We start from the raw sequence: 144,179 nt of genomic DNA on the forward strand, positions 1-144,179 counted from the left end.
TGAAGATATGTAGTCTCAGTGCACATTAGGAATGCATTAAGTGTGGTCTGGCAGCAAATTTACTCTTCTTAAATGATTTCTAGGCAAAACATATAATATAATGACAACAGGTTGTACTTGTTTCTGACTTGACAGCTGGTTGAGACTGGTTCTGGCTAGAGGATTTATTTGGAATCAGCCCATACCTACTCACTAAGATTTAAAAAAAAAAATGAAGACAAAGTATTATATTTTCAAAATATTTAAGAGGATTCTGGTCAAGACAGCAGAGCAGGTAGACACCAGATTCACCTCTTCCCATGACCACATCAAAATTACAACTAAGTTGTAGAACATCTGAAGACTAGCTGAACAGAAGTCCTACAAGTATATAAAAAAGAAGCTACATCAAGACTAGTAGGAGGAGCAGAGATGCACAATGGGCTGACCTCACACCCACATGTGGTAGTTGATAATCTGGAGGAGTATCTCAGCTGCAGAGGTCACCCATGAGGAGCAGGGGTCTCATCCCCATGCCAGACTCCTCTGCCTAGTAAGTACTCCAGTGCTGAGAAGAGGAGCCTGCAGTTAACATCTGGTCAGAAAAATCAACAGGGATTCCATCAGGTTCCATTTTCTGGGTGACACAGACAGTTGCTAGAAACCTAAGGATCTCTTCAAAGAACTCATGCACACACCCTGGGCTCTGGTGGAGGAGCAGCAGTGTGGGGTTTCCAGAAACAGACAGGGAGAAATGGAGTTGTGTGGCTTTAGGGTGAAAGATAGCTGTCATTGCCCCTGTGCTGAGCCCTCCTCTCACACAGGAGATGAATGCTCTCTTTCGTGCTGAGCCCTCTCCTCACAGGGCCAAATGTGAATCTGCTTTACCCTGATGAACTCCATTTGTTCAATCCAACCACTCCTTGACACCCCATCCCACCCAACTCATGCAGTGTGGGAGGCTCTTTCAGTGGCAGCCAGTCTGGGTCCATGTGGCAGTATTCTTAAAAATCTAGTAAAGCTTGGGGTGGGGGTACCAGAAACATACAGGAGCAAACAGAGTTATGTGGCTTGGTTTCAAGACAAAGGCTCAAGGGACAGCTTTCATTGTTCTTGTGGTGAGCCCTCTCCCCTCACAGACAAGTCTGAAGCTGCATTATTCTGTTGAACTACATTTACTCCACCCTGATGACTCTCTGAGACCCCACTTCACTGCAACAGTCTGTAGCCTACAGTATACCCACCAACTTTTGCTGATTGGCCTCAAGTTCAACACTGGTGCTAAACTTGAATCTGAATTAATCTGGTGGACACTTCTCACCCAACTCTGTAGATTCCTCTGAGACCCTGCCTCACTTGACTATCATATTACCTGAGGCTCTTTGAGCAGCTAAACCTTACAGACAGCCAACAAGTGGTGGTAGGTCTTGGAGTGCCTTAGGCCTTTTGGTCATCTACCCCATGACCAGTCTGGTGGCAGCTGGCCTTCACTTGCAGTGCAGACTCTCTGAAACCCATCCAGGCCCCAAATAGGTAGTTACCGACACCATATGTTTTGTAGTACTTAAGAGGGAGCCTCGGATCAGTCATAGGCAGTTTCTGACATTGGTCTGCACCAGAGCTCCTCCAAACAGGTCCAGAACCACCACACCTGATGGCTGGTTTCATACCATAAGAGAGCACCACCTGATTAGCTCACCCCATGGCTCACTCACAAGGTAGTCATGGCAGGCACCAGATCCTGCTGGGGCAAATCACACTTCATATGATCAAGGTCAATCCTCACAGCCAGCCATCTTGATAGTTAATCCCACCTGCTCAGGTGTCAAAAGCAACCAATGCTCAAATATAATAGAGTGTATACAACCCACACAAGCGACACTCTGGAGCACCTAGTTCAGGTGACCAGGGAGGGAGTACCACTGGGCCCACTAAGGCACTGAGGACATAAGGTGGGACATGTAAAAATCTGGGAGATGTAAAAGATCTACTTCATATGTAGAAACAAACACAGAAAGACTATCAAAATGAGGAGACAAAAAAAATGTTCCAAATGAAAAAACAGGAAAGGAATAAAATGAAATGGAGGCAAGCAATCTATAGAATAGGGTTCAAAACACTGGTTATAAGAACACTCAAGGAACTTAGTGACAACTGTAAAGAAAGAGATGGTAAGCATAAAAACAGAGATAGAAGTTGTAAAAATTAATAATCAGGAATGAAAAATACAGTGACTGAAATGAAGAATACACTAGAAGGAATCAAAGCAGATTAAATGAAACAGAGGGTCAAATAAGCAATTTGAAAGACAAAGTAGCAGAAGACACCAAATCAGAACATCATAAAGAAAAAAAATTAAATGAGAATAATTTAAGGGATATATGGGACAACATCAGGCATAACTATAACCTCATCATAGGGGTACCAGAAGGAGAAAAGAGAGAGCAGTGATAGAGAAATTTTTAAAGATAAAGAATGAAAACTGTCCTAACCTGCTGAAGAAAATGCAAATACAAGTTCAGGAATTCCATAGAGCCCTAAACAAGATGAACCCAAAGAGGCCCACACCAAGACACATCATAATTAATTAAAATGGCAAAGGTTAAAGTCAAAGAGAATCTTAAAAGCGCCAAGACAGAGACAGTTACCTAAAAAGTAGCTCCCATAAGACTGTCATTTGATTTCTCAACTAGAAACAGAACAACAAATAGAGCCCAAAGTAAGAATAAGGAAGAAAACTGCATAGGGAGATAAATGTTAATGGAAAAAAATACAATAAAAGTAAATTAATTAAAAATAAGAGCAAAAATAAACAAAATAGAGTCACAGAATAAACAAACAAACCAATACAAAAAAAAAATCAGTAAAACCAAGACTGGGTTCTTTGAAAAGATGAACAAGATTGATAAATCTTTAACCCAACTATAAAGGAAAAAAGAGAGAATGCAAATAAATAATAGCAAAAAATTGCAAGACATTGAAATAGAAACTGAAAGAGATAAAAATAAATGGGAGCATATACCATGTCCATGGGTAGAAGGAATTAACATTGTTAAAATGTCCTTACTATCCAAAGTAGTCTATAGAGTCAATGCAATCCCTATCTAAATACCAATCATTTTTCATAGAACTAGAAAATATAATCCTAAAATTTATATGGAACCACAAAGAATCCAATTAGCCAAAATAATCTTGAGAGAGATGAACAAAGTTGGTATCACACTACCTGATATTAAATTATACTACAAGGGTATAGTAACAAAACAACATGGTAGTGGCATAAAAACAGATACTTAGATTGAAGGAACAGAATAGAGAGACAAGAAATCGACCTATGCCTATATGTTTTAATTAACATATGATAAAGGAGGCAAGCATATACAATGAGGTAAAGGATAGCTTATTCAATAAATGGTGTTGAGAAAACTAGAAAGATACATGCAAAAAAGTGAAACTAGACTACCTTTTTACCATATATAATAACAAACTCAAAATGGAATTAAATGTAAGACCTAAGACCATAAAACCACTGGAAGTAAACTGCTCTTAGGAATGTTGTGCTATAATATGAGTATTTGGGTAATGAAAACAAAAGAATAAACAAATGGGACTACATCAACTAAAAATTTTTTGAAAAGAAAGGAGGCCATTGGCAAAACAAAATATCAACCTACTGAATGGATGAAAATATTTGATAGTGATACCTCTAATTAGGGGTTAATATCCAAATTTATAAATAACCCATGCAACTGAACACCAAAAAACAAATGATCTAATTAAAAAATGAGCAGAGGATCTCAATAGGCATTTCTCCAAAGAGGACATAATGATGGTCAACAGACAGTTAAAAAGATGTTCAATGTCAGTAATCATTTGAGAAATGGAAATTAAAACCACAATGAGATACCATCTCACACCTATCAGATTGGCTATCATGAAAACAATCAACAAGTGAGTGCTGGCGAGGATGTAGAGAAAATGGAACACTCACACACTGTTGGTGGGAATGCAGACTGGCACAGCCACTGTGGAAAACACTACGGGGTGTTCCTCAAAAAATTCTAAACAGAACTACCTTGCGATCCAAGAATTCCACTTCTGGGTATACACCTGAAAATACAAAAACAAAACAAAACAAAACACCTAACTCAAAAAAATATATGCACCCCCATATTCATTGTGTCATTATTTAAGTAGTCATGATATTGAAACAACCTAGGTATCCATAAATAGATGATTGGATAAAGAAGAAGAGGTACATAAAAATAATGAAATTTTACTCAGCCATAAAAATATAAAATCTTACCATTGGCAAAATATGGATAAACCTAGAGGGTATTATGCTAAGTGAAATAAGTCAGACAGAAAATGGTAACTACCACATGATTTCATTTATATGTGAAATCTAAAGAACAAAACAAATTGACAAACAAAACAGAAATAGACATAAATACAGAGAACAGGGTTTAAGAGGAAGAGAGTGTTGTGGAGCTGGGTGAAAAAAAGGGAAGGGATTAAGTACAAATTGATAGTTATAAAATATTCATGGGGGTGGAAAGTACATTATAGGGAGTATAGTCAACAATGTTTCTATAATTATGCGTGGGGCCAGGGTGCTCCTAGAATTATTGGGGGGTAATTTTGTAAATTATGTAATTGTCTAAATGCTATACTATATACCTGAAAGTAATGTAAAAATAATATTGAATGTCAATTGTAATTGAAAAGAAAAATATTAAAATAAAAATAAATTAAAAAAAATAAAAATCTTTAAGTAGCTCTCCATTGAACTTCAAAGCAACTTTTTTTCTAGTTAGTTTTCTTTCCCCACGTAAAATCAATTCAATATTGTTACAGAACCAAAGCAGAGGTTTGGTTTTCTGCCACCAATAGACAAGCTCTAGAGGCAGAAGTTGGTGAGAAAGAAACGAGGTGTTTTTTGTGTTTGTTTTTTTTTTAGTTCATATGCTGTACAGTCTGGGGGAATGGCAGACTCTTGTCTCAAAGTCCATCCTTTCCTGAGGGAAAACTTAGCTATCCTCAGCCAGACCAAAACAGAAGGCAATGTCCAGAGTTTTCTCTCCCATTTAAATGACTGTCCTTCGGGACCCGTAAGCAACTGCTGAGTGGTCATCCATACAGCTCAGCCTGTTCCCACCTGTTGTCCAGCTTCAGACTTCTTCCTGTAACCTGTGGTGGGGCTGGCGCTGCCATTGGTCATGTGGCTGCCAAGGCCACAAGGTCTCAGGAATGCACCAGCCCATAGGTTTACCATGTAGGTGTGAGAGGGTCCCTTCTTTTCCCTTGGTTTACGTTAGTGTCAGCGTCTGATAGACCAAATGCTTTCTCAGAATACCCAATTAACTTCCCAGACTTCCTCACGCTCTGGGAGAGTCCACCCGCTGACTGATCCCTTCTTTTCCCTAGACTAAGTTGAGAGACCTACTCAGTGCAGAGCCCCCGCCCCGCGCCGCCCGCAGCTGCCATTCTGAACTCTGTGGTGCGCATGCCTGCTTCCCCTGGTCCCATTCCCAATCCGGTACAGGAAGTGGGTAGGAGGGCTTTTCCTTCTATCCAATTACCTTGCTGGCTTTGCACATGCTCAGTGCCATGCTTCCTCTTCCCACTGTCCTACATGGAGGTAGAGCAATCTGCCATTAGGAGTAGGACGGTTTGCTGCAGGGGCGGGACGTTCACAAGGCCTGAGCTGGATCACCCGGGCAATGTGGGCCCACCCCGCTACCTCGACAAGGGTCCCCCCCATCACCTCCGTGGTTCACAATCTCCAACAGTTCACAATCTCCTGTTTCCTGCCCTCTATTGATATGTTCATCGAATTTGCAGGCTTATCCTTCAAACCTCGCCATTTTCTAATGCGCCTCCACTTATTTAGTTTAATAGATGAAAACCTGAATGTATTTTTAACAGTTTCATCTTGTTTTACTTTCTATGGCAAGTTTATCATCGAATGGTATTGATTTTACCTTTGCATCGTCTCTTGAAATTACGACCTTATTTCTATTTTTGCTCTTTCTACTTTGATACAAGGAGTCTTTTATCCTGGTTCACCAAAATCCCTTAAAACTTTTCTTCATAATGTGACCGAAGTGCTCTTTTCTTTATTTTTTAAAATTTTTATTTAACTTTTTTATTTATTCATTTTTAGAGAGAGAGGAAAGTGGAGAGAGAGAGAGAATGAATCATTGATCTGTTGTTCTACTTATTTAGGCATTCAGTGGTTGATTCTTGCATGTGGTTATGTGCCCTGACTGGGATTGAACCTGCAACCTTGGCATACTGGATGACACTTTAATCAACTGAGCTACTTGGCCAGGGCCAAAGTGATCTTTTCAAAGCACAACTTTATGTTACTTCCCTCATTAAGGCCTTTAAATAGCTCTTTAAAAAAAATAAAATCTTAAGATAAAAGCCAAGGTTCTTAACATAGCCTGCAGAGCCCTGGGTGATCTGCCCCTGCCTGTTCCTTTAATTTGGTTCCTCTCACCAGATCTTTTTCTCCTGGTGTCTGTGGCACATTGGTCTTTTTCTGCTCATACCAAACTCTGTGGGTTCAGGGCTTTCAACACATGTTATTTCCTGGAAAGCTCTTATTCTTTCTATCTTCCTAAACTCCCCTCAATCTAATTAATCTCTCCTTACCTATCATATCTGGACTCAGATTTTACTTCAAAGTAAAGCTTTTCTAAACCCAATAATTAGGCCAATATTCTCTATTATATTCTCTCAAGTCACAGTGACTCTTACCTTCATATAATACATATTTTAATTTATAATAATGTATTTATATGTGTGATTATGTGATTCACAGCTCTAACCTCAATTGGTACATAGGCTTCATGAGGGTTTTCTATTTTTCTTTACCTGTACATCTTAGTAACTTTGTACGGTGTCTGTTATACAGTGAGGACTCAATATTGACAGAAAAACAAAAGAATATATTTACATTTTCTCTGGGTTTCCTAGATCCGTTTTGAGATAATGCTATCTAAATGGAATGTACAATGTAGGAATTTATGTAGATTCTGTGTTAGGAAATACTCTTTTTATCAGAATATAATGGAATAAAAATTGATATCAGAACAGTAACATATGAGTGAAAAACTCTATTTATAATTTACTCAAGTTCTCAGGGATGTTCTAGATGATGGCCAAAAGTGGCCAATATATTCTGGGGTTCACAAATATTTCACTGGACTTCGTGACCTTAATATTGACTTGTAGATCTTAGCTGAAGCCTTGGGATATCATAATATCCTGCGGCAGCTAGACAGAGAAAATCATTCTAAATTCTTTAGTGATAGCTTTATACTTTAAACATGGTAGCAACTTAGTTTGTTGGAGAAAATGAACATGAGGAGAGTGCACTGATCAAGGCAGAGTGTGGTACCAGAGGCAGCAGGGGCTGCTAGATCATGCAGAACCGCTTAGTCTACTGTAAGAATTTTAAATTTTAATTAAATGTCCTAGAAAAACATTGAAGCTTTCAAAGTAGAGAAGTGCATCATGATTTTTATAATTTTAAAGATCTTTAGTTGTACTGTATGAATGAGCAAAGATTAATTCAAGGAATCACATTGGGAGGCTTTTTTAGTAATCAAGGTGAAAAATGATAGTAGATAGGACTAGTTTGGCCACATTAAAAATGTATAAATATAGATATGTTTGAGAGGAAGTTATCAAGGATGAATCTCAGACTTATACCTTGCACAAGCGAATGGATTAGGTGACTAATGCCATTTACTGCAATGAAGCTCACTGAATGATGAATAAGATTAGAGGAAAACCAAGAGTAGTTTTTGTGGACAAGATACTGGTTAGTCATCCAAGTGGATATATGGGTTTGAGGCACGGAGGAGCAATTTAGATTGTAGATACTAGGATAAGTACCACCCACAACTGAACATCATTCAGCATGATAGAGCTGCATAGGACACTGGAATGGGGTTGTTGAAATATTGGGAGAAAAATTAAGAAAATATGTTTTTACAAGGAAGAAATGGTCATGCTTGGCAAATGTCCCTGAGTAAAAAGTAAGATAAAGATATAAAACAAGTTGTTATTTTCCTTTTTTAAAATCTTATCTTAGCCAGTGAGGCCATAAAAAAGTACCATAGACTGCGTGGCTCAAACAACATTAATTTATTTTTTCACAGTTCTGGATTCTAGAAATCTAAGATTATGGACAGTTCCTGACAAAAAGTCTCTTCTTGACTTTTAGATGGCCATCTTCTCACTGCAGCCTCACAAAGCTGAGAGATCACCTCTCGCGTTATTTATAAGGGCACTAAATCTGTTTATGCAGACTCAGCCCTCATAACCTAATCACCTCCCAAAGGCCCCACATCTAAATAATATTACAGTAGGGATTAGGACTTCAACATATGGATTTGGGGAAGACATATTCAATTCATAGCAGATCTGATAACCAAGATATCATAGATTATTTTCAATTGAATGGTAGTGCTTGGAAAAAGACTGATTAATTTTTCTCATTGAAATGAATTGAATATTCCAGGCACATGCTTTAAAGTTGTGACTTTAAATTTTTAATCTTACATATGACACTCAGATAGCAAAAATGATTTTTTGGCATTTAATTTTTTAAAAAAGTGTCAATAAAAATAATACTTCACATAAAAATATTCTTGAAAAAAATCCCAAGATTGAGTATATATTTGTGCATGCTAATAATGAGCTGGAGCTAAATAGCTCACTGTTTATCCCTTAGATGGCTGCTTTGCTCTTCCTTCAGTCTCATCCACTCCAAGTGGTTTCACACCCTCACCTGCTTCATTTCATCTGCCTAACCTAAGAACTTTGACTTTGCTGCTCGTGCTTTAGAGATTTGCATTGCTGCAAGCAACTTAAGGGAGGACATATGCAGCCCTATTTTAAACTTTAAAGTAGCTAACACAGGATGTTATACAGAATAAGTATACGATAAAGTTCTTTTAAATTGAGTTCCCTCAGGTTTTCTAAAATTAGGTAGTTTCAAAGAAGTACTGTAAACCCACATTTTTTTAAAGCTTCAAGAACAAACTGATTTTACCATATACTTAATGTTTGAACTAACCATTTTTTACTCTTATGGATAGCTATGCTCATGATATCTGAATTTTGTGTTTTATTTAGTTATTCTTTCCATTCATATTCATTTCCTATGTGGTTCATTATCTGAAAATAATTTTATTTTTAAATAATTTCTAATTTATAAAATTTGTTATTTGTGTATAATAATGGCATATGTCAAATTCTTAGTCCTTGTTATCCTAATTTGAAATAGAGAAAAATTTAATTGCTTGAGAGGGTGAGATGGATTCTGTCCTTGAGGACCAGAAAAATGTGGCATCAACATGCTTTGGGGTGTGAGAGAGGTCTTTTGTATAGCCCATCCTAGTAATGCCATTGATGGACAGAAGACAGATCCCCCTCTGCCAACCTCCTATAACATATGTCTTGAATTTGCTTCTACACTATGGAAAGAGTATGTATATTTATATCTTTTTCACAATGACTCTGAGCACTAAAAATTGAAACACACAACACTACTTTAGTGCCCAGCACTATTTTATTCAACACACTTCCTGTTATTCTTTTAAACTTGACCAATTAGTCATTGGTATTGTTTTGTAAAGTATCAACACTCTTGTAATATAATTAGTAATTCTCACATTAGAGTGAATCACATTCATGGTTTTTCTCTTGACACCTAACACCAATATAGCACAATGCCCACTGGGGTGGAGAACAAAGGCCAAACCGAGATAACTGATTCAACATAGACCACAGAAGATGTCCTAAGACTTCAAACTGCAGAGGAGCGTAAAAGATATAGGTGGTCAACAAAAGAAAAGCGATTATATCAAATTCCTTTCTAGGTTTGTACACCCTTAGGCTAGAAAACCATTACCTAAAGTCTGTCCTCCTGGTACTGTCCATAATTAATCTGATTCTTTTGGAAAATGAAGATGCATTTTATTTCTTATTTCTATATTTCTGTAGAGACATCTACACTCCAGAATGTGATCTAAGTAGTGTGCATGTGTGCAATTTCACCTTAAATGGGTGAACTATAGGTGGAATTTTGACATTCTACTCATATTGTACAGAAAATAGTTTTGAGTATAATTTTCTCCACATGTGCTGTCAATTGTTTACCCGTAATACTGAGAGTGACTTAAGAAATATAGAAAACAATCTAACTCTACAAATCAAAGGAAATGCCCACATAATTCATTTTAAAATGGGCAGAGAATGTAAACTGGAAATAAAAAGAAGAATCCTAAATGTATAATAAATATATCAACCAACCTCATTGGTAAATAAGAAAGCCATGGTAAGCAGCATATTACCAAACAGATTTAAAAGTCTTACAGTACTAACTATTGTTAAAATGTAGGAAAATTTATAGTTTTATACTCATTCAGTGGGAGTAAAAATTGTTACAACAAATTTGGAGATTTGTTTGTAATATCTGGTAAAATTCAGAATTCACATCTCTTGAAACACAGCAATTTCACACTTAAATAAATACCTTAGTTTTACTCTGGAACTACAGACATGGAAAAGTTTATAAGAATGTTCATGGTGGCTTATTTGTAACAGCACAGAATTGGAAGCAACTCAGCATTCATCAACTGGAAAACTGATGAGTAAATAGCAGTCTATTCACACAACTAAATGCTTTTCAGCACTTAAAAATGAATGAAGTACACTCCATGTATCAATCATTTAATTTCTCTAACATAATATTGAATGATAAATAAGTTGTGAAATAATTTTAAAATGCCAGGTCAGAGTACATGTTGTTCTGTGATACAAACACATGCATCAACATTTTAAAAACATGCCAAAAAATAATGCAGTGACTTCCCTATACTTCCTATCTTCAGGAAAAGAGGGGAAACAGGAATACAAAAGTGAGTTCAAAGTTACTATAATGTATTTATTTTAAAAACTTGACTTAAAATATTAGAAACTACTTATATCATAGGTAAAATGTAGGTAATATATAATCTAAAATTTTCTTTATGCAAAAAATATTACAAAAATATACTTTAAAGTATATTATCCATGCAAACTCAAGGTTTCCATCACATGATACATAAGCATCTGTTGGAGCAGTCGTCACATTCCATTTAGTTATCCTCTTAGGACACTAGTAACTTCACAAGTTTAGGACTGTTTATTCTTCAGTTTTTTTCATAGTGCCTGTGAATTTATTTTCTCAATTACTGTTATTGAATGACTGTTCAACTTTTATTATTAGAAATAGATGTTGCAAAATTACATGTAAGATTAATAGCATACAGGTCAATCTATAGTGCAGAGAGTATAAAAGAGAACACTAGCTACATGAAGATTTTCCTCTTCCCTCAGTTTTCACCTCCATTATAGGATACTATTTCATTTACACTGACTTTTGCTGATGGGATGAAATGACCTCATAAAATATCACATATTTGATATATGCATATAAATGAGTTATGTAATACAGTTCATAGTCATGGTTGTAAATGAGTATGAATATGTTTTGACATGTATTTTTTTTGGCCAAGGCCAATATTATTTTAGAAGTAGTAGGAAGCAAAGGAGTCCTTCATTCATTTTATTTTTTTATGTCTACATGTAAAATTGAGTTGTGGCCATAATAAACCACTCATTAGTTAACTCTTTTACATTCTATATTTTATGTATCTTTTTTCAAATCTTCGTGAAACAACTCATACCAAGCACCTCTAGTTAGATTTCAATTATATTATGATCAGATAAGCATTTTATGATGCTTAATCTGCAGCTAGCTTTGAAAATTTTAATTAAAAGAAAAGGTTGGTCACTATTACTAATAGTTAAAGTATAAACAATATCATCACAGAAAATTAAAAAGTTTCTGATTAAACATTTGATGGTTTGGTGTACATATATTGAGAATTTAAATTGGCAGATGGAGTCCTTTCACAGTCTGAAACGCACTCCCCACCCCTCCCTGTGACCTACCGTGCATTGCTGTGGTATTGGCTTGATAACTCCAAGATGTTCTAATTAGGCTCAAGCATTTAGAACCAGGCATGGATCAGCAGCATTTCTGAGTAAACCAGGAAAAAGCGAATAAATATTCCCCAGGTTCTGCCATAATATGATCTATGTAAAATATTGAACTTTAAAAATTGGATTAAAAAATGATTTTGTTTCCCAAACTGGGAACTAATCCTGAGGCTTAAAACATGACTTCTAAATAATGGAGTATTTTTCAAATAAAATGTTAAGAGGTAGCTCAATATGTAAATGGATTAATTTAAAGCTACACACATATAAAGAAAGAGTGGTAGAAGAACCTCTTGCCAGAGAGTGATATATCCTCTCTGAATCTCTCATTTAAAGGAACAAGTTTCTAAATCACTGGCCCAGAGTTTCTGTTTCTGGTAATGGAACAATCCCTTCACAAATAATAATTATAAATATGATTATACTAGACAGAGTACAAAAACAGCTCTTTGAAGCTATCAGAAACTATAGTCTGAATATTTTTAGAAGAAGAAAACCACTTTGAACAAGATATAAGTTGTACATGGCTTTTTCTAAGATGGCACTTTTCAACACAGTTACATAGGAAGCCACGGTGTTATTGGCTATGGAAGTGAGAGGAGATACTTCCAACTGTAGAAGCAGTTAGAAACTGAGGGACAAAATTTGCTATAGGAGGGAATTACAGAAGAGAGAGCTCCAAAATGTATCATTCCTTTTCAAATCCAAAGCCCCCCCCCGCCCCCGCAAATTATGCTTACTTCGACAAGAATCCAAGAAGTGCAAGAAACTAACCAGATTTATGAGCAACTGCCTACTCTAGAGGAGATAGAATTTGAAGTCTGAATTCTGCCAAATGGGAGAAGCTTGGTAAGCACAGAGGACTTTTCTGTTAAAAACTTGGAAAGACCAGGACCACACTCCAGAATTAAAAACTACATCCCAGGGATAGGGGATTTTCCCTAAAACTATGATCAAAACCAAAGACCCAATTTAATAATATGTAAAACCAAGTATTTACAAGTTCACAGCCATGTATCAGTAATTTAACTGCCTAATAGAATGAAATTCTTCAGAGAATAAGAACATAGTCAAGAATCTCTACAATGTACTGTCCTATACATTATTTTAAAAATTTCTAGACAGTCAATGAAATCGAAATATGTGAACTATAGTAAAAATAATCAGTTAATATAAACAGGCTCACAAACATCTCAAATGTTGGAATTGGCAGACACAATATTTTTAATAATATTTTATAAAACAAAAAAGGATGATTGGTCAGGATACATTTGAAAATTATAAAAAAAAAACAAAATGACAATACTAAACTGAAACATATCATGTATAAAATAAAAAGTTGTATAAGGTTGACATTAAAAAGAACAGAAAAATAGATCAATAAACTTTCAGACATATTAACAAACATCATAGAAATCAAATCACAGAGAGAGAAGAGATTATTACACCATAGTCTCAGTCAATGACTTCTGAGGTAACATAACATTTTATATAACTTTCTTATAATGGGTATCTCAGAAAGTAAGAAGAAAAAGAATGACACAGGAAATATACTTTAATTACCATTGGACAAACTTTCACATTTGATAAAATACTATCCTAAATAAGCAAGGAGCTAGGTAAATCACAGTAAGACAAATACAAAAAAAATCACAGCTCTGCATACTGTAGTCAAATTGCCAAAAATAAAAGATGAAGAAATAATCTTAAGAGGAGGCAGAAAATAAAGACAAATTAAAGATACAAAGAATAAGCGAAGAGATTAACCAACCTATAGACACCGACTACAGTGTAGGGATGGCAAGAGTGAAGGAGAGGTGGGGACTTGGCGGAGGTGGGCAAAGGGGGAAAAGGGAGACCTCTGCAATAGAGTCAACAAGAAAAATAAATTTACAAAAAGAAACAAAGACTAAAAAATTGTCAGCAGCATATACATATTACAAAAAACAAAAAACACTAAGTGATATCTTTCAGATAGAAGAAGATGGCACCAGGTAGAAAATGAATAAGAACAAAAGAAGATTGCTAGAATAATAAATATCCTTTAACTAATTTTATTCTATAATCTTAATTGTCTCTGTAAAGTCAATGTATAACAAAGCATATAGAGTATAAAACAAATAGAGAAATAAAGTAAATGACAATAGTTACATAAATTATAAAAGGCTATGAAAGGGAAATATGGTACTGCTGTTTCTTATATCAAAAATTTGGTGCTATATATATTATTCAATATTACATTGTATTCCTGTGATAAGTTAGGATTCCAGGTACAAGTTATAAACATAATTAAAAATAATAGAAATACATATAGTAAGAAAAGTAATAAATTTAAATGGAATAGTAAAAAAATTTCATTGATCCCCCAAAAAGATAGGAAGACAAAACAACAGCAAAAAAATAATGAAGAGGTCAAATAGAAAAAAGTGTGAATATAGTTTGCAAGAGATACTTTTAACTTAAAGATACTAAAAAATATGTTAATATGATGTAAAAAGACATACCATGGAAGTAAGTTTATGAAAAATGAATTGCCTATATTTGTACAAGTATGGTAGACTTCAAGAAAAAAAAAATATGACCAAAAAAGATAATTTTATAATAGTCCATTTTTCAATAAGACATATTCTAATTATACAGAGACCTAATCACAATGCACCAAAGTACATAAAACAGAAGTTAAAAGAACTAAAGAAAATCATGGAGAAATCTACAATGATAGAGATTTGAATTTCTCTCACCTTGTAATTATTAGAATAAGACAAAAATAAGTAAATAAGTAGATCTGGATAAAAATATTAACCAACAAAAGTTCATTGATGTTTATAGATTTTCTATTAAAAAGATAAGAAGAAGAAATATGTAAGATTCTTTATGGCAGTATTGGTCATAATCATCCAAACCTAGAAATAAGCCAAAATTTTGTTAACAGAATACGGATGGCGAAAGGAGAATGTAGTGTGTTCATGCTATGGAACACTACTTTGCAACTAAAAAAAAAAGCAAAAAGGATGGATGGATAGTGGCCCAAAGCAATGCTCTGGGGTAATAGAAATGTCTTGTATTGACTTTACAAATGTGTACAGTTTTAAAACTTTCTTTACTGAATGTTTCTTACCTGTGCATTTAATTGTTTGTGAGTTACACCTAAATACAAATAAAAATTCCATTGATTCAATTTTTTAAAATAGCTTCATTATGGGTTGAATTATATTCCTCCAAAATAGATATGTTGAAGTCCTAACCTCTAGTACGTTAGAATATGACCTCATTGAGAAGTAAGGTCATTGCAAATGTAATTAGAGAAGTTAAGATGAGCTTATATTTGAGTAGGATGAGCCTAATAATATATGAGTTATGCACTTATAAGAAGAATAAGATTTCTACACAGAGACAAAGACACAAGAAGCTGGACATAGGTAGACATAGACGGACACTGGAGTTATGCTGCTCCATGCCAAGTAACACCTCAAGTAACCAGAAACAGAAAAAAGGAAGGACCCATTTCCTTGAGGATGTGGGGGGAGCAGGCTTCACCATCACTGTTACTTGAGACTTTTTAGCTTCCTGGACTGTGAGACTAAAAATTTCTGTTATTTTAAAACATCCAGTTTGTGGTACTTTGTTTCAGCAGCCCTAGGAAACTAAAGTCCCACTAAAAGACCCAATCCTGGATATCTTCATCAGTGAATTACATCAAACATTTAAGTAAAAAATAATATCAACATTTCTAAACTCTTTCAGAAAATATTCAAGGAAACAATAGCATTTCTTTCATGAAAATACCATAAAATGGTTCCCAAAACTTGAACATTACAAGAAAAAAAATTATAGAACAATATCACTCATGTATAAATAAAGATGTATATATCTTTTTAAAAACCCACTAACAAATCAAATCAGATAATATATAGAAATGACAATTCATCATAGCCAAGTTGAACTTATTCCAGGAACAAAATCTCAACATTCAAAAATTGACCAATGCAGGCCATAACATTAATATTGAATAGAATGAAGAACAAAATTGCAGAATAATTTCAATAGATGTAAAAAAAATCATTAGGGAACAAAAATTAAATGACTATAATGAAAATGCTCATCAAAATAAGAACTTCTTCGATGAAATAAAGATGACCTACAAAAACATACAGCTAATAAACTTAATGACAGAATAATAATTAAGAAGAAAGAAAGAATATCTACTCATCAGTTTTATTCAACATTGAACTACAAGTATCAATCAACACCATATGCAAGAAAAGGAAGTAAAAAATGATAAAATTTAGAAAAGGAAGAAGAAATATTGTCTTTATTTTCACATAGCATGACTGATTTTATAGAAAACCCTGAGGTATCTAAAAACTTACTAGAGTTGCTAGATACAGCAAAAAGGTCAAAATCTATATAAGTTTTTATGCTCTAGCAAGTAGGGATGTATAAGTATTTATGTATACCAGCAATAAACAATTGGAAGATGGAATTTTAAAAATGAATACCAGCATTAAAAATATAAACTACTTAAGCTTATAATAAAGACACATGTGCACAGACCTCTGCCCTTAAACCACAAAAATCTTGGAGAGAAAGTAAAATCATCAAAATGAATAGAGGTTGTATATAACATGGTAATTAATTGCAATATGCAACATTCCTAACATTCAAGCCTTCCCAAAGATAACCATAAGTTCAACCTATTTCAATCAAAATACAAGCACACTTTTTTTTTCTGGAAAAAAATGTCAACCTGATTCTAAGATTTAGATTCATGGACAAAGCCAAAGGTGAGTAGTATTGAGGGTGGAGGGAAAATGGAGACAACTGTACTTGAAAAACAGTAAAAAATTAAGAAAAAGAGAATACAAAAGGACATAAATAGCTCAAAATTTTTGAAAGAGAACAAAAATTGGAAGAATTATATCATTTAAAAGAATTTAAAGTCACAATAGAACAGAGTGTGTGCTATTGGCCTAAGGAAAGACAAGCAAATTAGTGAAACATAATAAAGAATCTCAAAAGAAAGAAAGAAAGAAAGAAAGAAAGAAAGAAAGAAAGAAAGAAAGAAAGAAAGAAAGAAAGAAAGAAAGAAAGAAAGAAAGAAAGAAAGAAAGAAAGAAAAAGAAAGAGAGAGAGAGAGAGGGAGGGAGGGAGGGAGGGAGGAAGGAAAGAAGGAAAGAAAGAGAGGAAAAAGAGAAACAGATCCACAAACACATGGTCAATTTACCTTCACCCCAAATAATCCAATCTGGAAAAGATACTCTTTTCAATAAATGGTGTTGAAATCACTGAATATATCTGTGAAAAAAGGAACTTGAAGTATTGCCTCACACCTGACTAAAAAACAATTTTATGTAGATAACAGACCAAAAATAAAAGCTTAACTATAAATCTAGAAAAAAATGTTAACTTGTATATCAAATATTTCTTAATACACAAAGCACTAATCATTAAACAATGAATTAATTTTTTAGTTATGGAAATAAAAAAACTTATGCTCTTTTAAAAACTTAACTAGAGAAATGAAATACCTGTAGATTTGGGGAAAATATATCAATACTTATATTTAACATAAATTAATTCTATCCAGAATATATAAAAAACTCCTACAATTCCATAAAATTAAAAAATCCAATTTATATCGGTAAAAGACATTAAGAGGTATGGAAATGGCTAATAAGCACATGAAAAGATGTTCCACATAAGTGACCATCAAGGAAATGAAAATCACAATTATAATGAGTAAAGTAAAAGACTGACAGTATCAAATCTTCTTCAGGAAGGGGAGAAACTAGTGAAGGGAATGTAAAATGGTACAACAACTTTAGAAAAAGATTTGACAATTCCTTATAAAAAACAAGCATATACTTAACAAATATTCCCCTATTAGATAATTATTCAAAAGGAATGAAAACTTTGGTCATTAAAAAGTTATGGTAGACTGTTTACAACAGAGTCATTTATTATGCATCAAAGTGGAAATTACTCAAATATCCATACCCAATTGTGCTGTATCATGATAGACAATATATTCAGTAATAAAGAGGAATACATTGTTTATACATGCAAAATATGGTAAATCTCACTTGTTATGTTATTCAAATGAAATCAGACACAAAAATTACATACTGCAAAATTCTATCATATCGAGTTCTGGAGAAAAAGCAGAACTGAGCTATGATGATGGAAATCAGAAGAGTGATATCCAATAGTAGTGTGGGCGAATTAATTGGAAAGCTCAGGAAGACATAAACTGGGGTGATAAAAACTTCTATATCTTAATAAAGATAGCTTATCAGTGTGCACATTTATCAAAACTCCATGAAATAAACACTTAATATTTGTGCATTATGTTGGAAGTAAATCATATTCTATTTTAAAAATATATTAAATTAAAAAGCTCCAGCCTGGTGCTCAGTCGGTTAGAGTATTGTCCAGATACAGTCAAGGTTGTAGGTTCCATCCCAGGTCAGTGTACATTCAAGAATCTACCAATGAATGCATAAATAAGAGGAACAACCAATCAATGTTTCCCTCTCTCTTTCTGCCTTCTCCCTTCCTATGTCTCTCTAAAATCAATAAATAAAATAATTTAAAGAAAAAGAAAATAGTGCTGGCTCAAGCACCCTTCCTCAATCCTGTGTGGACCCACACTGGCCCCTATTTTTCTAGTCCCTAATGCCCAAAGTTATGAAACAGATAAAAGTCTCTAAGTAAAAAGTTACTCCAACACCTAAAGAGGCTTTCTGATATAATGTCTTTTACAAAAACTCTTAATCTTTTTTTCCCTGAAAGATCCACTTTTAAACTAATGGTATTTATATGTGAAGAAGAAGGAGAGGTAAAAAGAATATCTGCTTGTTTCAAATAAGATTCCAATTGCTGAAACCACTGGAATACTATTTGCAAGGAGTAAAAAGACCATGAGTTGATGGCAAGGAATACCATAATGCAATCCTTTGGGTCTTCCTCCTGCATACCTAATAAATATATGTTGGGATGCTGATGTTAATTAACTGAACAGTACTAATAATAACATAAAATTATGTTGTACTATTTATAGTATTATGCATACATTATCTTCAAATTTACAATAACTGAATAAAATCCGTCTGAGGGTCTCTATTATACAAATGGAAACACTAAGGTAGCAGGGATGTGACCTAATCAGTGACAGAACTAGAGCTATATTTTAGGATCAATATTGTTTTTACCTGTGAAACTTGTATGGGCATGATCTTGAGAAGCACCCGCCTTTTAGAAATCTAGAAGCTTTTAGTACATAGAATTTACCAGTAGAGAAGTTCAACAGATCAATCATATTCAAACATTATCTCAGGAATCTAAATTCAGTAATAAATCTTTTAATAATCTGCCACCTAAATCTAGAAATATTTTTCTTTAATTGAAGAGCAATTTTTCCAATGTATGCTGAATAACTTCATGCTGTTAACACTATGTAAAAGAATACAAGTACTGAATTAATTAATAAACATATTTTATTTATAATAATGATTCTGTCAATTTATTGTTTATTATAATTGTGATATTTGACTCCACAATCACTTGTTGTTATGGGTTGAGTTGTGTCCCCCTATAAAAAAGATAGGTTAATGTCCTAAACCCAAGTACCTCAGAATTCAACCTTATTTGGAAATTGAATTGTTGCAGATATAATTAAAATATTAACTGAAAAGATGGTAAGATTATGTTACAATGGAAAAGGATAAACTCCTAATCTATATGATGGCGCTCCTGTAAGCGATAGCTCTATGAAGACAGTGACACACAGGAGAACACCAGCTGATGATGAAGGCAGAGATTGTAGTTATACAGCAGACAGCCAAGGGACACCAAAGATGCCTGGATTCATTTTCCATCTTTCTGTTGTTGTTTTGGTTTTTATAAAATTGTACAACTTCTGATTATTTTAAAACTTGAAGATATTTTTCTGCTTTGTTTAACCATTAGCATACTAATTGCTAGATACGATAGAAGATTTTTTTTGTTTTGAAAGTGCTCACCTGAATGAAGCCAACCTAAATTCTCTCTTTCCATAGAACATTTATTTTCTAAATAAGATTTCTAGGGTTAAATAGGTTTTTAAGAAATTAATTTTAATTATCCATTTTTACATATTTTAATTGTTTAGAAAACCTTGAGGCAACATTTTCTTAGCTTTGCACAGTCTTGTGATGCTGATGTTATGAACTTCTGACCAGTGAATGGAGTCAGCTATATGGCAAATCTACTTAGGATCTGTTTTCACAACGTGGAACTTATTTCACACCACCTTTCTTGTTCAGGTTTGCATTGAAGCTTCCCTCCCCTTGGGCATGAGTAACAGCGTTGTGACACTGGCTTCAATAAGCAACTTTTTATGGTGTCTAATCATGTGCAAATGTGTTAAAATTGGTAGTTTTTAGCAAACAGTTATGGAACATATTACCATAAGGCATCTGTTCATGGCGTGACAATGATTGGCCCTTGGCCACTTAAATGTTTTATTTAATAATGTGGGTATTTCAGTGTGTTTTCCTTTCATTATTTTAAACTTGAAAACAGAAACAGAAAGCCCCTTCTTGAAAGTTAAAACTTTACCGCCTACAGTCTGTCGAAAGCAATATAATCATCTGGATTTTGGAGAGGAGCTTTTGCAAGATGTTAATTTAATATACTCGCCTATTTTGTGATGCTTTTTATATTTTGAATGCTCGAAGCTATCTCTACAGTGACCACCCAAGAAAAATAGACTTATTTTCGAGTTTTCAAACTGAAGAGAAAAAGACAACCTTGTTCAAATAATATTGCAAATATTGGGTTCAGATTAATATACTTCCACTGAACACAGTGTTTAAAATACCAGATAATCATTAATGTACACCAAAGTCAAATGCTAATTTTTTTAAGACCAAACTTTGCTTTTCTACAAACTATGTTAAATTTCCCCCTCTTTGTATTATATCACAGAAATGATTTTCTATGAAATATAGGATAACCTACAAATACTCTGTAAAGCGAATTTTCAAATAATTGTTGAAAATAATGTTTTCAAAGACTAGAATTTTTAAATAAAATAGAATAATATAATATTCTGCTTGATGTCTTTATGGCAGAGCACTATATATTTTAACATTTACTGAGATTGTAAAATACAAATATTCTTTATTTTCAATATAGTTTAGTGCTTTTATTTAATATCCATAAATACATCTTTCAGGCTGACTACAGAGACATTTCATGAGACTTAGCTCATAAGTAAGTTTAGAATTAGCTTTAGCTCTATTAAAAATAAATAATGATTAAGTATAACAAACCACTTAAGTTTTTATACACATATTAGACTTGCTTAATTTCAAATTTTGAAAGGTCTGTTAAGGATGTTTTTAATGTACAATTTAAAAAAAATTGTTTTTCAATTACAGTTGTCCCAATTTTTTGTTTTGGTAGTCTGCAAATTCATTTATGGAAGTAAGCTATATGGATCCAAAATGAACAAATGGGAAAGGAAACTTTTACATTGGGGCTATTTTGTTTCAAGACTAGAGTTACTTAGAGGTCTTGATCCAATTAAGTGTGTGTGGGTGTGTCTAGTGGAGTAAGATGAGAAGCTGTGTTGTAATTTTTAGACCGGAGAAGTTGAACACCCAGAACTCCACATGCAGATCAGCTGTGGTAGCTTTGGTAGACACCACTCTACGTTCTTGACAATTGTCCATTAAAACCAAACCTACATGACTCCACTAAATCCTGAAAACAGCCACTGCCATGGGGATTGAGGGAAAGACCTCCCTGTATCATCTGTAGGTGACTACCTCAGAGGTTTGGTCATCAAATGGAGAACAAGGACTACTTCTCTGCTAAACAAGCAATGCAAAATGTGAAATATTATAACCAACTCATATATACATTATGAGGAATTGCTTAAATATTTAAGCTTTTGGCAATTTTTAAATTAGGTTTTAAAGTGATTCCTTTATTGACACGTTTACTATACAGATTTTAAATATTATGGCAAATGCTACTCAAATTAGACCAAATTCTTAATATGATGCACTGATGTTTTTTACAAATATGTATTTTTCTTTTATAATTCATTTATATAATAAGATAATGTACCAATTTTAGAAAATTTAGAATATAAAAAAGCACAAGAAAGAAAATAAAAATCACTTAAGGTATTAGCACTCAGATTGGATAACAATACATTTTTTGTTTTTTATACAATATAAAATATATATAAATATAGAAATGCAAATATTTTATATTATGCATTTCATAATTTACCATGTTATACATGTATGTGCACACATATGCATATGTAAATATGCCTCTATATAACAGGGCTAATGAAATTTAACTGTAAACTATGTGTTTTTAATTTTAGGAACCCCTAGGTTTTAGTTGCCTTTACTACACTGATGATAAGAGCAGCACTTATCTATATAGAGAGTATGGTCTTTTTTATCATTAAGGCCAAACTGTGCTCTTCAATGACTCCAAGGCCAGTATGAGAAGGGGGACAAGGACTTGGGGACACAGAGAAAGGGCAAAAGGCGTGTACCCCTCGGCTGAGCTTGGACTTGGCCGGAATCCTCATTCTATCTGAAAGAAGACTCCTTATCTCTTGGTGGCTCTGCCCTGCCCACCTGGCTCAGGCTTGAAACAATACTAAAGGCAGGTACAGCCCTAAACTGGATCCTGCAGTTACCTGGAGGGCAATCAGGCCTAGAAGTAAGTTCCTTGAAACGTGCTTTGTTCTTCCATCAAAAGCCGTGATAACCGGCTCATACTGGGAAGGAGATTTACATTAGTCAAAGACCCTGGCCTGAGGCAGATCCCTTGTGTTCCTCCAATTGTTCTCTATGATCGCTATCTGTTTTCTGTAAACATAGCTTTTTGACATTGATTGATGAGCTTTGCATCCATACCCCAGTGCATTGGTTCTCAATAAAAGCCTTTGGATTGGGGGCTCCTGGCTTTTTCTCCAGGAGAGGGAAAAGCTCTTTTCCCTCTCCTGGAAAACAGAAATTTTCTGGGATGACTTATTTTGTTTCCTTCCATCTGTGACAACCCTGGGTCAGGCTATGTGGGATCAGAGCCCTCGCTGCCACTTCAGCTGGCCCTGAACATTAACCCTCAGATCCAGGAACTCCGCACTCCCCGTGGCAGTTGGTGCCCATAGTGCCCTTTCTAGAGAAGAAGAAAAGCTGTAAAGCCCACCTCTTCTGGCCTAGTGTAGTACAGAAAGAAGAAATGAAGAGACAAGAGGAATTAGGTACTAGCATTTTATTTCCATCTCACTTTGAACCAACTTTGAAGGCAAAAGCCATACAACCTTACAAACATGTATGAGGATGATCATGAAAACACTGGAGTTAGTGTTCACTTTCCTGTCGGGGCGGGGGAACACTACGTGGGGTGCTCCTGGATCTGAGGGTTACTGTCCAGGGCCTAGCCAGGGCCATAATCAAGAATGGTTGGTACCAGAATAAAACTTCAAGAGAGTAGAAGCAGCTAGTGTCTCCTTAACACCAAAACAAGAGCAGAAAGAAACGAGATGCAGAAATTAGCACAGAGAAAAAAGCTCATTGTGGGTAAGGAGGACTTTTTCCTCAGCAGCCAGGAAGTCAAGTCATATAGATACTCCATCCACTTAGATGTCATCTAGAGAGAATCAATGGCCATGGGCATGTGAGGAAAAATAGGGAAACTCCAAAAACCATTTCCCCAGAAAATGCTGAATATTTTGAATGCATTACTAAACTGGAAAAATCTGACTGTTATTAGCAAGTTAATTTATCCCCATCTATCTCTTGTTTCCAGCCCAGCAACAGGAAATAGTGAAGAAATGAGATCAGTTATAGAAAATAAAGAAGCTATATTATTTTCCATCTGTGCAACAGAGTTTAAATATGCAAACCTGTTACATGTTTTGAATCTCTCAATCTTGTGTGTGTGTGTAAAATAAAAACTGATATAACATTATTTAAATTTGTAAAATACCACAGTGTTTCCATGTCTCTAGTTTTATGCCTATAGGCTCATATATTAAATGTGGCATAACTTACTTAACCAGTCCTCTTATTACACATATATGTTGTTTCCTTTTTTGTTTTACAAATGTAAACATTTGAAATTAAGCATTTTTCAAAAGGTAAATTAAGTGATATTTCACAATATAAAAGGAGTAATTGCTTAAAAGCTTTTTATTTACAATAATGATTGATATATTAGCATTATTGTTTACAGTCAGATTTCCATAGGGCCCCACTATTATATTGTTTTCCAAATGCTTGTCCAGAAATGCCTTGAGTGAAATATCCTCTCAAAGTTTTAGAAAGTAATATCATTGAACAGGGTTCAGAATAGACATGTATTATAATGTACTTCACCATAATATCAGGAATAATGTTGTACTATAATACATTTTAGCGATGAAAATGGTGGGAAATTGATGATAAGGTGTTGGTCATTATTAGAATAATGCTATCAGTTCTAGTGAGAATAATAAGGATGATTCTTAGATCAGGCTTCTAATAGCTAAAATAAGGGGGAAATGAATAATTCAGGGAAAACTTGTTTATATATACATAATTTCTATATTTCAGTTTGAAAGAGGAGCTGTCTTTTATACTCTTTTCCCTTTTTCTTTTCTACATTGCACATCAACTGTCTTAATTTACCCCAGAGATAGTCGGTGGCCACATGAGAAGCATTGCTTTGATTCACGCACTTTAAATCTCATTAAAGCAAGTGTAAGTTTGGTTATGGCATATTGCTTTGAAAGCAGTTGGGGTGGTGGGGACAATGAGAGAGTGTAAAAGAAACAACTGGTTCATATTCTGGGAACACTGCCAGAATTTGATTCAAAACCAGAACAAGTGCTGGCTGTCAGCTGAATCTGTGCTTAAAATAAAAGAAGGCCCATAAGAGCCTAGATTAACAGGAAGAAGGAACAATCTAACACTGAAATTTTAGTACAAGTAGCTGAACATGGTGAGTGCCATCCCTGCATTTTTTGTGGCTTCAACGTGATTACAGATGACTTAGGTGATAAAATAGGATATAAGATTCTCCTATCCCAAGTACCCTATGAAATATTTGATAACATTTGTGAATACTGTGAATTTATGAAAACTAAGAAGGATCACAAATACATTTACAATAAAACATGTAGAACAAATTCAGAAATGGGTACCAAGCCATAATTCATAATACTCTACTGCATATGAAATTTATGAACTGTAAGTGGCTGGTAACTATATTTTTAAATTCTGCTATAACCTCATTAATTCTGAGGTTTAGGGATTAAGACATGGGTTGAGGACTCAGTTTCTTTTACATACTCTTCAGTAAAAAAATCAGTTTGCTATACCAATAGATTTTGCTACAGGCAAGTTGGTAAAGGGAATACTTAATTCACACAAGATGATAATAAAATTTATATAGCAGGTATATAAATTGAGATAATTACAAATCATTTTATGGATGCATAAAAACAGCATATAGTAACATATCTGACTGCAGCTTGCTAGATTATTTTGGGTTGTTAAGTATACATACTTGGAAATAATTGATATGTATCTTTTAAAATATTTTATTGAGATTTAATTGACATATACATTATATTAATTTCCAGTATACAACATAATTTTTTACTTGTATGTATTGCAAAATCATTACTATAGTAAGTTAACATCCATCACCACACATAGTTATAATTTTTTTCTTGTGATGAGAATTTCTTAGATCCACTCTCTTAGCTACTTTTAAATATATAAAACAATATCATTAACTCTAACCTTCATGCTGTACATTGTGTCCCAAAACTTACTTATTTGATAACTGGAAGTTTATATCTTTTGACAATCTTCATCTATTTCTTTTAAAATATTATATAAATCAAATTTTCTAATTCAGATTGTCTCCCCTATCAAAGCCCAGTTAGTGAACATTTACAATATCAGTTGCATGATTTGATTTCACAGGTCTTCAATAGTACAGTGAGGAGAAACCACTTTGAGCCCAATATTACCAAAAAAAGCAATGAAAAGAGTTGACCCTTTGGGGACATGGTCAATGATGAATGTACTCAATGATTCAAACTAGCATGTGTGTGGGTGAGGAATCCCACACAATTTAGCCATCACAAAGTTGACCAAGATGCAGAATTGCTTTGTACTGTTCTGCTTTAAATAAATACAGATAATTCAATAAACATTTGTAGCATGAGAATAAAGTATAAATCCAAACTTCGTCCTGCTGAAGGCTACCTTGGCAACTAGCCAGAGCCAGAGGGCCAGAGCTAATTTGCATAAAATTGAACAGATTGCTGCAGCTGCCACCCTTATTAATACCAATACAATCAGAATCAGGAGACATTCCATCCACAGGATAGCAACCTCCTATAAAGAGACACCCTTTGCTTTGTGTGACCTATAGTTGTTGAAACATGATCCCATTTTAAAGAGGAAAGCTATTTCTGAAAAAAAACACACATACTGCTTTTTCAATTTACTGAAATAAAAAAAGTCGTAAGTTCTTTCACCAAGTACACTTAACAAATCTCTTGGTTCTTTGACTTATCAATATAAAACATTATAGATTATTTTTGTATATTGTCATGATGAGTAAAATCAGTGTGTGGAAATCAGTGAAACTGTTGATTCCAAATTTTCTTCAAAGGAATTGTGGTGAGCTTTTCACAACTTAATTTTTTTACACGTCTGCAAAGTATTATTTATGATACAGTGACTGCTACCAGTTGCTGATGATGTCACACTTGGCTCCTTACATTCGGTCACCCTTATTTCAACTTCAGGAAACTCTACACGGCAGTGAAATGCAGAAAGATGTCAAAAAGCATGTGCTATGACTTATCACACCCAAAACATGCTGAGAACACAGACACTATGTAATGCCTGATAGAGTGCTTTTGCATCAGGATATCAACAGCTCTCTCTTTGTCAGTACTACTAAATGAATTGGAAGATTACTGTTGTACAGTTTCTCAGTCAGAAGTGCTGTCAGCAGCTTCATGAAGGCCATCTGGGGAAAACAAACCCTTGGCCCACAGAAAGATGACGTAACATACAAGGAGCACTGGCAAGGACGGGTGGATTATATTAAAAACCTATCATATTTGTTAGCTAACTGCAGATGACAGCATTGGAGTGTACAATAAAAAGCTTTTATGGTGCTCTGAAAAATCCTGAGTTTACCACACGGAATACATCTTGAGCTCATCTATTGTTCTGCAACACAGTAGAAGCAAAGTGTTGTTCTTTTCTGATCATATAAGTTCACTGCTATATTGAAAGAAACACTAAATATCATTTAGTACCGAATTTTTAGGTAAGGTTTAAGGTTTGGTATACATTCTTTCTGCACCCCTATTATATAAGGATGTTTGATTCTATGGTTAAGAACATATATTCATCACCATAGAATTTCCAGGGTGCAGAGGGCTATATATCTGTGCTACTCCCTAAACCAAAAATTAGGGATTTTTTGTGATAATCAAATAAATAATTAAAGTATAGTATATAATCTATATGTTACTATAGAGAAATAAAATCTTTTAGTTTTTTCTCTTTATACTCAAATTATTCATTCCTATGTCTTCTATCATCTTTATGTGAATAATTTATAAATTTATATCTCAACTTCTGAATTCTACTTTTTTATTCCTTATGTATATTTCTATTTTAGTGTTAGAATTTCCCTATGAATTTCATAGAAGGACATCAAATGTAGGATGATCTCCCAAAACTTACCTTGAATTCCAATGACATCTTTATTTTATAACTTCTTGCCTTAATCTTCTACATTTAAACCTGTCTATACCTCCATGGTCCTTGCTCTCAATGTCAATAAAAATAAGCTGCAAATCCTATATCTCCACTCACAGCTTACAGCTGTTTGTAATTAATCGTTCTCTTATGTACTAAGTATAGAGCCATGTGCTTATAGGAGGTTTTGTGCTGAAAATTATCTAGTATAAACCATCATTCTGCAAGTGAGGGAACATTATAATAACACTAGGTTGTTATAATGGACCCTCACTTGCTTCTCTTTGACACACTTCTGAATTGATTACATCCCTCTCTGGCTTGTGTCCTCTCACACCCATTTCTCTTTGCGTTCATCAGTTTAAACTTTGAAGTTTAACTTTAAAAACTTTCCAAAGACTATAGGATGGGCTTATACCTTTGGCTTTCCTCTTTCTGGGTGCTTGAGGTTTCTAGCTCAGTCAGGGTCACTTCGTTCTCAAAGGAAAGCCTCTGATGATATCTAAAGAGTAGAAGTACTGATCTGTAGAAAGATGAAGGTAAAGTAACTATTAAGCCATGGTATTGGTATTGGAACTTGGTTCTGATAATTAAAAGAAGTATATTAAAAGCCCTGCAGTCATTTGTCAATGTGTCTTTGTTTACTTCTTTGAGTCTGTTTTTTATTTTTTTGTGTGTATTTTCCATTTTAATTCTCTCTTTGGAAATATGTGCAATTGATATGATGGGACAAATTTGGGGATAATTTCCATTCAGGATAAGTTCCCACCCTGAGACCTTTGAAGTGTGACTTTAAATAAAAGCATAATCATGTAAGTAATTTTGTTCTGTGCTTAATCTAAGGCAACCTAGAGAATCCCATTGGTTAATGCATGCAATATAACAGTTTTCCACATAAGGATTTAGTCCAAATCTGATTCAGTAACAAGTAACTTCAGCTTGCCTATTTTTTGTATGTCTATTTTTTGTACCTCCAACAGAAAGCTTGGATATCTGATGGAAATCATGTCAAGTGGTCTAAGCATATTCGAAGGGTTGGCAAGTCTTACACTAGCAATATTCATCAGAGCTAGATGGTTTTTGATCATCACAAGATCACAATAGTGTTTTGGTTAAGCCTCCCCAAAAACACTATGTATTTTTCTTCACATCAACCAAATTAATGAATTTATAAGAGTGTGTTCAAATCCCTGAGATGACCTGGTAGTCATCCTCACTTTCCACCCTTTCTTCATTTCCCACACTTACGGAGGAAGATAGAATTTATTTCTAAAATTTGATCATTATCTAAATTTTTATTATCTGGATTATTTCAGTAGTCTCTTAATTATTCTTTTGGACTCTAATCTGTCTTCTGAAAACTTCAACCTTCCACTAAAGATAAGGATGTTCTTCCTAACTTACATATTTTTCCCAATTGCCAGATCAAAGACCTTTGTAATCCCCTATGGTCTATAGTATCAATTTTGATGATAGTCAAACAGCTGCGTAATCTGATTTTAGCATACTTTTCCAGTCACTGACTTACTTTTCTTGTGACCTACATTCTAGAGTTCAGCAAATTAAACCATTTGCTAGTAACTGAATATTATTCTGTGTCTCTTTATCATTTGCACTTACTTCCCCTCAGTCTATTATCTATCTCCTTTGTCTAGATGTCAAAATTCATTAAACATAAATATCACTCAATAAAGGTATTACCCATTTCTTCCTGATTTTGTAATTAATCGTTCTCTTATGTACTAAGTATAGAGCCATGTGCTTATAGGAGGTTTTGTGCTGAAAATTATCTAGTATAAACCATCATTCTGCAAGTGAGGCAACATTATAATAACACTAGGTTGTTGAAACAATTTGCAGTTTATATAACTAATATGCCCTTATCACATCATAGTTAATGATAAAGTTAAATAACTACAAAATTAAAATTCACTTAAATGCACATGCCTATATATCATGGATCCCATTATTTCCCACTGCATAAATTCAGGACTTCAAGCCACTTCCACTTCATAAAGTCTCTTTAATTATCTCTGAGAGCTCATGGGAGGGCTTCGTGTACTCTGCAGCACACCTACATCTTTAAACTCTCTTGTTTTTCTGCTAAGTTGCTGAAGCACATATTCCCTGTTGACTTGTTAACAGGTCTACTGTAACTAATCTCTGAGAAAACTACCTTTAGGACTTCCCACCATTACAACTCCTATTTATTTTGGGACCACTGATTGGACAGGATCATACAGTATTCCAAGGTAAAAGGAAATAACCAGAAGAGACTAACTTCTCCTAACTTTAGATCACATTTTTACATCTGTGCCCAAAGCAACAATAATTCATCCAAAGCTTCCTAATTCTCTCCTGAAAATATTTCCTTTGGTGTCTTCCTGTATTCTTTATTTCCACAAAAACTCAAAATCAGCTCCTGGTATCAACAGGTAATCAGGAAGTAAGCTAATTTTCATTTCTTTATTTTTCTCTTTCTCCCAGGCATTCATGTATCAATGCTTTTTTTCCACCCACTCCTCCAGTCAAAACATAAATTTCTCAAGTACATCAACTTGGGTAGATGACATCTGGATGATTGTAGCAGGGCATATTTGTCTTGGGGCATGAATGTTTAATACATGGTCTCTTCTACAACACTGCTGACTACCCATGGGTTATAACCATGTGATAGTCACCTCTGTTCTCCCCAAGATAACTGAAGAGTGAATAATAAAAAGTTGGAGCTAAACAAATGTTTGTTCTTTGCTCAAAGCATTATTTAAAATTCTAAGAGTAAATGATCTAATACAAAGCATGGGATCATCTCATGTTTTGTTTTGAATTAAACAGGTTTGTATGTAACCACATGTAGAAGTAGATTACCCTTACAAAAATGTTACATATGTTGATTAAATGGTATGTGGCCTAGATTAACATTTTTAGTCATTTTGGTTTTTCTTTGATTTAACCATGACTTAATAAATCCTAATCCTTCCTATCTATGGAAAATAAATCCAAAATATTAAATAAAACATTAGTACTTTGAGAGATATTCCCAGTCTAAAATATCCTCAACATCTCTTTCTTCCATACCTTATTATTTTGCCTTGATATTTAAATATCTTTTTAAATGTCATTTTACCCCTTTTTCTTAATGCTATTTTTCTCTTTTAATGTCATCTGTGATTTTTGCTGCACCAAGAATAGAGTATTCATAATAAACATCCCAAATATATTTCATTCCCTGATTTAAATTATAGCCTTTTTTTTACTAGACAAATGTTTTAAGTACCTATGATCTATAGTTATAGATTTGCACCTGCTCATGTTTAAATCGTCTTGAAGGAAATAAGTAAATCCTTAGAAGGTCCTTTCCTCAGTCTCTTCATTCACTTTAAATAAGGATAAAAACTTAGTAAGTGCTCTGTGGCTTACCAAACCTCCCTGAAAGCCAGGAGGGGCCTTTGGCTCAATTCTACATTTCCTTCTATTATAAAGGTGAACTGCAAAGTAGATTCTGAAAAGTTAATCCTTATAATTTAAACCCTTATTTGTTCCACATGAACTAACTTCCAGATTGTTACTGAAACAAATTTTCTTTTACTTGTGTATTCAAATAAGTATGATTCACTTAAAAAGCAGTCCCACTGAACCACATTTGCATATCCTAATTAGTTTAGCATGTACATTTTCCACTCACATGTTTTTCAAATAAATGCTTTTGAAGAATAGTAAAACTTAACTAACATCTAAGGCTGCAAGTTCACAAAAAAGAAAAATAAAAAGCTGACATACATACTAGCTAAAGAAAAAAAAGCAAAAATTTCAAATGTGTGGCACAGAGGATGTGGATTTGATTCATATTTCATAATGGATAATTGATTTGTGTTTAGTAAGTACCAGGATGTGGGTGGCTTCAATGCCACATCATCCATATATTTGTATAACCAAAACAGGGTAGAAATTGAAGAAATAGTCCAAGACCCTAATGTATATTTAGAATTTATCAATTTTTGAAGAATATTTTTGTAATCAGAAATAAACTAATAATAAATAGTTGAGATATATCAGAGAGAAACTACTGGAGAGAAAGCTGTCAAAAGAAAACACCAAATTGTGAAACATTCTATCACAAACCTAGGTACATATTTTATTTATAGCTTGTAGAAAAACAAGTCATTGATTCTGAAGAAATTTCTCTTCATTAAACATGACCTGCGGTTGTCTTTCTATTAAAGGGAAGAAGGGGGAGGGAAAGTTTCTGAGTCACAAACATTGTTTCAAGTACACAATATTTGCCTAAATTTATTTCTAAAACCTTCTTATTCTGAAAAATTAAAAGAATACAAAATAGAATGATGTCAATTATGCTTTCTGGTCATATTGCTGAACTCAGATTCTTATGTGAGTGTTCACTGGTAATTTTGGAAATTGATGTTAATTAAACCCACGCACTTAACCACTCCTGTACCTTCTTCCCCTTAATTGTAAAATGTATGGAAAACCTCCTTAATTTTTTCTTTCTTTTTCTAAAAAAGTATTATTGTGTTTTTTTCTTAACTTTTCAGTTCAGTTCAGGTTGGATGAAATCTGGGGGCCTACTTCTGATACATTTATTTCACTCTGCACAGCATCTTTGGATTTGAGTAATTATTGAATGCATCTATCTAATCTGACATAGTTAATAATACTTTCATAATGCTTGATTTCAGAAAGCAGTTGTCACTAGAAGGTTATTCTAGATTATCCTAGCTAGAAAAGACAAAAGCAGGGAAATCATTGTGAGAACGCTACAGAAATTATTTTGCATTGAAATATCTTACTATTTTTTGGTTATTTTGAAATGTAAAGATAGTTAACAAAAGAAATCAACAATGATATTTGGGAATGAATGGCACAGATTGTGAAGAAGAGACTGCCTTAGGTATGAGGGACAAAAAACTGAGGTACTCAGCCTTGCAGTATTCTTGTCCACTAAGATACTTCGCTGTTCCACTTCCAACACTGCACAAGCTACTTACTACATTTGGAAGTGCAATTCTACTAAATAATCTCAACTTTGGGAATCCAAAATAAAATAAAATAAAATCAAGGTTTGAGATTAGAGAAGTCTCACTTTCCCTTTAGAATCAAGATAAATGGGGTAGGCCCAACACTAAGAGCACATCATCTAGAGTTATCGATTTGTAAACAAATTACATAGTAGATATTTAGTAAAACTCATTTTTCACAAGAAAACTTGACCCTACCTAAAAATATTCAAAGTGATATATTGTCTAATTTGTGCAAGTCCACTCTCATATTTTAGGTGCTAAAATGTTAAAGGGAAAAAAAAGGAATACTCAACACTCCAACAAAAGTATGAGTTTTAGTATAGAATGGATGACATATGTTTAAAATGGTGTCACAGCCACACATTTCTTATTTTATTTGTGTTTCCTAAAACTAGAGGAATGTTGAAAAAAATCTGTGAGTTAGCTAAGAGGGTACGAATGAGAGTATCTGTGCTCCAGCTGAAAAAAGTATAAGCGGTGTCATGTTAGAGATCATTCCCAACTCTCCGTTGCTTTCTTGTGAGAGAAATGAACTCGAGGTGCTTGGCAGTTCTTGTCAACAATATGTCGAGGCGGTGATTGCACTATGCTGTGGCACAGAGCTTTCAAACAGAAACACCCGAACCTGTGAAGTATGTGTCTGTGATTAGTACCTGATGCTATGCACAGCTGATGCCGAAGCTCATGTTTTTAATGGAATATCTTCTTTATAAAAACTAATGGAGCTTCTTCCTCTGTTAATCACATTAATGTTGAAAAGATCATATGGCTACAATCAATTCTTTAGCATGAAAATTTTGTTTCTTCCCTTTCCAGATCCATCAACAAAAACACATGAAGTGCCTAGCTATAAACACCAACTTTCACAACAAACATAAATAATATATATGTATATAAATTGAAGAGCATAACAGAAATGCTTATTGTGCCTTTATTCAAAAATAGCAATAGCATTCAAAATGCTGTTTCATTCCCACAACGAGATCATTCCAGAAGGATTGTAAATTTTAGAAGACAATCTATAATCTCTAATAATAGCTTCTTCAATTTATTTTCCAAATGAATACCAGATGTACCCTTCTGTTTCCGCTCCCAAACACATATTCCCTGATTGCACAATTCTAGTTATAAGAAGATGTACTTTGGTTCTATGTAGAACTTATTTAGTTACATCATGTCCAGTACTTACCTGATTGCCAATCTTGATTATGTTTCTCAATAAATCATGTAACTCTAAAGAAAAACTGTGTTACCTGGTAAAATCATTTATGGGAAGGACAGCTGATGCATAAAGCAGGATGAGGAATTTCAAGGGAAAATTGCTTTATTATCAATGTTTTAAATTCTGAGTGTTTGTGTGTGTATCTTTTGGGGCAGGTGATATAGGTACATAGGCTCTGCATGTGTTTTTTACATATTATACTTAGCATTTAAAAAATTTGTAATGTTTATGCAAACATGAATAAAATTTTAAAAATCATATGAATTTCAAATATCAACATGGTAGAACTATACATTTCAATGAGGGGCTGAGCTCTGTTCATGCCTGTAAAATACTATACTACATTCTAGAGAAAACAAATTTGAGCAAATAAAAAACATACACAACCTCCCTCAAGGAACTTGACAGTCTATCAGAAGAAGCAGACATATGTGGAAACCATTATTGGTGGTCATATTTCCCTCTCTGCTCTGCTTATTTTGAGGCTCAAAGCTCAGTCTGGGTCTGTGGCAGAAAACACATAGGATTGGAGGGCTTGATCTTTACCTCTGGATTCAGGATATTTTTTTTCATTTCAAATCCTTTATTTTTTCATGTTTTATTTTCACATTTCTGTGAAGTATCTTAAATACTTTTTGAATCAAGATATAAAATCAAGACAAAATTGTGGGGGATTATTCAATGTAAAACTTACATAATTAAATCTATGTTTTAGGAGATAATTCTCACAGCACTGGGGAAAGTGTATTAGAGACAGTAGCCAGGAGACATTTGAAATACAACTATGTCCAGATGAAAGAAAATGAGGACCTAAACTTGGGGCATGGTCAGTGAAACTAAAGCAGGAGTGACACATCTGTGAGACATTTCGGGGATAGTTTCTACAGGGTTTGCTGACCATTTGCACATAGGATATAAGAGAGAAGGAAAAGAGAGAAATCAAATATATCTATTCAGCTTTTTGTCTAAGTTGCTTGTCAAAGATTATAGTCTTAGAATAGACTAAGAACACTAGTGTAGACTAGGACACGGGGAGGGTAGGAAGATAATAAATTCATCTTTGGATGATGGAATGTGATTGCTTGCAGGGCCTTAGGTAGAGGTAGCTAAAGACTGTTGGAAATACAGATTAGTAAATTAAGGATAAGCAGAGAGGCTTATATCAGCAGAGAAGAAAAAGAAACTCAGAAACAGAATGTTAAAGACAATAGCAGCATTTAAGGGGCTGGAGAGAGGAAGAAGTGATGGTGAAAAATTTTAAGACAAAGTTGAAAGTAAAATGAACAGTAAAAGATGTATCAGTGGAAGAGAGAATTGGACTTCTAAAGGGCTACCATTATGTCTTCTTTAGTATCTTCTATGTTTATAGTAAACATAGTATACTATTATTAGTAAATAATAGGAGTCAAACTATTTGACAAATAATTTTAAAAAAGGGTTATAAACTTTAAACACAAATTAACATTAGTGAAGAAAATGATTGTGAAGGAAATGTTGACTTGGCCATCGATATGTCATTAGAATCCTTTGTAAGAACAGTGTGGAAGCACAGGAGAGGGTGATAAAATATATGGAGATATATATGGGGAGCAATACATGGAGATAGGAAAAGATGAGGAGAGCTCCAGTCAAGTGATGAGAACAGAAATGCTTGATGGCTTTAATTTGCATCTCTCTAATGGCTAGTGATGCTGAGCATCCTTTCATATGCCTCTGGGTCCTTTGTATGTTCTCCTTGGAAAAGTGTCTGTTCAGGTCCTTTGCCCATTTTTTTAATTGGATTGTTTGCCTTCCTGGAGTGGAGCCATGTGAGTTCTTTATACATTTTGGAGATCAAACCCTTGTGTGAGGTATCATTGGCAAATATATTTTCCCGTATGGTTGATTCCCTCGAATTGAGGGTGGGAGGAAGGGGGTGGGTGGAGTGGGGGAAAGTGGTGAAGGGAAAATGAAGACAACTGTACTTGAACAGCAATAAAAAAGAAAAAAATGAAAAAAAGTGTCTACCAGAAAGATGAAAAAAGAAAAAAGGAGAGAGAGAGAAAAAGAAATGCTTGATGGATAACTAAACAATGTAGCATTGCTTTTTGAGGATAGTGATGTCAACATACAAAATGGAGAAAAAGCCAGGTGGGAGTGGTGTCAAGGAAGAAATGTATATGGAGAATTAGATGGGCAAATCAGTGAGTGGGGGTGCATGCAGAATACTTATAGTGGAAAAAGTGCTGTACAGGGAATCAATTAGCCTAGGTCTAATTGATTCATTCATTGTTGAAGAAATTAACTACAGAATCTTCAGGAAAACAATCTTTATGAGCTCGTCTGTAAAATGAATAGTTTGGAATAGAAGGAAAGTTCTTGTTCTGGGGAACCTAGATGATTATATGCACTTTTAGCCTTAAATCTCTATGATTCTTGTCTAAGGTTAAGGAAGGAGAAAGGCTAGAGAGATTCTGGATACACCATAATTAAGAACATTTCTATTTGAACCAATAAAAAAAAATATGTTGCTTTTATTCAGGAATGGAAATAAAGAAAAAGTAATACATTTATCAAATATTGTGTACAAAAAGAGGTATCAATAGCTCATTCAGCTCAATCTCTAACTTTTTTGCTAAGGTATGTACCCTCAGGAGCCACATAGTGAGGATAGTGGATGCAAAGTCATGGTGCTCTAATGGTTCAGCGGCTTTATTGCTCTTTCAAGGCTCTCTCCAGGAGAAAATCAAAGGGATCCAGCTGGGTCTCAAGGGGCCTTTATAAAGGTCCCAACTTGAGTAAGGATTGGTTGGTTCTCAATGGTGCCCTTTCTACCATATGCTTACTCCTTGCCCTAGCGGAGGCAGATCCTACTCCTCCAAACTTCTTTCAGGTTGTTACCAAGGATGCAGAAACTATGCTGGTGGCTCATCATATTTCAGAAACGTTAATTAAAAGAGGGGGCCTTATTTTGATTGGCTCAATTATTCTATCCTCCCAGGGGGAACAAAGTTTAGTAATACCAAAAATTAAAACCTTTTGCAGCAGTCTTGCCAATTAATACATGTTAAACTTTTGCTTTTTTTTTCTCTTTTGTTTTAAAGTGAAGTAGTTTGAGTCTTGCTATGTTTCGTTATTGTTATCTCCTGGTGTGAGATAATCACAAGCAGCTTTTAGAAATCTCCCATTTGAGGGAATGAAGGCCAAACAATTCTGTTATATGGCCCAAGACGCTAGAAACACAGGCTGGAAACCAACGAATTTACACATTGGAGTTCAACAGAATTTAAAAAGCTATTTTTTCAAAGTTATAAAGATAACTAGAGTTAGTAGAACCCAGGGCTGATAGGATTAAGATGGGTGATATGAATGGAACATAAGAGAGGACTTAAGTTTTTTAATGTGTTTATCTTTTTAGAATTTTCTTTGCAATAAAGACAAATTGTAACACTATTTGTTTAAAAGACTGTTTTTTCCTCATTGAATGGGAATTTCGTTGAGTCTGTGAATCACTTTGGGTAGTATTGAGATCATATAATATAAGTCTTCCAATTTATGAACATGGAATATCTCTCTGTATATTTATTTCTTTTTTCATCATGTTTTATAGTTTTTATTGTACAGTTATTTTATCTTTTTGATTAATTCCTAAGTAGTGTATTCTTTTTCATGCTATTGAACATGGTACTGTTCTTTTAATTTTCTTCAGATTGTTCATTGTTAATGTCTAGAAATGCAACTGATTTTTGTGTGTTGACTTTATATCCAGCTGCTTTGTTGAATTTGTTTATTAGCTCTAACTTTTTTGTGAAATCGTTAGAATTTTCTACATATGAGATTATATCTGTGAACAGATAATTTTGCTTCTTCTTTTCAATTTGGATGTCTTTTTTTTTTTTTTTTTGGTCTAATTGTTCTGTCTAGAACATAGACTGTGTTGAATAAAAGTGGTGAAAGTGAACATTCTTGTTTTGTTCCTGACGTTAGAGGAAAATCCTTCAGTCTTTCACCATTGAGTATGTTTACTGTGGGTTTTTCATATATGATTTTTATTACGTTGACATAGGTTTCTTCTATTTTTACTTGTTTAAGTACTTTTTATCAAGCAAGAGTACTGAGTTTTGTCAAACACTTTTCCTGCATTGGTTGAGAAGATGTTGTTTATTAATTCTGTTAATGTAGCGTATTGCACTGATTGATTGATTTGTATGTTGAATCATCTTTGCCTTGCAGGAATAAAACTCACTTGATCATGATGCATAATCCTTGTAATATGAATTTAATTTGCTAGTATCTGCTCAGATTTTAGCAAAAATATTCATCAGAGATTTTGGTCTGTAGTTTACTTTTCTCATAGTTTCTTCGTCTGGTTTTAGTACCAGATCAAAGCTGGCCTAATAGAATGATTTATAAAGTGATGCTTTTTTTCAATTTTTTGGAAAAATTGAAGAGTTGATATAGTTCTTAAAAGATTTGGTAGAATTCATGAGTGAAATCATCAGTCAGAGCTTTGCTTTGTCAAAAGATATTTGATTACTAATTCAATCTCTTACTAGTTACAAATCTATTTGAATTTTTAAAATTTGTTCTTGATTTAATCTTGGTAGGTTTTGGGTTTATATGAATTTTTCTACTTCATGTAGGTTATCAACTTTTTTATGCACAATTGATTATTGCACACTCTAATAGCTATTTTTATGTCTGTAGAATTGGGAATAATGCTTTCACTTTTATTTCTGATTTTAGTAAATTGAATCCTACTTATTTTTTTCTTAATCTAAGTAAAAAATTATCAGTTTGGTGAGTTTTTGTAGAACTCTTTGTTGTTTCATTGATTTTTTTTCTATTTTCTTACATTTTCTATATTATTTATTTCTGTTCTAATCTTATTTATTTCCTTTGTTCTGCTAGCTTTGGATTTAGTTTATTCTTCTTTCTCCAGTTCAAGTTTAGATAGTTATAATTTTAGATAGTTATGATACTTCTTTTTAGGTGTTTATAGCTATGGATTTATCCCTTCTACTGTTTTTAATATGAAACATACATTATAGTATGTATTAGTCTCTAAGGAATTTTCTAATTTCCTTTATAATTTTTCTTTGATTCATTGGTTATTTTAAGAATATGTTTTTACAGATCCACAAACAACAGGTGCTGGCGAGGCTGTGGAGAAAAGGGAACCCTAGTACACTGTTGGTGGGAATGCAGACTGGTGCAGCCACTATGGAAAGCAGTGTGGAATTTCCTCAGAAAGCTGAAAATGGAACTGCCTTTTGATCCAGCAATTCCCCTGCTGGGACTATACCCTGAGAACACCAAAACGCCAATACAAAAGAACCTATGCACCCCAATGTTCATAGCAGCACAATTTACAATAGCCAAGTCTTGGAAGCAACCTAAATGCCCATTAGTAGATGATTGGATCAAAAAATTATGGTACATATACACAATGGAGTACTACGCAGCAGAAAGAAAAAAAGAAGTACTAAACTTTGCAACAGCATGGATGGAACTGGAGAGCATCATGCTAAGCGAAATAAGCCAGGGGGCGAAAGACAAATACCATATGATCTCACCTATAAGCGGAACCTAACCAACAATGCAAAGATGCAAGGAAAATATGACCAGCAACACTGAAAGGAAAAGAAATCAACAGAGACAAGAGAGGGGGGGGTAGGGAAAGGGAAGGGAAGGGGAAAGTCAAGGAACATATAGCAAGGACTCATGGACAAAACCAAAGGGGAAGAGCTGAGGGAGGGAAGGTGGGAGGGGGCAAGGGAAAGAGGTGGGGGGGAGGCAGAGACAAATGTATTTAAAAAGTAAATAAATTAAAAAAAAAAAGAATATGTTTTTAATATTTGTATACTTGTGAATTTTCCAGTTTTCTTTCTGGTATTGATATCTAAAAGTGTCCTGTTGTGATTGAAGAAATGTTTTGTATGATATCTGATTTTTAAAACAGTTTGAGACAATTTTCAGCTCAATGTATGGTTCATCCTGGAAAATGTGTCATGTGCATTTGACAAGAATGTGTGATCTGTTCTTGTTGGGTAGAGTGTTTTGTACATGTCTCTTTATTATTGCTCAGAACCTCTATTTTCTCACCCATTATTGACAGTGGAGTAGAATTGTCTATTTTTTTCATTTTGTTCTGTCATTTTTGCTTCATATATTTTGAGAGTATGTATGTAAATGTTTAGTATTAGTATATCTTCTTACTATATTAAACTTTTTTATTAATATGTAATGTGTTCCTTTTTAGCTATTTTTGTTCTATATACCTTACAGCTTTTTTGTCCATCATTTTGTCCATGTACCTGTATGTTTAGCTGATGTTTTGTGGTCTAATGTTTTAACTTTTTTTCATTTCCTTTTGTGTATATTCTTTACCAGTGATTTTCAACCAGTGTGCCACAAGAATTTTTAAAACATGTAATACATGACTATTGAGTCAGGGGTGCTTACCTCTTTTCTCTTAGATTATCAAATGAAAAATGACAACAAAAAACACAACAATAGCCAACTGGTGTGAATGAATCAAAATTACACTTTTTTTGTCAGATTGGTAAAAAATATATTTTTTGGTGTTTTACAGAATTTTAGTAATTAGTTTATGTATGCCATGAGATGAAAAAAGTTGATCATCGTTGTTTTATACCTGTTTTTTTGTGGTTATTTTATATCTCAAAAGTTTTAACATTCTAGTTGAATTTATACCAGTTAATTAAAATAATATGCACATTTATGTAGAAAAAATATCTAGTTTCAAACCAAAGTTATACTATAACTAGCTGTTTAAATTTTAATGTATTTACTTTAACTGTAATTTTTATTTCTTCATACAGCTTTGAGTTATTTTTCCAGTGTCTTTTCATTTCACTGAATAAGTCTTTTTAGGATTTCTTGCAAGGCAGGTATCATTCTTTTCACTTTTGTTTATCTGAGAATTTTTAAATTTCTCCCTCACTTTTAAAGATATGTTTTGTCAAAAATAAGATTCTTAGCTGGCTTTTTTTTTTTCATTAAAATATCAGCCCACTGTCTTCTGGCTTCCAAAATTTCTGATAAGTCTACTGAAAATCTTATTAAGGATCACTTGTATGTGATGAGTTCTTTCTTTTTTGCTGTTTTTAAGTTTTTCTTCTTGTCTTTTAACAGTTAGATTATAATATGTCTCAGTGTGGTTCTCTTTGAGTATATCCTACTTGGGATTTGTTAAGCTTCTTGGATGTTTATATTAATATCTCTTATTAAATTTTGGAAATATTCAGCTATTATTTCTTGAAATGCTTTCTCTGCTATTTTCTCACTTTTTGCTCTTGGGACTCCCACTCCCTTGTGTAAAATTGTCTGTTTGATGGTGTCCCACAGATTACATAGGATCTGTCCGTTTTTCTTCAAGCTTTTTTCTTTTTAGTCTCCAGATTCAATAATTTTAATTTTTCTATTTTCAAAGTGTTGATTTTTTCCTGCCTATTTATTTATTTATTTTTAAAAAATTTTATTTTAATTTATTTTTTCAAATACATTTGTCTCTGCCTCCCCACCACCATTTAAATCTGCCTTTGCATTCCTCTAGCAAATTTTAAAATTTAGTTATAATTTTCAGTTCCAGATTTTCTTTTTGGTTTCTTTTTATGTTTTCTACCTCTTTGTTGATATTTACATTTTGTTCTATTGTTTCTAGATTTTTTTTATGTCTTCCATTATTTCTTTGAGCTTCTTTAAGTCTGCTATTTCAAACTCTTACTAAACTATAACTGGTTCTTTCTCAAGTTAGTTTTCTTTATCAAGAGAATGGGAACAATAAAATAGTTCTCACTGAGCTGTTTTTAAATATTTAGGAGTTACTGGAGGTAATTAAAATAGATTATTGATGGAGACTTAAATGTGTATCTGTGCATATACCACTGTATCTTGATTTGTTGAAGATGATGCCATTGACAGTGATCATAATCAGTACGATGTATTGAACTAAAGAAGTGATTTTTGACAATCTCTTTGTGACTAGCGCCACATATGTATACTTTTTTCTTTTACATAAAAAGTCTAGATGTTTAGATCTTCTTTCTACAAAACATGATTTTCTGAGAATTTACCTTCAAACAAAACTTTTCTTTCAAGTTACTATTTGCTAAGGCCGACTTCTATATACATGCTCTCCATCAATGTGTGGTCAATAGAAGCCACCACAGTAAGAATTTAGTTTTGTTCCTTGGTTCCACTAACTAGTGATCCAAGCAAGTTATGCTAACTTCTGTGAAAAAAGCAAACATATTCAAGTCCTAAATGACTAATGCATTTTTGCTCATAAACCATTTGTTAAATTGAAGTGTGTGGGGGCTTGTCATTGTACTCATTATCATAACAATCCCTTGTGTAGAATTATTGATTATTCAACTTTCTTATATTACATTCTTGGCTTTTCTGGGAAGTTTCACATCAAGAGAGCAACTTAAATGAGGAGGTAACAATGATGTCATTTGAAAGGGTATAGTAGAAGTCACAATTATCAAATAAGTTCACTGTAAGTGAAGCTAATAGCTGTGATTTTAGTGTTGAAAATAGTGGCATCAACTTCACTTAAAAAACCCAAAGGCAAAGGTTATGTAGACATAAAATATACATGTTTATTCTTACATACAGTTTTTTTCTCCCTTGTTATGCTACTGGTGGTCTTTCCTGACATAAGACAGCTATTGAACATACTTCAATGTGAAGTTCAATTTTACAGTCTATAGCAGGAAAATTAAAACATACATTTTCAACATATTTTCTAGCAAAGGTATATTAATTAAAACAGTGATTAAATTAACAGTGTTAAAACTGAAGTGTTATCACTTCAAAAAATCGATATTTTAAAGAATAAATTGTAGGCAGTATATATAATTAATATGATATAAATAATATGATATATTGCATAGTATATAATAAATAACATAACAAATAATAGCTAAGAGTCTGAGAAATAAATATGAAATAAAGAATGAACTGATATAAAAGTTGAGCAAATACCATAATGAACATACTCTTTTCCCTTATACATTTCTGAAATATTTAATATTATCATTTTAAAAATACACCCCTATTTTTAAAATTAATGTGAAATGTTTTTTCTATAATTTTAAATATGTGTTTTTAAAATACAAGGCATTGCTTTATTTTAACCTACTTCATTCAAAAAAACAATTTTTGGCACCTTACAAAATAATACAGAACATAACAGAATAAAAAAGAAACCAGAGCATCAGAAAAAAAAAACAATAATGATTGAAAAATTAAATGAAATAACAGACAAGGTTTCAGGAAACATATACACATTTCTGTATATCTGCTTGTAAACATCTTATGCACCAAAACAAAGAAAAAAACATGATCATTTTCAAAAGGCAGTGTTAATAGGATTAAATTAGGGCAATTGCTCTGTAGAGTAACTTTTCTTAGTGCTGAGGCCATAAATATTTCACTGAGTAAAGCAGAGGTATCAAATTTAATACCATTCCTATAAAAATATTACTGCTCTTTGAAAGATTTCTTAGACCTGTTCCTGTAATATCCCTCAATCTACCAAAGCGTAATGAATTAAAACTAATGCTATGAGGAAATCCAAATTAAGAATAGTCAGACAGCTGCATAATGGTCAATCTTAGACAAAAAATGATATATCTAAAGCAGAGTATGAGGGTGAGAAGTGGATTTTCTATCTTTGAAGAGTGGGAGTTAATAGTAAAATTATTATCACTATTATTAAAAGTTTTTATTCATTTATTTTCAGAGAGAGGAGAAGGGAGGGAGAAAGAAAGGGAGAGAATCATCCATGTGCTTGGGAAAGAAACGTCAATTGGTTGCCTTTTGCATACCCCCAACTGGAGACCTGGCCAGCAACTGCCTAACTGGAAACCAGGCACTTGCCCTGAGAAAGGAGGGAGAAAGAAAGGGAGAGAAACATCAATATGAGAGAGGAACAACAGCTGGTTGCCTTTCGCACACCCCTGACTGGGGACTAGGCTTGTGCCCTGACAGGGAATCAAACTGGCGACATTTTGTCACAGGCCAGCTCTCAATCCACTGAGCTACACCAGCCAGGGTTAAAATTGTTATTTTAATAAAACTGTGCAAGGATTCTTTGTTTCTTGTAGTCAAACAACTATAACTAGCCCAATCATGTAGCTAAATTTATATTTTAGTAGTGTTCTCATAGTAACAACTTAAATATTTATTATTACTGCATTTAGTGATATGACATGATAAAATGTTTTTTTAATAGCAAAAACAAGTGTTATTACAAACAAACTGCGCTTTTAAAGTATTTAAAATACATTGGCTAGAATTTTTTTTAATCTAAACAAGCTTTTGTGCTTTCTCGTTTTCAATGTCTGTCTCTAACATTTTGTTACTTCTTGTGATAAAATTATTTAATAGAAACAAATGTGATATAGAACAATTTAGGAAAAAAACAGTTTTTTCATTCAATATGTTTTTAATCTTGCCCTTTTCTAACATCGTTTATTTTTACTCTCTATTTATGATTTATTTCCTCAATAAAAAATTAGAATAGAAAGCAAAAGTAATCTCAAAGTCACTCTTAAATTTGCAAACTCTAAAAAGCATTAAGTTCATTATGTTCTTGTCCCTCACTTGATATAAAACAAGTCAAAGAAAGCAAAGTAGCAAACAACTAATAAGAACACTAAGTTGGTAATATCTCTATGAAAATGGTGGTAGGTTCCTGGAGGAAGAAATTTCTTCTGGGATATTATATAAACTATATTATAAATGTTAAATTTTTTTGTACATCAGATCAGTTAAATGGTGGGGACAGTGGTTCTGCCTAATTCAGATTAACATATAATTTATCACGCAAACTGGAACACATGAAAGTGAAAAAAGATGCAATAATTACACAGAAAAATGTTATTATAAGACTTTACAAACAGGGATGTCTGTTCAAACTCAACTTAAATGAACATGAAAAAGATAAAATTTAGATTTGGCAAATATAGTGCTCGCATTTCAATGATAAAAACTATTTTTATATTTTTTTCAACTTGAAAATCAAACATAGATTAATAGCTTTCTTCTGATATGGGATCTCGAATTATTTTGGAATTTAATTTTCTTGTCAAATAAAATATAATCATACAATATAAAAATCTGTCCCCAATAATTTAAGACAATGTCATTCTAGAAACTGGAGAGAATTTGCTTTAGAAAATTTGGTTTTTCTTTCAAAAGTAAAATGCATAAAGAAAAATATGATGTCCAAAATATTGTGCAAATGAATGAAAACTGGAGAGGTAAAAGTCTAAGGAACAGTTTTCTGGAGATAATGTAGGTTTCAATTTATCTTACGTTTACTGTTTGAACATTGAATTTTGTGTAAACTTTATGAAAGTTTTAAATTCAGCACATGTACTGTAAATTTTCTAAAATCTAGAGTATAGGGCCTGGCTTTAATGGGGTTTTAAAAAGTGAATTAGCAAAATTTTAATAAGTTCAAATTGACCATCATAAAATATATATGTATATATTTATACGTATATGTATATCAATTTAATGTGTAAGTATATATAGTAAACAAATAAAAGTATATATTGTTCTAGAATGTATTCTTAAGTCATGGATAAAGTTTTCCTTTAAATATTTTTTATCATTTCTAGTGACTGTTGATGGTTTCATGGTTTCTATGGTGTAGGTTATCAAATTCAATTTTCTCACAATGCATCCTGCAAAAATATTAGCCCATAGGTGCTGTGGTTATATTATGTGGTGAAATACATTGGGAAAAACAACATAGTATACCCCTTTCTTAAAAATTAACAGGATATAGATTAACTCATTCATATAGTTCTACCTGAAAAAATCTTTTAATTTTGGTTAACTCAGCCTTTCTAAAACTTATTTTGTCAAGGAATGCTTTATTTAAGTTCTTTTAATGTCTTATGGAGTTAATATGTTTGGAACACATGTTGGGTAATGCTGATTTTTAAAACTCCCTTAGGCAGTTTCTATTATTTTTAATTGACCAATGCTCATATTTTATGGTATTTTAAAATGGTAAAAATAGATAGCTAAGAATGTTATACTGTTTGAGAATGATTAAGAATATATTAAACCTAGAGGTATAATAGTGGATAACTTAATTTTCAAATTTCCTTCTAGCTGTAGTACCTTATAATTTGTACTATTATTAGTTGCTGTAATGTCAGAAATAGTTTTAAAGGATCAAAATGTCCTTAACGAATATATATGGAGATACAGATATATTTTCTTACTGGTTGTTTCACTATTTTAACTGATTCACCAGTAAGGAAAGAATAATCAAATTTATAGTTTATATGTAGTTATAATTACAATAAGTAAGATTAAAAGTCCATGCTTTCTCCAGATACTAAATTGGTCTAAAATATGAGTCCTGTCCATAAAGTATCCAGCCAAGCACTATGAAAGAGAGACATTTATTGAAGAACATACAAGATACAAGAAACACTGTACATAGGACAATGATGGCTCAGTCTCCATCAAAGCAGACACCTTGGGACCCCACAGTTCTCTGATCTTTGTTGATTGCAGCCCGTACATGTTCAACATTCTCAGGTATTATGTTGTTGCAGGTCTTCCAGAATGTGGATGACTTTCAACAGATTCTCAGTCATCTTTGAAGCATTTGTGCCACACTTTTATTAGCACTGCACTCATTGCATCGTCTCTGAAAACCTTCTGAATCACCTGACTAGTTTACCCATAGGAATGTTCCAGTTTAATGCAAAATTTGATGTAGATTCATTGCTCTATTCATTCAGTCATTTTTAATGCAATGGCCACACAGTACACATGTTCACTCAACAGCATCTTCCCTGCCCCCTACAGACTAGTATGGTAAAGCCGTGATTGTTCGTGCATGTGCATTCCAGCCCACTTTCCTTGGCTGCCAGGTTATATTTATGTCACACAAGTCGTTCTCATTATGTTAATAATGGTTGGACTTTTTCTGGACAGACCTCATATATGTACATGAAAAATTTAGAATTAGGTCTTAGTATAGACATATATTTATTCTTTCTATGTTAATACCAACTAAGGTATTTGGAAACCATAAATAGCTCTAAAATAAAATTTTAAAATATGAGAGTATTTTTATGTTCCTTGACTGTAAAATAGAAGAAATTTCTAGATGATCAAGGAAAACTCTATTAAAAAAAAACTTAACAATTGAAAAATTAATTTTGAGTACTCAGGACATTTGGTGAAGTTTATAATTATGTAGGTGTTTCCTTGATGATAAATTATTGTAAGTACTTTTATGGTTAGGTGTGTGGGTAAATAGGTTTGTTTTTATAGTTTTAGAGTGATGGAAAATAAGGTAGATATTTGGGTGATTCTTTACTTTTTGTTTTTCAAAATACAACTAATATAGGTGATAGACTGAAAAAATATTTTGACTATATAAACACCATAGAAACTAGTATAATTTTTCATATTTTTGAGGATCTAGTAACATTTCATGATGCCTTATTTTTCAATGTTCTTTAGATTTTCAAATGAATCATTTAACTGATTATATTTCCTACAATGATAGTTTGATCTTGCATTCCTTAGTTTGATTTCTTTAAATGTATAACCCTTACATGGCACTGTTTAGTTTATATGATCCGAAACCTGTCCAATTTCTCTGATATTAATGCCCCAATTGCATAGAAAGATTTATTTCTAAAAATTATTTTGTATAACTAAAGTTTTCACCATATTCAAGAATGTTCTGCTACATTTTTCTTGGTTATTCAGTGAATTATTTTATAAAACTATCATTCCAAGTGACTCATATGCTGTACATTCTTTTTCATAGAAATGTTTCCTTCCTTCATTAATATATAGCTACTTCAAGGTTGAAAGGAAATAACTCTTCAAAAGTGCAAAGCTAGAGTTCTACAAGGTCAATCTCTATTTCTTTCCAAATCAGATTACTTTTTCATGGAAGTCACATTTTCATTATCTTTTTTTCTATTAATCTCATGCAGCATTCCATTTCAACCTCATGTTTCTTAAATAGAATGAGCCCACAGGGTGATATTAGCAATCTGAAGACTTGCACATATACATTATAGAAAATATTTCAGAAAAAAATGAAAAAATTCTGCTCTTATTGAATGCTTCACAGATTTATTAGTGGTCACACCATGGCAATTTCCCCCTTCTCTTGAAAACTTTATGTTTGTATGAATTTATGTATCTCCAAAAATCTTGATTTTGCTGTGAGTACTATTCACAAAAGAAAATCAAATGGGTAATATTCAAAACATTATTTATGACTGTTTTGCTACTCAAAATTGAGATATTTGAACAGGGTTATATAAAATACCATCATTCTTTGTGTCCCTTTCAGTAAATCACCATATGTAACATAATTTTTTTCCCTCTGGTCAAATAATGGTAGTCATTCAAATTGAATAGAACTAATTTTCCAGATTATATATTCAGAAATATATTTCATGAAGTATGCTTTAGCTATTTCTCTGCCTGAATAGCAGGTCATAGAGGAAATTAGTTTAATATTGTTGGAAGTACATAGAATTGGAAGCAAAATGCTTATACTAAAATTCTGGCTCTATTATATATTATTACATGTGATTTTAAGTAAGTGCTAAACCTCTTTTGTATTTTTTTTGTCAAATATAAAGTAAAAATATAGATTTTTGAATTTTCAGCATATAGAAGGTACCTGAGTACTGGCCTTTTTATTAATATTAAAAGATGTAAATATGTAAAACACAAATTAGAATGTTTTCTACATAGTAAGTGCAAGCCCTCCTATAGTTATAGCTATTTATTGTTATCTTTCTATTACCATAAATCTTAAAACTATATCCAAAGTACAAATATAAATTCTTCTTTTAAACTCAATTTTTTAGGTTAGTAATTATGAAATAATGTTGTCATAGAATATTGATTGTTCTTGACTCAAATTGAATATAAACTGCATAATTGAAGTCATTTTAATCTACTGTAGAAATAAAAGTTTAAGAATTCTCAATCATATTTTGTATAATTTTATTTGTATATTTTTCTGTTAAACCTATTTTATTTATTAGTGTTTTATTGTTACTAATATCTAAAAGATGAGTAAATGAATGAATGAGTGACAAATACTAATAAAAAACTTAAAGACCATTTGAACATTTCTGGTTAAAGATTTTCCTTCTGATTATATGCAGTTGTTTTAATTTTATATCCTATATGGATAACAATCATACTTTTTCTAGAAAATTATCTCAATTTTACTTAAAGGTGATACACACATTTCATGTTCTTTTGTCCAACACCCAGAAGAGAACAGTACCTGGAAAATAGTAAATGCCCAATATAAACCATTTGAGTAAATAAATAACCGAATGTTTTTAAGAACTATACCTGCTTTGTACTTGGAAACTTGTCTGAGATGCGGTGCAGGATGGTGAGACAGGTCAGCAGGTTGTTGTAATAACAGATGGGGACACCAAGCCTCACCTAACGGTCCGCAGCTGTCAAACAATCTTGAGTGTCATTCCTTGGGGAAGTAGGGCAGAGTTTTTAAACTTGGGATGTAATTAATTGATTAATAAAATTAACAGCAGCTTTGCTTGTCCTAGGGAAATGGGATTAATATTACCCATTTTACAGAACTTAAATATTAAAAGAGACCATTTATTAAAAAATCAGATACATAAGAGCTTAACACATATTAAGCACTCTTTTAATAGCAGCAATTATTAATATCATTACTGTATACTATACATTATAGACCTATCTGGTAATTTAACCTACCAATGATTTTTTTCTCAACAAAATATGACATTGTAAAGCAGTTTACATTCTTACAGAAAAGTGACATTACTTGAATATGTAACAATACTCATTTGTCTTAGTCTATTTGGGCTGCTCTAACAAAATGCTACAGAGCAGGTAGACTTTAAAGAAAAGAAAGCTATTTTTCACAGTTCTGGGGGCTAGAGGTTCAAGTGACAGATGCTAACATGCTCAGGTGAGTGCACTCTTCAAGGCTGCAGTCTTTTTGTAATATCCTCACATGGTGGAAAGGCCTAGAGAGCTCTGTGATTTTTTTTTTTTTTAAACAGCACTAATCACATTCATGAGGGCTCCACCTTCATGATCTACCCACTAATGCTGTCCCATTTAGGGGTCAGAATTTCAACATGGATTTTGGAGGGACACATTTAGATCATAGCGCCTTTGGAAAGTGGATTCGAAAACCATAACTTCTGTGATGAATATAATGCTTGTAGAAGTGGATTTGCATTTGAAGTTGTATAGTCAGTAAGTCTTTTGGAAGTCAGAATACCATAGTGGCAAAGTCATTTGGACAATTTTATATTTCTGTTCTCAATCATCTACCTCCCCTTCTTAGTTTAAAATTTTATTTCATTTTGAATATTTTTAATGCTAGGAAAATTGCGGGGGGGAATCTAATTTTCAGACATGTCGAAGCCTTTGGATTTTCATAGGTAGAAAGATAAAGGTTCACACATGACAATAAATAGTTGCTATTTTGCTTGCTATTTCACACAGCATTGCATATGCACTGCATGTAGTATTTTTTATTACATAAAGTATAGCTATCATAGGTCCTGCTCCTAAGGGTGTTTAGTTTTCAGACAGGTGAATACTGAATTCATGAGAAAAATGAAAGGGGAGTGAAGAATTTCACAGATTAGAATATCAGCAAACACATATGTTGTTCAAATGATTTTAATGAGCTTGAGAGGATACTAGTGGGTGACCTTAGAATGGTTTTAGAAGGAAAATTAGACAAAAAGTGGGAGGTATTAGGCCAGGAAGAAACCTTAAATGTATATTACTAAGTGAAAGAAAGCAGTCTGAAAAGGCTACATGCTATATCACTCCAACTATATGACATTCTGGAAAAGACGAAACTGTGGAGACAGTAAAAATGTCAGTGATTGCCAGGAGTAAAGGGGCAAGAGAGGGAAAAATTGGTTGAGCACAGAAGATATTTGGGGCAGAGAAATTACTCTGCATAACAACTGTAATAGTAATGCATTTGTCCAAACCCACAGAATGAACAATACCAAGAGTGAACTATAATGTAAACTAAAGACTTTGGGTGATACTGATGTGTCAATGTGGATTTATCAGTTGTAACAAACGTGCCATTCTAGTGAGGGATGTTAATAAGTGAAGGAAGCTATGCATGAGTAGAGACAGGGAGTGTATAGGAAATTTTTGTACATTTTGCTAAATTTTGCCATGAACCTAAAAACTGCTTTAAAAAATGAAATATATTAATAAAAATTAGGAAAACAGATGAGCCCACCCAAAGTATAGTCTCTGACTTTGCAGAGCTTCTTATTTGTATAGTAGGAAGAGCACTGGTTATGAAGCCACCTGTGGGTGCTACTTTTACTTCTACCATTAAAGTCTTCTGGGATCTTATATAAATCATTTAATCTCTCTGAGAATCTTCCAGTATAATCCAATACATCATCACCACATCTATCTTCACCACCTTAATTCAGTCCCTCCCTCATTTTCTCCTAGTTAGATTACCAGTTATGCAATTTTTATGCCCTCTACACTCAAATTTAATCAAGACCCTATCGCTAGAACAATTCGAAGTGTGCATATTCTGTTTAAAGCTCTTTAATAGCATCTCATATTTTCAGGATCAATCCAATCTCTTTAACACATTTTTTGAAAGTCCTTTAAGATCTGACCCCTACAACTCTTGTTTTTCCACCTCTTATGGTGACTGCCCTGTGCTCCAGGTATCCTGAATTTCTTCCTTACATATCCTTGAACAAGCCACGCTCTTTCATGTGCCTGGGTCCAGACACATTTGCATTCCTAGGCCAGAAATTCCCCATTGTATTCTTCTTTATCAAAAAAAATCCGCAAAAGAATTTTGGAAGTCTTCTTTGATCCCTGCAGTTTAAATTATTTAGCCTTTTTTTTTTTTTTTTTGCCTCTAGGCAGAGGATTTCTCACACAGTATCTTCAAAATGTATTCTGGACTAATTCAGTTATTTACCTATTCATCACCTTCACCTAAGCAGCTAAACCATGGCTGGAAAAATACCCCACAACCAAATCTAAAGTTTTCATTTTGAGGTTAAGATGACTAACTTCAGATGGACTCTTGTTACCGAACAAAAGGACCCATGGTTGGGAGGGTGCCCAGATGCTATTACCGAAACAACGACACCCTCCTTCCCCCGACCCCTCGGTTGTGGGTCCTTCGTCCGCCACCCTTGGAATTATGGCTCTGAATGGCAGAGTTTGGTGAGAAGGAAAAGGAACTATTTATTCAAAAGTTATACAGGTTTGATTAATGGCTAAATGTCACCCTTAAACCTCAAAATTCCTTCAAAACAATCACCAGCACACACACCGACCTGCCTTCCCCGCTTTGCCCAGTTAGGCCAGTCAGGCCTGTCAGAGGTACCATCCTTCAGAAGAAAAAGAACAGAAGTCCGGGGCTCGGCTAGGCAGGCCTCTCGCGGTTCTCAGCACCATCCACTGCGTCGCCGCGATCTCCAGCTCTTAATCCATAACCATGTGGCACCTTCTCATGGCCCACTAGCAAGAGTCCTTTCTCCCCTCTTTCTTCCCGCGTGGTCTTCACACACTGTTCCCTAGAGTCTGTGTCCCTTTGTCTCTCCTGCAGGCCCCTGTCTCTCCTCTTTCTCTCTCAGTTACATTCTGTATTAAGTCTTTGAAACCTTCCTGATTAGCTTTGGTGATATGCCAAATAATCCTCTTTGCAAATGAGGAATGAAGCTATCCTGTTATTGACATGCAAACCAACACTCAATGGCCCTGCTCAAGGCTCCCAACCTCCATGGTGGTCCGCCCTGGGGTGGGGAGAATATTTTTTTCTTGGACACTCAAATCTCTGGACCCCGTTACAAAATACCCTTTGGGTGGGGGGGGCCTGGCTGTGCCCCGTTACAGTCTCAACATTGCCTGTAAGTCCAAAGCCCAATTATGTGTCTCTAGAAAGGTTATTTTTTTTTCTCATATAGTGATAACTATTAATTACATTTTTCTTCTCTTCTAATTTCTTAAGCCTCCTGTATTCCTCTCACTTGCCTCATACTACATTAAGACCATAGAGGCCCTGAGATATAATTTTTGTCAAAATTTAGTCCTCTATATAGACTTGAAATACAATTTCTAGTCTTGTTCTCAAGATCTTCAGTTTTTCTTTACAAACTTTAATTTTTTTTTTTTTTTTGTCTCTCTCTCCCACCAGTTTGAAATTCTAGTATGTAGAGACATTTTCTTTTATTTTTTTGTCCCTGGCAAACAATAATTACTATATATAACAGATTTATGGTAGGTCCTGATAATGTAATTTTGACTTCAAGGATGGTTGAAAGAGGAAATTTAGATGTTTAAACAATGAACAAAATTAAGTGTGATAAGATCCATGTAAAGTTTGGGTCAGGAAATCTTTTTCATAAATCGACATTTAAGCTGAAATCTATGAGATGTCTTGGACTTACCCAGGAGAAGAAGTGAAATTGTGTGGTTCCACCAGAGGAAACAGCAGGTACAAATGTCCGGAAGCCATAATGTATATTCACTATTTAATGAACTGAATGAATCAAAGTGACCAATATGTTTCAGGAGACAATGACTGAATTGGGGGCTTAAGGTGATGACCTTCCCAGAGGCTAGTTTGGGAATTTAGATTTTTATCTAAAGATCAATGAGAACCCATTTAAAGATTTTAAGCATGGGCTAACAAGGTCAAATTTATTTTTAAAAAGTTTCAACACAGGAGCTGAATTGCTTGCATCAGGCTGAAAATCAATTTAGGTAGATCAGATAAGAGTTTCTTTTTTCTTTCAATGTTGCTGGTCATATTTTCCTTGCTTATTTGTTTTGTTGGTTAGGTTCCACTAATAAGAGGGAGGGGTGGGCGGGGAAAGGGAAGGGAAGGGTCAAGTCAAGGAACATGTATAAAGGACCCATGGACAAAACTAAAGTGGGGACAGATTGAGGGAGAGAGGTGGGGGACGGGGGCAGGGGCAAGTGGTGGTGGGAAGGTGGAGACAAATGTATTTGAACAAAAAATAAAAATTATAAACAAATAAAAAAATAAAAATGAAAATAAAAACGAGTTTCTTGTTACAGTGCAGGATAAAGTAATTAACCATTAGTATGAAATTGAGACTCTTCACCATATAGAGGACAACTGAAGAAGCCATGCTAGTGAAGAACACAGTCTAAGGAGGGGACAAAAAAATGACAGGAGGCATAAGACCATTCTTTATGGGGGAGTCAAAGAAGAGAAATCTGGAAAATAAACTTAGAAGGGGCACAGGTAGGAGAGAGGTTCTTTAGTAGAGTAGATACTACAGAAGATTAGAGAATTTGTTGCAAGGATAAGAGGTTAATTTTCAATAGGGTCACAAATTTCAAGGGAATTATAAGACCCCAAAGGGAGTGATTTTAAACAGAAGGTAATCAAAGACTAAGTTCTTTAAAGTTCGAGGAAATGAGGTATCGCAGCCCCTTTCATGGATATCAGCCTATTGAACACCTACTTTACATTGAGTTGCAGCTGTGGATGTTTATAAAGGTCAGAAAGATAGGATATTCAACATTATCAAGATTTGCTCAGGACAAATTGCATACTTGGTGTTGCAAAAATCACTAAGGAAAGCACTTAATTTTTTGAGAAATAATTTTAAAAAATACAGTGTATATTAGAAGCCTTTTAAAAAAAAATTTAAAACTGAACTAAATTCTCTTAGGGTAAATGACATTTTTTTTTCTAAGAAGAGTCTGTGAATTCTGAAAATAGGTGGGCTCCTTTGAAACCTATATAATATTTAAATAATAGCTTTTGCTTTGTTATAAAGACATAAGGCTTTGTTGTATCCTTACTTAAACATGAAATAAAAATTATTGGATAAGAAAGCTTTAATAACATGGTCATGATGTGAATGTTTTATGAATAAATATATCCATGTATGAGAAGACTCTTAGCAATAAATAATTTATACTAAATCTCCCTTGGCATATAGTAGGAATAGCTAAATAAATTCCATGTCCATGTTGCTAATAATCACTTAATGGTCATAGTCTTTTTTAACTAGCAGCTTCATAAATGTTAGGTGAGTATAATGCAGGATTGGGATATCTTTTTGCACACTGACTAAATGTTCTGCCTCTATAGTCAGGTTTAATAAAGTATGCTTCTAACTCATAATCTATGGTTTATGTGCAATTAGGGCAATGCCAACCAGATGCCCCAGAGACTCTTGATCCATGCAAAAGCAACATGACAGAAAACTGAGGGAAAAAAGTAGAGAGGCATCAAAGGGGCCCTTCGTAGGGCGCTCTAGTTTCATAAGCACTGACATTTCAAGATGAAGATTTCTAAAATGTATATTTTCCAGGCCATTGAATCCAGCACAAATTCTCTGAAAATGTGGTAGGTTTCAAAACCTCATCCAAAAGGGAGAAAAGACATTTTGCCAATTACATCAAATTTTGCCAGTTTTGCACAGCTTTAATTTAGGCCAGCCCAAAGTAACACTGTGCTAATCCCATACATCCACTATATTAATATCACTTAATAAAATAATTGTTTTTAAAAACATTAATATAAATGACCAATTTAGAAAACAGCTGAATACCATCTTTTTTCTTGTAGCTTTACCACAAACATCTTGGAAAAACATGGGTTTTCCCATCTGCTACAAATTAATGTGAATCAGATCCTACTAGTTATATTTCCTTTTGTCAATTCTGAATGCATAAAACATACAATCCAAAGTGAAGGTAAATAAGATGCCCTGCCATTCTCTGTATGCTAAGGAGCTTGCTCTGTTAAGTAGACTGCAGTGCACCCTGGGAAATGTTGGATCTGTGCCTGCAGTTCTATTTGTTCAAATAGCTAATCTTGAAAGCCTGCCCAACCTCAGCTGTAGACTTGGAAGATACAAAGCAAGCAATTTGGATTTTCCAAATCATCGGTGTCTGTAAAGGCAGGGAGGAGCAATGACAAAGACTCCTCTAATTCTTAAGGGAGCAACCCCCATGGGACCAGGATCATTTGAAGAAACTCAGCCTTTTCTATAAGCTCATTTGAGAGAGAGAGAGAGAGAGAGAGAGAGATTACAAGGTGACAGAAAAATGCTTGCTATCATCATTTCCCAACATCTGTGCCTATTGCTGCCTCTCCAACACAAACTTCCCAATTTTGTGTCACAGCTGTGATGAAACTGGCAATTGGTATGGCAAGAACTCGCCCCCTCATGTATACTGCATAAAGTTCCCAGAATCAGTGCTAAGAGTCCAGAGCTTTTCACAAAAGTAAACCTTTACAGGCAGTGCCATAATGTTTTCAAAAGTGTAACAACAACTGCCAATCTGGGCAATCCTGTGGGGAGGTTCAGCTGTATCTGGAATAAGACGAATCACAAATAAATGCTATTGCTATAGAGAGCAACACAAACTGAGATAATATACCTAGAAATACTATTTGTTGGGATTTTTATTTATATTTGGAAACTCTTTCACAGATTTGTTAGATATAAGTATTCTATATTAACATATGTTCAAAGGAAAAATTTTTATCAGCATATGACTGGATTGCTCAGGATATGCTGTATTTCTAAGATTTCATAAAAATGATTCGATTCTGGATTAGTAAGAAAACATTAATTTGTCCTACTGTGTGTTACAACATATACCAAAGATATGTTAAATTATTTTAAAATAGATAACTAAACAGGCATCTTAGTAATTTTTAGGTGTGTTTGTCAGAAAATGTTTTAGAAATCCAGCAAACTTTACACTACATATGGATTGTCTCCAAATAATTATTCAACATAAATCTGGAATGTATGAAACAAATACACACAAAAGCACCAGGGCTTACAATAACTAAGCCAGCATACAAAACCACTTAGTTAAAATAATCACTCATTTATACTAATTTCACACCTGATTCTAAAATAAACCCACAAATTAAAACCTGAAGACTAGAAAGTTAAGTCACTGTTGGCAAGGAGTGCAATATATCTGCCATGATGGTCTTTTCACTCTAAGTTTTATAGATATACTCATTAAACATCAGAACTCTCAGGTCCATTATTTTTCCAAGACTCTCCATGTTTTTCATGTAGTGATAAATGTGTCAGCAACTGGAGTTACTACTTTCTAGAACTCTCTGCCCCATATTAAACATCTCCTATCTTTTTCTCTATTCTATTATTTTAGAATCTTAAAAATGTGTTTGCATTTATATATGATGATAGGACAATTATTGAATATATTGAAGAAAAATTTTACAGCTGGGCTGTAATTCCAAATGCATAAATTGACTCTATGCAAGGCATTTTGTTGTATGTTAGGTGAGTTTTTAAGAAAAATCAAGCATATATCTGTCCCTTGATCAGTTTAAACTCTAGATGTATTGGAAAGTAAGCACATAAATTATTTATGCAACACAGTGCATCTAAAATGTTCAGAATTTTGAGGGTGGTCAATTAATGTTTTTGAAAGATTATAGACTTTATAGTTTTAATTACCATGTCCAAATTAAATTATATGACTATCAGCTATGTAATCGTGGAAAATCTGGTGAGCAATTATCATCTCTGCTGTGTGGAATAGCTCTCCCCTTGTTTTGCGTACATGCTCTCCCCGTGATTTTATGGCACAGCCCTGCAGTCATAGTAGGTCAGCGTCCCTTATCACGGGGACGGGTGCCTGATCATGTCTGCGCCACACGGTACTTTCCTGGTTTTGTTTTGTTTTTTAATCTGAGGAACAGGAATCCTGTTTTTAATGGACAAAACCCATATAAGGATTATAATTATAATCATCTAAAATCTCAAATGTTCTGGCCCTGGCTGTGTAGCTCAGTTGGTTAGAGTGTCATCTCAATACGCCGACGTTGCAGGGTTGATCCCTGGCAAGGTACATAAGGAAGAAGCAACCAATGAATTCATAAATAAGGAGAACAAATTGATGTCTCTTTCCCTCTTCCATCCTTTTTCTCTCTTAAATCTATAAATAAAAATTTAAAATTTTACAATCTCAATTGCAAACATATAAGGACAGCTAGCATGAACAAAATAAGGCAGTGTTTACAAAGGAGAAGAAATAAGAAAGGATCTTACAGTGTATAGGTCCTGAGTTACAGTTATTTCTCAGTTTTTTTCAACATTTCACAAAGTTTTGTAATGTGAAAAAATTAAATCACTTTTTCCCCTTTATTCCAGCTTGTTTATTTTTCTTTTACTTCTATCCAAAGAACTTTGATATAGGCAAATGACTCATAACTTTTGGTAGTGTTAAAGTCTTGAATAAATACACACTTAAATACTTGAATAGAATACACACATGCACACACATTTTAAAAAAATTTAACCCACTCATAGAAAAAAAAAGTGACTAAATAATTCCCAAATAACTGTTGTGAAACAGAATCAAATTCAATAAAATATATAGAATTCATGTATGAAAATCTAGAGCATAAAGAGAAAACACAGAGAAAGAACAAAAGTCAGACATTACTTATCAAGATGATTTTAGAAAGACCAAACACAAATATTTTAATATACATGTGGACCAGTAAAAAAATTTAGCTAAAAAGGATTTACTTTGGGCAAAAATATCAAAATCCCATTACTAAATTCTATTTATATCAAAGTCACTTAATATATAAGATAATTAAAATATCTCCATTTACCTCCCAAAAGATGCGTATTTCTCTTGAATAAACTAAAAAATATAATTTTTTTCAGAGAAAATTCTTATATTGGCTCTGAAAAGTGGAAAAGATAACCATTGACATGTAAGAAACTTCAATTTCTACAAAGAAAAGTTGGGACTGATGAAGTGCATGCAAATTCCTGTGCTGTTAATGTAATAAAATTATCAGAATAGCAAGCAATACTTCCTGTGCAGAAGTAATTGAAGGACATTCAAAAATGTTTAAGGATTCCAGAATACACTAACACTCTCACCTAACCCTTTTGAAAATGTTTGTTTATTTATTTATGTATAGCTCTCCCAGATAACAAGACTTTATTTCATTTCTTTATTTTTAATTGAATTTATTGCAGGGAGACTGATTAACAAAATTATACAGGTTTCAGGTGCGCAATTCTACTACACATCATCTGTATGCTGTACGGTGTGTTCACCACCCCAAGTCAAACCTCCGTCCATCACCATTTATCCCCCCTATATTTCCTCCAATCCCCCCTTCCCTGGCCAACACCACACTGTCGTCTGTGTCCATGAGTTTCTTTCTCTCTCTCTCTCTTTTTTTTTTTTGCTCACTTCTTCCACTCCCCTTCCCAGTCCCTCAACAGCTGTCAGCCTCCTCTCTATCCATGAGTTTATCTCTAGAAAATTCTTCTTAAATAGGTAATTGAGAAAACTAACAATCAAATTGTACCTAAGAAGACAAAGATGAGATACAGCAGTTCCAACAGAGTGTTGGCTCAGCCAATGCACAGCAGTTCCCTTTTCTATGCAGTGGCTCCAAACAAAGAGAGGGTGTTCTGTGACTGTTCTCTATGTTTTGTGATTCTCACCGCTATGTTACCATTGATTGGTCATGTGATAATCACCTGACTCAATCTGGACAAAATATAGTCTATCAAAAGAAAGTCTCAGGCACTCTCTGGTAGACAAAGTCCCCAAATAGGCCCAGATTTGTGGATGGCACTGGTCTATCCTCTTGGAGGAATCATCTATGGTATGAAAGAAAACAGGTAATCCAGGAAAAAAAATAAAGGATTATAAAAAAGGAGAGTCTCAGTATCCTCTAAATCCCTCAGCTATGACTCTGTATTAACAATTCTGCAAGACTATATAATATCCAATCAACAATCCTCTTTTATCTTTCAGATAGAGTTCTGTTGTCTGTTGTGCCAAAAAAGTCTTGTCTAATACAGGGTGCCACAAATAAAAGACACTAAGTAGTGGAACTGACTGAGATGGGTGGGATAAGGGACAGTGAAGCAATGCAACAGAAAAGAACTACAGGTACTTTTGAGCATTTATTTAAAATTGTTTTGTTTTTTAAGTTTGTTTTTTTATTTTTATGAACACTAGCATCATTAACTTTTATTAGAGACTACTTTGAGGTGGACTGAAATGATTTTAAGCTTCGATGGACAAATGGAGATATTTATTATATTGGTAATATAATTGTTTCTCAAAAGCCGATTAACAGTGCCAGACAAGTCAAATAAATTTGTACTAGAATCATTGACTTCAAAATTTTTATACAAAAAATTCATTTGCACAATTTTTATAACACTGTATTTTGTACCATTGTAATTTGTTTGCTTTTTGCAAGATTCCTCTCATAAAGGACACGTGCTCATTTGGATCATTATACATGTTGGTTATAACATCATTATTTCCCTCCACCCCATTTCAGTAACTTACAAGTAATTTGTAACCTTCTTAATACCAATTTTGTGGGAAAAGTGTTTCCTTACAAATACACACACATGCACTCTAAATGGTGATTTATAACTATAGAAGTCTTCGAGGCAAGTATCCAAGTATTTCATAAATTAAAATACGTTATCCTCAATTTTACTTATACCACCAGAAAATCACAGTCACTTTCTTCTTGTTGGGTAGAATCCAGTAAGATCTCCAAGTATGATAGATATTTTTTCTTTGCCAAAATTTAAGCAGGCTGACCAGGTGTGAGCCTTCTGCTAGGATGGGGCCAAGCCAATAATTTATTCTTAATTTTCTGTGGTACGTAGTGAAGGAGAAGGATGCTAAGAATGCTGCTATATTTTTGACGTAGGGTCATTCTGTAAGTTAAGGAATACTAAAGAAAGAAAAATTGTAGGAGAAAATATGATGTTTAAATATACGGAGTTAGTAATTTGAAATATTTCATAGGTCACATTCATTCAGTTTACAGGGTCCCTACTTAGTGTATGATCACATACAAAGTATGGTGTTTCATAGTCTTGAAAAAGCCATTAACTTGTCTATTTGAGTTCTGTTCTTGGCTCCCTGAGTGACGCTGGTTGAAATTTAACATTTTTTATTTTCTAGCCAGAGTTTCTTAACTACATCTTTTAACCTTTTAAGGTTTAAGGTCATTTTAAGTAGGTCTATACAGAGACATATTACTCTATTTGCTCAAATATTTTATATACAAAAATTAGGGATAAAAGAAAACATTGAGAGTAAAAACTATTCACAAGTGTGACATAAGTGAGAGTGGGAAAAGCAGAAGCAGTTATTTGGACTTTTTGGTGGTTTTAGTGAGAAAAAAATGGAAACAATTGTTCCCGAGGTAATTAATTTGATTTGCCAAACCCTAGTTTTAAAACCATAAAATGTGGTTATAGCCAAATGAAGAGTAAAAGCTTTGTACAATGACTATATAGTATTAGAATGAGAAATAGAGTAGGTAGGTTGAAATCCTAACTCTATGATTAATTAGAGTCGTAAGAACTTCAAGATAGTGCCTAACACCTCTGTGTCTCTTTTATTCTCATAGGGTTCAGGGTAAAATAAAATAATACATATAAAGTGCTTAAATAGAACACTAAATGTACTGGTAAAATCGGAGTGAAATTTATCATTTAGCTGCTTGCAATAACAATAACTTGTATGGTTAAGAAGTATTTGGCTCAGTGAAAATTGTGTAGCACTTAGCCAATAAAAGTCAGATTGCTTTAATTAATGTGTACATAATAATTAATAAGTTTACACAAGACTCAAGCATAATAATATAATAAATGTGATTTAACCAAAGTACACATGAAAAAAGTCTCTATAGTCAGGCATGTTATTATAAATATTTAACAACTGACCAACTCAGAACACATGCCAAGCACTTCACTGTAGTGAAGCAAAGTGCTGATAACCCCCAGTCTATAATTAATAAAAGGAAAGCTCAACTGTAAATGAAGATATCTGTGAAGAGAAACAAAAATGAGAAGAATAATCAACAGTGCCTAAGAATTAAAAGTATGAAAGATGTATGCATATAAAATTAATTTTAAGCTGCCATGCTAGTTCTTTAGTGTCCTGGCCCAAAGTGACTTAAACAAAACAGACATCAAATAGACAGTTAAGCTTTTCCAAATCACCTTCTATTTCTTCAACACCCCAGGCCCCTTATCCCTTTATGGCCTTCACACATGCTATTTTTCACCCCAAGTAGTTTCTAGTCATCTCTCTGTCAGAGCTCACTTCAAATGCCCGTCCCTAAAGGAAATAGTCCCCAATCCTTAATCCCCAGTCCCCAAAACTCCCTTGGTAACCTCTCTGCTGAGACCTGAATGGTATAAAACATCCTCTCATCATGATACTTGTGACACCATGAATACTCTTGTTTTTGTAAGCAGGCTTCCCACCTGGCAGTGGGGGCTTCGGAATGTGTTGGAGCAAGTTTGGTGACTAAATTTCACATGGCCAGGATTTAGCAAGTCTACAGAGTACTCTGAAGAGGCAACCTGTCTAGTCCATAAAGCATGGGTTCAAATTTTGGGTCTAACTTTAAATTTTATGGAATGATAAAATAAATAATCTCTCTTGCCACCTGTTTTTGTAAATAAAGTTTTATTGTAACACTGTCATGCTCATCCCTTTCTGCATTATTTATGGTTGTTTTCATGTTACAAAAACAGAATTGAATAGTGGCCCATTAAACCAAAATACTTGCCTTCTGGACCTTTACAGAGAAAGTTTGCAAAACCCTTCTTTAAGCCATCACAGAAATTTTCCAGTTCTCTGACTTAAACTGAATATGAAGTCCCGAGCTTATCATTTTCTTCCTAAAAACTCTACAGTGTAGACAGAAGCAACCATATCACTAAAATATCTGAGGAACTTATTTTCACCACTGTAAATACCACCTGATTTACCAAAACCTTGGTATCAATGGACATATCCTCTCCGGTGGCCACAAGATAATAATGCAACTTTTTTGACACAATATGGCATAGAATACTAGTATCACAGCTTTCATTTGTAATTAAATGCATTCAAACCTAATTGGACAAAAAGTCTCAAATTCTAATTACCAAATTTTAGTTTTGGGGTAGTTCTTAGAACCAGGTATTCTTTGAGGTAGGGTCTCCTTACAACCACAAATATGGCTCTACGTGTTAAAAATGAAGAAATGAAATACAACAAATTGCTTACAAAGATACTAGGAGAGCTAAAGGAGCCACAAGAAGAAAGTTTTTAGGAAAAAATAGTTACTAAAAAGATGGGTTTAGTATTTTTATATGGCATACCCAGAGCAGCCTGAACTAACATTGGCACAGGCATGGTCTCACATCATTCCTACCTCTTACTCTGCAACCAATGTCAGAGCCAGCTGACTAAAAAGTCTTCAAAATGTCCTTTCTCAGGTTTCTCACCAGGGAATGCAGAGGAAACCACCGAAAACGTAATGGGAACTCATGGAGTTCAGTGACAGTGGACCTGGTGTGGCAAAAACTCTACTTGTTCTATATGTTTTACTTAATAAAAATGCTAGATGTAGTTTCACAAATCTGTAAAATGGAAATAATAGTTTCTATACTTAGAATTTTTGCGATACTTAACATGTTGAAATAATGTATTTAAAGCAATGTATGTCATATAGTTAGCGTTATATGTGTTGTTTTTGTGATGCATGATGACTTGGTGGCTATCATTACTGTATTCGCTATTGAACTTATGTTATGATTGGGTGTTGACTGTCCTGGATTAGACCTCCAAATTTGTTTTCTTTCCTTTTCTATATTCTAGCTCTTTTTTTTTTCTGATTTCAAAGAAAAGCTCTGAACTCTATGTTTTCAGATTCCTGTTGTTTTTCATTTTTGCTACCATATATTTAAATTCCAAGAACATTTTGTCTATTTTTATTGTATTCTATACTTGTTTAATAAATTTATTTCTGCTTTTTAATTTCTAAAAGCATAGTTTTTAGTTTTTTTGGAAGTTTTCTTCACCCTGTTGCTTTTGTTTGTCTTTTAGTTTGAATTATTTTCTCATATGTACAGGTCATCCCTGATTTTTTCTTATCTTTAAGAATAAGATATGGAAAACTGGTAGATTTGAATGTATGTGTGGGGTTCATCATCTGTAATACCATCTGACTGGCCTCTACTGGTGGAGAATCCTATTTCCATGAACTTTGGGAGCCCTCTTTTGGGCTAGTCATATTCTCCAGATAATACTCTTTTCTAATATAGAAAATACTCACCTGGCTGCCTGCCTTTTCAGAGACAATCTTAGCAGGAAGCTGGATATTCCAGTATTTACCATGTATTATTTTACTTAGTTTTTTGTTTTTAGTACAATACCTTACCCACTGTCCTGTGCCCACAAGTCCAAAGAAATGATTCAAAGAACAGCCTTGTTTTCTGCCAGGTTGGTAAAGGGCATTACACAGATACATGGGATAGAGGATAAAACAGCTTCTTAAACAGACTTCATTTAATTTTTAATCTCACCTTTACTGTCATGTTAAAAGACAACCTGTACCTCCAGCTTCTGAAAATGTAAAGAATCCTGCAGCTTTTTCTTGGTTCCCAAATGTCTGCCAAAGATTTATTACTAGCTTCAATATCATTTTCTACATTACCCACTCATTAACCTGGTTTCCAGTTTGGAACAAATATTGTCCCCTTTTTGTTCTCTTTCTTCTTATTGACCTATGCGTTAAAAGTACTGTCATTTTTTAAGTATTTGAGAGAGAATATAAATTAAATGTTTATGCTAAATTCATTGTTTCTAACTAAAGTTTCCAACAAAAATTGTATGTGTGTAATGTAAGTCTGAGCATTTGCCAATATTTGCCAATATTTGTAACAGTCTCCTTCTTGAAGCACTTTCCTTACTGCAACAAATTTCAAGGGAAGATACAGAGGCAACTTCTTGTTTTTTATTGTATTTTTCATTGCCATTTATCCCCCTTATACCTCTCCAGTCTCCACCCACACCCTATTTCCAGAAATCACTGCACTGTTGTCCATGTCCATGAGTTATTTCTCTTTTTTTGGCTTGATCCCTCCAACCATCTCAGCCCCGCAAGCTATTAGTCTGCTCTCTATTATTGAATCTGTCTCTAATTTGCTGGTTAGTTCAGTTTGCTCATTAGATTTCTCATGTGAGTAAAATCATATAGTAATTTTCATTCTCTGACAGGCTTATTTCACTTAATGTTGTGTTCTCCAGGGATATCCATGCAGTCGCTAAGGGTAAAATTTCTTCTTTTCTAAGGCAAAGTAATATTCCATTATGTAAATGTATCATAGCTGTTTAATCCACTCATCCACTGACAGATACTTGGACTGCTTCCAAATCTTGGTTATTGTAAATAATGCTCAATGAACACAGGGTGCATATATTCTTTTAAATTAGCGTTTCAGATTTATTCAGAAAAATTACCAAAAGTGGAATTGCTGGGTCATAAAACAGTTCCCTTTTTAATTTTTTTGAGGTAACTCCATACTGCTTTCCATGGTAGTTGCACCAATCTACAGTCCTACCAGCAGTGAAAGAGGGGCTCCCCTTTCTCCACGTCCTTGCCAGCACTTACTGTTTGTTGATTTATTGATGATAGCTATTCTGATATGTGTGAGGGGATATCTCATTGTGGTTTTAATTTGCATTTCCCTAATGCTGAACACCTTTTCATATGTTTATTGGCCATCTGTATGTCCTCTTTGGAGAAGTGCCCATTTTCTAATTGGATTGTTTGGTTTTTTTGGTGATGAGTTTCAAAAGTCCTTTATAAATTTTGGATATTAAACCCTTATCAGATATATTGGAGAATATGTTCTCCCATTCAGTAGTTTGTCTTTTCATTTTATTGATGGTTTCCTCAGCTGTGCAAAAGCTTTTGAGTTTGCTGTAGTCCCATTTGTTTATTTTTCTTCTGTTTCCCATATCTGAGGAGATATATCAGAAAAAACATTGCTACAAGCAATGTCCATGATTTTACTGCCTATGTTTTCTTCTAGGATTTTTTATGGATTTGAATATAACATTTTTCATTAAACCATTTTGAGATTTTTCGTGTGTCTGATGTAAGAAGGTGATCTAGTTTTAATGTGTTCCACATATGAGGTCTGCCCATGAAAGTGCTGCAATTGTTAACATAATGAGAATGGTTTGCATGACTTTGATGTAACCTGGCAGCCATGGGTAGTGGACTGGAATGAGCATGCATGAACAATGATGACTCGACTGTATTAGTCAGTGGGGGCAGTAGATGTTACTGAGTGAGCATGTATACTGTGTGGCCATCACATTCATAATGACTGAGTGAGTAGAGCAATGAATCTGCATCAAATTTTGTGTTAAGTTTGAACACTCCTTTGCAGAAAATATTGGGATGATTCAGAAGGCCACAGATATGTGCAACTGGTGATTGGCAGCTTCATCACAACAACATGCCTGCTCATGCGTCATGTCTCATGCAGTTTTTTTGTGAAACATCAAGCCATCCAGGTGACTCAGCCCCCTACGACCCATATTTGATGCCCTGCGACTTCTAGCTTTTCCCAAAACTAACATTTCAGACTATAGATAAGAATCAGGAAAATATGACAGGGCATCTGATAGTGATTGGAAGAATTGTGTGAGGTGCCAAGGTGTCTACTTTGAAGGGGATGGAGGCATCATTTGCCTTATGTACAAAGTTTCTTGTATCTTGTGTCTTCTTCAGTAAATATCTCTATTTTTCATATTATATGGCTGGACACATTCTGGACAGACCTCATATATGTCCACTTTTCCCAACACCATTTATTGAATAAACTATCTTTAGCTCATTATATGTGCTTGCTTCCTCTGTCAAATATTAATTGACTATAAAGGCATAAGTTTATTTCTGGGTTCTCTATTCTGTCCCATTGATCTATGTGTCTATTTTTATGCCAGTACCCTGCTGTTGATTACTATGCCTTTTAGTATAGTTTGATGTTGGGTAGCATGAATCCTCCAACTTCATTTTTCTTTCTCAAGATTCTTTTTGTTCTTCAGGGTTATTTGTGGTTCCATAGAGATTTTTGGAATTCTTGTTCTAATTCTGTGAAATGCACCATTGGTAACTTGATAGGAATTGTATTGAATTCATAGATTGCTCAGGTTGTATAGATATTTTAATGATGTTAATTCTTCCTATCCATGAACACAGTATGTACTTCTACTTATTTGTGTCTTCTTCAGATTCTTTCTTCAGTGTCTTAAAATTTTCCAAGTACAAGTCTTTTACATCCTTAGTTAGGTTTATTCCTAAGTATTTAATTCTTTTTGAAGCAATTGTGAATGGGATTGCTTTCTAATTTCCCTTTCTGATACTTCATTATTGGCATATAAAATTGTAACTGATTTTTTTTTTTTGTATCCTGATACTTTACTGAATTCATTCAACAGTTCTACTAGCTTTTTCTATTTTTTTAGATACACAACTTAATACTTATTTAGTTAATGAAAACAAATAAATCTTGCAAAAATATCAAAAATATCACAAAATTTATAAAAATTCCATAATCTTTTTATTAACTTCCTGACACATCCTATAATTGATTTATTATATTTTTGACTGCATATTCTAACAACTATGAGAACTATTCTGTATCTAGTAGCTTTTTTTTTGTGGAATCTGTAGAATTCTTTATACAATCATGTAATCTTCAAATAATGACTGTTTTACTTTCTTACCTGAATGCCTTTAATTTCTTTTTCTTGTCTGATTGCTATACCTAGGACTTCCAAAATTATGTTGATAAGAGTGGTGAAGGTGGACATCCCTGTGTTGTTCCTGATCTTAAGGAAGACACTTCTAATTTTTCCCCATTGAGTATGATGTTGTCTGTGGATTTGTCATGTATGACCTTTATTACATTGAGGTGCATGCCTGCTATTCTTGATCATTTTTATCATAAATTGGTACTGAATTTTATCATATGTTTATTCTACATTTATTTATATAATCAAATAGTTTTTATCCTTATTTCATTTACATGGCGAATCACATTTATTGATTTGCAAATGTGGTACCAACCTTACATTTCTGGGATAAATCCCACTTGATCATGGTGTTTAATCTTCTTGATATATTGCTGTATTTGATTTGCTTATATTTTGTTGAAGATTTTAGCATCTATATTCATCAGGAATATTGGCCTATAATTTTCTTTAGGTGTTTGAATTCAGGCATGGTGTGCCTCTCCTTAGCTTGTCTCTCATTTCATTTTCACTTGCAGGATGGTTTGCTCCAGTCTGACTTCAGTTCTTTCTTTTGAATTTTTCCAACATCAAAAATAAGAACACACCAAATTCTGGATTTTATCTAACATTTTTTCCAGAAATGACAACAAATTGTGTGTTTCGACTATAGCTACATAGCAAACTTTGTCAGATTTAATTTCAACTCGCAGTTATTAGATACATAATCCAAGCCAATTTCACATTATCATTCTATTACTTTTAGTATCTAACTTTTGTTTCCAAATTCTGTACAATTTAGGATTATGTTTCCTTGTTATATGCAACTCAAATAAATAATGGCTTAGATTAATTAGGGAGTTATCTTTCTCATAAAAATAAAGAACCTAGAGGAAGGCAGTCCAGAACTCCTCGTTATTCTTTGATTAACCATGCTGAGATTCTATCCTTGTAGCTACCACATGAACATGATTTTCAGGTATCATGTCTATATCCTATTAGGAAAAAAGGAAAAGACCAAAGTACAATATACTTTGATATTTTTGTTTGTGTTTGATGTTTCACGTAACACATTGTACTCATATTTTGGATAGGATGATGTCGATCATCTTTAGTACATGGAATGCTGGGAAATTGCTACCCTAGACAAAAATCAAAGTTATTATAGTATGAAGAAAGTGAATTTTTCATGTCCCAACTGTACTCACTATTTTTTCTCTTGTTTGCCCCCAATTAGTTCTCCACTCAGCCATCAGAATCTGCTTTCTAAAGGAAAAACATATCAGTCCTCCTAAAAAGCTCTTCAATAGAATTCCATTGAACCTAATATAAAACAAAATTTAAACTCCTTAATGTAACTGTTAAACAAGGACCCCTGCTTTACTCCCAAGCCTCATCCCACGTCACTGTTTCCTTTGCCCTATAGGCTCCAGTCACATGGGCCTGCTGTAATTCAGTAGCTAAACACAGCATGCTTTTTCTCACCTCTTGATTTTCACACATGCTCTTCCTTCTGCCTGGTATAGTCTTGTCCTCACTCTTAATATGAATAAGTTCTCATCTTTGAGATAGATATTTTAATATTATTTACTTAGAAGAGGCTTCTCCAACTTCCTAAATTAACACTCCCATTTTGATCTCTTATAATCTCCTTTACTTTTCATTTTTAGCACTTGCAAAAGTATGTTATTATGAGCTTCTTGTTTTATGCCTGAAATAAGCTTAATGGAATCTAGCTTGTGTATCCTAAAAACTGAACAGATAAATAAGCAAGTAACATCTATAGTTAGCTTTTCAAATAATTTTTAGGCACACACACACATCAAAACTCAGAGTTTGCCTTAGAAAACCATAAGACTGTGAGATCTTTATTTCTTCTTAATCAATAGTGAAGCAGGAGCTCGAACAACTTTCCTTTAGTTTTTTCCAATTTCTGTCTGATGTAATGATCTCTGAGGCAGCCAGTTTTCTTCTCCTGATGATCTACTTTCCACTATAAAAACTTTGTGAAGTGACAACACTGGGAACTGGGGTTTGAACAGGTTATACCTGCTGCATTTTTTTTTTTTTTTTTTGCCCTGTTCTTGTCCTTGTATAGGTTATAGGTCTGGTGTGAATCACAGTTGAACTGTATTTTTGTTGTCCTGAATATTTTCTCAGCTTTATATCTCTTTACAAAGGTAAATGTGAAAAATTTACAAATTTTATGTGACGATTTCTTCTTTGACCAACTGTAACTCTACTTTTTGAGTGCCTAATTTTAACTGCTGCTGCGAGATTAAGTGCAATTTTCACTGAAGGTTTTCCAGCACACAAATCCTCCAGGCTACAGAAATGAGAAGCAGCAAATAATGGTTAATACGATCTTTGATTTTAATAAGTTTTTTCCTCATGAGTACTGGCTTAAAGAGAAAAGGCAGGGTTGAATCATGTAGAGACCATGTATGCCATCAACCTTCTGATGACTCTAAGTTCATGGGCCATCTTACCATATTTGTTGTTACTAGAGGAGGAAACAGAACAAAAGAAATCCTAATAATAAGAATATACATATCTATATATTTATTTTAAAAAATGGTAATAATAAAACTCTATATAATGTGCAAATTAACCAAAAATTAGTAAATAGGCATATGTTAAAGAAAAAACTCATGGGTATGTGTCTTACACATAAAAATCATGCTTAAGACACCTTGGAATTATAAAGTAAACTTTTCTGTAATTGTTAGCATTAACCTCTTCTACATTGGTAAAACCAAAATATTATGTATTTTTATTATAGTACCTGTAGCATATTATCTTGTGTAATACTATTTGTTTGTATATCTTCTAAACTAGATTGCAAAATCCTTCAGTACAGAGCAATAATGCATATTAAATTTTTGTTGAATTATTGAATTTTCAAATGATATTTTAGAGCAGTTTAATAAATAAAATACATATTTTACTGCTATGAACATTGGGGTGCATAGGTTCTTTTGTATTGGCGTTTTGGTGTTCTTAGGGTATAGTCCCAGCAGGGGAATCCCTGGATCAAAAGGCAGTTCCATTTTCAGCTTTTTGAGGAAATTCCACACTGCTTTCCACAGTGGCTGCACCAGTCTGCATTCCCACCAACAGTGGACTAGGGTTCCCTTTTCTCCACAGCCTCGCCAGCACCTGTTGTTTGTGGATCTGTTTATGATGGCCATTCTGACTGGTATGAGGTGGTCCCTCATGGTGGGTTTTGATCTGCATTTCTCTGTTGGCTAGTGATGCTGAGCATCCTTTCAAATGCCTCTGGGCCCTCTGTATCTCCTCCTTGGAAAAGCATCTGCCCAGGTCCTTTGCCCATTTTTTGATTGGATTGTTTGTCTTCTTGGAGTGGCGTCGAGTGAGTTCTTTATATATCTTGGAGATCAAACCTCTATCTGATGTATCATTAGCAAATATATTTTCCCATACGGTTGGCTCCCTTTTCATTTTGCTGATGTTTTCTTTAGCCGTGCAGAAGCTTCTTATTTTGATGAGGTCCCACTTGTTTATTCTTTCCTTTTTGTCCCTTGCTTTAGGAGACATATCAGTGATAAAATTGCAGCACCCCAATGTTCATAGCAGCACAATTTACAATAGCCAAGTGTTGGAAGCAACCTAAATGCCCATCAGTAGATGATTGGATCAAAAAATTATGGTACATATACACAATGGAATACTATGCAGCAGAAAGGAAAAAAGAACTACTAAACTTCGCTACAGCTTGGATGGAACTGGAGAGCATTATACTAAGTGAAATAAGCCAGAGGGTGAAAGACAAATACCATATGATCTCACCTATATGTGGAACCTAACCAACAATACAAAGATGCAAGGAAAATAAGACCAGCAACACTGAAAGGAAAAGAAATCAACAGAGACAAGAGGGAAGGAGGGAGGAGGGGGCGGGGTCAAGAAAGGGAAGGGGAAAGTCAAGGAATATATAGCAAGGACTCATGGACAAAACCAAAGGGGAAGAGCTGAGGGAGGGAAGGAGGAAGGGGGCAAGGGAAAGTGGTGGGGGGTAGGCAGAGACAAATGTATTTGAAAAAATAAATAAATAAATAAAAATTTCTCTAGAAAGCAAAGTTGAAATTTATAAAAAAAATACATATTTTAGAAAGCCACTTTTCATTTAAAAGAATTTCATATTCTCTTAATTTATTTATCTAAAAATATAGATCAATGGTCTTTAAACCCAGTGAGTCTGCCAAGTACTAAATATTTCATTAAAATGCTAAATACAGTACTTTAATGTCCCAGCAAATAGTCAAATATAGCGCAATATTGGATAAGGAATTTGATGAGAAGTTGCAAGCTATTCATTTACTATAGCAATTGATATATTGCAAGTTTCTTAAGCTTTTTTTTCTTTTAGAAAGTTTCTGAAAGATATTTCTGGTGTTATTGAGGGGTGGATGTGGACATTATGAAGCTTCCCCAAAGTTCTCATTATTACTTCAGAATTATTGATGTTAATATTCCTCTGCTCTACAACCTTGTACTTGCTAATTACCAGAAACAGAGTTTGTGGAAGTAAAACTATTTTTTTAACTCTCTAAGAACACCTTGGATCCACATTAAGTAAATTACTCTAAGACATAATATATATTTTTTAAATTGAAGTTAAATTTACAAGTGAGGGGTAAGATTAAAATTAAACATGGTGAAACAAATATTATTTTAAAAATTTTGCTGATACATATTACCCAAAGGATATTTTTATTTTCATAAATTAAAGACATTAATGGACATCCTGTTTATACTTATATGTGAAAATATCTTCACATATTATTTTATTTATTTATTTTTCCAACTTTATTGAGATATAATTACAATATAAAATAGTGTAAATATAAGGTGTACAATGTATAGATTTAAAACACTAAATAATTACCTCCATAATATTAACTAACACTTTCTTCACATTACATAATTACCATTTCTTTTTTGTGATGAAACATTTAAAATATAGTTTCTTAGAACTTTCAAATATATAACAAGTATTACTAACTACAATCACCATGATATACATTAGATGCCTAGAACTTATTCCTCGTGAAACTGGAAGTTCACATTTTTTTGTTGTCTCTCTTATTTTCTCATACTCCATCCCCTGGTAACCACCATTTAAGTTTGTTTCCATGAGTTTGGATTTTTTTTTTTTAAATTACACATAAGTTATAGTTGTTTTCCTCTGTCGGACTTGTTTCACTTAGCATAATGCTTTCAAGTTTCATTCATGTGTCCTATGGAAGAATTTCCTTATTTTTCATGACTGGATAATATGACTGTGTGTATGTGTATACTTCATCCTCTTTACTCATTAATTCATTGATGGACATTATGTTTCTCATAATTAGGTCAATGTCTCAAATTTTCCTACCTTCCTCACTTTGAGAAGAAAGGTATAAAAAATTTCCACCGATAACCTGATTTTTCTTTTCATTTTCCTAACTCTCTCACCTACACATATCTGTGATTAAAACTAACTAGATTTTCACCTGTGGTACAGATTTCAAAGATCTGTAATCCTTAAAATATAGGTACTAGAATGTGTGTATGCTTCTTGATGCACTCTAAAGCAACAAAAATCTGGCAGCAATTTGTCCATACTTGTTCCTCATTACCAAACCTGAATTACTATTTTGCTTCACAGAGATCATTATTAGCATTGGAATAAATCTGTTTATATACTTAGAGAAACTTCAGATTATTCATATATTTCTATTAGGTTAATATATAAAAACTGAAACATGTAGGCAGCTGAAACCAAAAGCGAACATTTTTAGAAGAGTGTGTTTATTGACCTAACAAAACTATCCAGTCATTGTGGATGCAGCGGTATACATTATTATGAAATTGTTACTAAACTGTTAACAATAACAATTATAAAAAAAATTTTATGAGCTTTTATAAATATTTAACAGATTTTTCTTCTCTGTGGAGATATTTTATAATAACAGAAATGATAAAAGAAAATCAGTATGCTTACATATTTCACAAAATTACTAGCTCTAGAGAAGTTGGTTTCTTATGAAATAGGTGAATAGTATTTCTGAGAATGACTTGCACATAGTTTCAGTCTGCTATCAAAAACAGCAGAGGAAGGGGGATGAAATGTCTGTCAGAATTTTTAATTTGAGTTTTCTTACCGGTATACTATAGCAATTGAATAATATAATTCTTTATTTTATCCAACAGTTTAGAAATATGGCTCATTGTCACAATGTGTACATGCTAGATACTTATACATTATAAAACAATTATAATTAAAATGACACAGTGTCTGTATTTCCCCACATCCTTATGGGGAAAGGGAGAGTCCCAGATTACCAGCAGGTGAGAATGGGCTCAGGAATCTATACTCTGGGGTGAAATTATTTGCTGGTGAGTATCATTAAACTGTGGATAGTTGTGAAAAAAAATTGCTGCTAAAGACTTCATTCCTTGCTTTTCTGGGGAAAGGTTTTTTTCTTTAACTTAACTTTTTAAAAATATTATAATCAACATCATTTTAGGCATAAAACAGAGCCAACCAGACCAAGAGTACTTTTGACCCAAATGCAGCAATGCTAATATATAAAACTGAGAGTACTTTGAAACAATTTTAGTGTTCATGAAATTAATATGTTTGAAACAATCTTGGTGTTCATGAAATTAATATGCTTGCGATTTAGATCTGGATTTGCCAGTAATTAATTTTGCGATGGTCAACAGGTCATATGCCCTTCCTGGTATTCATGTTTCTTGTCTGGAAGTGAGAGGTCAAAATTCTTCATCAATAAGCTGCCTATTCTTCATCAGCACCCTTTTATGAAGCTATGATTTCTGGATGATAGGGGCTCTGTTTATTCACACTGAACATAGATAGAAGGCTTTTGGTAAAAGGTTGAAATAAATCCTTGATTGTCAAATATTCACCATGTCTTTTTGACATAATTTAGTGGGGTCATTTAGAAGGTTTAATGTTCTTTATGATATAAATATTTGAAATTATTTCCTCTCAATGCTGTTTTGTATGCCATTTAGTCTCCTAGGTAGATCAGAGATCTATTTAGACATAAATAGATGCAAGATTCCATAATAAGTTTTGTTTATGAGGACAAAGTCCACCTGGTCAGCAATTGAGTGTTATTTCTTGACAGGGATCTTTTTCTTTTTTTAAGAGCAATGAAAAGGGAATATTTGTTCTGTAGCAGCAGAACAAACGTATGGTCTATTTCTGGCTTTGTGGCCAAGGCCTGTCCCCATTTCTTCTGTAAATGTCGTAAGAATCTGTATACCTAAAGTTTTGTTTGTTTGTTTTCCTTAGAATAGACAAAGTAAGACTTTTCTTTTACAATAAAATGTTCACATTGGTTTTATTAATCCTTGATTTTTAATCCAAGTATTACAAAATTCCTTTCAGCATCATTGCTTCTCATTTTGACAGTTCTTGACTCATCTTATACAATCACATAATTACACAATTGCTACAAAATGAGATACCAACTCTCCTTAGTTTGTATAAAAATTATTTCATTAGTCTTATATATTTAAACATAAAGCAAAATTTAGATTTTAATGAAAACAGAAATAATAATTTCTTAGTGTAATCATGGTCTTTATCATCATCATAAGAGCTATGGTGGGTTGGGTAAGGGAGAGTATTGGAGGAAAAATGAGGACAACTGTAATTGAAAAAAATAAATAAGTAAAAAAGAGCTACTGTTTTAACTTATTCTATCCCAGGTTATAAACTGGGTATTTTATACTCATCTTCTAACACTTTAAAGATATAGGTCAACGTGTTCTCATATGAAGTTTGTATATGTCAGTTGTTTCAATTTTCTAGAATAAAAGAGATGTAAATAAATAAAACATTAAAAATGTGCTTACTTATTAAGTGATTAGTCAGGTTATACAGTTGATTCATGTTTAACAGCATTTTTAATAACAATAAATGGATCATTGCATATCTAAGAGAGAATTTTTAAGATAACTCCATTTCTTTTTATCAAGATGACCTTAATGCCTATAACAAAGGTAACTGGTTTTCCAATTTTAAGACTCATTATTTCCCCCAGAGAAAAATTATTAGAATAAGGAGAGCTTTTATACTTTAAACCCTTGAAATAAATACAAAGAATCTGATAATATCCCTTCTGAGCCAGTAAACAACTAACTCTGTCCTATCAGCTATGTAAAATAATTTTCTGAACAAACACTGTGTATGTTTGTAGACATTGTCTACTGCATCGATATATATTAAAGAAATAACATGACTACTCTGATTGTTAAAAAGGAAAGCTCTTAGCATTTTGATCCCACTCCCACATATTTGGATGTGAAAATGCCTGAAATGATAAATTCAAGACTTAAAAGAAACATAAGGGCTGCAGGCCTTTAAATTCAAGAAATAGTAATACTGAGGCATGGAAAAAGACCTGCTGCTTTTTTGCGTGTGGTGGTGCTGAACTGCAAGAGATACTTAATTCTATTTTGCTGTCAATTTTGTACATAGGTCATATTTTCCGCATCTCTAAAACTAAAGGATAGATTGAGTTGATCTAATGATGATTTCTTCCTTTTATGGAGAATTATGCATTTGAATTTTTGAGAACTTAACCTTTGTATAAAGTTTCACCTAAGAAAAACATTATATTTAATTAAATATATTTGGGTGACATTGCTTAATAACATTATATAAGTTTCAGGTGTAAAAATTTTATAATACATAGTCCATTGTGCACTCACCACCCAAGGTCAAGTTTCTTTCCATCACTATATATTTAACTCCCTTTACTCTCTTCCTTTTCCCCCCAACCCTTCCCCTCTGGTAATCACCATATTGTTTTCTGTATGTATGAGTTTGTTTACTTTGTTTGTTTCTTTTTGTTTTATATCACACATGAGTGAAATCATATGGTTCTTGTCCTTTTCTGTCTTATTTCACTTAGCATGATACTCTCACGATCCATACATGTTGTAGTAAATGGCAGTATTTCATATTTTTATGGCTGAGTAGTATTTTATTTTTATATGTATCACATCTTCTTTTTTATTGTATTTTTCCCATTACCATTTAGCCCTTTATACCCCTATGCCCCCTGCAATCACCACAGTGTTGTCCATGTCCAGGAGTCCTTTCTTCTTTTTTTCCATCTCTCCACCCCGTAACCTCCCCACCCCAAAAGCTGTCATCCTGCTCTCTATCTGTGAGTCTGTCTCTCTTTTACTTGTTAGTTCAGTTTGTTCATTAGATTCCACATATGACTGAAATCATATGGTATTTGTAATACTACTCAGCTGGTAAAAAAGAAGAAAATTTTGCCCTTTGTGACCGCATAAATGGGCCTGGAGAATATTATACTAAGTGAGATAAACCACTCAGAGAAAAACATCTTTATCCAATCATCCATCAAAGGGCACTTAGGTTGTTTTCATATCTTGGCTATTGAGAATAATGCTTCAATAAACATAGGGCTACATATATCTTTAGGAATAAATGTTTTGAAGTTTTTCAGGTAGATATCAAGAAGAGGGATTGCTGGGTCATATCGTAGCTTTATTCTTAATTTTTTGAGGACATCCATACTATCTTCCATTGAAACTGCACCATTTATATTCCTATCAGTAATGCACAAGTGTTCCTTTTTCTCATTCTCTTCAATATTTTTTTTAAAAAAATCTTATTGATAATAGCCATTGTAAGAGGAGTGAGAGAATATCTAATTGTGGTTTTGATTTGCATTTCCCTTATAATTAGTGAAGTAGAGCATCTTTTCATATATATGTTGGCAATCTGAATGCCTTCTTAGGAAAGTGTTTGTTCAGGTCCTCTGCTCATTTTTAAGCAGACTGTTTTATTTTTGTTGTTGTTAAGACATGTAAGTTTTTTATTTATTTTAGATATAAACATCTTATCAGAGGTCTCATTTGCAAATATCTTCCCCTTGGTTAGTTGCATTTTTGTTTTGTTGATGGTTTATTTTGCTGTGCAATGTTTTTGGTGTGATGTAGTCCCCTGCATTTATTTTTGCTTTTACTTCCTTTGCCTTTGGAGCCAGTTCACAGAAACCTCTCAGATCAAGATCCATAACTGAGTACCAATGTTTTCTACTATGTATTTTATTGTTTCATGTCTTATATTTAAGTCTTTAGTCCAATCGAAGTTTACTTTTGTGTACGGTGTCAAATAGCAGTGTAGTTTTATTCTTTTGTATCTGGCTTTCCAATTTTCCCAACTCCATTTATTGAAAAGGTTTTTTATTTTTCATTGTATGTTTTTGGCTTTGTCAAAAATTGTCTGCCCATATATGTATAGGTTCATTCATGGGCTCTTAGTTCTGTGCCATTGGTCTATGTGTCTCTGGGTCTGTGAATACCATACTGTTTTGATTATTGTTGCTCTGTATTATAGTTTGAAGTCAGGAATTGTGATACCTCGGGCTTTGTTCCTTTTTTTTTTCCTCTCAGGATTGTTATGTTGCTTGTTGGGGTCTTTTGTAGTTCCATAGCAATTTGAAATTTTTTGTTCTATTTCTTTGAAAAAGGCTATTGAGATTTTGATGAGGTTTGCGTTAAATCTGTATATTGCTATAGGTAATGTGGCCACTTTAATAACGTTAATTCTTCTAATCTATTAACACAGAATATCTTTTCATTTTTATATCTTATTCAATTTCTCTTAACAGTCTTGTAATTTTTAATATACAGATCCTTTACTTTCTTTTTTAGCTTTATTCCTAGGTATTTTATCTTTTTTGATGGAATTGTAAATGGGATTTTTTTAATTTTTTTTCTGATATTTTATTTTTAGTATATATGGAAATAGCAAATTTTTGAATATTGATTTTGTATCCTGCAAATCTACTGTATTTATTTGTTGTTTCTAATAGTCTTTTGGTGAAGTCCATAGGGTTTCTATATATAGAATTCTGCCATTTGCAAATAGTGACAGTTTTAATTCTTCATTCAGATTTGTATGACATACACTTTTCCTCCTGCTTGATTGCTCTGGCTAGAACCTCCTGTACTATGTTGAAAAACAGTGGTGAGAGTGGGCATCCTTGACTTGTTCTTGATTTAGAAGAAAAGCTTCCAGTTTTTTATCATTGAGTAAACTATTAAATGAGAGTTGGTCATGTATTGTCTTTATTATATGGAGTAATTTCTTTCTATACCCATTTTACTGAGTGTTTTAATCATAAAAGGATGCTGTATCTTGACAAATGCTTTTCCTCCATCTACTGACTTGATCATAGGATTTTTATCTTTTATTTTGTTAATGTGGTGTATCACACTGATTTATTTGCATGTGTTGCATGTCCTTTCATCCCTTCTATGGACTCCACTTGAGCATGATGCATTATCTTTATAAGGCATTCTTGTACTTTATTTGCTAATAGTTTGTTTAGGATATTTGCATCTATGTTCATCAGAGATATTGGTCTGTTAATTCTCTTTTTTGATGTTGCCCTTGCTTGGTTTTGGTATTAGGGTAATGTTGGCCTTGTAAAATGTTTTAGGAAGTATTCCTCCTTAAGTTTTTGGGGAAGGTTTGAGAAGAATAACTGTTAAATCTTTGAATGGCAGAATTCACCAATGAAGCAATTTGATAATGGACCTTTGGGAAAGTTTTTGGTTACTGTTCAATTTCCTTACTATTGGGCAGTCTATTTAGATTTTCCAATTCTTCATGGGTCAGTCTAAGAAGGTTACATATTGCTAAGAAATTTTCAACAACTTCAAGTTTATCAAATTTGGTGGCATATAACCTTTCATAGTATTCTTGTGCATTCCTTTGTATTTCTATGCTATCAATTGTTAACTCCTCCTCTGTTATTTCTGATTTTACTTATTTGAGTCTTTCTTCTTTTTCCTTAGTGAGTTTAGCCAGAGGTTTGTCAATTTTATGTGTATTTTCAAGGAGCCACTTCTTTGTTTCATTAATTTTTTTTCTGTTGTGTTTTGTTCTCTGTTTCATTTCATTGTGATCTAATTTTATTATTTTCTTCCTCCTACTGATTTTGGGTTTCATCTGTTCTTCTTTGTCTAGTTCTTTAACGTGTATTTAAGATTTTTATTAAATAAACACGTTATATTCAGCATAGAAAGTAATAGGAATTCATGAGAAATGACTAGCTCAAATGACTAAATTAATGTATGTATTCCTTAAGAAATACGTTTATACCTGAGAAAGTGGCTGTATTATCACCATTTCTACCCTGAAGTGAAGCAGATGAATATATAGTAATTATAATAATTATATATTCTATGCCAGATCCACCTACCAAAACATACACAAAGTTTTAAGAGTACAAATAAAGCATGTTTAAGGCTCATGTAATTATCAAATCTGAATGTCCAGCCCAGTTTTCTCTCCTGTGCTGCAGACATGTATTTCAACTTGACACCTCTTTCAAAATATTTCTAAATTTTCTTAAAAGTAATATGTCTTAAAAAAAATCTCATATACTTTCTCTACTAACATCCCCTTCTGGTTTTCTAGAAGTAGAATTTTATAATTCTCTAGACAACAAACCAAGACACTGCCCCCCACAAGCACTGCTTTTTATCTTGGACATATGAGGCAGCCACTTTTCTGAGGATAAAGAGTAATGGAATACAGATGGTCTAGTTTCATTTGATTTTGCTTGGTTGGTTTTGCTCCTATGGTTGTTTCCTGGAAAGGTCCTGACGCTCTAAAGGGTCTTTAAACTCCCTGTGCCTAGGAGATGAAAGTCATTGAAGAATGGTGAAGCCATTTTGTATTGGAGCCAAGGACCAGTTATTGAACACTTATTATTATAAAATATTATTAAAATAAATGTTTACAGTACAAAAATAATTGAGAAAGTTAGTGCTGAAACAAGCTCTCAATCTCACGGAAGAGGCAGACCTATAAACAAGAAATTAACATAGATTAAAGGTGCCATGGATAAGAATGGCTTCTGATTCAGAAATCTTGGCTAATTCATGGATTTGCCTTAATGAATACATTACCAGAAATAGGCCCTAAATGAGTTATAATTTCTTTAGACACCTATCAAGTCAATTCATCTAAAAATGGGTTTGATATAATCCATTTGGTTCTATAGTTAGTATCTTTTAGTTTTCACTTTTGCACTGATACTAAGTAATGTTTAACTAACAACTTCATTGTCAATTAAAATATTTTAGATTTGAATTCAGAAATTCTCCAAAACTCTGGACTGCTGTAAAATATTTAGCCATTCTCAATATTTTCTCCAGCATTTTTGGTGTAAAATAATAAATACATTATTACAGTATAGACTGCATTTGGTGGTTGACAAATTTATTCTGTTTACTCATTCAATCAGATGAAAGAGTAATAAATAACTTCCTAGATGTAATTGTAACTTTGCTTAGTTTAAATGAATACTTTACTACTAACAAGGGTTTACTGGTATAATAAATAAATAAACACCAATGATTTCAATGAAAAGTATTCTTTAATTTAGGAAGTAATATTATTGCAAAATTTCAAATGTTTTATTTTTATACAAATAAGCAAACTCAACTGAAATTCAAAATGAATGTTTTATATATGTCATTAATATGTAAACATGTTTAATTTAGCCCTTTCCTTAAAATTCATATGCCCTAAAACAATTTCAGAAGTCCAATTTGTAAAGTCTTCATAATACATTGAAGAATGATCAAGAAGCAAAATAAATAAATTCAGTAATAGAAATTTTTTTATTACTTGCCTTAGAATAAGTTCTGTAGTAGATAATTTTAGTAAATGACAAGAAATGTTTCTTAGATGCAGCTGAAGCATTGCTGCCTAAAAAACTTAAGTATCTAAATGTTTTCTGTTATTTAGACCCAGGATGTACAGCAGAAATTAGTGCCTGAGGAATAATGCAGTAAGGATTAGCATAGCTACAAAAAATTTTAATATCCATTTTGTATTAATTTAGGTGTTTATAAACCACGTATCAAAAAAATCAAAGTAAAAGTGCATTATTGCCATTTTTCCAGTGTCAGCATTGCTCAGAAGCTTTACGCTGTATCTCCAATTTAAGATAAAATGTGCAGCATTTTCATACCACACACTGTGACATTCACTTATAACTAGTACCAATAAGAAGATATGAAAAGTAATTTCTTAGGAATATGCTTATGCTTAAAATCAATTAACTTTATCAAGAAATCTTTGTTTCTAAATAAAGAAGCAAAAATTCAATTAGGAACAGAGGCCTAACATGTGAATACCATTTACATGATTAAGCAGTGATAACATACTGTTCTGCATTTAATTCCCACACACAGTATTGAACCCAATGTGAAACTGATACTTTGGTGACATTAAATATCCATAGCTTTGAAATGTGCTGCCATTTAATTACTACCAAAGCCATGTGCTTCAGAATTTTCTATTCACCTCTATTGTGAAGCTCTTAATATGGTGCTAAGACAAGGACATTAAAGTGATACAAAACTGTGAAAAAGGGTACAATATTAAAAATCTCATGCATACTAAGTGCAAAGTTGATAACATTAACAGAAATGAAAATGATCTCTGACTCAAAAAAGGTTCAGAATTCACATTCCAAGAATTAATTACAATATTATAATACAATAATATAATAATAATTGTATTATTAACAATATAACAAGTTCCAAGCCATGAGCATAATCAAATACACATTTAAATCACTCCTCTACCCAAACAAAAATAAATGTATAAATAAACCAATAACTATGTCAGATATTAACCAACTAAGAGAAAAACTTTAATTTGGATCTCATGTTGATTTCAAGCTGAACATTATTTACTGCTCTATTCTTTCCAAAGCACCAAAGAGCAAATGTATGTAAGCAAAACTTATTTAAGTGGAGAGCATGTTTTCTCTCATCAGCATATCACAACAAAGATGTATAGAGAAAAGAGTTAGGCTTATTGACCAGATTGATTTTCCCATATTAACAACCTGAACACCTAGTGTCAATTTTTTTGACCAATTGCCCACCTCAAATTGTGTAGATATTTAGGACATTTCTTTTTGTTGTGTGATAGTACAATAATAAATGATCCCTGATTAATAAAAAATACAGAAAATTATAGAGATAAGTTAAAATAATGCGTGATGTCCCCACTCAGAGAAATCCATTAATAAACTTTGGATTCTGTTTTCTCTATTTTATTTTTATTTTTAACAAAATTTTTTAGTGTATTTTTTCCATTACCATTTAGTTACCTTACCATCTCATTCCACACAATATTCACACTATTGTCTATGTCTATGAGCCCTTTTTTCTTTTTGCTCAGTCTGACCACCCATTAACCTCCACCTCCACCCTACCTGTCATCCTGCTATCTGTTAATCTGTCCTTGTTTTCCTTATTTGTTCAATAGATTTCACATATGAGAGAAGTCGTATAGCATTTGTCTTTCTCTGACTGACTTATCATTTAGCATAATGTTCCCCAGGTCCATCCATGCTGTTGCAAAGGATACAACTGTCTTCTTTTTTATGGTTGACTAGTGTTCCATTGTGTAAATGCTCATAGTGGTTTTATCCTTTCATCTGCTGGGGGGCACTTGGGCTGCTTCCATATCTTGGTGATGCTGCAATACATATAGGAGTGTTTATGTTCGTCCTAATTATGTTTTGGGTTCCTTCAGATACGTTCCTAGAAGTGGGATCACTAGGTCAAAAAGCAGATCAATTTTTAATTTTTTGAGGTATCTCCATACTGCTTTCCACAGTGGCTGCACCAGTCTGTATTCCCACCAACAGTATATATGTTCTCCTATTCTTTTTTTATTTTAGTGATGATCTCCTTTGTTGTGCAAAAATTTGTAGCTTGATGTTGTCCCATTTGTTTATTTTTTCTTTTGAAATATATCTGATAAAATATTGCAGCAAGCATTGTCTGAGATTTTGCTGCCTATATTTTCTTCTAGGATTTTTATAGTTTTGGGTCTAACACTTAAGTCTTTGATCCATTTTGAATTTATTCTTGTTTGTGGTGTAAAAAGGTGGTCTAGTTTCATTTTTCTGCACATATTTGTTCAGTTTTCCCAACATATTTACTGAATTAAACTATCTTTAGCCCATTGTATGTGTTTGCTTCCTCTGTCGAATATTAATTGATATAAAGCTGTGGATATATTTCTGGTCTCTCTATTCTGTTCCATTGATCTATGTGTATGGTTTTTATACCAGTATTATGCTGTTTTGATTACTATGGCCTTATAGTGTAGTTTGATATGAGGTAGCGTGATTCCTCCAACTTTGTTCTTCTTTCTCAGGATTGCTGTTGCTCTGCAAGGGCTTTTATGTTTCTATATAAATTCTTGAAATATTTGTTCTACTTCTGTGAAATATGTCATTGAAATCCTGATAGGAATTATGTTCAATTTGTAGATTGATTTGGGTAGTATGGACATTTTAAAGATGTAAATACTTCCTATCCATGAATATGGTATGTGCTTCCACTTACTTATATCTTGTTCAATTTCTTGCTCAGTGTCTTATAATTTTCTGAGTACAGGTCTTTTACATCCTTGATTAAATTTATTCCTAGGTATTTTATTCTAATTATAGTAATTGTGAATAGGATTGTTTTCTTAATTTCTATTTCTGTTACTTCATTATTGGCATATAAAAATGGAACTGATATCTGGATACTATTTTTATATCTTGTTACTTTGCTGAATTCATAATTCAGTTCTAGTATTTTCTTGGTGGAATCTTTCAGATTCTTTATGTACAGTCATGTCATCTTCAAATAAAGACTGTTTTACTTCTTCCTTTCCAGTTCGGATGCCTTTTATTTCTTTTTCTTGATTCCTGTGGCTAAGATTTGCATATTATGTTGAATAAGAGAGGTGAAAACGGACATTCCTGTCTTGTTCCTGATCTTAAGGGGAATGCTTGTAGTTTTTGCCTGATGAGTATGATGCTGACAATAGGTTCATCAAATATGGCCTTTATTATGTTTAGGTATGTTCCCTCTAATCCCCCTTTGCTGAGGGTTTTTAACATAAATGCATGCTGGATATTATCAAATGATTTTTCTGCATTTATTGATATGATTGTGTGGTTTATATTCTTTGTTTTGTTTATGTGGTGAATGACATTTAATGATTTGTGGATGTTGTACCATCCTTGCATTCCCAGAATAAATCCCACTTGATCATGGTGTATGATCTTTTTGATGCATTGCTGTATTTGGTTTGCTAATATTTTGTTGAAGATTTTAGTGTCTTTGTTCATCGAAGATTTTGGCCTATAATTTTCTTTCTTGTAGTTTCATTTTCTGGTTTTGGAATTAGGATAACGCTGGCCTCATAAAATGGGTTTGGGAGGCTTCCATTCTGTTGAATTTCTTGAAATAGTTTGAGAAAGAGAGGTGTTAATTCTTCTTGGACTGTTTGGTAAAATTAACCTGTGAAACCATCTGGTCCGGGGCTTTTGTTTGTTTAGGCTTTTTGATTATTGCTTCAATTTCACTAACTATAACCTGTCTATTCAAATTCTCTGATTCTTCCTGATTTAGTTTGTAAGAGTGTATGTTTCTAGGAATTTTACATTTCATCCAGGTTGCCTCATTGTTGGCATACAATGTGTGCTGTACTCTTCTAGATTCTTTACCACCCATCCCTACAATGCCCTACTATCCAATATATCTGCTGTTCTCAGGCCTTCACTTTGCTAACAGGACACTTTGCTAAAAATTGTAAAAGAGCATCAAAACATGAAGCAAGGATAAAAACTCTAAGACTAAGTATGGTTTGTTTATTAGGTTATGAACGCTAATCTCATTTTTAAATACATTTATCGATATGATATATCAAGGAAGTTAAGGTCTTTGAGTCCATAAAAATCATGTTGAAAAAATTTTATTTTTTAAAGATTTTATTAAATTATTTTTAGAGAGAGAGGAAGGGGAGGAGAAAGAGAGGGAGAGAAACATCAATGTGTGGTTGCCTCTCACATGCCCCCTACTGGGAACCTGACCCACAACTCAGGCATGTGCCTTGACTGGGAATCAAACTGGCAACACTTGGGTCAATCCACTGAGACCCACCAGCCAGGGCATGTTGAAAAACATTTAAAATACATATTCTTTAAAAATTCTAAAAGATATTCATGTATTTGTCTGTTGGTAATGCCATCCTCTATTGCATAGAGTTGACAATGAAATTTCCCATGCACAGCAAGAAAAAGAAGGAGTCACCAAGGTGTTGGAGCACTTGAGAAAACTTAAACTTATTTACAGTGTCAGTCCATGACTACTCTGAATTACAGGTCCTCTTTTTAAATTGTTTAAATCATTGAATGGACAATTTTTGCAGTTGATCTGTATACCTCTGTTTAGGTGAACTGGTGAACTGGTACAGATCATAAAGATCTCTGAATGTTTACATGGTATACTATAGTATAAGTGGCCAACTGTTCACTTTACTATTCTTTTATCCACACACATTAACTCTCAATATTTTACTTTGAGAAAAATGCTAATAAAAAATTAATTTGGCCATCAGCTCCTTATAAGAGTAACTTATATCTGTATGTCCATGAGGATTACTTATCTTTTTAAATTTTTCTCAAACTAGTAAGTGTAATGTCCAGACATGTCCTTAAATTGTTTCCCTCATTTTTAGAAAGTTGGAATATTTTCCAAATGTTTCTGGCTATTTGTATTTGCTTCTTAATGATTTTTAATGTCTTAATTATCCATTTTTATCTGTCCTTTTGTATGTGACACTATATATTCTGTCACTTTTCCCTGAGGCTCTTTTCTGTTGTGTTATTAAGCTTGATAAACGTGTTTGTATGGATATAAATGTTTTCTTACATTGAAAATATTTTCATGCAGATCCAAGATGGCAGAGGAGTAAGTGAAAGTTACACTCACCTCCTACCAGGAGTAGTCTGGAATTATAACTCAACTATAGAGAAATTGTTCTGAATTACCAACTGAATGCTAGCTAGAGGTGGCTTATAACCACAGACAGACAGAAGAAACCATTTCACCACATTGAGACTGGTAAAAAGTGCAGAGGAGACACAAGAGGGCAGGCTGGACTCCAATGGGTGGCAGCTGAAGTTCCAGAAGGATATTTCAGTGGCTGAGATGTTCCCCTGAAAAATGTGGGATCAAAGCTTTAAGCTGGGCTCCTCAGCCTATAACACCAGAGCTGGAAAGGAATGCCAATAACATCCAGCTCTGAAAACGCAACGTGGTCTCTCTCTCTGCCAGGGAGAAAGATCTGGAGACCAGGAAAGCCTCTTAAAGGGTCAATGAACAATTTTTTTTTCTATTCAACACATTATTTATTGGGTACCTAATATATATTCTGCTGAGCACCGTGAGTAGAGCATAGAGAATGAACAAGTGGCTAAGTGTGTGAAAGGTGTGAAAAGACATGATATGGGATTAGACTGTAAATAATAAAAGGTAGAGATGCTTCATAGTTGACCATTGGCATAAAATTCTCTTTTCTTTTCAGATTTTTATTTGGACCCACTTACCTTGGGATCTGGAAAAGGGAGAACAGAGTGAACTAGAAATGCTTGAGGAGAGTCTGGGATTGGTGGCTCTGGGGAGAGAACTGAACAGCCACCAGGATCCCTGTTTTGATTGATTCCCCATACTGCAGAAGCCATCTTTCTCTGGTACAGCACACCTCTTAAAGTACCATTAACTTCAGGGAAAGCAGTAGCCCTGCCTGTAGGAATTACACAGCCCTACACTATGGTGCATAACCTGGGCTCCTGATTACAGTTTAAGGCTATACCTCTGATTTGTTTAACAACTAAGGTGGAAAATACAAAGAAGGAACCAATTAGAAAGGCAAAGAAACAGACCTCAAATGAAAGAACAAAAGAATTCTCCAGAAGAACTAGACGAAATATAGGCAAGTAATTTATCAGATAGAAAGTTTAGAATAATGATTATAAGGATACTCAACACCATGAAAAAAGACAAAGAAACCATAAAAAAGGACCAGTACTTGAACAATACATAATAAATAAATAAATAAATCTAAAAAGATAATACTATTGATATTTTAAATAGACCTTGTTGTCAATTACCTTGTCTAAGTCATTTATTAAATCTAACAATTCCTAGCAAATTCTTTTAAAATTTTCTATGCATATAACTATGTCATCTAAAAATAATGATTTTTTTAATTTTTAATTTTTTTGATAGCTTTATTTTTTTTACCTGCCTTTGGAACTGGCTAGGACGTTCAGTACACTATTGAGTGAAATGGTGACAAAGGACATTCTTACATGCATAACTTGGGGAGAAAAAAATACTCAATATTTCATCATTAAGTAAAGTACTACAATTCACCACTAAGTATGACTATATTTTGTTAATACCTATTTAAAACTATGCTGTACACCTGAAACTAATACAAAATCACATTGAATATAAACTGTAACTTAAAAAGTAAAACAATAAAAAATCCCCTTGCATTCTTAGATTACTGAGAGTTTTTGTCATAAATACATGTTGAGTTTTTGAATATATATAGTATCAATTTATTTATTTTTTAATGTAATTTATGTTTTTATAAATATAAATATGTGTGATATATATTCTTAATGTTAAGCCAATCTTATATACCTAGAATACACCCAGCTGTGTTTACTATGCGTCTCTATTTCATAAGTTATTATTGACACAAAATTTTTGTGTGTATCTTCATGAGAGATAATGAGATGTTAGCTTATAAATAGTTTTCTTATTTTGTGGCTTTGCTAGGTTTTGGTGTCAGAAAAATGCTGGTTTTGTGTGTTGGCAGGTGCCTTATTTTTTTATTGTTGTTCAAGCACAGTTGTCTCCATTTTTCCCCCACAACTGCCTTATTTCTTAAATCTATAATCTTTGAAAGAGATTAAGTAACATTGATATTATGTCTTCCTTAAAAATGTGGAATAATATACTAGCTAAGCTCTGAATTCTCTTGGGAGAAAGTTCCTAATTAAAGATTTATTTTTAACAGATGCAGGACCAGAGAAAATTTTTATTTCTACTTGTGTTGGTTTTAGCCACATGTGTTTTTCAAGGAGTCTGACAATTGTTAAGATTTTCAAATGTATCAGCATTAAGTTTTTCACTGTGATGTCTTATGTCTTATTTGTAGAATTTCATTCCTCTTATGGGTAATTTGAATTTTCTTTTTTTTGTCTAATCTTTCTGATAGTTCACCAAATTTATTAATATTTTAATTAAGTCTTTGCTTTTAAAATGTCTATTATGCATTTATTTCCTATTCCACTAATTGTGCTCATATCTTTATCTTCTGTTGTTGCTTTATTTAGATTTAAGCTGTTAAAAATTTTTTCTTGCTTCTTTAATCATAGCTTAAATTGTTGATTTTCAACCTTTTTTTCTTGTCCTATATGTTCATTTAAGGCTATAATTCCCCCAAATCACTGCTTTATTTGTATCTCATTTTTTAAGAGGGACATATTGGCAATAATATGTTGCACAGCGTTATTTTTCATTTTCACATGCTAATAATATAAATAGTATACTGGTACTTCGATGAGAATACATGTGACATATTGTTATTATTTGAATAAGCACACCTCTCAGCGAGCTACCAGTTCTGTCTCCAAGGAAAGCATTTCCCCAATTTTCAGAGACAAACAAGGAATGCCAAAACCTTAATTTGCTGTGAGAGTTACCATACTGAAATATAAGCCATTTCCCAAGGCAATAAAAATAACGTTCCAGTTTGTTCTTGCCAAAAGGACCAAATAAGGGATGCCACATCTGTATTTTTGCCAAATAAACCAAAGGATTTAATGACATCATTTTATAGAGAATCTAAGAAGCATGCTGAAAGCTGAGAGTATTATCCCTGGTTCAGTCCTGAAAACACAATTTAGCAAAAAGTCAATCTATGATGTTTTGTGTGGTATACAATAGCCTGGAAAGGTTAAAATATCACCCAGTCCTTATTTATTATAAACAGTGCTTTACCAAAGGAAAAAATGTTACCAAAAAGATATAAAGATTTGATTACTGTCAGAGCTGAAGACACGTATTTGCCCCTCAGTAAATGAAATGAAAACCAGCAAGGGGGGGGTCTAAATCTCAAAGAGTTACAATGAAATGCATTTAAACTTCAAGTCCACATTACATTATAATGGCAGACTATCCTACTTTGTAGAGAAAATCAGAGAAAAATCTCTCAGCTCAGATCAGATAAAGCTCTAGATAATCATCACTCAATTGGACCAAAATAAATTATAACTTCATTCCACCATTAAAGCCTTTAACTTACTTAAGACTTAACCCTTTCTATCATCTATCACTATGAAATCGTTATTCTTTATTACCTTGCCCAAATCATTTGTCTTTCTATTACTGATAATTACTTAAACGTGCCCTTATTCTGCCCTTTTATTTCCAGTAAGTCAGCTATAATTACCAAGCAGTTTCCTTTCTGCGACATCATGGCATCACTGAGAGCAACAGACCTTTATCAGGCTATATAGTTAATCTTAGCCGTAATGACAGAAGTTGTAATATTCTAAAACCAAATTTATCTCACAGCTCCAGGGTTAGTTGTAACAGTAATAGTTCCTGTGTGATGAGATTAGTAGATTTTTTACTAAATATCTAAGTCATTTTTTCAGCAAAGTTTTGCTAGGAATTTTAATATTTTTCACCACTTTATTCAATCAATGATTGAAAAATAACAAGAAATGCTATTCATATTTGAACTCTGTCTGCTATGAATTTTTCTGGATACATGCATACACATTCACTTCACAAAGGTTTCAGTTTTAATTTACTTCACCTTAATCTGACAAAAGATATCTTCACACTGATTTTTTGATACTGAATAACTAACAGCCTTATTTTCTCTCCCCTAACCCCCTTTATTTGCCATGCAGCTAAAGGAAAAAAAATTTGCAGACACAGTATTCCAAAGGACAAGTAATAATTGATGACATCAGAAGAGCAAGTGTTACCTTTATTTAATGTAGTTTCCTTTATAAGAAAACATTTGAAACCCTATGAAATATCCAGCTATTTTAATTTGCCTATGCAACTTTACTTCAGTTCTATAAGTTAAATGTAAGCAATTGGTTTATTTTTTCATGATAACAGTCATAAAATATGAAATTGGATCCTATTCTTATATATTTCTCAGTGTTAGGTATAAAACAGGTTACTCTCACTGTGCAAATAGAGAAATCAATAGGAAATAAATAATGTTAATGATTATGATACATCTCAATTTTCTGCCATTCCTTACATATAATTTGACCTTTTTATACATCAGCACTGGTATCTTAACAAAAGAATACAAGTCAAACATCATAGATTTGCATTTGTGATATTTTCTGGTCCTTCATGAATTAGTACAAAATAATTAATGAATTAACTGTGTAACTATAAAAAAGTAATTATCTAATCTGGGTCTTTAATCTTCTTCTATTAATTGGTGATGACACTTGTCTAACTGAACTGATTGTGAAAATAAAATGATTAACCAAAATCAAAGAGCTTCACTAAAGGAAATGCCTTCAAATGTTAACATATTTTAAAAATAAAATTTATCTCCTTTCTGAATGTGAGGGTGGGCCCATCCAAACTCTTTCTTTCCTCCCTCACCACTTAACAACAACAACAAAAAAACCTTCCACCTCTATGCTTTTCTTGATGCTTCTCTGTCAGAAAGACCTTTGTTCTTCCCCACAATCCAAACTCCTTCTGTTCTTCAAGACTCATTTGAATGCCACTACATTTATCTCTCTCCTATTTTTTTCCATATGCATTAATCTTTTATTGTATATCTACTATGTTTTGTTCTGCCAACAATAAAAGTACTGTCTTTTCTGAGTAAGATTAATGTTTTTTACTTTAAATACAATGAAAGAAGCTGGTTAAAGAGTTCCATGTTTACTTTATTTCATTGTTTATTTATTAATTGAACATTATCAACCCTATGGGAAAACATATTTGCCAATGACACCTCAGACAAAAGTTTGATCTCCAAAATATATAAAGAACTCACACGACTTCACATCAGGAAGACAAGCAATCCAATTAAAAAATAAGCAAAGGACCTGAACAGACACTTCTCCAAGGAGGACATACAGAGGGCCCAGAGACATATGAAAAAATGCTCAACAATACTAGCCATTAGAGAGATGCAAATTAAAATCACAATGAGATACCACTTCACACTGGTCAGAATGGCCATCATTAATAAATCAATAAACAGCAAGTGCTGGTGAGGAGAAATGGAACCCTTGTACACTGTTGGTGGGACTGCGGACTGGTTCAGCCGCTGTGGAGAACAGAATAGAATTCCCTCAAAAAACTAAAGATGAAACTGCCTTTTGATCGAGTGACCTCACTGCTGGGACTATACCTTAAGAATCCTGAGTCACCAATTCAAAAGAACCTATGCACCCCAATGTTCACAGCATGGTAATTTATAATAGCCAAGTGCTGGAAACAGTCTCAGTGTCCATCAGTAAAGGAGTAGACCAAAAAACCGGGGTATATTTACACAACGGAATACTACACAGCAGAAAGAAAGAAGGGACTCCTACCCTTTGCAACAGCATAGATGGAACTGGAGAGCTTTATGCTAAATGAAATAAGCCAGGTGGTGAAAGACAAATACCATATGATCTCACCTGTAGGTGGAACCTAATCAACAAAACAAATGAGCAAAATAGAACCAGAGACATGGAAATAAAGAACAAACTGACAGTGACCAGAGGGGAGCTGGGAGGGGGACAATGGGGAAAGAAGGTGAAGAGGCAAAAAAAGAATGTGAATAGAGGACTCATGGACACGGACAATGGAGGGATTGACTGTGGGCATGGGGGTATATGGGGTAGGGGTGAGCAATAGGGAAAAATGTAGGAAACTGTAACTGAACAATAATAAATAAACAAATGTTAAAAAACCTAAATAACTAAATATTAATTGAACATTATTAAACATCAAGTATGTACTAAGGTCTCTTCTTGCCCTCCATGTGAGGAAAAACAAGAACTGCCCTCATAAAGTAGACATTTTGGCTGGCAAAAATAACAATGAAACAAATTATTAGTAAAACAGGAAGTATAGCATATGGCGGTAAGTGCTGTACAGAAAAGTAAGGCATCTAGTATTAGAGAGGATGATATAATAGTGCTTATTAATGCCCATCTGAGCAGATACTTAATTTTTCCCTGGATCCATTCCTTTCTTTTCCTGTAGCTACATACATGACTCTCTCATTAAAAGTGTACAATTCCCAATCTCTCTCCCAGTTGAGTGCAGGCAGTGACTGAATTCTAGTCAATTAGACAGTATAGATGTCAACTTCTGAAATCTCTTTGCAGATGTCACCTGACATATGCCCTTTGCTTTTTCTTCATTGCTTTCTACACTTGGTTTCCTGATAAGGGTGGCTGAAACACAAGCCATCATCTTGGACCAGGATGAACAAAATTCACATCCTAAGGTCACAGAACAATAAATGGTAAGTAACATGTTTTTTTTAAATTTATTTTTTATTGTTCAAATACATTTGTCTCCATTTTCCCACCACCACTTTCCCCTGCCCCACCCACCCCCACTTCCCACCCTCAATCCTTCCCCACTTTGGCTTTGTCCATGGATCCTTCATACATGTTCCTTGATTTGACCCTTCCCCTTCTTTTTCCCATTACCCCCCTCCTTCCCTCTCCTTATTGTCGGTTTCTTTTTTCTTTCAATGTTGCTGGTTATATTTTCCTTGCTTAGCATAATACTACACAGCAGAAAGAAAGAAAGAGCTACTACCCTTCACGACATCATGGATGGAACTGGAGAGCATTATGCTGGGAAACTTGGTATTTAAGAAGGATGTGGAACAGAGCCACAATAACATCCTTGATCTAACTTTGGAATTTTATGCAAGAGAAATACATATTTTATTTCATGTAAGCCATCTTTCTTTGGAGTCCCTATGCCATGCAGGTGGACCTAATTCTAATTGATTTAGGTATCTGAAATTAGAGTTATTTAGCTCATTGATAAGTTCTGGGGCTTGACATGTTAATTAAGCAAGAAAAGAGGGATTGTCTGCAATTGCAGCTAAATCTCTTTGAGCACAATGTCCAGAACTTAGCAAGAGGAAGTTCACTCTTTTCATTCTTTTACTTCAAGCAAAAATGCAAAAATATTCAATTATAATTTCTTTTACTGTGCAATATTTTGGTAGTTGATAGACAAAGTTTACTCAGTGTTTTTCTTTTTTCTTTTTTTCATGTATGAATAAAAAGCAATCAAGCATGATTCCTAATTAAAGAGAAACATTGTGAAGTTGTTTTACATATAATACATTTCTCCTCCATCGTTGAATTTATGAAGATTAGTTTATTCATATGTCCTTCTAAAATCAGTGGACAAAGTACTTTGCATGCTATAAATTTGACCTGAATCACATTCTATGAGAAAAATATGTACACATACATTTTTCGAGGCTTCTCAGCATTGAACAGCATTAAAAAATACAAATAACTTTACGGAAGTACCAAAATAACATAATGTTTCATTATTTTGTTTAAATATATAAAAATATATAATAAGGCAAAACTCCTTGTGCTTATAAGTATTGAACAACCATAAAATAAAAGCAAATTTTCAATTTAAAACAAAATTGGGAAGTTAAAAAATTAAACCAAAATTATTAATCTAACATGACAGATGTTATTTTGCTGAAGCTCACTTGCTTCTTTAAACAAAAATATGTACTACTCTTAAGGACAGATTCTCTTGAGTAAGTGAAACCTATCTTCTATTCAAAGGTTAATCTCTTACCCCTTATCTGTCTTTAAACTACATTGTTTTAAAGCACACATTGATATAATTTGAGTTTCACTTGAGAGTAAGTCATCTTTTATGTATTAAATTTGCCTCTGATGGTTTATTTTTAACCCGAGGGTAAAAGAAATTGTGTTGATATAATTTTTTAAGTGCAAACTAAAATTTAAACGAAGAATCATATGAGAGATTTATCACTAAGATGAAATAATATGTACTGGATGTATCCTCTTTCTGATACAACTTTTAAATAAACAAAATATGTGGCATGATTCTTCTCAAGATATTAGATACCAGGCAAGGACAGACACTGTACTCTGGATATAGGAAACATGATGTGAAGTCCATAATTGTTTATGGTGTGAATACTGATTAGCACATGTGTGATAACTACAAGGATTATGGGAAAGAGTGTCCAAAGTTCACAAAATGTTGGAAATTTTATCTATTATCAGCAACCATAGTAGAAAGCTTCAGAATTCATAGGTGTTCAGTTAAAATATTAACAAGGGTCATATCTCATTAGAATATTTTAAGCCTCTAGTTTTGTTTAACAAAACTTTAAAGCGAGATCCAAAAGAACAAAACTGTTTCTAACCATCCCAGAATAAAACACCAAGAATGTTTTTAGTGGTACAAAAATATCTAGCTCCCAACAATATAAAGTTCAAAATATCTGATATTCACTAAAAAGTTACCATACATGCAAAGAAACAGGAAAATACAACCCATATGAAGAGAAAAATAAACCAATTGAAATTGACCCCAGAATGACAGAGATGGGAGAACTAGTAGACAGATACTGAAATAGTTATTACAACTATATTCCAAGTGGTGAAGAAGCTATGGAAAAGACTGGACATGTTAAGTAGAGACATAGAATATGAGTATGTTTAAAAATATACTTCTAGAAATGAAAAATACAACAGCTGACATGAAAATGACTAGACAGGATTCACAGTAGATTTAACAGTACATAGAAAGAGATTAGTAAACTTTGATAAATAGCAACAAAAACTATCCAAATAAAATACAAAAGGGAAAATGATTTTTAAAATAAGCACCATTGAGCTGTGGGACAATTTCAAGTGATGAAATATATATGTTAATTAGAATCTCCAAAAGAGGGGACATTAGGGAGCAGAAAACTTTTTAAATAATGAGATAAAAATTTTCCAAAATAATGGAAATTATAAAGATGCAGATCCAAGAAGCTCAGAATTTTCTAAGCATGAGAAATATATATATAAAAAAAATTACACCATACCACATTATATTGGGTGAGCCAAAATGTTTGTTTGATTTTTGCTGTAAGATGACTTCAGTAGCACTTAGTTGTCTTTAACTTCATTCAAAACAATTTTGTTAGATTGTATTGTGACAATTGTCATATCAGTGTACATTTAGAAAAACATCAAAATTGGTGAATTTTAGTATTGAAGATGGAAGAAAATGCACATTTTCATCACATTATGCTTTATTATTTCAAGAAAGGAAAAAATACAATGGAAACCCAAAAAACGATTTATGCACTGTATGGAGACGGTGCTGTGACTGGCCTAATGTGTCAAAAGTGGCTTGCAAAGTTTTGTCCTGGAAATTTCTTGCTAGAACGTGCTCCACAGCCTGGTATACCAGTTAAAGTGGATAGTGATCAAATTAAGAAAATAATTAAGAACAACCAACGGTATACCATACTGGAGGTAGCCAACATAATGAAAATGTACAAATCAATAAAGTCATTTTTTTACTTAATCTTTATTGTATTTTTTCCATTATCATTTAGTCCTGTCATACCTACCTTTCCCCCAACAGTATTCACATACTGTTGGTCAAATCTATAACTCCTTTTTCTTTTTTGCTCAATCCCTCTAACACCTCACCTCCCCCACACCCACTAGCCGTCATCCGGCTCTTCAACTACGAGTCTGTCCAGGTTTTCCTTGTCAGTTCAGTTTGTGCATTAGATTCCACATATGAGTGAAATTATATGGTATTTGTCTTTCCCTAATTGGCTTATTTCAATTAGCATAGTGTTCTCCAGGTCCATCCATACTCTCCCAAAGGGTAAAATTGTCTTCTTTTTTACAGCCAAGTGGTATTCTAGTGTGTAAATGTCCCATAGTTGTTTTATCCACTCATCTACTGGTGAACACTTGGGCTGCTTCCATATCTTGGCAATTGTAAATAATGCTGCAGTGGACCTAGTGGTGTTTATGTTCTTTCAAAGTAGTGTTTTGATTCCTTCAGATACATTCCCAGAAGTGGGACCAAAAGGCAGATCCACTTGGTCAAAAGGCAGATCCATTTTTAATTTCTTGATATATCTCCACACTGCTTTCCCCAGTGACTGCACTAATCTGCATTCCTACCAACAGTGCAAAAGGCTTCCACTTTCTGCACATCCTTAACAGCACTTGCTGTTTGTTGATTTATTGATGATAGCCATTCTGACATGTATGTGGTGATATCTCATTGTGGTTTTAATTTGCATTTCTCTGATGACTAGTCTCTTTGAACATCTTTTCATATGTCTATATGCCATCTGTGTGTCCTCTTTGGAGAAATGTCTTTTAAGGTTCTGTGCCCATTTTTAAATTGGATTTTTAGCTTTTCATGTGTCTATTGTAAGTAATTTATAAATTTTTCATATTAACACCTTATCAGATGTATATTGGTGAATATGTTCTCCCATTCTATGGGTTGTCTTTTAATTTTGTTGATAATTTCCTTTGCTGTACAAAAAAACTTTTTAGTTTGATATCGTTCCATTTGTTTATTTTTTCTTTTGATTCCTTTGCCTGGGAGAAATATCCAATAAATATTACTACAAGCAATTTCTGAAATTTTGCTGCCTATGTTTTCTTCTATAATTTTTATGGTTTTAGGCCTAACATTTAAGGTTTTGATCCATTATGAATTTATTCTTTTGTGTGGTGTAAGAAGGTGGTCTAATTTCATTATCCTGCACATATTTGATCAATTTTCTTATCATTTATTGAATAAACTATCTTTAGTGCATTGTATGTGCTCATTTCCTCTATCAAATATAATTGACTATAAAATTGTGGGTTTATTTCTGGGATTTCTGTTCTGTTTCATTGATCTATGTGTCTATTTTACATCTGTTTTGATTACTATGGCCTTATAGTAGAGTTTGATATTGGGTAGCATGATTCCTTCAACTTTGTTCTTCTTTCTCAGGATCGCTGTTGCTGTGCAGTGCCTTTTATGATTCCATATAAATTGTTGAACTATTTGCTCTAGTTCTGTGAAATATATTATTGGAATTTTGATAGGAATTGCAATCTGTAGATTGTTTTGCATAGTATGGACATTATAATGATGTTAACTGTTCCTACTCATAAACACGGTGTGTGCTTCCATTTATTTGTATCTTCTTCTATTTCTTTCTTCAGTGTCTTATAATTTTCCAAGTAAAGGCCTTTTACATCCTTGGTTAGGTTTATTCCTAGGTATTTTATTCTATTTGTAGCAATTGTGAATGGAATTTTTTTCTTAATTTCACTTTCTGTTACTTCATTATTGTCATATCAAAATGCAACTGATTTATGGATATTAATTTTGTATCCTGATATTTTGCTGAATTCATTTATTAGTTATAGTAGTTTCTTGGTGGAATCTTTAGGGTTCTCAATGTACAGTATCATGTCATTTGCAAATAAAAAGTTTTATTTCTTTCCAATTCAGATGCCTTTTATTTCTCTTCTTATCTGATTGCTGCGTCCAGAACTTCCAGTACTAACTATGTTGAAAAAGAGAGATGAATTCGACATCCCTGTCTTGTTCACTGTTTGCAGTTTTTTCCCCTTGAGTATGATGCTGGCAGTGCTTCAGTCATACATGTCCTTTATTATGTTTAGGTATGTTCCCTCTAATTTCACTTTGCTGAGAGTTTTTGTCATAACTGGTGCTAGTTTTTATCAAATGCTTTTTCTGCATCTATTAATATGATCTTGTGGTTTTTATCATTCATTTTGTTTACTTGGTAAGTCACATTTGTTAATTTGCAAATGTTGCATCAATCTTGCATTCCTGGAATAAATCCCCTTTGATTATGGTGTATGATTTTTTTGATGCATTGCAGTATTTGGTTTGCTAATATTTTGGTGAGGATTTTAGCATCTATGTTCATCAAAGATATTGGCCTATAATTTTCTTTCTTTGTATCTGGTTTTGGAATTAGGATGATGCTGGCCTTGTAAAATGAGTTTGGGAGTCTTTCCTCCTCTTGAATTTCTTGAAATACTTTGAGAAGGAGAAGTGTTAGTTCTTGGAATGTTTTTTTAAAAATTCACCAGTGAGGCCATCCAGTCCAGGGTTTTGTTTTTTGGGAATTTTTTTTATTACTGCTTCAATTTCACTAGGTGTAATCTATCTGTTCAGATTCTTAATTCTTACTGATTTAGTTTTGGAAGATTCTATTTTTATAGGAATTTATGCATTTTTGTCCAGGCTGTCCAGTTTGTTGGCATATAGTTGTTTATAATATTTTCTTACAATCCTTTGTATTACTTTGTTTTTATTTCTCCTCTTTCATTTCTGATTGTATTTATTTAGGTCCTTTCTCTTTTTTTCTTGATGAGTCTGGTGAAAGGTTTGTTAATCTTGTTTATCTTTTCAAAGAACAAGCTCTTGGATTCATTGATCTTTTGTAACAATTTTTTAGACACTATTTTGTTTATTTCTGCTCTAATCTTTATTTCCTTCCTCCTACTCACTTTGGGTTTTGTTTGTTGTTCTTTTGTAAGTTCCTTTAAGTGTGAAGTAACATTGGTTATTTGATCTTTTTATTGTTTTTTGAAATAGGCCTGTAATGCTTTGAATTTCCCTCTAACAATTCCTTTCCCAGTGTCCCACAGATTTTGGATTATTCTGTCCTCATTTTCATTTGTTTCAATGTATCTTTTGATTTCTTCCTTGATCTTGTTGTTGATCCATTCGTTGTTTAATAACATGTTATTTGGCTTCCATGTCTTCATGTGTTTTTCAGTGACCTTGTAATTCATTTCTAGTTTCATTGCATTGTGGTCATTGAAGATACTTGACATGATTTCAATCTTCTTAAATTTTTTGAGACTTGTTTTGTGTCTGACAGTTGGTCTACCCTAGAAGCTGTTCCACCTGCACTTGAAAAGTATGTCTACTCTGCTGTTTTGTGGTGAAATGCTCTGTAGATAGCAATTAAATCCATTTGATCTAGTGTGTCATTTAAGGTATTGTTAAGTATCCTCATAATCATTATTCTAAACTCTCTACCTGATAACTTTCTTGCCTCCATTTCATTTAGTTCTTTTTTTGGAGAATTCTCTTGTGCTTTCATTTGTGATCTGTTTCTTTGTCTTCCTATTTTGTCTTCCTCTTTGTATTGTTCACCTTAGTTGCTAAGCTTATCAGTATATAGCCTTAAGCAGTAAAAAGCAGCCCAGCTTAAGTACCACGGGGTGGGGCAGAGTAACTCCTGTGGGCAGGGTTATTGCTTCCCCTCAAGCAGATGTCACTCGGAGAGGAATGCTCTGCATGAGAAGGATATCTCTGTAATATGGTGAATAACTCAGCATGGTGGTTCTAGTGGCTGTTCCTTTAGTTCTCTCCCCAGATCCACTAACTGTACAGTCCCCTTAAGTGTCTCCAGTTTAGCCTGCCCTCCCTTTACTGAAGTCCAGGGTAAATGGCTCTGAATGAAATTTTGTGCATTGGAGGATCTCTGCATCTCCAGTCATCTCTCCCTTTCCAGACAGAAACTGTGCTGCTTTTCACAGCTGGATGTTATCTGGGTTCCTTTCTGGCTGTGGTACTGTAAGCTGGAGAGCCCAGCTTGTGGTTTCAACTCAACACTTCTCAGGGGGAACCCCCCAGCTGCTGAACTATCTATCTGGAACTTCAGCTGCCTCCTGTGGGAGCCCAGCCAGTCCTCTCTCACATTTTCTGCACTCCCTACCAGTCTTTTTGTGGTGTAGTGGTTTCTTCTGTCTGTCCCTGGTTATAAGGCTTCTCTCCAGCTCATGTTCAGTTGGTTATTCAGGATGATTTTTCTACAATTTAATTGTAATTCCAGATTAGTCTTTGAAGGAAGTTAATGTAGCTTTCACTCCTCCACCATCTTGGATGGGTCAATTACATTATTGTTGAAAATGAAAACTGTGTCTTTTATTTTACAGTAAAAAACTAAATAAACTTTTTGGCCAATCCAATATCAAATAACTTAAAATCACTAATTAAGTAAATCATTAAAACAATAAGATGAAAAATACATTACACACAGGGGAATGAAGATAAGGATGACAGCAAATTTCTAATCAGAAACAGTATACACTAAAAGTCATGGAGCAATATCTTTCAAGTACAGAAAGCAAAATTCAAAACTATCAACCTAAAATTCTTTACCCAGCAAAAATATCTATCAAAATCCACAATTGAAACAAAAACTTACTGAAGCATACAAATGATGAGTAAATTTATCATCCAAAGATCTGCTCTATAAGAAATAATTAAGGGAAATCATTCAAGTAGAAAGACAGTGATATCAGATAGACACCTGTATTCACATAAGGGAATCAAATGGTGGGAAATGATAACAAATAAGTAAGTGGAAAGAATTTTGTTCTTATTATTTCAAAATGTATCCTAGACCTAAAAGTAAAACTGAAACCTAATCCTATACAGCTACTATAGGGAAATATAAGATTAAATCTTTATAACCTTGAGATAGATCTCAAGATACTGCACTAAATTCCTAAGATACTGCACCAAAAGCATGATCCATATAACAATAAATTGACATATTTGATTTCACCAAAATAAAAAATAAGTGCATTTTGAAAAACACCATTAAAAAAATAAAAAATAAAAAATCCAAGCCACAGACTGAGATAAGTTTTTTGAAAAATTTAATAAAGACATCTCAGAATGTATAAAGAATTTCAAACTCAATACTAAGAAAACAAAGAAACAAATAAAAAAATGGGCAAAAGATTTGAATAGACACTTCACTAAGGATGATATATGAATGACAGATAGCTACATAAGATATTCAACATCATTAGTCAGTAAAGAAATACAAATTAAAACCTAAGGGCCACCATCAATGCTGGGCTTTAAATATGAATGTTTTTGGTAAAGCAATAAAAACTATAAAAAATATATCAAAAATTAGGACAAACCCTTGTTCTGAATAATCCTAGTGTATTCCTTTTATTCAAAGAGCTGCAAAAATGTCAACCTTAAAATCAAATTATTTTTTATTTAGCTTATTTAATAAATAAATATCAAATACATTTATAGAAGTGGAGGCAACATGTTGAGAATTTTGTAATGGAGAGGTAGTGAACCATCATGATAGGTAAAGGGTACTGATAATCATCTAAATCTACATCATTTAATATGAGTATAATAGCATCCATCATCCATTGAATATAGACCACTTCCTATTGTCCCTCGTGGACAATGGTGGTCTTTTCTCAGATATGTGATGTGGGAGGCAAGCAATACATTTGACATTAAGACCACCATTATATTTAACTGCTGATTATTTTAGTTGGCCTTGAGAAGAAGGTATCTCTCCCTCTCACTTGGTTTAATCAGACTGGCATGGTTCTTTAATTGTGGAGAAAGGAAATGTCAGCTCTCTCAAACTGAGTCTTTAAGCCACCAAGAAGCAGTTTAAAGCTGTACTTTGACTCTTTTTCCTCTGTTGTTAACTGAAAATGTCCTTGATCAGTGAGATAGACAGTTAAGGGAGAAAAGGGAGCAGACAAAAAGAAAGAAAGGTATAAAATTAAGAGATGTAAGACCAAGGAAAAAATTGATTTAAATATTATAATGTGTGCATTTTAACAAGGTTATCATAATGTTATGTAATCAGTTTATAAAAGAATAGATGTATTGAAAAAGACACCCAACTCCCTTCAGTCTCAAGAGAGGAGGGAATACCAAAAAGGCTTAAAGATGTAATATAGAGTAGAGAATTTCTAAAACAAAATATTGTCAAAGTCAGTATCAACCATAAAATCACAGCATAAAAACTCCTGCTCTCCTGGAAAGCTGGAGACGCCACCTGAAGTGTAAAAACTGGCTAAAACCCTAGAGAGGGCATTCTGCAATAAACAACTTGATACCACTTTATCTTTTTATACAACACTGAAACTCTTTACAATAATTTGAAATTATGCTCCTCAGCTTTGTACACAGCCAAAGCTCCCACTAGTGTCTGCATAAAAAGAATAGGATCAACTACACTGTGTCTAAGTGGAAGAGCCCTGGTCACCTAGGCAGCTATTTTCAATTGTTGTATTACCTCTAATTCTTCAAGGTGATCTTTAAAAACTAAAATACAAACACTACTACAGCTGGATAAGAGTGTGATTATTTGTAGGTGGTGTCTCAGCTCAATGTTTTTGGAGGTTAGTTAGAAATAATTTTAGAAGTGCATGCATATACCAGTGTGTGTGTATAATTATATTAGACTTTATTATTAAGACTATTATATAATACACCCAAACATTTAACTATAGAAATTAATGCAGGCAACATTTTCCAGCTATAGAGAGTCCACAGAGCTGATTAAAGAACACATCACATAGATAGTTAAATACAAATATTGTACCATGATAAGTATTCTTTGGCTGTGTCACAGCGTATTTGAACAACCATTCCAGTGATTAATTTTTGGTTCTGAGAGATTATGCACCACAGTTGTTACCTCCAATTGTGAGAATATGCGCACATTTTGTTTCAGTGGTTTGATGTGATTTTGTTTGACTCCTTTTTTTCTTTTTCTATAATGGTCATGATTATGCTTTTACACTATTTTATTTTATTTATTTAAAAAGACAAACCCTCGTACTGAATACATTCTACTTACTCCTCCAGACCTAGCCTCTATTATTCCTGCCCTGCCCCAACTTTGTGCCCAGGAGACTGATAGTTATAGATTGCATTAGTAGGCTTATTGTCCTTTGCTTCCATTTTAAGTTTGACCAAGGGGAAGTAGTAGATCACAGGGCGAGACAAATGTGAGGTGTTTTCGTATATATCCCATGTCCTTTCTCCTTCCCAGGCAGTTTCACACTGACTGAAAACCCCTGCACATGCCACAGTTTTGTCTCTTCTTGCCCACTAATCTTAGCTGTGGAACACTGTAGTATTCTTTGTTATTTTTCCTAAACATCCCTGTCAATGGCTCTTCAAATTATCTGATTTGAATGTGCCCATCTGTTTTCTATCAAAATTTTGACTGATATACTATATTATAAATTTCCTGAAAATTAATATTTAGAAATTCTTCTATTAAAAAGTTTTCAATGAATAATTTTGGCATGGGTTGATATTCATGTTATATAAATTTAGGGCACAGTTTGACAATGCTGAACTATTATGGGTGTTTAGTTCAGCAAATTTTGAGGTATGCATATTCTGCAAAATGGGTTATTATTTGACAAATGAGCTTGAATTTATAACATAAAAATTCACTTGATTTAGCAAAGCCTATTTTGGGGGGACAGGTTAGAGGAGATTTGAAAACTTTGTTGTCTTCACTTTATTTTTAATTGTATTATTTGATTACAGTTTACATTCAATATTTGATTTGTGCTACTATTTTTCTGATTAACACAAGGATCTCAGAGTGCTATACCCACAATAATCCACCCATTTTACATCTTAATATTTTATAGTTATTGGTTGATACTGTTTTAGATAATCAATATCATTTATATTAATCCTTAGTTTCATTATTCATAAATGCTGTTTATGTCTCACTCCTTCCTTCTAGAAATGTTCTCCTTGAAGTATACCCATTAGTTTTACTCCAATGAAGGTTAAGGAATGGCACATTCTCCCTGCATCAGACTGAAATATTTTCATTTTATTCTCAACCTTGAATGATTTCACCTAAGTTCAGCTTAGCTAAAAATGATAGGATAAAAGTTTTTTTTAGCACTTGTAAAATATCATCCTTATTTCCTGGTGTTTAGTTTTGCTGTTGAAAATCCTGCTGCAATTCTGATTGCCATCTTTTTGTAGGTTATCACTCTTTCCTCCACTATTCATTTAAAAGTTATTTGTTTTTAATATTCTTCAAATGTGGAAGATATGTGTAAGTGTTGAATTATTTATATTTATCCAATGATAGTTTTATTGTCTTCCTTAAGTCTGACAATGCTGATGAATCTGACATCTCTCATCAATTAGAAAAAGTTATCAGTCTCAGGTATTGTTGTTTCCTTTTCACTGTTATTCTCTCTCTTCTTTGAGACCAGCAGATCAAGTAGCATTCTCTTTTATCCATTGTTTATAAATCCTCTTTTCCTTTTTACCCTCTCTTTCACATTTTCCTTTCTTTTTTATCTCTGCATTTCAATGTCAGTCTGTTTCCCAAATGACTCATTTATTTTCCTAATCATTTCTTCAGATTGTTCAGATATCTTTTTAATGTTTCAATTGATATTTCTATTTCATTAATTATCTTTTCCATTTCTAGAAGTTCTGTTTCCTACCCTCTTCAACCTAATCTCTTTTTCATAGTGTGTTCATTTTCTTGAAATAATCCCATCAGGGGTGAACAACCCACAGCTCTTGGGCCACATGTGGCCCAAGATAGCTATGAATGAGACTCAACACAAAATCATAAATTTCCTTAAAACATTATGAGATTTTTTTTTGTGATTACGGTTTGCAATGTACTTAATATGTGGCCCGAGACAACTCTTCTTCTTCCAGTGTAGCCCAGAGATGCCAAAAGGTTGGACACCCCTGCTAGATCTTAAACTGTGCAAGTTACCTCCCAAACAATTTTATTTTTGCTTCAGTCAGGCATCACTATTCAGAAACCATTTTTGATGTTGTTATTGTTTTTAATTTATTAGTTTGGAATATGTGAGTATGCATGGAGTAAATTCTCATATAAGAACTTTTTCTTAATCACATACTTTTTCTGTATAGCGGTCAGATTTGTTCCTAGCCTTTTCTTTCGCTGTCTTTGCAGCTACTGATGCTCCAAATTTTATGCAGAGTTTTCAGTTTCATTCTGTCATGCTGTGACAACTCTGCCCATGGATATCCATAGATATCCAAGCCTTATCTTGATAACTCTACCTATCCTTACCCCAGCCGTGGAGCATTAACAACTCCAGTGCTTATACTTTACATTTCAGTTTCTTCATTTTTGGCAACAGGATATAATATATATCTCAGCTCTAAAATTAAAGTAATCCCAAACATCATTTGGCATATTTAAGTTGGGGAAAATATATTATGTTAACTAGTTATCTGGGTTTTTTGCTTGTTTTTTATTAATATTTCCCTGAGGCATGGATTCTCCCTGTTTAGATATTGTGGTCACAGGGACACGCACATACACACAGGCACACTCAGCCTGCTAGGAAGTCATTTCAGATGAATATGTCAGTCAGGCATTGGCTTCAGAAAATGGACGCATACCTCCTTTTCCAGAAAAGCAGAAAATGGTTCTTTTTCCTTTAATACTTGCTGTGAATAAGAAGGGTAGATTATGGCCACCTTCAGAAGAAAGAATCAGTCAATCAATTCATACATTTATTGAGTGTTCGACTTCAAATAAATCCCAACTTTAGGAACAGTGTTCATGAATTCCTAATACATCATCCTTCTTACTATTTGCATATAAGTTTTATAGGACAAAAGATGTTTTACAAATAATATTTTCTCATGACCATACTATTTTTCCTTTATTTTGTTTGAACTGATATGTTCCTTATCAAACATTTTGAATTAACAATACAGTTGAGATTTTGAAACAATCATTCACAAGCTATAAATCAGATGTTATTTAGCATAAGTATAGTCTTTTAGTGCTAAGTTATACTATTTTGCTTTAATTCAGCAAAAATTAAAGTTTACTACATAACATGGATCATGCTAAAAATATAAATAGCTTTTAAAATAATTGCTAACAAGCAAATTAGCTACCAAATGGAATGGCAGCAGATCAATAATGACAGTAAAACTACAGAGTTCTTGCTGATCTCATATTGTCTGTGAATGTAAACTGTAAAAGAGGTCCCTACAGGCCTCCAACAATAACCTACAAAGAATGAGACACAAAGGGTATCGAGCATAAAGATAGTTCAATTTCCCAAGACAGCCAGCTGTTGTCACATCAAACCACCTATTAGTCACAAACTCATACAACTAAGAATTCTCTGGCCTCCTGAGATCAGCTGTCATCTAGAGGAAGATAATGCCAATGAAAGGCATTAGTTTCTTCTGGAACATGTTTAGTTTATTGTTTTCAATAGATCAGACAATTTATGATTTTGCTATTACATATAAATAAGGTACTATACTCTTAAATTGAAAAGTGATGTTAACATTCCAGTAAATGGAAAAGGAAAGGTAAACAAAATAAATATGAAAATATAGTGATGTACCCAAAAGAATACACATAAACTCCCCCAAAATCCTTCTATTATTTTATATATCTTTATATTATTTATAATTACCCCAAAACATGTTAAGCAAAAAAAATAATAAAATGTCATCAAGAATTAAAAAGTTTAGAGCTCATGCAGTAAGAACAAAGTAGCTGGTCTAATCTCCTTTTCTGGTGTATATGGAAAATGAGGATCAGTGAACTTAATTAGGGTAAAAGTTGTTTAAGAGTCATATAGAAACTGGACTCTCAAGACAATGTTTAAGCACCTTTTACAGGTATTTAGTATGCACATAATACTAAAACATTTTCCACAAAGTTACAGACACGTATATATGTACACACATTAGTTACATATAAGTATGCATATGTACACATAAGTTATATATGTACATATGTGTATAGATATGTATAAACTATATATGAAATATAATGCAATAGGAAAAGAAACACTTTTTTGTGAATCAACATCTTCCCAAATGAGTATTGAGCCGTTCTGGCATGACATGTTGTGAGTTAATTGCTTGGATTTAAATATTATATCCTCTCCCAAGAATCGTATAGTCTATGTGAGAATGCGATAGATACTTCAACTGAAAGATAATTTTGTGATGGCGTATGTATGCACGAGATGGTAGCTGACAACAGACAAGAAACAAGAGAGATGTACTGCAACACTGGGAGGATTCTAGAGGCTTTCTAGAGAAATTCTTGAATTAAAATTTTAAAATAGCAATAGAGAGCTACAGAAAATAAAGGGGCTAAGGTAAGAATACTCTAACACAAGAAAACAACAGAAATGAAAAGATAGAGGGATTAGAGAAGTAGGTTAGGGAAGGGTAGTACCTGGGGGTGAAGAGAATTAAAAATCTGTGGGTTAGGCTTAGTAATTTTGTTTTTTCTTCTGTGATAAAAAAGATCATTGGGCGAAAGGTGTAGAGGGTAAACTGAAAGAAAGTGAGGCTAGAAGCAGAGAAACTATAATAGGTTAATGGAAGAGACAACAGCCCTGTAATTAGCTAGGTTACAAAAGAAAAAAAAGTGGACTATAAAAGTATAGTCTACACAACTTGGCTGCAAATAGGGTATAAGAGAGGTACTATAGTTATATCGATGTTTCTCAAAAAGTAAGAAAATAAAATTAAAACTGAAAGGAAATATTTCAGAGTGAGAAAAGAGAACATTTGTATTAATTATTGGCATGTTGCACTTTCTATGGCAATGGAACAGGCCCCCAAGTGGAAATGTTTCATAGCTAATGGGGTGCAGAATTTATGTAGCAAAGATGTGGAAGTTATCGATACATAGGAAGAGTTGAAGTCACACATTTAGATAAAGAAATCATTAAATGTTAAGAAAGCAAAAGTTCAAGAAGCATCAAAAACGTTATTATTTGTATTTTTTTCCAGTAGCTTTTTATCTCTTAGTTTTTCACTACTTATTTGCTCCTTGTTTAAAAAAAACTATCACTATATTTTTATAATCTTTTCTTTTTTCTTTTCTTTCACATAGACTCTTTTTCTAACTTCTTGAATAAGTTGCCTAAATAGCCCATCTTTACTTTTTATACCATTTTCACATCTACTGCTACCCCCAAAAATAAATCTTCTATAGTCTTTAGCAAAAGGTAGGCTATTTAAGAGGTGCTTGTTGGCTTAATGAATGACTAAAGAACAGGTGTTTACAAGTTCATCTTACAAAAACAGTTCTGTAAACTATATCTTGATTACAAAATCAATAAGCTAAGCCACATATTTGGTTTATACAAATGAAAACACAAATGCCTTATTATATCAATATCAGTAAATTTAGATGTCAGCAATGACAGAACAAAGATCATCACTATAATGGCCTAGCATTTTACACTTTACTAGTTACATTGATTTGGTTCAGAATGCAGGTGAGTGCCGGTCTGCAAGAGACATGAGGACATAGCTGAAAAGATACAGCAGGGAAAGGAAAAAAGAAGATTGTTATTTCACATCTCACTGAGTAATTGCCATTCTTCTTTTACTATTATTATCCATCAAAATAGATTGAGTAGATTTCATTTTTACCATTGCTTTTAATCATTACATTACTCACTAAGAACCATTTATTTTTAAGAATGTGAGATACAATGTGATTTTGGCATTCTATAATACATAGTAAGTCTGATTGGTTGCCAGAATCTCACTTGAGGGCAATGTTAGTACTTTTACTTATTTCTGTAAATCATGAGTTTCATCTCTCCATTACTGACCAAAAGGAGAGTCTGGGAATAAGCACTTTAAGAATCTCACAGGAATTTTTGGGGGATGTATGACCCACATGTCCCCTGATACATGCAGAAGGTTGCTTTTCTAGCACAGATCCCTGTTAGGCCAAATTATTATTCCTGAATCAAGCAATATATACATTGGCATATGCTGAGAGATTTCTGATGAGCCAGAAATTACCTTTCCATACCCATAGTGCTTCCACCACTATAATTGCCCAAATAAGTTTATGGTATACAAATTATCCTCATAAAAGAATAGTTGAAATGCTGTTTCGTTGCTTGATTGACTGACTTATCCATTCAATATTGAATGTCTATCTGGAGCTTATATAGTCTAACCAAACGGACAGAAGAATCACTGTGGAAAAAGTAAGTAACAGTTAGAGAGGTCCATAATTAGAGAACAAACAGAGCCATATGTAACATGGGGAGAGTTCAGAAATACGGTCATTGTAGCTATAAGCAGTGAAAGGATAAGAAATCCTAAAAATGCGAGATCAGTCTGGGAGGAATATCACAGGCATGCAGAACTTCCACAGGATCTTGATGCACAGGTAGCATTTGAATACACTATGGTTTTAAAAAGATATTCTTAATGGAGAAACCATGTGAATGTGTGTATAGCTTAGAATGAACGAGGTGTGGACAGTGTGACTATCAGACGCATTCTGGAGTAATGAGACATAATGCTAAACACATAGGCAAATTTGAGAACATCTAGTCCAAAGAACTTAGACAATAAAATAAAGACAGTAGATTATTATGCTAAGTGAAATAAGCCAGGTGGGGAAAGGCAAATTCCACATGATCTCACTTATAAGTGGAACCTAATCAACAAAACAAACAAGCAAGCAAAATACAACCAGAGATGTGGAAATAAAGAACAAACTGACAGTAACCAAAAGGAAGAGGGGAGAGGGATAACAGGGGAAAGAAGGGAAAGGGTCATCAAGGAACGTGTATGAAGATCACACAGACAAACCAAAGTGGGGCAGGGTTGAGAATGGGAGGTGGGGGTAGGTGGGGCAGGGGAGAGCAGTGGGGGGAAACGAGCACAACTGTACTTGAACAACAATAAAAAATTAATAAAAGAAAAGAAAAAGAAAAATTTCTTCAGTCTCTACACCAACAAAAGCTCCTAGTTATATGTTGTACGTATAGTTTTATAATTATGTTATAAAACTGCCACTGAAGGGAAAAACTATTTATTGAATACTTTTATACAAGAGAAACTTTACATATATATTTCTTTTGTTCCAGTAATAACAAATACAAGATATGCTTCATACCTGGTTAGAAGTTAGAAGTTAGTTTGTCTTGTTCATTCTATTTCCCCATCACCAAAATGTTGTTTGGTATATGACAGTTATTCAATAAATATGTGTTGAATAAAAAACTAGTATTAGAGAAAATGGCATCATCACTATTTTATAGATAAGAAAGCTGAAACTTTTACAGACTTTAAATGTGGGCCCACTTGACTCTAAAATGTAGCCTCTTTATTTGGAAAGGTAAATGAGTGACAGAAGCAGAATTTAAATTGTGAATTTGCAACTCCTATTTCCTCTAGTAATCTGGCTCTGCCATAGCTCAAGACAGAGACAAAGACCCCTTTGTATTCTATCTTATCACATCTGTTTATTATCTATCTATCATCTATCTAATCTTCTATCTGTTCTCTATATGTCATCTATCTATCTCATCATATCTTTCCTAAAGTGTATATCAAAAGAAGCATGATTTGGGAAAAAGTGCGAAGGAGAGTCTGTGTATTTTTGAGACTGTCAAGCGGAATTGGTTTCTTCTCTCCCAGCTTCTGCAAGGTCTGGCCCAGTCCTGAATCACTGAGTGCATTTGTAGAAAGTTTAGTCTCATGGAATGAAGAGAAAACCTCTGCACTCTCTTTTTTTTAGAATAACTATGTTTACACAATTCAGAGTTCCAATGAAAAGTTAGCATGTATTTTATGTTAGCCATTAGGAGTATATTTTTAATGTTTGCAGAAGCAGAATAAATCAGAATTACTTGTTTTGTGATTTTCTTATATTGTCTACTGTCAAACATGTATTTGGTACAAAACTTAGAAGATAAATTTAAAACATTAATTATGTTTTTTAAACAGAGAGAGACTGCAGATATGAAGATGGAAACAGACTGAGCATAGAAGTAATGAAAATACAAATCCTTCCATTTGACCCACCACTGACTTGGTGAAGTCTTCAGTGGCTTGGCCTGCCTCAGAGTCTATTTGATGTGGCTCCTTCAATTCTTGCATGTGTTTACATAGCCAAATCCACTGGGCTCTTTTTCCAAACCATATTTTTTAAAGGTCTGTTTCAACTTGCCGTTTGGGATCACTATGTCCTCGGCTGAGACCCGTCACCAGTTATGTTAGCAATACCATAGTAAAAGTAAAGAAATCGCTGTATTTAAGAGAATGTTAAAATTATTATTTTTATTTGTCCAGTGTAGCAATTGTTTTATTTTCATGTTAATCATAACTTAAGCATACATCCATAAATTGGATTGAAAGAAAACATTTTTAAAAACTTAATCTAAAAGAATTCTATTGCTTTTTTCTAGTACTTATCAACATTTTAATTTATAAGTTAAGCAATTTTTATTTAATTTCTATTTTTTCTGCCATATAATTCCATGAGAGCATGGTCTCTGATGTCTTTCTCAGCAATGTACCCTGCATCTACATAGTGACTGGCAAATAATAGGTACATACTCAATAATTATGTGTTAGTTGAATAAATGAATGACTACTGAGTGCAAAATATGTTTCTGGTATGTTACTATGGATAGAAACAATACCAAACAATATAACTGAGTCCCATTAAAATGTAAACGTTCAGATGAGCACAGCAATGTATTAAAAAATAACAGCTTTTGTCATAGTTTATTTGAAGAGACATAACCTCTATGTGCTTTTAGTTAAGAAATCTTTGGAATTTTTCTGTTTGTGAAAGATCATACCAACTAACCTATTTGACCATGATGCAGAGTAGTTTCTGTTAATGACAAGGCTGATGTGGTCATTATTTAACCTTGGGAGTTTCCAGATAAAGTACCTCAATTTCCCATCAGATCTTAAATATTTCATAGCCACAGATTGAAAACTTCTTGACATCAGAGATTTCAAGTTTCTGCAAATTTCCACTATAGTATTAACTCTTAACGTATACATAGGAGACTCAATAAAGTAAGGGAAGGGCGAAGGGAGTTTACAGTACATGAGGAGAAACATGCTACATATCAATGACAACCTTCTGCAGTTAAATGACTCACTTTTTTTTGTGAAGCATTCTTTCAAAATAAGGTAAGAGGGAACACACATTCCAACAAATACTGGGGAGCAAGCAAGGGCTTATCAAGACACTTCCTTAAGTACAAATTCAATATCCCTTTCTCTGCCCTTGCTACATGGAAGATAAATTCAAATAGAGAAAAGCACAATTAAGCAAGGCTGCCAGGGATGCCTTTAGACTCTAGAGAAAGATGTTGAACAAAGAAAGATGTTTCAAAAAGATAATCAGAAGCAAAACTACTATTAGAAGAGCACTCAGCATGGAAAGAAAAACTTATGCCTATTTTCTTGTCCCACTAAATGTTTCCCTTCCTATTTCTTGACTGAATTATTTCCTGAACTTATTCCACATTAGCAATTTTTCTCCTCAGTGAGAATCAAGGGATTAATTTTAAACTCATACTAGAAAATGGAGCCTAATAATATATGCAGTCTTTTCTAGCTCCAGTAATCTAAAGTCAGAGGAAATACTACTATTGCCTTCTCAAATTCATTTGTTAAGTTGGCAAGTGAATATCAGCTGCCTACTCTGTGCCAGTCACTGTGCTGATGATCCAATGAAGAGCTAAACAAAACTGTCTGTTCTCAGAGAACATAGGAAATGTGATCTTTGACCGCAACAGCTAGGTGCTAAACTAAGTGCTGTGTGTCAATTATTCTATTTAATCTCCCAACTCTTTGAGGTATCCATGGACACTTCTCAGATTTTATAGATGAGCAAAACTGAGGCTTTGCTAAAGCTACTTGCAAATGTTACATAGCATATAAATGTCAGAGTCATTAACCAAGCCCAATGAGCCTGCAGAGTACTCATCAACAGCATTCTGTATTGCTCCTTATGTATTTGAGTGAGTGCGAACACTAGTCTTTCACTTTGTCCAATCCCAGAGCATCTGACTCTCCAATTAGAACTTGATAGATCTGTGAAACTAACTCATAGCTTGGGAATCTATAGAAAAAAATAAGCTAATGAGGAAAATGGAACCAGAGGCATGGAATCATGGAATACACAGACAGTGGTAAGAGGGGAGCAGAGAGGTAAGAGGGGTCTGACTGAAAAAAAAGTGAAGGGATTAGTCAAAGGATATACATGTAGTTCCCCTGAACATGAACTATGTGGGGATTGATGATGGGAGAGGGAGTGGCCTGGGCAGAGGGGGGCGAAGGGGGAAAAACTGGGACAACTGTGATAGCATAAACAATAAAACAAAACAAAAAAATAAAAAATAAGAAAGATGTACAAAATTTTGCATAAAGGGCCTATTTCCTTATCAAAGAACCTCTTTAGTAGATCACTGACACATCCCTAAGCAATCACATTTTAGTGTTAGAATTGAACACAAGGGGAATTTACTTCCAGAACATAATGATTAGTAAATAATTAGAGTTAGGCCAAACATTTTTATAACTACTTGACAGCTATTTTAAGTCAGTGCTACACATGGGTAGAAATGAAAATACATTGCATGTCAACTTACATTGGTAATCTGTTAGAATAACTAAATGATGGATGAAACACATTCTCAGTAGTAAATATACTCATGTTATTATTAATATTATTAATGATATGGTTATTATTAATGATAAAAATTTCATCTTAATACATAAAAGTTTAAAAAACTTTATAATATTTAGCTATAAGAATTTACCTTAATTTTGGTGAATCATTAGGCTTTGTGTGATACACTAGGCATCTCTTCTGCTTACTACCTCTCCCTGACACAGCCCCCACCCTCAGAGCACTCACTGCATCCTTTGCCGTTGTCTTTGTCTCCAGCATTAGTTGCTCACATTTATACTACTGTTCATTCTGAGATGTGTCTGAAATTCAAGCTGCTATCATCAACAGCCTTATCATTAGATAAAATTCTAAGTTCCTTCAAAGGATTGTCACTCACAAAATTTTGGGCCCACCAGAAACATTTGGAAGGCATTTGAAATTGCCCCCATTCAAAATACACAAACTTCAAAATGAAAATAAAAAGTTAAGTCACACCAAACAAAAAGCAATTCAAATGATCTAATAGTCATGTTTCAGAGAAGAAGAAAAGTTTACTCCAAGCATGACAATAAATGATATTTTTTAAATAATTATGTAAATAAATGCCACAAATTATCCCTTGAAAGGTGCGTATGATTCCTGTGCATTTCCTCACTAGCCGCAAGTTTCTTTCTCCCTGCAAACCAGTCATCAGGAAAGTAAAATCAACAAAATTCAGAGTGGCCTCTGTGTGAACAGAGCCTTAGTCTAGTTTATAAGCTCGGGCTCAAGGGACATTATCTCAGATGCCTCTAGAATGAAATGGAATTAGCAATTACACAGATCTTCTCCACTAGAATTGCATTAAAAATAATTTAGCATACTTGTTACATACACTTTAATCATATTATCTTGTAAGTAACCAGCCACTGATCTCAAAGGTCAGTATATAATTACAATGTATGTACAAGGGGGAATACAGCCCTAGACACTGGAATGTAATGTTGCCTCTATAATTTTTTCTTCCTTCCCTTCTTAGATACAGTTCATTTGAAGAAGATAGGTTCTTACCTCTCTCTGTAGAAATTATAAGGAAGAAGCTTAGAAAAGAGGCACTATAGATATGGTACATTTCTTGAAGTATAACAATAGTTTGTTATCTCCATATAGAAAAATAATATCATTAAATATTTTTGTTTCTATTGCTTTAAATAGAGCATGCTCAGAAGTATAACCCTACCATGGAATAGAGAATCTCAATTAGCCACATGGTTTTTTAACTTATGACCTTTGCCAGAGATACAAAAATAAATGTAGCTCTTTTTTCAGGAATCTTGGTTGCGTACTTGTATAACTGTCATTTTCACAGATTTTCTCAGAGTCAGACTTTGTACTTCTTAATCATGGAATAGGAATATGTCCTCCCTCTCAGTTATGTATCTAGGAATCAACTATTGAAACTTTTACCAAATAATCAAGAAAATGATATGGTCACCATATACTGTTCTCTAATGTCCAAGACGTCAGACATAAATGTTCCTTTATGTGTATAAGAAGCTCTATTATTGCACACCAAGAACCAAAGATGATGAAGTAGAAAATATAGTCTAGCTTTGTCTCTGGCTCTTTCTGGTTCTGCACTCTTACACTGCTCAGCTACCAGGGTCTACAAAACAGAGAAAGGGTGATGATTGATAAATGTAGCCTGATGCCACTACCTTCTATGTAAACCTACTTTTAGCACCAGAGAAAGAAATGCCAAGTGCTCTACTTTCAAAGAAACATTAACAAAAGTCCATTAATACCTCTTGCTCTAAAAATGGAAGCAGTGATGTGCCTGGCTTCTAATGCTTAGTGAGAAGAAAATAGAAAACTACATCTTCATGAATGAATTTTATAGGGAAGAACTCTAGGCACTCCCACATTGGTAATCTAATAAGCAATCAGTTCCCTAACATGTATTGTCTCTGCATGATAATAATTCTACCCAAACTCCTTCAAACTGTGCCCATAAATAACTAGTGTTCTAGCTCCTAAAGGTCTGATTTTCTTCCAAATTAAGTATTGGGTTAGCCAAGAATGTTCTTTGTTTTTTTACATAAGATGTCTCTAGTAGAGCTTAGTCAGCTTTAACTTCATTCAAAATAAATTTGTTAGATTGTATTATGACAGCTGTCATTTCAGCATGCATTTAAAAAACAATTTACCAAAATTGGTGGGTTCTTGTGTAGCCATTTCAATATTGAAGATGGAAGAAAAGAAGCAACACTTTTGGTATATTATGCTTTATTATTTCAAGAAAAATAAAAATGCAGCACAAATGCAAAAAGAAGATATGTGCAGTGTGTGGAGAAGGTGTTGTGACTCATCAAGTGTGTTGAAAGTGGTTTGAGAAATTTCTCACTGGGCGATGTTCCACTGTTGGGTAGACCAGTTGAAATTGATAGCAATCAAGGGAGACATTAATTGAGGATAATTAATGTTATACCACACAGGAGATAGTTGATATACTCAAAATATCCAAATCAATAAAATTATTGGTGAAAATGAAAAATGTGTCTTTTATTTTTTGGAAAAAATACACATGAACTTTTTGGCCAACCTATTATCTCCAATCTTTTATTCCTCAAAACTATTTTTTTTTCTACTTAAGAAAGTAGGCAGTAGATGATAGATAGATGATAGACGATAGAGAGATAGAGATAGATAGATAGATAGATAGATATGGATTAATAAAAAAAATAGAAAAAATTCCAGATGTTAAGTTATGGGAAAAACATTATGACCTTGAGCAGTAACATTTTTTAAAGTTTATTTTTTTTCTGAAAACTATCTCTGAAGTACCCTGCATTAAAGATAGAGTAGCTACAATAAATGCATATGTTTTATGGCTTTCACCCTAGTTAAGACCATATTTTGAACTAGCTGTTTGTGTACATTTTATATACATTAAAAATGCATGTAATGGGTATCATCAGATGTAATAATATAAAGAAATAGTCTATATAGTTGTCTAATTCATATCTCACTCTGTATGTTTTGTCCTTTGGACTATCTGGCAGCTTGTTGTTCTGTGACATTTCCAGTTTGAGCTGCCAATGATCAGTATTCACCATACCAACGGTTTTAGCTGCCATGAGTCACTGTTTGCCAAAGTTGCCTGTTAACCATGACCCAAGCATTATTATACAGCTTTCTTTTCTAAGAACTTTGACGTTTGCAAATGTGATATACTGAGTGTCCATTATGAGTTCAAGACATGACCCCCGTGTTTAGGTTCTGTGAGTACGTAAAATGTCTTCTCAATTTTCTCAACAGTTTTATCTAACTTTTGTTTACTTCTCATCGCAGAGATCTTGTTTCTGTGGTTATTTTTTAAAAATTTTCAATTACAGTTGGCATTCAATATTATATTAGTTTCAGGAGTATAGTATAGTGGTTAGACATTTATATAACTTATGAAATCATTCCCCCTAATAAATCTAGTGCTTTCCTAACAAAATTTTTAATATGTGTACTTGATAAGAGGCTGCCCACTTATTCTGGGCTTTTCTTCCATCAATGACCTCATTCTCAATGGCATTTTAAATCAATTTTTCTTCACTAGATCGTGTCCTCCATCTATAAACACGGTCAAGCTCCCACATCTTAGGAAAGAAAATTCTATTTTTTACCAGCCACCATTATATGCCTTGCCTGAATACTACAATAGCCTCCAACTTGATCTCTCTGCTTCCAGTCTTGTTCCCTGCAATATAGTCTTAATACAACAGTCACAATGATCTTTTTAAACTATGAGTTAGATTATTAACTTCTTTACTACAAATCCTTTAGATAATCTTCCCTGATTTTCTCAAATCCTCCAGTCTTGGCCAGGTGCTCCTACTTTGTGCTTTAATAACATGAATGTATACTTCTATTGTATTATGCTATGCCACAATAATAATTTGACTTGTTCTTCTCTTCCACAGAAATCCTTGAATTCAATTTACAGTGTATTATCTTTTTTTATCCACCATGCCTAATAATAGGTGCTTAATAAAAATTTCTTCAATAAATGAAAAAATAAAAGAATATATTATGAAACATAGAACTCACATTTTTCCCTTTATCAACATTTGCTGAATCTTACAGTTATATGCTTTTCCCTTTGTGTTCTCCACTCTAAACTTATCTTTCTTTCATATTTTGTGTCATCATAACAAATGATAATCATCCCCTAAAGAGAGACAAAATTGTCCTATGGTAAACAACAATAAAAACAACTTGGACTTGGAAAAGACCTGGATCAAGTTTCTCAGTATTTTCTCACTATGTTCCTTTGGTCCAGTCAGTTACTTCCTCAGTTTGTTCATTTTAAAATGGACCCATGGACTGTTGTAATTACATAAGGATAATATTTGGGAAAATACTTTGTAAAAAATCAACTTTTACACAAATAACAATAGATGTAAGAGTTTATAAGTCAGTAGACACCATTCTAATAATGTTAATTGTTTTAACTTATTTAATATTCACAACAGCTCTATAAGGTGACAATGTAGCCCATTCAGCAGGGGTATCTGTATGTCCTCATTCTATAGATGAGTACATTGAGACACAGAGATGTTATGTGAGGCACCTACAAAAATAAGTGACAGTGAGGGATTGATCCCAGGGAATCTGGCTCTGGATTCCGAGTTCTCAATGTCTCTATTTTATTCCCCTGTAAGGTGATGGCATCTGGCTCTACCAGAGTCTTCTATCATGTCTTTGAGGTCTCTGGAAGTTTTTTTTTACCTCTGTGGGGGTGTTTCTCATCAAAATCTCTGCCATACTTTTTGAGCTTTTGTACGAAATAGGCTTGAAAAGTGAGATGAAATGATATAAAAACTAAAACAAAAGTTCAACAGAAAGAACAAAAAGCCTCATTACATGGCATGATCATAACCTACCTTACTGTCTATGAGACTTACCACTGTTGAAAAATATGTGAGGAAGGACAAGGTAAATAGAGTACACCAAAAAATATTAGTTTTTTTTTAAACTTCTGTGTTCTCTGGTCTACTCTTTCTCCATATTGAATCTCCCTGGCATTTTCCCTTGGCAGTTCACAGAGACATTGGATCCAAATTGAATGTGGGGCCAGAGCCTGCAGACAGGGGCCCCCAGGTCCTGAGCCTTCAGGCAACCAGGACTGGCAAGCCCTGGAGGCACATCCCACAGTACCCGGCACTACTGCGTAAAGACACACTAAGGAAACACAAGGTAGGCAGACACTCATCAAAGAAAGAAAAAGATTTTCATAAAGCCTGGAAATAGCAGTGTGCAGTCTTTTCTTGATATTCACCCCAGTGAAGAATTCAACAACAGTCAGCTCACAGGATTCACGGGCACAGGAAGGAGCACAAGAACTTATAAAAAGATGAGTGAAGAGGCTTTTTAATAAGGTAGCTTCTCAGACATCAAAAAAAAGAAATCTGAATTCACCCAGTGTTTCTTGTGAATGGTAGAGGGATATTTAAAAATTAGTTTTAATTTATAAATTTTAGTACCTCATAAACTCAAGGAAAAAGCAGGCAAGACATCAGAAAAATGTTTTGTATAATCATTTGGATTAACGTGGTAATTTCAGCAGTAGCTTCAGTATAACAAACTAAAGGAAAATAAATTTAATATAGTTGATAAATGCAACAAAATGGTTGATAATTTAGATAAAAAAAATTAAAGGTAACAGTTAAGGGAGAAGGGGAAAAGAAGTTAATAATGCATACTCCAAAACAAGATGCTATAGTTTTCACTAGACAACTTTATTCTGACTTAAAAAAAAAAGATAGCCAAGATCTCATAGCCATTTTAAAGAACTGCTTCAAGAAATACAATTAAAACTTCTCACTGGAATTTCTATACTTGCTCTGTGATGTGGGGATAAATACAGGTATTAAAAACTAAAAGAAAATGGAAGAAGGTAATGAAAAATGTAGAAGAATTATTACCTCAGTTTAAGTGTAAAACATAATTCACTTTGAGAAATATAATCTCCTTCATGTCTTAGATTTAATTTCTCACTATAAAGCAGAAAAAATAATAAATTAAATAAATTAAAATGCAAGTCGCTTAGAGTTTCTTAATAGCATTCTTTTCATCCAGAACACTTGAGAAATATATGTATGTATATATATGTTTTATTTTTTGGTATAATCTTTAAAATATATTGCTGTGCTTTACTTCTAGAAAATATGTACTCTACTGAATACAAAATAATAATTCTAACTTAATCTTGTTCTTCAGTAGTTGGCACAAAAAGTAGCAGTAGTTTCCTCCCCAATGTCATTTTGTGAAAAGTTTGCTTATAGTCATAAAAAATGGTCAGAAACTCTAAAGCATACTATAAAAAATACATTGGAAGGAATGACAATAAGATAAAATAGTATCAAAAGCTTATTATAGTGGACAAAATTATAAATGCATGGGGGTAACGCAAATAATTTCAAGAGGAAGAGTCATTAAAGAGCTTAGTTTTATGGCACCCTAAATAAAGAATAAAGTACAATTATTATAAACTTTTCTTACATCTAGGATCCAAATCAGCATTGACACATGAACATGATTAGTATCAGTTTGAGTTTTGTCACAGTTAACAAGCCAAATTGATGCAGATCAAAACATCTTTTTCATGTCAGGAATAGAGCTGGGTTGTCAAAAAAGCATAGTGATGAGTGACCGTAGGGAGACATCCCAGCAATAATCAATCGTCAATCAGTCATGGAAAGTGCTTATTCTGCTCTTATATGAGCCTCTTCATTACTCGCTGTGCACTGATCTCAGGAGAGAAAAGATAAAGGTTCCTTTCAATGAATAAACCAATACTTTCTACACAGAGAGAAATGAGGAGAAAAGCACTTTTCTCCTCATTTTAGAAGTCACTTTTGTTTTCTAGTTGTTTGGGGTTTTTTCCATTTAAAAAGAATTTTTCAAAGTGGCAAGAGAAATAACTAAAATGGTGCTATAATTTGCTTTCTTCAAAACTGGTAATTCAGCATTTCCTGAAATAAATATAAACAGTTAGAGATCCAAAACTGAACAGTGAGACCTGATTAATCACATGATATGTTCTCATATATACACACATATATATATGACTGTTTCTCTGTGTATATGATGAATGGAGTGATGGTACATGACAGCAATATCTTAAGCATATCAAAAAGTTAATCATAATATTAGTTTCAGTTCAATTTTACATAGTTTAATGGGTATGATTCATAAATATACATGCAAAGGCAGAACACTCAAATGGCTTCAATTTACAGATGCTTTTTTTGATATTAAAATTCTGTCCTCTTGGGATCTGTACATAATAACATTGAATCCCACCAGAAGCCCCCCTCCCCACCGACATGTCATTTCTTTTCTTCTGCCTGTTTATTTTTGAAGCAGATGCATCCTCTTTTCCTTAAGTGGGTCCACAGTTTATGGTTGGAAGGCTGGTCAGAAAAATGATTTGGAATATATTTTCACAGTGGAAAACAGGTTTGCCAAAATAGTTTGACTTTATGAAAGGGGAGAACAGCTGTATTTCGTTTATAATAAATCTTTCACAAATCAGTAAAAGCAAATAGACAGCACAACTGCAACCCATAAAAGTGGAAAATATTAAACAGGCAGTGAAGTTGTTAAACTTTCCCACAGACACTGCAGGTTAGAAAAAAAAAAATCTAGAAAATCCACACAGGCAACTCACATGAATATTGGGCCCGATCACATCAGAGAAGGAGAAGGAATTATTTCTGATTAGAGGAAAGATCCTGTTAAGGTGACTTTCTGAGCATCAAGATGGTGTCCACAGCAGTTTCCTCTTCCTATTACTGAACGTTAGTGCAGAATAATTACTTGCTTGCCAAAAATGACGGGACATTGACCCTGCAGACTTATTGAATGCTCATTGCTTGCCTCCAGGCCATGTCGGGGGTTATTCAATTTTGCCTGAGGAGGACAATCTATTATGAGAGACGAGTCAAGAAGGCATCCTCCTTGATTGCCCACCAAAACCATTATCGCAGCACAGAGAGGGCCTCGGCAGGGAGTGGACAGACAAGACAACACTGATCTCGATTACCCAGGGACAAGATACAATTTACATTACTTGAAGCCACAGGACAGAGGGCAATCAGCCCTGGGAATAGGGCGGCAGCCCCAGAGTGAACAGGTATTAACAGCAGAGTGGCATCTGATCTACTTGCTTATGCTAGACATGACCTTTAGCCTGACAAGGTAGTAACTGATTGGTTTGATCTGTAATTATGTAAATAATTTTACATTGATAAACCGAATTGTTCTTGAAAACTAGAAGCAAAATCCAGGATACTAAAATATAAAAATATGTAACTCATATTTACTGTATTACATCTGTTTTTGTTTTTTTTCTAAGGCAATTTCACAGCGATAGCAGTTATTTTGACCCAGGGTACTTGTTGCAACCAAAATCACCTAGCAGCAGGGAAAACAACAGCCTCAATCCTATAGTGATGGCCCATCCTCTTTTTTTCTATTTTTTAAAGTTCTGGATAATGAATGAAAGTATTCTTAAGAAGAAGGCTCCACTCTGTAGTGTGCTGAGAGTGATGTTGTAAAATTTTGATTTGAGATGGTGCTTGATAAGCCAATTTTACGGAGCTAATAATAAAATATAAGAAAATCAAATAATGCTACTCTTTAGACCTGTTAACTAAACTTTACTGGTTCCCAATATCTTGTTAAACTATACTACTAAGTTAGGAAATCCTATACTGTTTTTATTTCAGTCAAGGAGAAATGCTTTATTACATATTTTTAAAAATGATTTGATTGAGAAAATGAAATACTTACGTTCTTCTGTGGATTATAAGGATCAGGGACTACGGTAAGGGTTTCTAAACATAATGATATGTTCAATTTAACATAGTGGAATAATTGTATGCTCAAAAGACCTCGTAATGGGTAGATTTTTCTAATCTCAGGAGTTCCTGTCAGCATGAGGTAAAATTCCAATAGAAACAATGGTTCACATTTTCTAGATAATTATAAGAATCCATGGGAAACTGCTTCAAATATAAAAAATAACCCATGTTATTTCAGAACTCTCCTGCTATGCTATTAGTATATCTGCAGAGGCTGAAAAGCAAATAACCACTCATTCCCCCATGAACACTGATTAATTAGGGCATGAAACCAGGTTGATTTGTGAAAGAGCTTTGCAAAACAAAAGATTTGTGTAATTTTATGCTTGAATCTTATTTGAATGAAGATAGCAGCTAAATAAAATTATATTAAACCACTGACTTAACTATATGTGTTAAGAAAGATTGAAAAATAACTGCCCATCCCTCTTTTCAAGTCAGAATTTATTAAAGAATCAGATTGCTTTGTTTGGGGTCAATTCCAGCGTGTACATATGAATATGCCCTCAATCCTCATACTGCCGTGAACGCCTTCAATCCCATTTCCAAGGCACATGTGTCATTCAGTTCAAATGATCCATGAAATTGATATCAAGTAAAAGAAAGAAAAAAGATACTACTGACTTTGGCACATAGTAGTCACTGAAAAAACTTTTGACTGAGTATAAAAACAAAAATTTTTGGAAAACATAAAATTAAAAACCACAAAATATTAAAAGATGCAGGTGGCCCTGCATTTTACAGTTGAGGATAGAGGAAGCCCTCCTGTTGCACTTTCAGGGCACGTACGCAATAGGGGTCTCGAGCAAGTCCCTGAGTTAGACTTTAGGAGCTGGAATTGTACTGTGGAGCTTTGAGCAACTTAGCCTCTCTGTGCTTCAGTTTTCTCATACATCAACTAGTGATAGTAATAGTACTTCCCTGACATGGTTGTTGTACAGATTAAATTTAGGTAATGTATTCATAAGAGACATTTATTAGGTACTTGGTAAAAATTATGTTCTCAATAAACATTAGCACTTAATGTTAAATGTAAAGCCCAAGATCAACAAGTTAGGTGCTGGTAGGGCATCAATTAAAAAAACAAATTACTTTTTTTTGCCCTGGTTGATGTGGCTCAGTGGATTGAGTGCCAGCCTCGGAAGCCAAGGGTCACCAGTTCAATTTCCACATGCCTGGGTTGTGGGGCCAAGTCTCCAGTAGAGGACATATGAGAGGCAACCACACACTGTTTCTCTCCTTCTCTTTCTCCTTCCTTTACTCCTCTCTAAAAATAAATAAATTAAATCTTAAAAAAAGTTACTTTTTTTATTAAAAGACATTATAACTTGTGTTTTTTAAAAATTGTTCAAATACAGTTGTCTCCGCTTTACCCCCACCGCTCTCTCTTGCCCCACCTACCCCCACCTCCCATCCTCAGTCTTATCCCATTTTGGTTTGTCCATGGGTCCTTTATACATGTTCCTTGACAACACTTCTCCCTTTTTCCCCCATTACCCACCTCCCCCTCCCTTGTGGTTACTGTCAGTTTGTTCTTTATTTCCACATCTCTGGTTATATTTTGTTGATTAGGTTCCCCTTATAGGTGAGATCATATGGTATTTGTCTTTCACTACTTGGCTTATTTCACTTAGCGTAATGCTTTTTTGTTAATTGTAACAATTTTGTACATTCAGTTAAAAAAAGTTAGAAAATTCAAATCAAGTGTGTGTGTGTGTGTGTGTGTTTGTGTGTATAATTATCCATAATCCCAGCACAGAAAAAGAAGCAGAGCTGGGCATATTCCTTACAAAATAGATTTGTTTACATATGATATACATGTGGTGAAATTCTGCCATGCACTACAGGTGGGGTCTAAAGTTTCTAGTTATATAAAATATGAATAGCTTTTATTGTGAAATTAATGCAAAGACTAGGGTCAATCTGCACAGCTAGTTATCTGATCAAGAGAGCAGAGGAACTGGTAATGAACTGCCAATCATAGGCGTTTTATCACATGATTTATTTTATTGTGTATGTGTGTGTGTGTGTGTGATTTTTATACCTATGAAATCATACTATGACTTATACATCTTGGCTACTCCTTAATTTAGCAATAAATTATGAGTGTCATTTGTGATATGAGTATCAGATACCACAATGCCAAAACTCTATCACACCACTTAAAAACATTAGTTCTGGATTCAGACGAATCTAGGTTGGATTGTTAACTCTGATATTTCTTAGCTGTGTGTCCTTACACAATTTACTAAGCCTCTATTTTTTCATCTATAAAAAAATTATTAATCATCCCTGGCTCATGTGGCTCAGTGGATTAAGCACTGGCCTGCAAACCAAAGGATTACCAGTTTGATTCCCAGGCAGGACACATGCCTGGGTTGTGGGCCAGATCCCCAGTAGGGGCATGTGAGAGAAAACCACACATTGATTTTTCTCTCGTCTCTTTCTCCTTCCCTTCTCCTCTCTCTAAAAATAAATAAATAAAATCTTTATTAAAAAAAGGAATTAATCATCCCTACTCATTAGTTTCTAGAAAACATGAATGGAATAATCCATATTAACCATGTAGAGCAGATGCATGAAACTCTATAAACTCTCCAAAAATATCAGTGTTTTTAAAAACGTTACCCTTATTATAATTTTAATTGTCTGGTTAGTGGTCCATTTTGTGGCTAGAACATAATTATTCAGTTCCCAAATCTTAAACATTTAGTTTTTCTGCCTTGCTTTCATCACTGTCATAAAAAATGTGCTGTTTTCTTCTTTGTTGTCACTGCCAGATTCTTTCCTTAGAATTAGTTACTAGAAGCAAACATTCTGGGTAAGAGAGTACAGGCATTAAAAAGAAACAACTTTCTATCACATTTTGAAATTGCTTTCAGAGAGATTATACCTAGTTCATTTATACCAACATTGTATGTTTTGCATTTTAATATTATCAACTGTCTATTTTGAAATGCAAACTAAATGGTGGAAATTGCAAAATCTTAAATGTATGGCATTGCAGTTTTTACATAAGTATACATCTATGTAACCACGCCCCAGATGAATATATAGAATACTTCCAACATCCATGAAGATATTCCTCTTGCCTTTTTCGAGTTAATACCTCCAACACAGAAGTAAATTTATTCTGACTTTTAAAACTCTAAGACTGGTTTTTAAAAATATTTATCTATTTTTGAACTTAATATAAATGAAATCACATAATATTTGTTCTCTTGTGTATGCCATCTTTTGCTCAACACAATGTTTTTGAGATTCATCTCACTGTATAACACTAGATTCTTTTTTATTGTAATATACTATTCTACTATATGAGAACACTATCTCAAAAAGTTTTTATCTTCTCATATGTTTGGTCTTTCAGATTGTTCCCATATTGGGGATATTGTAAGTAAAACTGCTGTCAATAGTCATGTGTATATCATTTAGTGGAACTGTGTGCCCCTTATTTAAAAATTTATCTTTGAATAGAATTGCTTTTATAATTAAGGGGGGCATATATTTAGCTTCGGTTAATACTAACATTTTCTCAAAATGCTTAAAACAATGTATACTCTCATCAGCAAGGTTTGAGAACTATAGTTGCTCCACATTCTCATCAACAATTGATATGATCAGTCTTTTTATTCTAACTGTTCTACTGGGTGTTAATCTCATTATGGTTTTAATTTGCCTTTCCCTGATCAGTAATGTATCAAGCACTTTAAAAATAAGATTTTAAGCTATTCTGTCATTTATTGTAAATTACTTATTCAAATCCTTGCCAGCTTTTAATTAAATTGCCTTTTTCTTATTGGCTTGCATGAGTTCATTATATAATGTGAATACAAGGCCTTTTTCATATATATATGGCAAAATGTCTTTTCTCAGTTTGCCAATTGCCTGTTTATTTTTTTAGTGGTGTATTTGATGGCAGAAGTTATTAATTTCAATGAAAATTACACATTTATATAGAGATATTTAAAATAATTCATAGACATATTAAAGTAACGTGTGGCTTTAAGCAAGGTCTCTAGATAAAGAAAAATCAGTAGAATTTCTGTATGTATAACAAAACATTTGAAATTAACATTTAAAATACAATACCAATTAACATTTTCAAAAATACAGGCATACTTCATTTTACTTCACTTTATTGTGCTTGATAGGCACTGTTGTTTTTTTCTTACATACTAAAAGGTTGTGGCAACCCTGCTTCTAGCAAGCCTATGAGCATCATTTTCAAACAGCATTTGCTTACTTTGTGTCTCTGTGTCACATTTTGGTATTTCTTGCAATATTTCAAACTTTGTCATTGTTATCATATTTGATATGATGATGTGTGATCAGTGATCTTCGATGTTACTATCATAATTGTTTTGGAGCACCATGTGCCACACCCGTATAAGACTGCAATCTTAATAAACATGCTTGTTCTGACTGCTCCACTGACCAGGCATTTTCCTGTGGGTCGCCCTCTACTCAGGATCCTAATTTCCTGAGACACAAGAATATTAAAATTAGGCCAATTCATAAGCATACAGTGGCCTCTGAGCATTCAGCTAAAAGGAAAACTTTATATCTCTTGCTTTAAATCAAAAGCTAGAAATGATTAAGCCATATCAAAAGACAAGACATGCCAAAAGACATGCCTCTTGTGTCTAATAGTTAGCCAAGTTGTGAATGTAAAAGGAAAGTTCGTGAAGGAAATGAAAAGTGCTACTCCAAACACAAAAACGATAAGAAGGCTAAACAGCGCTATTGTTCATAGGAAAAATTTCAGCAGTCTGGGTAGAAGATCAAACCAGCAATAACATTCCCTTAAACCATAGTGTAATCCAGAGCAAAGTCCTAACTCTCTTCAATTCTGTGAAGGCCAAGAGAAGTGGGGAAGCTACAGAAGAAAAATTGAAGCTAATTAAGGTTGGTTCACTAGGTTTAAGAAAAGTAGCCATCTTCATAACATAAAAGTGCAAGGTGAAAAAGCAGTGCTGATATAAAAGCAGTGGCTAGTTATTCAGAAAATCTAGCTTAGATAAAGAAGGAGGCTCTCCTAAACAACAGGTTTTAAGTGTAGGCAAAACAACCTTCTATTGGAAGAATATGCCATCTAATACTTCTGCAGGCAGAGAGGAGAAGTCAATGTCTGGCTTTCAAGCTTCAAAGGACAGACTGACTCTCTTGTAAGGGGCTAATATAGCTGGTGGCTTTAAGTTAAAGCCAATGCTCATCTTTCTTTCCACATATCTTAGAGCCCTTAAGGATTAAGCCAGTGATCCCACTTCTGGGAATATACCCAAAGGAACCCAAAACACTAATTTGAAAGAACATAAGAACCCCTATGTTCATTGCAGCATTATTTACAATCACCAAGATACGGAAACAGTCCAAGTGTCATCAGTAGATGAGTGGATAAAATGACTATGGGACATTTACACAATGGAATACTACTCAGCCATAAAAAGAAGAAAATTTTTCCCTTTGCAACAGTATGGATAGAATTGGAGAAAATTATGCTAAGTGAAACAAGCCAGTCAGAGAAAGACAAATACCATACAATTTGGTAGATGGGGACAGACTCATAGATGGAGAGCCGGATGACAGCTAAGGTGGAGGGTAAGTTATGAGGTGGAAGGATTGAGTAAAAAGTAAAAGGACTCATAGACAGCAATGTGGTGATTACTTGGGGGCAAGCAGAGTAAGGAAATTAAATGGTAATGGAAAAAATAAAATAAAGATTAAATTAAAAGAAGAATTATACTGAATCTTCTCTGCCTGTGCTGTATAAAGGCAATAACAAAGCCTGAATGACAGCACATCTGTTTACAACATAGTGTAGTGAATATTTGAAGTCCACTGTTAAGACCTACTACTCAAAAAAAAAGATTCCTTTTAAAATATTACTGCTCATTAACAATGCACCTGGTCATCCAAGAGCTCTGATGGAGATGTACAATGAGATTAATGTTTTCATGCCTGCTAACACACCATCTATTCAGTAGCCCATGGATCAAGCAGAAATTTGTACTTTGTACTGTATAAGTAATACATTTCATAAGGCTATAGCTGTCATAGTGATTTCTCTGATGGATCCAGGCAAAGCAATTTGAAAACCTTCTGGAAAAGAATTCACTATTCTAGATGCCATTAAGAACATTTGTGCTTCATAGGATAATGTCAAATTATCAACATTAACTGGAGTTTGGATGAAGTTGATTCTAACCCCATAGATGACTTTGCAGGGTTTAAGGCTTCAGTGGAGGAAGAATAATACAGATGTAGTGGACATAGCAAAAGAACTAGAATTAGAGAGGGACATACAGACGTTATTGAATTGCTGCAATCTCATGGTAAATTTTGAATGGATGGAGCTGCTTTTTATGGGTGACAAAAGAAAGTTTTTTCTTGAGAGGAAAACTACTCCTGGTGAAATGGTGTGAAGATTGTTGAAACGAAAACAAAGTATATAGAATATTATATAAACTTACTTGGTAAATTAGTAGAAGGGTTTGAGAAGAATGACTCTAATTCTGAAAGTGCTATCAAACGGCATCACATGCTACAGAGAAATCAGTTGTGAAAGGAAGAGTCAATTAATGTAGAAAACTTTACTGTTGTCTTACGTTAAGAAATTGCCATAGGTACCCCCACCTTTCAGCAACTATTACCCAGATCAGACAGCAGCCATCAACATCAAGGCAAGACCATCCACCAGCAGAAAATATTATTTGTTTAAGGTTCAGATGATGGTTAGCGTTTTTTTATCATGAAGTATTTTGTTCAATGTATTTTATGCATAATGCTATTATATAATTAAAAGACTACAGTATATATGTATAAATATAATGTACATGCACTGGAAATCAAAAAATTTATGTTGTTTACTTTATAGCAATATTTGCTGTATTGCAGTCATCTGGAACCAAACCTCCAGTGTATCTGAGGTATGCTTGTATCAAATAAACAGGAAAATCTAAAGGAGAATATGGAAGCCTTTATCCTAGAAACTAAAAAGGAAAATTGGTTAAAGGTAATCTAAATAAATGAAGAATTATAGTATTTTAATGGATTGAAAGGTCCAAAATTGATCTAAATTTATTGATTTAGATGAAATAAAATGAAAAAAATCACAACAGAAATTTTAAGTAAAATGATAACCTGATTTGAAAATCTATTATGAAATGCAAAGTACTTAGAATAAATGACAATCTTTAAAACAAACTATGAAGTGTGATATTGGCATAAAGACAGAAAAACAGACAAAGATAATGGAACAAAGAAACAAAATGTTGACTGACACATATGCTTTCACTTAATCTGTGGCCAGGGTGTCACATTATTTAAAGAAAAAGGATTATTTTAATGAATAAATCATTCTGACAATCAGAAATTCATAAGGAAAAAATATCCTTAATCTCTACCTCACACTTAAAAAACTTTCATTGGCGATTAAGGGTTTTTTAAAAATAAATATTCTATTCCTAACTTAATACATAAAACTAATATCTTGGTGATACTTGTATTTGCACTTTTAAAAATATTAATATAGTTCAATTTATTAAATTTTCTGTTTACCTTTTTTATGATATTTCTCTAAAGTTTTCTGCTGATTTTTCTATTAAGATATTTGTTAATTTGTAAAAACACACTAAGTGGAAGAATGTTAACACTTTGTTTTCTTTTCATTGTTCAGTTACAGTTGTCCTGCCTTTTTCTCCTTTGCTCTCCCCTGCCTCATCTCCATCCCAACTCCCAGAGTCAACCTCTCCCCCCCCCGCCCCCCTCCCCCCCGACCCCGGCCCCGCCTGCATTGTCCATGCCCATGAGTCCTCTATTCATGTTCCTTAACTTGCTCCTTCCCTTTCTTTCCCCTGTTATCTCCCTACCCCTCCCCTCTTGTTACTGTCAGTTTGTTCTTTATTTTCAAGTCTCTGGTTCTATTTTGCTCATTTGTTTGTTTATTAGGCTCCACTTATAGGTAAGATCATACAGTATTTGTCTTTCACAATCTGCCTTATTTCACTTAACATAATAGTTTCCAGTTTCATCCATGCTGTTGTGAAAGGTAAGAGTTCTTTATTTCTGCTGTGTAGTATTCCATTGTGTAAATATATCACAGTTTTTAGATCCACTGATTGACTGATGGGCACTTAGGTTATTTCCAGCACTTGGCTATTGTAAATAATGTTGCTATAAACATTACAGTGCCTAGGTTCTTTAGAACTGGCGATTCAGGATTCTTAGGGTATAATCCCTGCAGTGGGATTAACAAATCAACAAACAAAAAATGCTGGTGAGGTTGTGGAGAAAAGGGAACCCTAGTACACTGTTAATGTGAATGCAGACTGGAGAAGCCACTGTGGAGAAGAGTATGGAATTTCCTCAAAAAACTAAAGATGTTAAAAGCTTTTAATTATGTGTTACTAATTCACAGAAATTTTATCTCTTTAAAGTTAATAGATACATTTAAAATCGACAAATTTATTAATGTTTTTTATACCTAATGTTCTGAGTGTATATTTAGACATTCTTCCTCCAATATAATGGAGAACGTATATTTTCTTCTTTTATTTTATTTTTTGAAGAATTTTATTTTTTCCTACAAATTGGCCTTTTTTTTTTAAAGATTTTATTTATTTATTTTTAGAGAGGGAAGGGAGGGAGAGAGGGAAAGAAACATCAATGTGTAGTTGCATTATGTGAGCCCCCTGCTGGGACCCTGGCCTACAACCCAGGCTTGTGCTGTATACTGGGAATTGAACTGTTGACCCTTTGGTTTGTAGGCAGGCTCACGATCCACTGAGCCACATGAGCCAGGGCTCTTCCTTTATTTTATGATTTCATTTTATGCATTTAGATCTTAATCCAGTCAATATTAACTTTGGTATTTTGTTAGAAATATGGCTATAAAATTACTTTTAAGCAAGGATTGGCTAATTGTCTAAATATTATTATTAGATAGTTTATAAATCTTTCTAATATTTTGACTACCATGTTCATCAGCTTCTAAAATTGCATCTATTTTTACATCTATTTGTGAGGATTTTATTTTATTCTTTTGATTTGTTTGTTGTTACTTATGACAATGTTTCTACCTTCCCAAACATTGTTTCCCTCTGGTATTTACCATATTTTTTTCTGTGCCTATGAGTTATGAGTTTTTTCTTTGATTAATCCCATCACCTTTTCCACCAGCACCTCAAACCACCACCCTTCTGACAGTTGTCAGTCTGTTCTCTGTATCTATGAGTCTGTTCCTATTTTGTTTGTTTATTTTATTAATTAGACTCCACATATGAGTGAGATCACATGGTACTTGCTTTCCGCTGACTGGTTTATTTCACTTGGCATAATGTTCTCTAGTTCCATCCATGCTGTCACAAAAGGTGAGATTTTCTTTTTTTTATGGCTGAGTAGTATTCCATTGTGTAAAGGTACCACAACTTTTTTATCCACTCATCTACTGATGGGTGCTTGAACTGCTTCCAAATCTTGGCTCCTGTAAATAGCATTGCAATGAATATAGGGGTGCATATATTCTTTCGAAAGTGTTTCAGGTTTTTTTGGATGTATTCCCAGAAGTATAAACATGGGGTCATAAAGCAGTTTAGTTTTTTTTTTATTTTTTGAGTTAACTCCATACTGTTTTCCACAGTGATTCTATCAATCTACATTCCCATCAACAGCACAAAAGCGTTCCCTTTTCTCCACATCCTCGCCAATACTTCTTTGTTGATTTCTCAGTGATAGCCATACTGACAGGTGTCAGGTGATATCTCATTGTGGCTTTAATTTGCATTACTCTGAAGATTAATGATGTGCATTTTTTCATATGTCTATTGGCCATCTGTATGTCCTCTTTGGAGAAGTGTCTATTCAGGTCTTTTGCACATTTTCAATTGGATTGTATGTTTTTTTTGGTGTTGAGTTGTATAAGCTCTTTATAAATTTGGTATACTAACCCCTTTTCCCATGTATCATTGATAAATATACCATTGACTGAGCAAGTGTACTGTGTGGCCATTGCATTCAAAATGACTGAGAGTAGAGCAATGAATCTGTATCCAATTTTGTGTTAAGCTTGAACATTCCTCCTCAAAGACTATTCAGATGATTCAGAAGGCCACATCTATGTGCAACTGGTGATTGGCAGCTTCATCACAACAATGCACCAGCTCATGCATCATGCCTCATGCAGAGATTTTTTGGTGAAAGTTCAAATCACCCACGTGAATCAGCCCCCCTACAGCCCAGATTTGGCACTCTGCAACTCCTGGCTTTTCCCAAAAACTAAAATCAGCATTGAAAGGGAAGAGAGTTCAGACCATCAATAAGATTCAGGAAAGTATGATGGGGCAGCTGGTGGCAACTGGGAGAACTGTGTGAAGCCCCATGGTGCCTACTTTGAAGGGGACTGGGGTGTTATTGTGCTATGTACAGTGTTTCTTGTATCTTGAAATTGTCTTCAATAAATGTCTCTATTTTTCACATTACATGGTTGTATACTTTCTGGGCAGACTTCATATTTCTTATTGTACATATTTGTAGTTATTTAATAACTACATTATGAATAGGCATTCACCTATTCATTTTTATAATGAACTATACACACACGCTTGGCTTTGAGGCTATCAAATGTCTTCAGATTCAGACCTAATCTGAAGAGTCCACAGTTTAGTGAGTCTCTAGGACCATAATTAAGATAATGGGCTGACTAGGCACAGGACTAGAATTATCAGTATCACCTAGGAAAGGAATAATTACAAATGGTCTTGGAAGCAAAAATATCAGGACTTGCATCCTACCTGTGCCACTAAATAGATATGAGACAAAGGGCACGGATCATCAACTTACTCTTCTATAAAGTATATCTTTACCAACAATTACCTCATAGGATTTTTGGGCAGACTAGGTAGCAAAATCCTTATTACATGATATCAGTGTGAGTTATTTTTATCAATGGAGGCTGTCCTCAACTTTTATTTATTCAACAATTACAAGTTGACATTTTGCTTGTCTTACTCTGACAAACCCAAATTGCCTTTTAAGTATCTGAGTAAACCATCCAAACTATGGTTATTAGTGGGACAACAAGACAATCAACTACTTTTCTGTAGTCTTATCATCTTTGTCTGTTCAACAGAGTTTGATAAATTATCGGACTATTTAATTGTAAATTGCCTTTACTGTCTTATAAAAGAAATATTTAAAAATAGAAAAGGTGAAAATACCAGGAAGGCATTAATAATAAGCCTAGTTCTCATAAAAGTACTGTGACTTAGGCATCTTTTAATACATTAGGGATGACAAAGAAAATGATGTTGAATCTCAAATTGAAGCTTACTCTGCCAACTTTGATGTTTTATAAACATTTTAAAAATGCATCATAGACTACAAGAAACTACTTTTCATAATGGGAAGAGTCAGAGAAATCTTCACATAAGTTGATTTCATGATTTAATGGTGAGTATGGGTATGCCATTTTAAAGAGAAAAACAGGATCTATTCAGACAGAGGATTTAATGGTGAGTATGGGTATGTTCCATTTAAAAGAGAAAAACAGGATCTATTCAGACAGAGGAAATGTGGGCAAAAGCTTAATGGCATGGATATGCATTTAGTGTCAACATAGTAGTGAGAAGTTCATTGTAAATAGAACATGAGTGTCACATATGAAAGAAGGAATGTTTGTTTAGAGAAGTTATTGGCAAGTTTATGGAAGGACTTGTGTGTCAAGCTAAGTTAGGATAAAACTAGGGAACACTTGAAGAAACGGTAAAAGGAGACCATTTTATAGTTAGGATTTTGCAAGGAAACCTCCTTATATTTGTTTCTATATAAGAAATGGGAGTAGTTGAATGGGAGTAAATTAGTAGGAAGAAAAGCGGGGAGGAATGGTGATAAAGCTTTTATTAGGAGAGTGATTTTTGAATGGTCCAGTATAGAATGAATCTACAGCCTAACTCAGGAACACCTGATCCATTTGGGTTCCTTATTATTTAGCCAAAGGAGAACAAGGTACCTGTTTCATAAAAACCACTCAGTAAGTTACAGCATGAACACAGAAAAGTTAGGAAACCAGTTATTTAAGTTTATTTTTGAAACTAAAACCAGAAGGTATGATTTTTATTACTTTTGCTGTGAATTGAATTCCTTGATTGTATTGCTAAGGCATTGTCTCCCACAATTAAAATAAGATACTTTGGATATTCATTTTTATAACTAAAATAAATAAAGATCTTTGTCTTAAAGCTAAAGAAAATTAAAACTCCATTTCTGAGTTATGAGTTTAAGAAATGTATATTTTCAAATATTTAAAATATACTTCCCACTTCTTTAAGGGTATGATTTCTTAGTATCCAACTACTAGGTATCTTTTTAAAGAATATTTATCAACATCCATAAAGGGTATGCCCTTTATGAAATAGAAATCATAAGACTAATACTTTAGAAACTTCCAAGCATTGTTTCAGAACAATTCTCACTCATTTTGTGATTTAACTGCCTGAGTTTTGGCTTCCTCTTTCCTTTGGTGGAGATAATGTTACTCTGCTTTCCTGAAGACTGACTATATTAACTAATTAATATTGGCTAACAGTAATAGTATGTGAGCATACAAGTTATTCTATTTTTCTCTTTCAAATTTCTCATTTCTAGAATAAAATGTGGTTTGATTAATTTTGGTAATTGTGAAATTAAACTTTATTTTTTTAGCTAGCATTTATTTAGTTTCCACTATGTGCCAAATACTAAACTAAAGCTATGAAAGCATTTTCTACCAAAAAGGTAATATCCCCATTGTATGCAATAGCAAAATGAGGTATAGAGAAAGTAAGTAGCAATATTCTTAAGGTTAAACAACTATAAATAAAAAGATTTCAAACCTGTGCTCAAAACTAATATATTAATATATATTATTAATATTTGATATTCTATGCTAATCATAACATTAATGGACATGCTACCTTTCACAATTTCTAGAGATTAAAGTGAGGCTCATCAATTTAGTTTCTTCCTTATAATTTAGGTAATTTCCAATCACTCATTAATTTCTTCACTAAATTTCACTAAATCATCTGCATATACTCCCTTTAAAACTTATTTAGTAGAATAAGTTCAGTAAAGTAAATTTTCTTGGTTAGTAAAAAAAAAAAAAATCCAGTACCTTTATTGATTCTATTATTTCCAAATTATAAAATAATTTTATAACCAACACCACTTCCATCAAAATTTAATTGCTCTATTCCTTTCAACTTGTATGCTTATTGATTATCACATGCATCAGTACGCATTGATATCTCAATACATAATAGCTTTCTATTTTAAATAGTCTAAAATAGTCCTTGGTCCAGGAGTTGTAAGTGTTGTAGAGTTTAACTAAAAGGGTTGAAATTCTCACCACTTGTGCTTTAGCATATACCAACTTTTATTTTCATCTTTTGTATGTCTCATCAAAAAGCTTTCTCTGACAGTAACATTTTTAAATGGAGCTTGTTTTGTATTTTTTTTAATCTCACATATGACACTGTTTCCGCAAGTTTAATTTTCTCTTGATATTCTTTATAGAGTATATTTCACCTATGAGTTTTGATATTAAAACAAAAATGTCATCTTTCTATTTTTATTATGCTCAATAGGTCATATTTTCCATCATTTAGAAACATTTCCAGTTAATCTTTTTTATTTCCCATTTACATTGTAGTAACTTATAGACAATTAAGTCTAGTATGTTAATATTACTTATCACTTATATTTCATCTTTGCTAGTAGAACTCCCTCTTCTCTCGATTGTGCATGTTGAGATTATTTGGCTAAGCAAAAGATCCTTTCTTAATATCCAATTTAAAGCCAACTTAATGAGCCCTGCCAGTTCTGAACACAACAGGGAGTTTGGTATCCCATCTGGTTAATTGGAGACTACAATAGCTTCCATGATAAAGACATCTGTTTAGAAAAATCAGAGTTCCAGCAATCCAAAACTCTCCTTCCTGCATCACTAACTCACCAATCATTCTTGTTTTAGCTTATTCTTTTCACCCATAATAGCAGTCTTCAACATGACTTTCTTTAATTTTCTTAACTAAATTCCTTAATAGAAATAAAATGAAGCATAACTAAGTTGAAATCATGTAACATCATTTCAGTTTTATTCTTTTTGTTCCCTTATGTTTATTTTTGTCAAATATATTTAGAAAGTAATAAAAGTATAAACTTAATGATGATAATAGCAGTAACAACCATCAACATTTAAACAGTGTTCACTGTATAAAATTCGTTTAACTATACACGCTGTGAGCATTGTTTCCTTTAATTCTCACTATAACCTTATGAGTAATGTAAATGAATATTTTGATTGTTTTTCCAACACCCATTCCATTCTTTACAAATTGTGTAGTAAACAAAGACAATGGGGGAAGATACACTGTACAAAAAAAAATCTCATATGCAAAAAATACCTACCTCAATAAAGATTACATTCTCCCAATCTCCTAAAATCTATGGACTCAAATAAATGAGCCCCCAAAATTCATCATGTTATCTAGTTAAATGTTAATGGCAAACTTTTACATTGAAAACAAAATGGGGTTTGCACTTTAGCTATACAGATAAGGGTAAACAATGAATAAGGACCTTCCCTAACCAAAACAAAAACAAAAACAAAAACAAAAAATACCCTATATTTATAAAAATTCAACTCAACAACCACTTTAGGGCCTCTCAGATGCCAGAAATTGTGATAACCACTAAAAATGTGAATACAGTGAAATACATGCTCATGTTTCTAAGGAAAACAAAAGATAGCAGAAAGCAATAAAAGCCTCTGAAGTAAGAAAAAGAAGGAAAAATATTTTAAGATCCCATTGACTTCAATGGATAGATCTTTCAGACAGAAAAACAGGGAGAGAGCAGTCTTAAATGACACACTAGGTCAAATGTATTTAACTGATATCTTCAGAGCATTTCACCCCAAATCAGTAGAATATACATAATTTACAAGGGTACATGGAACATTTTCTAGGGTAGACCACATGTTAGGACATAAAACAGTCTCAATAAATTTAAGAATTTGAAATCACTTCAAGCATCTTCTCTGACCACAATGCTATGAAACTAGAAATCAGACATAAGAAGAACATTGAAAAATATGCAAAGACATGGAAGTAATGTGTTATTAAACAATGAATGGGCCAACAATGAGATCAAGGAAGAAATCAAAAGATATCTTGAAACAAATGAAAATGCGGACGCAATAATCCAAAAATCTGTAGGACACTGGGAAAGGTATCCTAAGAGGGAAATTTATACCTTTACAGGCCTATCTCAAAAAACAAGAAAAAGCTCCAATAAAGCTCCAAAAGCTACAATCTAACTTTACACTTAAAGGAACTTGAAATAGAACAACAAACAAAGCCCAAAGTGAATAGATGGAAGAAAATAATAAAGCTCAGAGCAGAAATAAATGAAATAGAGTCTGAAAAACAGTACAAAAGATCAATGAATCCTAGAGCTGGTTCTTTGAAAAGATAAACAAGATTGACAAACTTTTAACCAGGCTCATCAAGAAAAAAAGGGAGAGAAGCCAAATAAGTAAAACCTGAAATGAAAGAAGGGAAATAACAACTGATACCAAATGAATACAAAAGATTGTAAGAAAATATTATGAGCATTATGCTAAGCGAAATAAGCCAGGGGGTGAAAGACAAATACCATATGATCTCACCTATAAGCAGAACCTAACCAACAAAACAAAGATGCAAGGAAAGTAAGATCAGCAACACTGAAAGAAAAAGAAACCAATAAAGACAAGAGGGAAGGAGGGTGGGGCAGGGGGAAAAGGAAAGGAAGGGGCAAATCAAGGAACATATAGCAAGGACTCATGGACAAAACCAAAGTGGGGAGGGGTTAAGGAAGGGAGAGGGGAGAGCGGGGCAGGGAAAAGTGGTGGGGGGAAGGCAGAGACTAATGTATTTGGAAAAATAAGTTAATTAATTTAAAAAAAAGAAAAGAAAATATTATGAACAATAAGCCAACAAACAAGATAACCTGAACAAAATGGATAAATTTCTAGAAACATACAATATTCCATAACTAAATCAAGCATAGTCAGAGAATCTGAATAGACAGATTACACCTAGTGAAACTGAAGCAATAATTGAAAACTCTCAACAAACAAAAACCTTGGACTGGGCAACTTCACAGGTAAATTTTAAAAAACATTCCCAGAAGAACTAACACCTCTTCTTCTGAAACTATTTCAAGAATTCAATAGGACGGAAGCCTCCCAAACCCATTTTACAAGGCCAGCATTATCCTAATTCCAAAACCAAGAAAAGACACAAGGAGGGAAGAGAATTATAGCTCCACATCCCTGATGAAAGTAGACACTAAAATCCTTGACAAAATATTAGATTCAGATTAGAAAACTGAATATAGCAATGAATCAAAAAGATCATATACCATGATCAAATGGGATTTATTCTGGGAATGAAAAACTGGTATAACATTTGCCAATCAATTAATGTGATTCACCAGATAAACAAAATGAAGGATAAAAACCACATGATTATATTAATAGATGCAGAAAAAGCATTTGATAAAATCCAGCACCCATTTATGATAAAAACATTCAGCAAAGTGGGAATAGAGGGAACATACCTAAATGTAATAAAGAACATATATGACTAATGCACTGTCAGCATCATACTCAACAGGCAAAAACTATAAGTGCTCCCTTTAAGATTGGGAAAAAAGGTGTCCACTTTCACCTCTCTTATTCAACATAGTACTGGAAGCCCTAGCCATTGTAACCAGGCAAGAAGAAGAAATAAAATACATTTAAACTGGAAAAGAAGAAGTAAAACTGTCTTTCTTTGCAGATGACTTGTTACTGTACATAGAAAATCCCATAGATTCCACTGAGAAACTGCTAGAACTGATACATGAAATCAGCAAAGTGGTGGGTTACAAAATTAATATCAAGAAATCAGGTACCTTTTTATATACCAATAGTGATCTAATGGAAAAGGAAATTAATAAAACAATCCCATTCACAGTTGCTACAAAAAGAATAAAATACCTAGGAATAAACCTAACCAAAGATGTAAAAGACCAGTACTCAGAAAATTTTAAGACACTGAACAAAAAAATTGAAGAAAATACAAATAAGTGGAAGCATATACTGTACTCATGGATAAGAACTAACATCATTAAAATGTCCATACTGCCCCCCAAAATCTATATATTCAATGCAATTCTTATCAAGATTCCAATGATGTATATCACAGAACTAGAGAAAATATTTCAACAATATGTATGGAACCACAAAAGGCCCCGCAAAGCAACAGAGATCTTGAGAAAGAAGAACAAATTTGAAGGAATCACACTATCTAACATCAAACTACACTATAAGGCCATGGTAATCAAACAGCATGGTAGTGGCATAAAAACAGACACTTAGCTTAATGGAACAGGATAGAAAGCCCAGAAATAATCCCCCCTTTTTAGTCAATTAATATTTGACAGAGAAAGCAAGCACACTTAATGAAGATAGTTCATTCATAAATGATGTTGGGTAAATTGGATAGATGCATGCAGAAAAATGAAGCTAGACCACCTTCTTACACCACACACAAGAATAAATTCAAAATGGATCAAAGACTTAAATGTTAGACCCCAAACCATAAAAATCCTAGAAGAAAAGATAGGCAGCAAAATCTCAGAAATTGCTAGTAGCAATTTTTTATCAGACATATTTCCCCAGGCAAGGGAAACAAAAGAAAAAATAAACAAATGGGACTACATCAAACTAAAAAGATTTTGCACAGCAAAAGAAATCATCAACAAAATAAAAAGACAATCCACAGAATGGGAGAACATGTTCACCAATACATCTGATAAGGGGTTAATATCCAAAACTTATAAAGAACTTATAAAACTCAACACCATGAAAACAAACAACCCAATTAAAAAACGGGCAAAGGACCTGAAAAGACATTTATCCAAAGAGGACATACACATGGCCAATATACATATGAAAAGGTGTTCAACATCACTGATTATCAGAGAAATGCAAATTAAAAGCCCAATGAGATATCATCTTATACCTGTCAGAACGGCTATCATCAATAAATGAATAAACAACAAGTGTTGGTGAGGATGTGGAGAAAGGGGATCCCTAGTGCACTGTTGGTGAGAATGCAGATTGGTAGCACTACTGTGGGAAGCAGTATGGAGATACCTCAAAAAATTAAAAATGGATCTGCCTTTTGACCCAGTGATTCCACTTTTGGGCATATATCTGAAGGAACCCAAAACACTAATTCAAAAGAATATAAGCACCCCTATGTTCCTTACAGTGTTATTTATAATCACCAAGATATAGAAGCAGCCCAAGTGTTCATCAGTAGATGAGTGGATAAAACAATTATGGACATTTGCACAACGGAATACTACTTGGCCATAAAAAGAAAAAAATTTTACCCTTCCTAGAGATGGATCTGGAGAACATTATACTAAGTGAAATAAATCAGTCAGAGAAAGACAAATCCCATGGAATTTCACTCATAAGTGGAATCTAATGAACAAACAGCTAACAAGGAAAATGGGGACGGACTCATAGATGGAGAGCAAGATGATAGCTGGCGGGAGAGGTTGGGGGTTGAAGGATATAGCAAAAGGTGAAAGGACTCACAGACAACAATGTGGTTATTGGTTGGGGTAAGGGTGTATAAGGGGACTAAATGTTTTGGAAAAAATACAATAAAGATTAAATTAAAAGCAAAAACAAAAAATACCCTCCTATTTATGACAGTTCAACTCAACAACTACTTCTTGGGCCTCTCACATGCCAGAAATTGTGATAATTATTGAAAATGTGAATAGAGTGAAAGACATGCTCATTGTTTTAAGGAAAACAGAAAATAGCAGAAAGCAATAATTCCCTCTGAAGTAAGTAAAAGCAAGTAAAAATATTTATCTCATGAACCAACACAATGAATATTACTCATTAGAAAAAGCCCCAGTCTCTCTCTGACCTTATTAGCTCCATTACACATCACTTTAACATCTAGAAGGGCAAAATATCTTGTATAGAAGTATTTAGAATAATAACTTATTCTAGTGAAAAGTGATTCTTCATAGAAATGGGAGAAAGGCAGTTTTTTTTAAACAAAAATTCAACAAAGTTTTAAAAAGTTGATGGAGATAGAGGCCAACAAATTACCATAAATCCTGTGAAAGCTACTATAATGCATCAAGTGATTAATGATCAGAATAATTTCAAGTCATAAATTAAAGTGAAATTCCATTTAATAAATCAGGTAAGTATACAGTACATTTTCAGTACATTTCCATTAAAATTAATCCTGTCTTTTTAAAAGAATTCAGTTTAAAGGTGTTAATCAGTTATCCAGTAATTATGGCCATGTCAAATGTAAAATAGGCTTATTTTTTGAAACTTAAATACTCTTAATAATTGCAAGCATTCTCCAATGGCATTATGCTGCTTTGGGATCCTCACTCTACTTCTTCCCCACCAATTTGCAGACGTTTTCCAGGAGAGCCTCGAGAACAATACGGCTCTTAAAATTATTACACCAATCAATTATTCTTGAAATTTAAAAAAATGATCCTTTCTGTCCACAAATATGTTCTTCCTCATAGTGTTCTCCCTCTTATTGGAAAATTTCTAGAAAGAGTTAGTTTTATGCACTGTTTCCAATATTTAACCTGTCTCTCCATTCTGTGCCTACAGTCTTCTGGATTCAAACCATCTTATAAAAGCCATGGTGGTCTCCTTATTTTTTTTCGCCACACTTCAACTTTCAGTAGCATATTTTAAAGTTGGCAATGTCTTCCTTAAAATATGCTATTCCCTTAGCTTTTGAGATATAACATCTTTATTTTTTTCACTTAATTCTCTGGCTATTTTCCTCCTTCTTAGGCTCTCCCTCCTCTATTTGCCTATTACATGTTAAGTTCATAGAGCCTAGGCTCTATCACATTTCTACCCTTTATTCTATACACTCTCCCCAGATGGTCTCATTCAGCTATATGGAGATGATCCATAAACTTTAACTCCAGAGCTGGCTCCTCCTCTGAGCTTCTGACGCATAAGTTAGAAGCTCAGTTAACATCTCAGTTAACATCCATTCTTGACTATCTCAAAAGCATCACAAATTCATTATGACCAAGACTATATTCATAACCTTTTTATTTCTTAATTTCTTTAACAACTGAGAACCCTGTTATTCATCTAGTTACACTAGCCAAGAAAAAAAGAAAGATTGGTTTCTCTCACCCTCTCCCTCAACCCCCTAAACAATATATCCATGTAATCCTTCAATTTACCTACTAAATATTTCTTAAATATTTCCATATCCTCAGGCACTCTACCACCATTTTAGGCCAAGCTGTTTTCATCTCTTGCTGTTATATCCTACTAATTGGTCTATTTTCATATATTCTGGTACCCTCCCCACCTATTCTCTACAAAACAACCACACGAATCTATTTCTAGAAGCGAATCAACATATCACCTTCCTGCTTAAAATTTTCCAATACTTTTCACACTGAAGTAGTCACAACTCAGCATGATCTGTGAACACTTTCATGGTTCAGATCGCTGTCCCTCTTCTGTATCTTGAAGCATTACCACATCTCTCCTTTCTGCTCCTGTCATATTGATTTTTGTTGATTACTATGTATGTGTACTGTGTCTTGCTCTGTCACAGTGCTCCCAAGGGTATCCAGTCCTTTGGCATCTCAGGGCCACCCTGGAAGAAAAAGTGTTGTCTTGGGTCACACATTAAATGCACAAGCAGTAATGGAAACTGATGAGCAAAAAAAAAATATTTTATGTAATTTTATGATTTTCTGTTGGGCCGCATTCCTAGCCACACCAGGGTACATGTGCCCTGCAGGCTGCAGGTTGGACACCCTTGGAAGCTGTTCTCTCAGACTGCCATACTAATTTCTCCCATATTTACTTAGCTGGCTCCTATATGACCTTCAAATCTCAACTCAATTGTCACTTTCTTGATAAAAAGCTTGACTTCTTCAAAATAATAAAATCTCCATATATTCAATATCACTGTATTTTTAAAAATATTCACATTTGCTTGTGTGAGTGTTTGATTAATATCTATGTCTGCCACCAGCATATAGACTACCTAAGGATAGAGATTAAATATC

This window comes from Pteronotus mesoamericanus, unplaced genomic scaffold (genome assembly GCF_021234165.1).
Source record: "Pteronotus mesoamericanus isolate MK-2021 breed Mesoamerican mustached bat unplaced genomic scaffold, CSHL_Meso_final scaffold_232, whole genome shotgun sequence".
NCBI lineage: Eukaryota > Metazoa > Chordata > Mammalia > Chiroptera > Mormoopidae > Pteronotus > Pteronotus mesoamericanus.